Raw genomic sequence first — 136566 nt, 5'->3', positions numbered from 1 at the left:
GCCCGCTCATGGGACTAATCTTCACGGTTTCCTGCGGCCAGGGAATTGGGCGAACTCCCCCGAGGCTAATGTGGGGGCTAATGCCCCCCCCCCCACTCCCCACTATGTGGGGGCCGATCCCCCCGTCCCTCACTACGAGCGGAGGGGGAGGGCGCCACGTTTACTTGGTGGGGGCTGATGCCCCCCTCTTCACTCCCCAATAGGTGGGGGCCGACCTCCCCCTCACCCACCACGGGCGGGAGGGGCGCCCCTTCTAATTGGTGGGGGCTGATGCCCTCCCGCCCCATCGATCGGGTGACCCCCCCCCGTACCAGCGTCCTCTCTGACCGACATAGCTATCAGCTGGCCGACACCGCCTAGGGGTTGATTACGCGCGTGCCCTTCCCCCCACTGATGCGTCCTAACCGCGTGGATTACGTAATTGTTTGACTCGCTACTGTGTGGGGTTTAATTAATAATTTCCACTAAGCCGTTGTGTCAACAAGGCGAATGCTCCCGCGCGGTCCGGATATTAAGAAATTAATCAGCGCCCATGCGGCCCCCCCCACCCACGCGTTTTCTCCACGCGACACTTGCGCGTGTCTCACCGTTAACACTGCGGTGCACGCATATGTGAGGGTCGTCGGCCCCCGGGATCTCCCCTGCCTGCGACCCTGCCCGCGAAGTACCGACACCCCCAGACTCTCCACTAGTGTGGGAGCTGCCGCCGCTGCGCTCCTCACAGGGCGGGGAAGGGTCGCCGCGCTCCTGTTCCCCTCCCTGGGCTGTCCCCCCCCGAGTCCGGGTTTCCTGCCGGTAAGGCATCACTCTCGACCGCCCTGAGACCCGCTAGTGCTTCGCCGGCACTCGAACGCGACGCTCCCCACCCGCGCAGTCCCACGCACCAATCACACGCGGGTAACAGGGGGGTTAGAGGTCGGAGGGCAAGCGATGTCACTCGTACCCACGCCGCCAATTGGGGGGATTGGATTAAATGGATTTAAAGGGGCTACGCGATGGGCACGCGTGCGGGATGGGTATCCGCTCGCAATGTGGGAGTCCGCAGCCGAGGGTTTTTAGCGCACACACCCCACGCGGCGCCGCTCCACACACGCGGCGACCACCGCTAACAGCAAGCGCACCCACGCTTCCACTCTCTTTCCACACACTCGCGAGACCCACACTAGGCTGATATTCACTCGCGGGCCCCAACCATACGCGACACTGCAAGCGGACACACGCTCCCACGCTCTTTCCACACACCCACAAAAACCACATCAGTCCGTTATTGGATCGCCGACCATTTATTCCACCGGGTCAGCGAGCCCTTATTTAACCGAGTCAGTCGGGATCAGCGGGGCAGGACCAATCTATCTCTCGATAGTCGGCACTGTACTCTACCTATCCTTCTCCACTTAACCCTCTCAGGCTTTTTAAGCTAAGACCCAACTCCCTCTTTCTCTCCCACTCTTACTCACGGTTCGTCGCTACTGTCGGCTGGTCCTCGCGGCACGTCGACACGTCTCACGGACGTTCGAGTGGCTGGACTGGGGAGTTGACAGGCCGGGAGTTGACTCGAGCAGCACCCGAGCTCTTGCCCTCGCCCTCACCCGCTTTATTCTTTCTACATCAAAGGGGCTACCTGGTGCCGACTCGCTGGCCAATCAGCTCGCTGGGATCCCTCGCCAATCGGTATGCCCACCTGTATTCCAGCATCCCTGGGCCGTTGCTTTCAGAGACGTCCGCATCTAAATTTACCTGCTCAGTGGCCATCCAACCAGAGGGCGACCCTGCTTTCCCGCTGCTCGTGGCTCCGCCCTCCCCCTACCTGCCCTGCCGACCCGTGTGCGTGAGGTGCGTACTAACCGCGGTGGCGGGGCAGCCCCGCCGTGAATATGTCATTTCCACTCAAGTCACGGCGCCACGGTGTGTGTTAGCATCGGAGGAGACCGTCTAATTCCCAGGCCGCAGGAAACCGTGAAGATTATCCCTTTACGAGGGCTTCTGGGTGAAAACCTGTCAGCCAGGGTGTCTCCCCACGCGCTCTAATTGTCGGGGGAATGCGTGCGTGTGTGTTTCGGTGGGGGGGGTGGTGAGGTGGAAGCAGCGTCGGCCTCGCTGCTCGGGGGCGGCGAGATCGCAGGTGGGCCACCAGCCAATCGGCTCCGTGGCGGCGGCATCACACATATACACTCGCCGGCGCGGGCAACCGTTGATATTTTAATATGCGCGTGCGTCACACCCACACTGATTTATAGTCACCCACACACCATCGTACGCCGATCGCTGTCCCACCACTCTTCACACGCACACATGCACCACGAGTCACAACGTCAGTCTGTGCTGAGATTTATTTCCCGGAGTGAATAGGGACCCCTGTTTATGGCCCCCTCCAGCCAGCACCCTTCGAACAGCGCCTAACCTCCTATCACCTAGCCGTCGCGGAGTGCGTCTATCCCCCAAGCTCGAGCTGACTGCGAGCTGGGCTGAATTGGCCCCCTCCCCGTACCTACTCACCTCTTCAGCTGCCCGATGGGGGCTGGGGAAGATGCTCACCTTGGGGACTTTTTCTGGCCGATCGTTTCCAGCTCCACCCTGCATGCGTTGCACATACGCTGAGGACGGCTGGTCTCTTCCACCGCGCCAGAAGAACTCTGATTCAATCCGCCCCTCCGGCCCCCTTATGTCCCCAAAGCCCCTTAACCCCCGGGTCATATGACGTCATCCTGCGCATCCAATCGAATCCTCTTTTCGGCCGTTTTGAGCGCTCGGGCCGTTGGGGGGGTGGGGGGGTCGCGTCATCCCCCCCCCCTTCCCATTGTCTCTGTACCTGCGTTCCTCGCCGTTGACTCACCGATAATCCCCTCGCTCCCTCCAACTTAAATCAACTCTTATCTGCCTAGGGGCTTTTCCCTCCCATCTCACTGTTTATCCTGCCGCTGGGTGCTGGCTGAAGGTCCCATCCACCCGTGTTGTGTATGCTTCATCACGGCCGGCCTGTAAAGCTCTATGCCCCCTTTTTGGGGGGGCCACCATGTAATCCAGTCTGGGGGGCTCAGCCAATTTCCTGGTCCGGGGAAACCGTGGAACGTCCCTGCTAGTGGGGTCCTCGGGTGAAAACCCATCATACCAGGTGATCCCTCCTCGAGACCCTACGGGGTGCATGCGAGTGTTCAGTGGGGGGGGGGGGGGTGCGAGGAGAGGGTAGCGCCGGCCGAGTTGCTCTGCTGTGGTGGCACCACGGCCCCTAAACCCTGCTTCCTCTGAGTTTGTTCCCCAGCCCGCAGGTGCAGAGGGACGAGAGGAGCCGTTGGATTGGAGGAGGAGGCCGCCGCCGGAACCCCAGAAGATGGAGCCACCACCCCCGAGGCCGGCCACGAGAGCTGGGCGAGTCCCGCGGACCCCGCGACGCTACCTCGTGGGGGCAACCCAGGCGAGGTGCTCCAGTCAACCCGGGATGGGGACTGGCGCCTCGGGGGGCTATGTGGTGCCACAGCAGCGAAGCCGCTTCGTCGGAGCCGTGCCGGCAACGCCGCCACCTCCGAGCGACGGGGCCGACGCTGCTCTTCCCTCACCACCCCCCACATGAACACACACACACACCCCCACATAGAGCCTCGAGGGGAGGTCACCTGGCCAACATGTTTTCACCCAGAAGCCCTCTCATGGGACTAATCTTCACGGTTTCCTTGCACCGCGGCGCCGTGACTTGGGTTGTAATTACACGGTCATGACGGGGCTGCTCAGCCACCACGGGTATAAAACACACACGACACACACGGGTCAGCAGGCAGGGAGGGGGGTGGAGCCACGAAAGGCGGGAAAACAGGGCCGGCCCTCGAATTGGTAGGACAAATGTGCTTGTGCACCAACGCAGCAGCCTCGCGGTTGCCCCTTTTGATGTAGAGGGTAAAATGCGGACGTCTGAGAGAGCACCGACCCGGGGAGAGTGGCGGGAAATCCGAGCCACCTAATTGACCAGGAAGGCCAGTGGATCAGTGCCGAATTATCTTTGATGTAGGGAACAATAAAAGGCGAGAGAAGGTAGGGATAAGGGAGTCGCGTTCTTCTCGAGTCGGGGATCGGAGTAGTCACCATCCCGGACACTGGATCGTCCGTGAGACGAGTCTCAGCACAGCCAGGCCCCGTTCCCAGCGAGGACTTCGTGCAGCCTCGCCTCTCCACGGCTTCCCGCACATCCGAGCCGAACCGTGAGTACGCAAGAGAGAGTTGGGATTTAGTGTAAGATCCTAGGGAGTTTGATTCTAAGGGGACGAGGTAGATTTGGTTTAGACCATCGGGAGATAGGTTAGACCTGCCCTGCTGACTCATACTGATTTGGGTGATAGTAGCTCGCAGACACGCCGGGAATAAATCGTTAGTGGTAAATAAACCTTGTGTGGTTTCTGCGAGTGTGGAATGGGCGCATGATGGTGTGAGTCCGCTCGTCGTGGTACGGGGATTTACGCGTGGGTAACTCTGTTGAGGCGGCCATTGTGTGCGTCGTTATACCCTGTGTTTGCGCACGAGTGTGTATTTACCCATGTGTTTGCGCTCGCTCCTTCGTGAGCGTGGTGAACCCGTAACTTGTGGTGAGCATGATGACCGCGTAGCTCGTGGTGAGCGTGGTGAGCGCGTAGCTCGTGGTGAGCGTGGTGAACGCGTAGCTCGTGGTGAGCATGGTGAGCACATAGCTCGTGGTGCGTGTGGTGAGTGGTGGCGGATTCGCGCAGAAGCACGTGAGATTATTCATACAGCCCTTTAAATAATCTCCGAGACACCCCCCCCAACCGGCTACGCGTGTACGAGTGACGTCACTGCCCTTTGACTCCTGCCCCCTGTCCCGCGCGTGCGATTGGTGCACGTCGTGTGAATTGACCCCAGGTGGCTAAGCGCCTGCCATGAGTCATGCCCCATACAGAAGACGTGGGGTCGTCGAAGCCATGGACTCGAGGGGCCGCGGCGAGAGGACGGGAGTCGGGGAGCAGTGACACGCCCCAGGAAGAGGAAGCGGGGAGCAGCGGATCCCACACGAGTGAGGAGCCGGGAGTTAGTCTCCCCCGCAACTTGGTGTTAGAAGTGGGATTCGAACCCCCACATCCCCACAGGAGAGAGGCGCGTTACCCCACGCGAAAATAATGTATGTGTTCACCGGCCAGGGGACCCATTCATGGAAAGCGTTTGCCCGCAACATCATAGGGGCTAAAGATATTAATGGCTGGACGGACGCACAGGCGTTACGGCAACTTACTATGAATCTGGATGGGTGGGCAGCCGACTTTGTGGAAGCTCTATCCGCAAGCACACAAACCCAGCTAGGAGAACTATTGCGCCAACTTGATCTGCGCTTCGGCATGTGTAATGAGGAGGAGGCAAAGGAGGCCTTAGAGGCACGCCGCCGCCAACCTGGTGAGGACTTTCGCGATTATGCCGAGGACGTGCGCTCGCTAACACAGATCGCACGCCCGGGGTACGCGACTGAGGCAATTGAGGACCTCGCCGCCGAGAAGATCCAGCGGTACTTGGCTCGCACCTCGTGGTGGCAGCCCGATGTGAGCTGTGCACGTCTTCCCTTTAACACCCTGGTCGAGCGCGTGTGTAAATGTGAGAGACTTTACAGTGAGCACGCGCAGCTCCGGGGGCTGGGACGAGAGCACGCCATTGCGAGCCTGCTCTCATAGGAGGAAGAGGAGGAGGAGCTCACCAGGACGGTAAGGGAACGGGCAAGGGAGCCCCCAGGACCCCGCGAGACAACCCCGGGATGGGTAGCCGGGATACAGACGGGCATCGGAGGGATAGACGACACGGTGAGCCGAGTTGGCGGGGAGGTGACCCAAGTACGCGGCCATATCACCAAACTGCAGTCTACCGTGGAGACGATCCAGTCCGAGATGGGCGAACTACGCTCCATGGTAGGAGGGCTAACTGAATGCGTGTCCCGATTAGAGGCAGAGCTTGGGCAGACGCGTATCAGGGGGGTAAGAAGGAACGGGCAGGGGGCCTCCTACGGGGCCGCCCCCCGGGCATGTTATCTGTTTGACCGTCGAGGGCATCTCATGAGAGACTGTCCTCAAATCGCCCGTGCTAGAAACACGCCAGGGTTAAATGCCAACGCCCCCCTAGAGAGTGGACCAAATAGGGGTGCAATCTACGCGGTCTCAACACAAAAAGACGACAATAATAATGGTGAGCGAGTGACCTCCACACAGGTTCCGGCAACAGCACCTAAGAACGCGGTGACTTCTGGAGACTGGCTACGGGAGTTAGTGGCGGGAATCACGGGAGCAACGTCGCTGGTGGAAGGGCAGGTAAACGGGCGGCGTACCTGGATTCTGTTGGACACAGGGGCAGTGGCCTCACTCGTGAGCGCCACACACTGCAGTGTGCTCAGGGTTGACGTGGGCCACCTGCAGGTCTCGGATCGCGCGCTGCACAATGCAAGCGGAGCTGGGATGGGGCTGCTGGGGAGGGTCACCCTTGAGGTCCGTCTCGGACACCAGAGGTGCACCCAGGAATTCTATGTCTTGAGTGTGTTGTGCCACACTCGAGACATAGAATTCAACGTGCAGCCCCGCCAGCGATGCGCCACCGTGGAAGGCAGAGGAGAGCAGATCCCGTTCCTGGGACGAGAGCCGAATCGCCTCCGCTTCGCACCCGTGGCCACTACCCTGGTGTCGGCCATCACCATCGGGCCGCTCGCCGTGATGCTGGTGCCAGTGGCAACACCCTCCACCAACCCCACACAGCGACCATCGGGTGAGGTAATGCTAACTCCTCACCCGGAGTTGGCGGCACATTACGGGGTTGTGGGGTCGCCACCCTGGTAAATGCAGATGGGTGCCGATTGTTTATGCGAGTGTTTAACACCCATAGTACCCCGGTAATACTGTGACGGCGCACCACGGTAGCCACCGTGCACCCCCTACACGTTCGCCCCTCTAACGACTCGGTGTTTGCACTCTAGGCTGAGGACCCCGGTCGCCCTAAGGACAACCAGGACCTGGCCTGGTGAGTCGACCCGACTCTCCGAACCGAGGCCGTCCCCCTGCTTGACGCGTTACACGTACCTTGGGCAGATTTACCTAAGAGGGAGGCCAATCAGCTGCGCGAGTTACTGCGGGAGTACGCCAACGTGTTCAGTGAACACGACTCGGACGTGGGTCGGACAGACCTCGTTAAGCACCAAATTTACACCGATGCAGCCCGACCCATCAAACTCCCCACTTATTGAGTGGGCACACCCGAACGGGCCTAGATCAAAGAGGCGGTCGGGGACATGCGAGATAACATAATCCAGCCCTCGGTGAGCCCCTGGTTCGCCCCGGTGGTACTAGTAATGGAAAAGGATGGGTCAAACCGGTTTTGCGTTGATTACCGAAAATTGAACGCTGTCACCCTCGGCGACGCCTTCCCCATACCCCGCATCGACGACACCTTTGACAGCCTCGCCGGAGGGCGGTATTTTTCCAGCCTCAATCTCGCGTCCGGGTACTGGTAGGTGGAGATGACGGAGGAGGATCGGCAAAAAACCGCATTCACCACCCCGATGGGACTATTTGAGTTTCGTGTACTCCCATTCGGACTCACCAACGCGCCCGCGACGTTCCAACGGTTGATGGAGTTGGTGATGCGGGGCTTGCAGTGGGAACAGTGCCTAATTTAGCTGGATGATGTGATCGTGTTCAGTAGATCTCTGTCTGAGCACTGGTTCAGGTTACGGGAGGTGTTCCAGCGACTGCGAGCGGCCCATCTCAAGCTCAAGCTGCATAAGTATTACATTGCACAGCGCGAGGTGGGGTACCTCAGACACCGCGTCAGCGAGGCAGGGGTGCGCACCGATCTGGAGAAGGTACGCGCCGTAGTGGATTGGCCACGGCCAAGGAACCTGACGGAGATCAGGTCATTCTTGAGGCTCGCCACCTATTATCACCGATTTGTAAAGGGATTCAGCGAGATTGCACGACCCCTCATCAAACTCACTTCCCCAGTGGACAGAGGCCTGCCAAACGGCTTTCACCACCCTCAAAGACCACCTCACCCATACCCCCACCCTGGCTTTCCCCGATTTTTCCACCGATTTTATTTTGGACACCGTCGCCTGCAGCAGTGGGCTGAGCGCGGTGTTGTCACAGGTGCAGGATAGGACGGAGGGGGTCATCGCATACACCAGTCGGACCCTGAGCGGGGCTGAGCTGAACTATTGCGTGACCCGTCAAGAACTGTACGCCGTGATCTTCGCATGTAAACAGTTCCGACCGCATTTGTTCGGCAGAAAATGTCAGGTGCGCACTGTCCATTTTGCTCTGCAGTTTCTTACATTCAAGGAACCGCGGGGGCAGATGGCCCGATGGCTGGCACAGCTGCAGGAATACAACCTGCAGATTGAGTACCGGGCGGGGCGGACGCACGCAAAAGCGGACGCCTTGTCAAGGCGGCCCGCGTTGTGCGCCGTGACGAGAGCGGAGGAGGCCTGCCCGTCCTTCAAGGGGGGACGTTGACGACAGGCAATGGCCCCCCGGGAGCGCGCTGAGACTAACCCCCCTCTCGCGAGAGAGAGTGCAGTATGCGCTGCAAAGACCCCTGCAGAAGGAGCCAGGGACCCGACGGACCGCCCCACCCTGACCGGGCGGATCCAAGAGGACATCGGCTGCGCCTTCCCGGGCCTGGACGACGAGCAGCTGAGACAGACCCAGCAGTGGGACCCAGACCTGACGGCGGTGGAAGCGGCCCTATGGGAGAAGAAGAGCACCCTACCGGGACCCTAGAGTGGTTTTTATATCCGGTTGTTTGTGCAGAACGGGGTGGTATGAGAGCTAACCGAAGCCGGCCAGCCAGGGTGCATCTGTGTTCCCGCCCAGGTGCGAGCTCAGCTGCTACGGCTGGTGCACAACCACCTGCTCGGGGGCCATGACGGGGAACGGCGCACTCGGGAGACCCTGCGTCGCCAGTATCTCTGGTCCAAATTGGCACAAGACGTGGCCGCCTGGGTACAGGGCTGCCGCGCGTGTCAGCAATGCGGGCCAAAACCGGTCAGTCGCACGAACCAGTTAGTTGGGATCGACCTACAGGGGCCATTTCCGCGATCCCACCGGGGCAACCGATATATCCTCGTAGTGGTGGAGTATTTCACACGCTATCCCGTGGCGGTGGCCATCCTCGATAAGACGGCCATCGTGGTGGCCCGGGCATTCGTGGAGCACTACGTACTTAAGCATGGGATCCCCAAACGAGTCATTACCGACCAAGGTAGTGAGTTCGAAGCAGAGCTGTTTCAGGTGCTGTGCCGCGAGTTCGGAATCCAGAAGGACCGAACCATGGGGCGTACCACCCCCAGGTGAAGGGTATGGTGGAGCATATGAAACAGACCCTAGCCGGGAAGCTCAAACGCATGGCGGCCGCAAATCAGCAGGACTGGGATGAACACCTCCCCTATGCCCTGTTTGCCTACGCCACCACAGCACACACATCTACGGGACAGACCCCGTTCCTAATGATGTTTGGCCGTGAGTCTCGTCTACCCGCAGATCTGCTGTTCGGCGTTCCCCCACCGCAACGGGAGGAGGGGAGCCGCCCCGTGGAGCACCTTATGGAGACTCTGCGAGGGGCCCGGGGCCGGGCCTACCCGCAAGGAGAGGCCGCGCATCGGCGGCAAGAGCAGGGCACCCGACCCCGTATGGAGCCCCCCTTCTACTCGGCGGGCTCTAAAGTGTGGCTACACACCCCTCGCGACGGAGCTGGACAGGTGGGGAAACTGACCACCTACTGGCGCGGACCCTGGACCATGGGGCGGCAGATCTCCCCCTGGACGGTGCTGATTTAGGGCGGAGAGAGGGGCCGAGAGATGGTGGTCAACTTCCGCCAATTAAAACCATGGAGGGCAGTCCCGGCGAGGGAGAACCCCGCCGTTCGGATACCCCGAAATCCCGGGGTCCCTGCACCCCCCATTGTTGCATATCGAGCCTTTTCCAAAATTAAGATTAACAATAATCTTTGCCATTATATATATCATTCTTTTTTTTTAGAGTGACAAAAACAATAATTTATAAAACACGTAAGCCAGCCACACACGAAAACCAGATGCCCATCGTAACAGGGCCATTAAACCAGAAAATCCAGGAGATTAGCAATAAACAGTAATAAACCAGTCAAGGGAAGGGTCGACCCCTCCTCCCCTCCAGAATTGTAAAACACAGACACACGAACACACACACACACGAACGCACACACACACAGACCACGACAGACACGAGCAGTCGCAGCTAACGGCTGGCTCCAAGGAGCGCGAGCCTCGCTGAGTAGCGAGGATCGCTGAGTCGCGATGTATCAATGAAAGTGAGTCCAGGGCAGGGAATAAAGTATCACTCGAAACTTTATTCCTACATCAAGTGTCAGCCATCCAGCAGCGGAAAAGCAGAGCGTCCTGCGCCAACAAACAGAAGAGTCAACGACGACGGCGAGCGTTGTGCCGACTCAGCTCATCCAGCAGTGAAGAAAGCCTGCTGCTGCCAACGAACAGAAAGAGCGTGCAGCAGCCATCCAGCAGCGGAAAAGCTTGGCCAGCCGCCAACAACTTCAGCAAACCAGCGACCAAGCGCGTGCGACTTGAGTCATCCAGCAGTGGAGAGAACTGCTGTCAGCGAACCAGCACGGTCGCGTTCGCGCATCTTCAAGGAGAGGCAGCGCACGCTACAGCGTGTCGCTTCGCGTCACCAGCGCTGAGAGCGCTCGGGCACCTCAACAGAGAGAGCGCGTGCATCTCAACTCACTCAGCAGAAGAAGACTCATCTCAACTCATCACAGCAGAAGAAAAGCGTGACCTGCCGCCCGCGAGCGCAGCGTCAGATACTCCAGCAGTGGAAAGAGCCCGCAGCCACTACGGACCAACGCTGAGCGAGAACTCCTCACACCACAGCGTGAGACACGCCGGGCAAGAGAAAAAAGCCGTTCGTATGCCCCCCCCCTCTTCCACACTCTCCCCCTCACTCCCCCACCGCGCCGCAACACACAGGAAACACATTTTGGACACAAGAGATGCTAACCTTGGTGTCTGCTTTACGCAAAGAATTGAACCAGTGATAAAGAAGACACACGATACGCATATCGGGATAATCAAGAAGGGTTGCCACTCCAAGGTAGTGCATTAAAAATCAATTCATAACGAAAAATACTGCTGTCATTGAGTTGCATAATAACCAATCGTCCTACTGTTAACAACGTGATAAGAATTGACTTGAAGGTCTATGAATGGATGTGGTACTGTGTGGGCAATGTTTAAATACGAATTTACATTATAAGGTTAAGGTTTTGATAGAATAGTTATGCATGTTTAATCTCTCTCTCAACAACCGATCAATTGCGTTGCGCGTCGGGAATTAACCACAGGTGCCGTTATCGAAGTGAAACAACGCAATCGTGATGTGTACCATGTTAATGCTGTGTTGAAATTCCGAGGTTGAGAGTTCTCATATTATCCAAAAATTAAAGTTTGCTAGAAAATAAAATTGATTAAAGCATAAAGGTTGTGTGTGATTTTTTCCGTGATTCTGCATAGAATTGTTCTGTGAATGAGATTTTAATCTTGGGGACCTATCATAAGCACACTAATCACTAATCCAGCACATAATCAATAAGCGTTAAACCGAAGATAATCGTATACTTATTGATAATACGGAGTCAAATAACAGAGCCGAGTGACTCTCTCTCATTCATGCTCACAACACCTACAGAACTGCATACGATTAATTGCGTTGTTCCAATTAATAACCAATCTTTGTCACCGAGGCTGGACCTAATTATCATAACGACCTGCATTATCACAACCACGCCCACTCGCATAAATTAATACGATTATCTCTCGAATTAGCATAATTTATGCACATATTAACATAATTTCGGATATTTTCATAAAATTTTCATAACCTACATATACAACATCATGCTCGAGGACCTCGCACGGTATATGGGCCCCACCGGGCCCTGGGCCCTGAGGGTTCACGGCCCGGGCCGGGGGGGGAGGTGGGGACCACGGCCCCTAAACCCTGCTTCCTCTGAGTTTGTTCCCCAGCCCGCAGGTGCAGAGGGACGAGAGGAGCCGTTGGATTGGAGGAGGAGGCCGCCGCCGGAACCCCAGAAGATGGAGCCACCACCCCCGAGGCCGGCCACGAGAGCTGGGCGAGTCCCGCGGACCCCGCGACGCTACCTCGTGGGGGCAACCCAGGCGAGGTGCTCCAGTCAACCCGGGATGGGGACTGGCGCCTCGGGGGGCTATGTGGTGCCACAGCAGCGAAGCCGCTTCGTCGGAGCCGTGCCGGCAACGCCGCCACCTCCGAGCGACGGGGCCGACGCTGCTCTTCCCTCACCACCCCCCACATGAACACACACACACACCCCCACATAGAGCCTCGAGGGGAGGTCACCTGGCCAACAGGTTTTCACCCAGAAGCCCTCTCATGGGACTAATCTTCACGGTTTCCTGCGGCCAGGGACTTGGGCGATCTCCCCCCAGGCTAACTTGCACCGCGGCGCCGTGACTTGGGTTGTAATTACATGGTCATGTAAAGCTCTATGCCCCCTTTTTGGGGGTGCCGCCATGTAATCCAGTCTGGGGGGCTCAGCCAATTTCCTGGTCTGGGGAAACCGTGGAACGTCCCTGCTAGTGGGGTCCTCGTGTGAAAACCCATCATACCAAGTGATCCCTCCTCGAGACCCTACTGGGGTGCATGTGAGTGTTCAGTGGGGCGTGCGTGCGTTCGTGGGGGGGGGGGGGTGCGAGGAGAGGGTAGTGCCGGCCGAGTTGCTCTGCTGCGGTGACACCACACTAACTCGCACCGTGGCGCCATGACTTTGGTTGTAAGTACATGGTCACGACAGGGCTGTCAGCCACTGCGGGTAGAAAACACATACGACACACACGGGTCAGCAGGCAGGTAGGAGGGCGGAGCCACGAACGGCGGGAAAACAGGGCCAACCCTCGAATTGGTAGGACAACTGTACTTGTGCACCAACGCAGCAGGCCTGCGGTCATTCCTTTTGATGTAGAGGGTAAAATGCGGACGTCTGAGAGAGCACCGGCCCGGGGAGAGTGGTGGGAAATCCGAGCCACCTGATTGGCCGGGAAGGTCAGCGGGTCAGTGCCAAATTATTTTTGATGTAGGGAACAATAGAAGGCGAGAGAAGGTAGGGAGTCGCGTTCTTCTCGAGTCGGGGATCGGAGTAGTCACCGTGCCGGCCACTTGATCGTCCGTTAGACGAGTCTCAGCGCAGCGAGGCCCCGTTTCCAGCGAGGACTTCGTGCAGCCTCGCCTCTCCACGGCTTCCCGCACATCCGAGCCGAACCGTGAGTACGCAAGAGAGAGTTGGGATTTAGTGTACGATCCTAGGGAGTTTGATTCTAAGGGGACGAGGTAGATCGGGTTTAGACCATCGGGAGATAGGTTAGACCTGCCCTGCTGACTCATACTGATTTGGGTGACAGTAGCTCGCAGACACGCCGGGAATAAATCGTTAGTGATCAATAAACCTTGTCGTGTGGTTTCCGCTCGTCGTGGTACGGGGATTTGCGCGCGGGTAACTCTGTTGAGGCGGCCATTGTGTGTGTGCCCGATCGGGATTTGTTGTATATGTGGGTTATGAAATTTTGATGAAAATAATGAAAATTAAATGAAATTTGGAATTTGCATAAATTATCCGAATTATGCGCATAAATTATGCTGATTCGAGAGATTATCGTATTAATTTATGCGAGTGGGCGTGGTTATGATAATGCAGGTCGTTATGGATTACGTGGTCCAGCCTCAGTGACGAGGTTTGGTTATTAATTGGAACAATGCAATTGATCGTATGCAGTTCTGTAGGTGTTGTGAGCATGAATGAGAGAGAGTCGATTCGACTCTGCTATTTAATTCCGTATTATTGATAAGGATACGATTACTCTCGATTGAACATTATGAATTATGTGTGTTATGGATTATGTGTGGTGATAGGTCCCCTTAAGGTTCAGATCTCATATGCAGAACAATATTACGCAGAATTTCAGGAATAATCACACACAAACCTTCTGCTTTAATCAATTTTATTTTCTAGCTAAACTTTAATTTTTGAATAATATGAAAACTCTCGATCTTGGAATTTCAACACAGCGTTAACATGATACCATCACGATTGCGTTGTTTCACTTTGATAATGGCACCTGTGGTTAATTCCCGACGCGTAACGCAATCGATCGGTTGCTGAGAGAGAGATTAATACATGCAAACTATTCTATCAAAAACCTTAACTTATCATATGCAAATTCGTATACTTGAATTGTTACACAACACGGCACTCGGTCTTTGATTCGTATCCAATCCTTAACACATTCTGATATGCGAAATTATTATGCTTGAAATCGTCAGCACAATACCACGGCGATGTTTGTTCATTGATTCATAAACGATTATGCAATTAAAGCGTTCGACTGAAATACTTCTGATTGCCTCATCAACGTAACTCAATGGGTGTCGATGTTTTTTGTTATCAGCTAATAGTTGACGCATTTATCATGGGTCTTGTATGTTTAATGGCAGCGTTGTTGATTTCTTGCGTTGAGCAAACGCCTAGGTTGATTTCCTTGTCAAAAAAATGTTTGTTCGTTGTGTAGCGGTGGGGGAGTGAGGAGGGGGGGAGAGTGTGGGGGGAGGGCATACAAACGGCTGCCAGTTTCTGTCCACCGCTGGCTGGATGAGTCAGCACGACGCTCGCCGTCGTGCGCCGATCGGTGTTGAGTGCGGGTCGCTGCCCTCTCAGCGCTGGTGATGCGAAGTGGCGCGCTGTAGCACGCTGGTGGCACGCTGGTGGCACGCTCGTGGCACGCTGGTGGCACGCTGGTGGCACGCTCGTGGCACGCTCGTGGCACGCTGGTGGCACGCTCGTGGCACGCTCGTGGCACGCTGGTGGCACGCTGGTGGCGCGCGCTCCCTCTCCTTGAAGATGCGCGAACGCGCCCGTGCTGGTTCACTGACAGCAGTTTCTCTCCACTGCTGGATGAGCTGCGCCGGCGCGCGCTCTTTCCGCTGCTGTAGTATCTGACGCTGTGCTCGCGGGCGATAGGTCAAGTTTTTCTTCTGCTGAGTGAGCCGAGTCGCACGCGCTCTCTCTGTTTCGGTGCCCGAGCGCTCTCAGCGCTGTATCGCTGGCTCTCTGACAGCAGATTTCCTCAACTGCTGTATGACTCAAGTCGCACGCGCTTGGTCACTGAAGTTGTTGGCGGCTGCTCGTGCTGGCAGATACAGGCTCTTTTCCGCTGCTGGATCGCTGCTGCACGTCCTTGCTTGGCGGTGCTGGCAGTCTTTTTCCGCTGCTGGATTGCTGGGTCGGCACAACGCTTGGCCGATGGTTCGTTGACTCTTTGCTTGTTGGCGCTGGATGCTCTGCTTTTCCGCTGCTTGATGGCTGGCACTTGAGGTAGGAATAAAGTTTCGAGTGATACTTTGCCTTTCAGCTCTAAACTACGCTCGTTGATACATCGTGACTCAGCGATCCTCGCTACTCAGCGAGGCTCGCTCCTTGGAGCCAGTCGCTCAGTGGACTGCTCGTCTTGCCGACGTCTTGAATCGCTGATCTGTCTTGACTGAACTTTTGAAAATGCGGCTGACCGTTATATTCAAAGACATTATTCTCTCTGTGCAGTGAAGAGAGGGGGGGGGGGGCGTGGTGTGTGTGTGAGTTCGTGTGTGTGTGTTCGTGTGTGTGTACAGATGGCTCCTGCGATAACGATCTGTTTGCCCTGGTGTGAAATTCCTCTCTCGCGCTCTGCGGGAGAGACAAAGATGGTCGGGAGCACCTTCTCTCTATACTTTGAGTTAACATCGCTCAAATACCATTTGGTCCCATGTTCACCAAGACTCGTGCTTGTAACTACGTCCTCCCGACGCACCTCTCAGGTTACCGAGATTCGCATTGTTATGATGGAGTTGTTAAAAAGAAAAATAATTTTCATCCTGAGTTTAAGAGGTCCGTTTCCAGATTGTTGGAATCCATATCCCTTGGTTCTGTAAGGTTCTATAATGGAATATCGTTTAAGGTTAACACGTTATTATTAATGTTACATTGCAATTTTCTTTAAAACTTTGTTTGCCTGGTTGCCGTGTGTGGGGTGGGGTGGGGTGTGTTTTCTCATTAAACCCGGCTGGCTTTTCCAGATGGCCCCTTGTGATGTTCAGCACACCCGTGCTGGTGAGAGAGGCCTGCTGTTCAGCACACTTGTGCTGGTGAGAGGGGCCTGCTGTTCATCTCACCCGTGACTGATGAGAGAGGCCTGCTGTTCATCTCACCCGTGCTGGTGAGAGGAGCCTGCTGTTCAACACACCCGTGCTGGTGAGAGAGGCATGCTGTTCAGCACACCTGTGCTGGTGAGAGGGGCCTGCTGTTCAACACACCCGTGACTGATGAGAGAGGCCTGCTGTTCAACACACCCGTGCTGGTGAGAGGGGCCTGCTGTTCAACACACCCGTGCTGGTGAGAGAGGCCTGCTGTTCATCTCACCCGTGACTGATGAGAGGGGCCTGCTGTTCAACACACCCGTGCTGGTGAGAGGGGCCTGCTGTTCAACAGACCCGTGCTGGTGAGAGAGGCCTGCTGTTCATCTCACCCGTGACTGATGAGAGGGGCCTGCTGTTCATCACACCCGTGCTGGTGAGAGAGGCCTGCTGTTCAACACACCCGTGCTGGTGAGAGAGGCCTGCTGTTCAGCACACCCGTGCTGGTGAGAGGGACCTGCTGTTCAACACACCCGTGACTGATGAGAGAGGCCTGCTGTTCAACACACCCGTGCTGGTGAGAGGGGCCTGCTGTTCAACACACCCGTGCTGGTGAGAGAGGCCTACTGTTCAGCACACCCGTGCTGGTGAGAGAGGCCTGCTGTTCAGCACACCCGTGCTGGTAAGAGAGGCCTAGTGTTCAGCACACCCGTGCTGGTGAGAGGAGCCTGCTGTTCAACACACCCGTGCTGGTGAGAGAGGCCTACTGTTCAACACACCCGTGCTGGTGAGAGGGGCCTGCTGTTCCAACACACCCGTGCTGGTGAGAGAGGCCTGCTGTTCAGCACACTTGTGCTGGTGAGAGGGGCCTGCTGTTCATCACACCCGTGCTGGTGAGAGGGGCCTGCTGTTCAACACACCCGTGACTGATGAGAGAGGCCTGCTGTTCAACACACCCGTGCTGGTGAGAGGGGCCTGCTGTTCAACACACCCGTGCTGGTGAGAGGGGCCTGCTGTTCAACACACCCGTGCTGGTGAGAGAGGCCTGCTGTTCAGCACACCTGTGCTGGTGAGAGGGGCCTGCTCTTCATCACACCCGTGCTGGTGAGAGGGGCCTGCTGTTCATCTCACCCGTGACTGATGAGAGAGGCCTGCTGTTCAACACACCCGTGCTGGTGAGAGGAGCCTGCTGTTCAACACACCGGTGCTGGTGAGAGAGGCCTGCTGTTCAGCACACCCGTGCTGGTGAGAGGGGCCTGCTGTTCAACACACCCGTGACTGATGAGAGAGGCCTGCTGTTCAACACACCCGTGCTGGTGAGAGAGGCCTGCTGTTCAACACACCCGTGCTGGTGAGAGGGGCCTGCTGTTCAACACACCCGTGCTGGTGAGAGAGGCCTACTGTTCAGCACACCTGTGCTGGTGAGAGGGGCCTGCTGTTCAGCACACCGTGCTGGTGAGAGAGGCCTGCTGTTCAGCACACCTGTGCTGGTGAGAGGGGCCTGCTGTTCATCTCACCCGTGACTGATGAGAGAGGCCTGCTGTTCAACACACCCGTGCTGGTGAGAGGAGCCTGCTGTTCAACACACCCGTGCTGGTGAGAGAGGCCTGCTGTTCAGCACACCCGTGCTGATGAGAGGGGCCTGCTGTTCAACACACCCGTGACTGATGAGAGAGGCCTGCTGTTCAACACACCCGTGCTGGTGAGAGGGGCCTGCTGTTCAACACACCCGTGCTGGTGAGAGAGGCCTACTGTTCAGCACACCTGTGCTGGTGAGAGGGGCCTGCTGTTCAGCACACCCGTGCTGGTGAGAGAGGCCTGCTGTTCAGCACACCTGTGCTGGTGAGAGGGGCCTGCTGTTCAGCACACCCGTGCTGGTGAGAGAGGCCTGCTGTTCAGCACACCTGTGCTGGTGAGAGGGTCCTGCTGTTCATCTCACCCGTGACTGATGAGAGAGGCCTGCTGTTCAACACACCCGTGCTGGTGAGAGGAGCCTGCTGTTCAACACACCCGTGCTGGTGAGAGAGGCCTACTGTTCAGCACACCTGTGCTGGTGAGAGGGGCCTGCTGTTCAGCACACCCGTGCTGGTGAGAGAGGCCTGCTGTTCAGCACACCTGTGCTGGTGAGAGGGGCCTGCTGTTCAGCACACCCGTGCTGGTGAGAGAGGCCTGCTGTTCAGCACACCTGTGCTGGTGAGAGGGGCCTGCTGTTCATCTCACCCGTGACTGATGAGAGAGGCCTGCTGTTCAACACACCCGTGCTGGTGAGAGGAGCCTGCTGTTCAACACACCCGTGCTGGTGAGAGAGGCCTGCTGTTCAGCACACCCGTGCTGATGAGAGGGGCCTGCTGTTCAACACACCCGTGACTGATGAGAGAGGCCTGCTGTTCAACACACCCGTGCTGGTGAGAGGGGCCTGCTGTTCAACACACCCGTGCTGGTGAGAGGGGCCTGCTGTTCAACACACCCGTGCTGGTGAGAGAGGCCTGCTGTTCAGCACACTTGTGCTGGTGAGAGGGGCCTGCTGTTCATCACACCCGTGCTGGTGAGAGGGGCCTGCTGTTCAACACACCCATGCTGGTGAGAGAGGCCTGCTGTTCAGCACACCCGTGCTGGTGAGAGGGGCCTGCTGTTCAGCACGCCTGTGCTGGTGAGAGACGACTGCTGTTCATCACAACAGCACTGGTGAGAGAGGCCTGCTGTTAAGCACACCCGTGCTGGTGAGAGAGGCCAGCTGTTCAGCACACCCGTGCTGGTGAGAGAGGCTTGCTGTTCAGCACACCCGTGCTGGTGAGAAGATGGTGCCGATGATGGTTGCCTCAGCCGGACGGTGTGCCCTGTTTTGTCTTGTTTTGTCTGTAAATTCAGTGTTTTGCCAAGATTGTCGGAGTTCTCTAACAAGAGACGAACTTTTAAATATCAGGGAAACAACTCCTGTGGATTTAATTCCTACTTTTCTGCTTCCAGCGGCAGAATTAGTAGGCATTCTAGTCAATGCCGCGCTAGGCTTTGCTCAAGCAGCGAAACGCCGCCCAAGGGATAAACGGTCGGGGGCTCTTGTACGGCTACGCAGACGCGGGATCTGAACAGTGCTTCCGAGCTTTTTCCTCTCCAACGTACGTTCACTGTACAACAAAATGGACGAACTTCAGCTACTTATGGTAAAAAACAAAGACTTGCATTCATCTTCTGTTTTGTGCTTCACGGAGACATGGCTGTGTGATTTGATTCCAGACACTTCGCTACAACTAGCAGGATTCCATCTTGTAAGATCAGATCATGACATAGCACTCTCCGGCAAGACGAAAGGCGGTGGTATTTGTTTTTACATTAACAGTGGCTGGTGTGTAGATTTCACAGTGATTCTGCAACATTGTTCTCCGCTCCTTGAATCAATTTTTATAACCTGTAAACCGTTTTATTCGCCTCGTGAGTTCGCGTCGCTCATTTTGGTCAGAGTTTATTTGCCGCCGTGTCTTTTTTTTACGATCAGAAGAAACAAGAAAATGCTCGGTGTAGTCGGCACTTTGCTCCGTTCATCATTTCGTTTTTTTTAATGCTTCGCTTTATGTAACCCCCCCCCTTTAAATGAAAGACCCAATTTTTTTTCCCTTCCCTCTCTCTCTACCCACCTCTCTGCCCCCCTCTCTCTCTACCCCCTCTCTGCCTCTCCTCTCTCTCTACCCCCTCTCCGCCCCCCCTCTCTCTCTGCCCCCTCTCTTCCTACTCCATTTGGCTCTCTCTCGCTCTCTTTTTTCTTTATAACTACGACAAGTGCTGCATCTGCACGCACCCCTTCCCACAGTCAAAAGGCCTCCGACGGGTAGCTTAGATCTGCATGCAGAGCTCTCCGTCATCTGCCTCCGAGCACACGGCCTCCTCCAGTGCTCCTACGCTAGAATCCTGTTTGTGGACTTCAGCTCTGCCTTCAACACTATCATCCCTGCCCTGCTTCAGGACAAGCTCTTCCAGCTGAACGTGCCCTACTCCACCTGCAGGTGGTTCACAGACTTCCTGTCTGACAGGAAGCAGTGCGTTAAGCTGGGAACACAAGTCTCTGACTCCAGGTCCATCAGCACCGGAACTCTTTAGGGCTGCGTCCTTTCCCCATTGCTCTTCTCCCTGTATACTAACAGCTGCACCTCCAATCATCTGTCCGTCAAACTCTTGAAGTGTGTGGACGACACCATCCTCATTGGGCTGATCTCTGGTGGGGATGAGTCTGACTATAAGTGGGAAGCTGACAACCTGGTGACCTGGTGTAGCCAGAACAACCTAGAGCTAAATGCTCTAAAGACAGTTGAGATGGTTGTGGACTTCAGGAAGAATACAGCCCCACTCACCCCCATCACCCTGTTATACTTCCCAGTCAAAATTGTAGAGTCCTTCCGCTTCCTGAGCATTATTCTCTCCCGGGACCTCAAGTGGGAACTGAACATCAGCTCCCTCACCAAGAGAGCTCAACAGAGGATGTACTTTCTACGTCAGCTGAAGAAATTCAACCTGCCAAAGACAATGATGGTGCAATTTTATACAGCAATCATTGAATCCATCCTCACCTCCATAACCGTCTGGTACGCTGCTGCCACTGCCAAGGACAAGAGCAGACTGCAGCGTATCATCCACACTGCTGAGAAGGTAATTGCCTGCAATCTACCAACCCTCGAGGACCTGCACACGACGAGGACCATGAGGCGAGCGAGGAAGATTATGGCCGATTCCTCCCACCCTGGACACTCTCTGTTTCAGCTACTCCCCTCCGGCAGAAGGCTTCGGTCCATCAGGACCAAAACCTCACGCCATAAAAACAGTTTCTTCCCATCTGCTGCTGGACTGTTAAACAAGGCCAATGGCTTACACTGATTTTAAAATTGTATCTACATAATGACATCTTGCCGATATTAACTATGTTAACCTATTTGTATTTTTTATTTTTAAATTATATCTTAAAGCTATTTTATATTCGATATTTATTCAATTTTGTATACTTCAGCCCCTTGGTGATAGTTAGACTTTTAACCCTTATAGTAAGACTTGTTTAAAACTTATTTAAGATTTTAGATTCCTATATGTTGAATGTATGCACCATCCTGCCAAAGTAAATTCCGTGTCGGTGTGAACTTTCATGGCGAATAAAACCATTCTGATTCTGATAAGGTGTAATTCCTGCTTCTCCGCGCTGCGAGAGAGACAAAGGTGGTCGGGGTTGCTTGGGATATTGTTTAAACTCTTTCGTAAGTTTGCCCGTTCGCCTCATTCCTTGTCGATAACCTTTGATGTGACTCGGTATTCCTGCTCCCAAGTTTGTGATTTAACAGTAAGAGTATTAAAAGTTGAAAATAATTTGATGTCGAATTAATAATTGGATAAGGATTCACTGATGTGTCTGGTGGCCTGTTCTTAATTGGAGTGAGCGTTAGGACCGCTAATTTTATCTTATTCTTGTTGTTGCCCTTTAATATTTTAACCGTTGTTTCAAATAGCAAATAAGAAAAAATATGGTTTAACCCGTTGGAGTCCTCGTGTCTAGCTTGGCGGATTTGACCCCTGAGAGACCCCCCCCCCCCTTCCTTAGGGCACATCAAACTCTTGTTCATCTGGAGATCTTCGCAGATAGCTGCTAACATCCTCGCCTCGAGAGCTGTATTATTTATTTATTTATGGCCTGTTTATGATCGACATCTGATTTTCTGTGTGGCTTACGTGTTTCTTTAAAAAAAACACATCTATAAGCAAATATTATTAATACCAATTTTGGAAAAGCCTCATATCCAACAGATTCCTGCATTGTTATACCCTGTGTTTGCGCGCTAGTGTGTATTTACCCACGTGTTTGCGCTCGCCCCTACGTGAGCGTGGTGAGCGCGTAGCTCGTGGTGAGCGTGGTGAACGCGTAGCTCGTGGTGAGCGTGGTGAGCGCATAGCTTGTGGTGCGTGTGGTGAGCGGCGGCGGGCTCACGCAGGGGCACGTGAGATTATTCATACAGCCCTTTAAATCATCTCCAAGACACCCCCTCCAATCGGCTACGCGTGTACGAGTGACGTCACTGCCCTTTGACTCCTGCCCCCTGTCCCGCGCGTGCGATTGGTGCACGTCGTTGTGAGAGCAGCCGTGTCGGGTTGGAGCTGCAACGGGCATACGAGTGTGAGCAGGAGCGTACGGGGAGTCTCCTACTAACGTTTGGAGGAGTGTACGCAGAGAGAGTGTGAATTGACCCCAGGTGGCTAAGCGCCAGCCATGAGTAATGCCCCATACAGAGGACATGGGGTCGGCGAAGCCGTGGACTCGAGGGGCCGCGGCGAGAGGAGGGGAGTCGGGGAGCAGTGACCCTCCCCAGGAAGAGGAAGAGGGGAGCAGCGGATCCCACAGCGAGTGAGGAGCCGGGAGTCAGCCTCCCCCACACATGCGTTTTGAGTATTTGGTATAAATCTCCACATCATGATAAGCCACTTCGTTGAGCTATCATTTGTGGCCAGGTCGCTTCTGAAAAAGAGCGATGTAGCTCAGTGGACCTTATCTGGTAAAACAAGTTTAAGTTGAACTTCATTTGTACTGTACATAGCCAACCAACGAAGTGGCTTATCATCATGTGAAATGTATAGCAGCAGCCAAATTCTCTAAACGCCTGATGTTGATTATAAATGTGGAGGGAAAAAAACAGAGGACCCAAAGAAACATCCGCACGACAGTCTCGAAGAGCCAGTGCATGGAGATCTATGGCTTGTTCTGGTTGCAAGTTTCAAAAGAAACTACGTTGCGCGGCTATATCCCCATACGGTGTGACACTGGTTATGACATTAAAAAAAAATAGGACATTGTATCATTCATATTTAATTGGAAAATTAAAATTTTCTTTCAAATATTACAAATTATACATTTGGTATGCGATATGGTTAAGCGCGTTGGGGATTTTATTTTTGTTTTGTGAAAATGATTATGTTTAGAACTAAAATGACAACAATTATTTTACTGTACGGGAGACCCTGGAATATCGCTTATCATGGGGTTATTGTTCGCGGTGTCGACCTACGGCGAGAAACCTCTTTGTATACCAATGTAGCTTTCGCGGGATTTAGTTTTGTACGGCGGGCGAAGAATGGGAGTCAGTGGCACCTCAAGCATCGCCGTGCAAGCATCTCGTGGACAAAGGAAGACATCCCCCATACCTACTATAATCACCCAGGAATGTCTGTCCTTCACGCTCGTGACGTCACTCCACATCGACCAGCCTCCATCACTAATATTCATGAGCAGATGACGTCCTCCAAATGGACACCCCCCTCCCTCCCCACCCCTCATTAATAATCATGAGTGGGTTACGTCACTCAATATGGAGTACTCCGTCCCCCCTCACTAATAATCATGTGCAAGTGACGTCACTCCACATAGTAATACTAGAGAGATGCTGGTTCTGTTGTTTGCGGCGTTTTAGACAGATATAATACATGGACTTGGCCGATATATAGTAATATAGTATTATATCTGTCTAAAACGCCCCCAACAATACAACCATCATCTCTCTATTATTACTATATATCGGGCATGTCCATGTATCATTTCTGTCTAAAACGCTACAAACAACAGATATAATACATGGACATGGCCGATATATAGTAATAATAGAGAGATGATGGTTGTGTTGTTGGCGGCGTTTTAGATAGATATAATACATGGACATGGCCGAAATATAGTAATAATAGAGATATGATGGTTCTGTTGTTTGCGGCGTTTTAGATAGATAAAATACATGGACATGGCCGATATATGGTAATAATAGAGAGATGCTGGTTCTGTTGTTGGCGGCGTTTTAGACATATAATACATGGACTTGGCCGATATATAGTAATATAGTATTATATCTGTCTAAAACGCCGCCAACAACACAACCATCATCTCTCCATTATTTCTATATATCGACCATGTCCACGTATTATTTCTGTCTAAATTGCCACAAACAACAGATATAATACATGGACTTGGCCGACATATAGTAATATAGTATTATATCTGTCTAAAACGCCCCCAACAACACAATCATCTCTCTATTACTATATATCGGGCATGTCCATGTATCATATCTGTCTAAAACCCTACAAACAACAGATATAATACATGGACATGGCCGATATATAGTAATAATAGAGAGATGATGGTTGTGTTGTTGGCGGCGTTTTAGATGGATAAAATACATGGACATGGCCGATATATGGTAATAATAGAGAGATGCTGGTTCTGTTGTTGGCGGCGTTTTAGACAGATATAATACATGGATTCTAGATTTAAAGCTTTCGTGACTGCTAGGATCCATACTCTTTGGTTCTATTGGGTAAAGTCATGTAGGTGAAAATAAAATAACAAAAAATCACGAAGTTTCGGCCACAACACAAGCGGCCTTCATCAGGTGAAGGGACGAGACTGTCTGGAGGACAGCGCTGGAGTGGAAGAAGCCACACTTAGATCACGACCTTTAAGCTGTGTGAGAAGAAAAAGACCAAGCGCCTTGACAAAGGAATTAGCATATAATTTAGCATTGAAATGGCTTATTGAAATAGCTAAGTTAAAGTATACACATCCGCAGAGGTACCCCTTGACAAAGGATTTAGCATCGAATTTAGCATTTAAATAGCTGAGTGATTAGCTTGTAACTGGTCACAGAAATAGCTATGTTAAAGTTAGAGCATATACATTCACCGAGGCACCTAGTACTCATCAAACAGGAGAATTTAGCGAAACACAACCACGCTCAGACATCGGACCTGTGTGCCAGCAAACAAGGTGTTCTGACAAAGAAATTAGCATAAAAATTAGCATTTGATTGGCGGATTTTAGGAAAGAGGTGGTGTACGTGCCGGTGGACTTGCAGTTTGGCGCGGGGGGGGGGGGGGGGGGAGTTTACCTATTGATGGTGTGAAAAGGGGGAATTTATAAGAGCTGCGAAAGTTTGGGGTACCACTACTTGAAAAAATATACTGTACCATTGAAATTAGTTTAATGTTTAGTTCGATTTAGAACATCTTTCCAATGGTGGCTTAATTTGAAACCATCCTCTCGGTTGAAATTGTGTCTGTGTTTGTAGATCTGAATTGCTTCATGAACAAATCTCTGATAAAAGCCCGTGGGTTTGCAAAGAACCTTGGTATCGGAGAAAATTATATTATGATCCCCCACAGCGTTGTAACAGTGATCAGCCACGGCAGAAGAATTAGTTTTGCCGTGTTTCAAATCTGATTTGTGCTCGCGAATTCGGTCAGAGACATGTCGCGCTTGGTCTTTTTCTTCTCACACAGCTTAAAGGTCGTGATCTAAGCGTGGCTTCTTCCACTCCAGCGCTGTCCTCCAGACAGTCTCGTCCCTTCACCTGATGAAGGCCGCTTGTGTTGTGGCCAAAACGTCGTGATTTTTTGTTATTTTATTTTCACCTACGTGACTTTAGCCAATAGAACCAAAGAGTATGGATCCTAGCAGTCACGAAAGCTTTAAATCTAGAATTGATAACCTCTATGGGGAGAGTTTTCACCTATCTGTTAGAGCTTTTAACAGACAACGGGACAAGAAGTCGCAACTCATCGAGATGCTGACCTTCCTCAAAAGATGCCGCGATCACAAGGTAATACCCATCGCTTTCACACTCAGTTCTGCTGCTCTATCTTCGAATTCTAAACAGATTCTGCTTAAGGCCAGCCTATCTTTAATCTCAGAGAGGATAAGGCTATTCCGATTTGAACTCGATACTTTAGACAGGACTCTCCTACAAGCTCATTTAATGTTAACACAAAAAATGTCACCTTCTGATTGGAATCACATAGACAACATGACTGCTTCTTCTGCTGAGTCACTGTCAGTCAAATGTAAAGCTAACCTGATTTCTAAATTCAACCACCTATCAAAGAAGAACCCAGTTCCACATATAACAAAATTAGATGTTAACAAAATCGTCATTAATAAGAGTAGCACCCCGATTTCGGACAATCTGAAAACAGTACTGGCTAGGGGACTAAATTTTGCTGTCACCCCAAAACACATACCAATAGATGATATCATCTCTCAGGTCGATGTAGCCCTCAAAGGCGTAGGACACATCCAAGCAGACGTTGCGAGAGCTGAAATAGCCACTATTCTTAAGAATGCTAAGAAACCCATTAGTAACATCAGCAAAAATGAACGCTCTGAACTCGCGAATTTAAAAAACAGAAGTGATATAGTCATCCTCTCAGCCGATAAAAGCAACGCTACTGTTATTATGGATAAACATTCATACAACAACAACATCCAGAAATCTGCTCAACGATGGAAGTTACTCAAAAATAAAAAAAAATGACCCTACTAATAGCCTAGCGATAAAAACCAACAAGATCATCACAAGTTCGACCTCCCTAATCGACCCAACTAAACGTCCCTCCCTAAAACCTTCTGCTGCAAGACCCCCTAGATTCTATGGTCTTCCCAAGATTCATAAAGAAGGCACCCCACTACGACCCATCGTATCCACGATCAACTCCCCTACCTATAGACTAGCCCGTTTTCTGTCAGATACCTTGCTGCCTTACACTGGCAAGACCGCCTCAGCAGTACTTAACTCAGCCCAATTGGTCTCTATGGTCAAAGACGTTGTACTGTCCCCTGATGATATCCTTGTCAGCTTCGATGTGGTCTCTTTGTTCCCCAAGGTCCCAGCACCTGATACCATTGAAATAATTGAAAGTTTGGTCCAACACGGACTACACTGCACTGGTTAGGCACTGCCTCAACAATACCTACTTTACTTGGAATGGCTCCTTCTACAAACAAAATGAGGGTACCCCCATGGGATCCCCCTTGTCACCAGTAATAGCCAATATTTTCATGGAAAAATTTGAATCAGTCTCCATCCAGACTTCCACCCTCAGACCTTCCCTGTGGAAGAGATATGTGGATGACACTTTCGTCATTTGGCCACATGGCCTCCCAGCTCTGAACCTTTTTCTACACCACATAAATTCCAGACATCCCGCCATGAAATTTACCATGGAAGTGGAGAAAGATGGCAAGCTACTATTCTTAGATGTTCTGTTTGAGAGGAGACCTGATGGCTCATTGGGGTATTCTGTCTACAGGAAACCCACCCACACAGATTCCTACTTGAAACATCATTCCCACCACCACCCAGCCCAAAAAAATTATCTCATCAAAACTTTATACCATAGGGTGCATTGCATTTCGGACCAACACCACCTGACCAGTGAATTAAAACATGTACACCCAGCCCTCAAAAGCAATGGATACTCTGACCGTACCATCCGCCAAGCTGTTTCTCCCTCCATACAGAAACAACCACTTGATACTCTGATCAAAACCATCACACTACCATACATAGCAGGCGTTACTAAAAAGATTTCCAAAATTCTAAACAAACACAAGATCCAAGTCTGGTTCAATACAGTACACAAAATTCGTGATCTGATCCCATCCGTAAAGGATGTCATCCCTGACTTACAGTACCCCAGATATTACAAATCGAGTTGTACCTGCGGTGATTGCTATATCGGGGAGACGAAACGACATATCTCTGACCGAATTCGCGAGCACAAATCAGATCTGAAACACGGCAGAACGAATTCATCTGCTGTGGCTGATCATTGTTACAACGCTATGGGTGATCATGAGATTGTCTTCTCCGATACTAAGGTTCTCTGTAAACCTATAGGTTATCACCAGAGATTTGTTCACCAAGCCATTCAGATATACAAATACAGGCATACCTTCAACTGAGAGGATAGTTTCAAATTAAGCAACCATTGGAAGGACGTTTTAAATCATACCAAACGTCAACTAAATTTCGATTTAAAGCTTTCGTGACTGCAAAGATTCATCTTCTTTGGTTCTTTCGGTAAAGTCACGTAGAATGAGAATAATAAATTGATAAAATAAAATAACACAATAATATTCTCACGACGTTTCGGCCACAACACAAGCGGCCTTCATCAGGTGAAGGGACGAGACTGTCTGGAGGACAGCGCTGGGGTGAAAAAGCCACGCTCAGATCGCGATCTGATCTTGTGTTGTGGCCGAAACGTCGTGAGAATATTATTGTTTTATTTTATTAATTAATTATTTCATTCTCATTCTACGTGACTTTACCGAAAGAACCAAAGAAGATGAAACGTCAACTAATTTCTAACAGCAATTTCAGGTAGTGGTATACCAAGCATATTCCTTCTGAACTTTCTATTTCCATTTTTTCTACTTCCCCCTTGCAGCACATTCTTGTCGATCTTTAATTTTTCTATTTTGTTCTTCCGTTTCTATTGCACACACACACAGTGACCCATCCCCCGCACCCTCTACACAACAAAATACGGATTAAATCAGCCCCGCACCCCATCAAGGTCCCCCTACATGGCTCCTCCCACCCCCCCTCCCTTAACCTGTATTTAAACCCAAGGGTCCCAGAGCCTCGCCACTTGGTGCAGCGATTTTTTGCTGTGACTGTTTCCACCTGAAGACGGAAGCTTGTGTTGCCTTCGAAACGTCGTGTTTTTTCATTTTTTCTTTTATTTAACTTTAATGTATTTTTTACCTACGTGACTTAACTGAATAAAACCAAAGATTATAAAATAAAACCCCAATTCAGGACCCTACTGTGTGGATTTCTTGGAGTAAGTCTTTTATTATTATTATTATAAAGAATTACAGGGGCTGTTTGATGACATGACTAGGGAGCTGGCTTGCACTGCCTGGAACTTAATATTCAATTTGGATTCTGCAACCCTCAATAGCCTTTTTAAGTTCCATTTGTGCATGTAAAACTCGCACAAACAACCATACCCAGAAACCCATAGACTCCAACAGAGACCCATGCATTCCTACAGACACTCAGACTCACACGGCAACCCCATAGACTCACACAGAGTCCTTTTGACATGCACAGAAACCAATAGCCTCACACAGAGATCCATACACTCAAGAGACCCAAAAACTCACACAGAAATCCATAGATTCGCACAGAGGTCAATAGAATTTTAATCTGAATATTTATTTATACTGGATGAATCTGATGAGCTATAACGATCTGTTTTCACAGACGTCCAATCGGGCGGGTCAGAACATAACAACAAAAATACAATTTTGATTTAAAGCTTTCGTGACTGCAGTAATTCATATTCTTAGTTTTTTCGGTAAAGTCACGTTGAAGAGAAACAACAAAATAACAAAATATATATAAAACAATAAAAAAAATTCTCACGACGTTTCGACCATAACTCAAACGGTCATCATCAGGTGTGTCGGTTTGCATAAATTTATTTTGAAAACGGCATATTTATTTATATATATAAAAATAACGTTTGCGTCACGCGCAACGATGGCAGTTTGCCAGGACTAGTCCATCTATTTTTTGAAAAGAGGAGGGGGGAGACGAAATTTGTTTTTATGTATGCTGTCTGAAAGGCACTGTAAGCGTGAACAATCAATCAAGAACTGAAATGATTTATCAAATCTTTCCAATGATTGCTAAGATAGAATCCATCTTCTCGGTTGAAATTGTCTCTGTGTTTGTATATGTGGATAGCCTCATGAACGAATCTCTCATGGAAGCCAGATGGCTTACAAAGAACCTCCGTCTTGGAAAAGTCAATGGCATGTGAGCCTACTGAATTAGAACAATGATCTGCTACGGCCGAGGTGTTGGTCCTACCGTGTTTAAGGTCTGCTTTATGTTCACGAATGCGGTCCGAGATATGGCGTTTGGTTTCTCCAATGTAACTACTACCACAGAGGCAACTTAGTTTGTAGACACCAGGGTATTGTATGTCCGGAATCACATCTTTTACAGACGGAACCAGATCACGGATTTTATGTAATGTGTTGAAACGGACCTGGATCTTGTGTTTATTCAAGATTTTGGAGATCTTTTTTGTGATCCCAGCAATGTAGGGTAAAGTGATGGTTTTGAAAGGCTCCTCAAGAGGGTTCTTCTTCATGGTTTGAGTGATAGCTTTGCGGATTGTATAGTCGGAGTAACCATTAGCCCTAAGAGCTTGGTGTACGTGCTTGAGTTCACTGCTTATGTGTTCCTGGTCGGATATGCATTGGGCTCTATGATACAGAGTCTTGATGAGAGAATTCTTCTGTGATGGATGGTGGTGGGAATCCGGTTTCAGATAAGCATCCGTATGGGTAGCTTTCCTGTAGACAGAGTGGCTCATTGAACCATCAGGTCTCTTTTTAATTAGGACATCCAAAAAAGGTATCTTGCCATCTATTTCGACTTCCATGGTAAATCTGATGGCTGGGTGTATGGAATTGATGTGGTCGAAGAATTTGTCTAGAGCAGGCCGGCCATGTGGCCAGATGACAAAAGTGTCATCCACGTACCTCTTCCATAAGGTTGGGCGCAGAGTGGCAGTCTGGATGGCGTCAGTCTCAAATTTCTCCATGAAAATGTTAGCTATAACTGGAGAAAGGGGGGAGCCCATTGGGGTGCCCTCAGTTTGTTTGTAGAAAGTTCCATTCCAAGTGAAGTATGTATTGGTTAAACAGTGTCTCACCAGGGGGGGTACCTCAGTGTTTAGTCCTTGATGAACCAAGTCTTCAATGATTGCAATGGTGTCAGGTACAGGAACCTTGGTGAATAAGGAAACTACATCAAAACTGACAAGCAGGTCGTCTGGGGACAGGGAAATACCCTTGATTGTTGATACCAGGTGAGTAGAATTTTGTACCGCAGAGGTGGTCTTTCCAGTGAAAGGACGCAGGATTTCAGACAAAAAACGAGCTAGTTTGTAGGTGGGGGAGCTGATAGTAGAGACTATGGGACGAAGAGGTGTATCAACTTTATGTATTTTTGGTAAGCCGTATAATCTTGGTGGCCTGGCAGCAGAAGGTTTCAACGAAAACTGTTTAGATTGATCAATTAATGCGGTTGAATCAGAAATTATTTTGTTGGTTTGTGTGACGAGGCTGTTGGTGGGATCTCTTTTTATTTTTGTATAACTACCATCGTCGAGTAATTCTTTAATTTTGTTGTTGTATTCTATTTTATCCATGATAACAGTAGCATTGCCTTTGTCAGCTGAGAGAACATTTCCATGGAGAAATTTGAGACTGACGCAATCCAGACTGCCACTCTGCGCCCAACCTTATGGAAGAGGTACGTGGATGACACTTTTGTCATCTGGCCACATGGCCGGCCTGCTCTAGACAAATTCTTCGACCACATCAATTCCATACACCCAGCCATCAGATTTACCATGGAAGTCGAAATAGATGGCAAGATACCTTTTTTGGATGTCCTAATTAAAAAGAGACCTGATGGTTCAATGAGCCACTCTGTCTACAGGAAAGCTACCCATACGGATGCTTATCTGAAACCGGATTCCCACCACCATCCATCACAGAAGAATTCTCTCATCAAGACTCTGTATCATAGAGCCCAATGCATATCCGACCAGGAACACATAAGCAGTGAACTCAAGCACGTACACCAAGCTCTTAGGGCTAATGGTTACTCCGACTATACAATCCGCAAAGCTATCACTCAAACCATGAAGAAGAACCCTCTTGAGGAGCCTTTCAAAACCATCACTTTACCCTACATTGCTGGGATCACAAAAAAGATCTCCAAAATCTTGAATAAACACAAGATCCAGGTCCGTTTCAACACATTACATAAAATCCGTGATCTGGTTCCGTCTGTAAAAGATGTGATTCCGGACATACAATACCCTGGTGTCTACAAACTAAGTTGCCTCTGTGGTAGTAGTTACATTGGAGAAACCAAACGCCATATCTCGGACCGCATTCGTGAACATAAAGCAGACCTTAAACACGGTAGGACCAACACCTCGGCCGTAGCAGATCATTGTTCTAATTCAGTAGGCTCACATGCCATTGACTTTTCCAAGACGGAGGTTCTTTGTAAGCCATCTGGCTTCCATGAGAGATTCGTTCATGAGGCTATCCACATATACAAACACAGAGACAATTTCAACCGAGAAGATGGATTCTATCTTAGCAATCATTGGAAAGATTTGATAAATCATTTCAGTTCTTGATTGATTGTTCACGCTTACAGTGCCTTTCAGACAGCATACATAAAAACAAATTTCGTCTCCCCCCTCCTCTTTTCAAAAAATAGATGGACTAGTCCTGGCAAACTGCCATCGTTGCGCGTGACGCAAACGTTATTTTTATATATATAAATAAATATGCCGTTTTCAAAATAAATTTATGCAAACCGACACACCTGATGATGACCGTTTGAGTTATGGTCGAAACGTCGTGAGAATTTTTTTTATTGTTTTATATATATTTTGTTATTTTGTTGTTTCTCTTCAACGTGACTTTACCGAAAAAACTAAGAACAAAAATACAATACAAAAACACGACAGGAAAGGTAAACAAATTGTTTAAATATATACAAATTAAACTGAAATGTTTTTATCTTACCATAGACTCAAACAAACCTGTTGGACTCGCACAGAGACCTTAACCACTTAACCTCGAACAAATAAAACCCTCTAAACCTCTAAACCCCGTAACTATCTAAATCCCTAACCATCTAAACCCATAACCATCTAAACCGCTAACCCTCTCAAACCCTTTATCCTTAAAACCCTAACCCACCAAAAACCCCTCACTCTCTAAACCCCTTAGTCTTTTAACCCTAACCTTCGAAGCCATTAAAAACCAAATCCTCAACCGTCTGAATCCCTAACCCTCTAAACCTTGAAACCCTAAATCCCTAATATTCTAAATACCAACCAATCTAAACCACAACCCTCTAATGAACTAACCCTCTAGACCCCTAACCCTCTGAACTCATAACCTTCTAAATCCTCAACCTCTAAAACCCTAACCCTCAAAATCCTAACGTTCTAAAACCCTAAATCCCTAATCTAATCCCAACACATTTAAACCCCAACCCTCTAAATAACTAACTCTCTAGATGCCTAACCCTTAAAAAACCTATACCCCTAAAATGCTAACCCTCTAAACACATAACCCACTAAACCCCTAACCCTCTAAACCCATAAATGTTTTTTTGGGGTTAGATTGTGTAAATATAAATGTGTCGTTAAACCAGCCACCACCCGACACAGCCAATTAGGAAAATTTGTCACATCAACAAAAAGTGCCATTTAGTGTTGGAAACTAACTCAATATTAGTTTTGAAAGTCTAGGTGTTAAAACCTCTAAACTCTCAAACCACTAAACCCCTAACACTCTAAATCCATAACCCTTGAAACCCCTATACCTCTAAACACCTAAACACATACCCTTATAACCTCCTCAACTCCTAACCATCTAAACCATTCAACCTCTAACAATCGAAACCCATAAACCTCTAAACACGTAACTCTCTAAACCCTCTAAACTCAAAACGTTCTAAACTCTAACCCTCTAAACACCAAATCCTCTAAAGGACTTTACCCTGAAGACTCCAACCGTCTAAACACCTCACCCTTTAAAACCCTAACCCATAAACCCCAAAAACTCTTAACTGTCTAAACCCTTAACCTTCTAAACCAGACATGGGCAAAGTACGGCCCCCGGGCTGTATACGGCCCGTTGGGCTTTTTAATCCGGCCCGCCGAACTTGTACAAATATTATTATTATTATTAAAGAAAATTTTACCTTTCTCCTGTAATGCCCCCATTTCCCCATTAGATGGCGAACTTTGACCGGGAGTTACGACATGTTTTTGTATTGTTCATGTTCGTGCAATTAGTTAAATTGCCTTGCAAATAAATGTTTTTCTACCTGTTAAAGGCCAAATCCTTTCATGTTATTATTTTTACACGACATTTATATTGGTTCACACAAACACTCCATCCATCTGTTCCTGGCCCGGCCCTCTGTCAAATTTTAGAACCCATTGTGGCCCGCGAGTCAAAAAATTTGCCCACCTCTGTTCTAAACCCTTAAACCCCAAACTGTCTAAACCCCTAAACCTGTAAAACCAAAACCCTTTAAACCCCTCACCTTATAAACCTCTAATCCCCGAAACACCGAAACCTCTAAACCCAAAACCTTATAAAACTCGTAACTTTATAAATCAAAACACCGAGCAATCTAAACCCCCTGAACCTCTAAACACCGACAGTAACTATAAACCCTTAACCCTCTAAACCCATAACCTTCTAAACTCTAACCAAATAAAAACCTCAAACCCTTCACCCTTAAAATCCTATCCGTCTAAACTCCTCACCCTTTGAAATCCTAACCCAAATACCCCGAAAACCCCAACCCCCTAAACCCCTCACCCTCTAATCCCCTAACCCTCTACACCCTTAACCCACTAAAACCCTAACCCTCAAAACCCCTAATACGCTCAACCCCTAAACATCATAACCCTTAAAACCCCCCAAACCTCTAAACTGCTTACCCCCTAAAAGCCCCAAAACCTCTAAACCCCTAAGTCCATAACCTTATAAACTCCTAACCCTCTAAACCACTAACCCTTTAACAATCAAACCCCATAAACCCTCTAAACACCTAATTCTCTAAACCAAGAACCCTCTAAAACCACAACCTTCTAAACTGTAACCCTCTAAAACTCAACCCTCAAAACCCCTTTACCCTTAAAACCATAATGGTCTAAACCCATCACCCTCTAAAATCATAACCCATAAACCCCCAAACCTCTAACCCACTGAACCCCTAACCTAAACCCTTAAACACAAAATCTTTAAACCCAAAACCCTCTAAATCCCTAACCCTCTTAACCCCTCTACCCTTAAAACCATAACCCTCTGAACCCCAAAATCCCTAACTCTTTAAACCCCTATACCCCTAATAGCCTAATCCTCTAAACACCTAACCCTTTAAACCCCTTTACCCTTAAAACTCTAACCCTCTAAACCCCTAACTCTAGAATCCCCTAAACCCCTAACAGTCTCAACTCCTAAACCCTATAACCCTCGAAATACCTAAACATATAAACCCCTTATCCCCAAAATACCCCAAACCCTCTAAACCCATAACTTTATAAACCCCTAATCCTCTAAACCCCTAGCTTTTTGTGTAGTGTGTGGTGGGTGTCACGGGGTGGGTGGGTGCAGGGTGTGTGTGGTGGGTGGTGGGTATCACAGGGGGGTGTATGTGTGGAATGTGCATGTGGTGGGTGTGGTGATAGTGGTCGTGGTTCACAACTATCCATGACCACCACCTCTACTGTGTGGTGGACCGGCCACCACACAGCAGGGCGCGTCGGAGGAGTGAACGGCTGGTTCTCCCTATGCGGGCCAGGCCCCCTCGCTTCCTCTTCTCCTCCTGCATCACCATCGCCTGATCCTCTTTTCTTGTCATCTCCTTCTCCTCCACCACCATCTCCTGCACCACCATCTCCTCCTCCTGCTCCTTCTTCGTCTCCACCTCCTCTGTCTCCCCCCCCCATCTCCTCTTCGTCCCGCACCACCAGCTCCTCCACCCGGGTCTCCTCCTCCTGCACCACGAGCTCCTCCACCCGGGTCTCCTCCTCCTGCACGACCAGCTCCTCCAACCGGGTCTCCTCCTGCACCACCAGCTCCTCCACCAGGGTCTCCTCCTCCTGCACCACCAGCTCCTCCACCAGGGTCTCCTCCTGCACCACCAGCTCCTCCACCAGGGTCTCCTCCTGCACCACCAGCTCCTCCAGCAGGGTCTCCTCGTCCTGCACCACCAGCTCCTCCACCAGGGTCTCCTCCTGCACCACCAGCTCCTCCACCAGGGTCTCCTCCTGCACCATCAGCTCCTCCACCAGGGTCTCCTCCTGCACCACCAGCTCCTCCAGCAGAGTCTCCTCCTCCTCCTGTACCACCAGCTCCTCCACCAGGGTCTCCTCCTGCACCACCAGCTACTCCACCAGGGTCTCCTCTCCCTGCACCACCAGCTCCTCCACCAGGGTCTCCTCTTCCACCACAACCGTCAGCTTCCATTTAGAGGCCAGGGCAAGCGCAGAGGATGGGGGCAGCGCCGGCTCCGCTCTGTGAAGAGATGCGCATGACACCGATCCAACTCCTGCTAGTGCAGAGATCGCAGTCCCCCCCCCCCCACCATCGTCCGCGTACGGACTAACTGTGTGCAGAGATAGATTAACCAGGTTAATAACGATGCTGCAATAATGCAGCATACCATGCCCATCGTGGGTCTGGTTACAAAATGGGCATTAGTCTTGCGATATCACACTGGATTAAGGGCTACATGGCAAAGATATGGCTGCCTCATTATTTGTCCTCACCCAGGAACCAATTATAAAAATACATCCGTATATAACTGAATGTATACGTGGGGTTTGAACTGTACATGTGTTCGTTTGCAGGCGGCAGGGCTGGAACTCAGTCAAAGAGGGACCTGGATTTGATTCCCATACTTGGGCCACTTTCTCCGTGTGGAATGTGGAGTGTGTTCTACCCCCCCCCCCCCCGTTTTGTCCTGCATTGGTTTCCAAAATCAGAATACATTATTTAGACTGGATGAAGAGAAATCCGATAAGCTATGAAGCTCTTCCTTCACAGATATGCAGTCGAGGCACAGGGTCAGCAAGTTACAACAACAAACAAAAGGAGTGCAACGTGTAAAAATGTAAGCAAGTCACAAAAAATTGAGCACATAAGCACAAAGTACATAAAATCCTGCCAGATTTTCAACACTAAATGTAAACTTGCGCAAGGCAGCAAAATATCAACAAAACAGCCCCAGACCCCACCAAGACAACACACAGTCCCTCAATAAAATTGTACATTATAATGTAACTTTCATTCCTTTGGGTTTGGCATTTTCTTGCACGTAACTGAACCCTGACACACGCAACGCAACCAGTGTTGGATGGACATCCTCGCCAGTGTTAGAAATTGAACCTCCAAATCACTCAATTGGGATCGCATAGCAGCAGTAGCAAAAGCAAATTTGTTCTGTACTGCAAACAACTTGGCAGGACTCAACTGAAAAAGAGTCTTGAGACTGAGTGAGGCTCATACTGGCTAAATAAGGGTAGTAGTAATAAATGTAAATACATTAACAGGAGCAGAGCCGTCCCCCGGCTACGGAGTACTGGGGAAACCGCCCCAGGCACCGTGCTTTTGGCGGCCCTGTGCTTCGATGTTACGGTGTCAGACGTAAAATGTCTTTTTAACACGTAGGTTTTCGCACCAGATTGGCTCACAAATGATGACATCACATTCACATTTATCACTATTTAAGACCGAAACAGGAGTATTTCTCCACAATTCTGGCCGTCACCTTATGAGGTTGGTTGGAATCCCCGGCAAAATGTCGTACTCGAATAGTAAATGTGGTGGGTTTACTTTCCAACACACTGGTGTGCTGATCTAGTAACTAATTGGCACATTTTGTTTACATGATACACCTTACTAATTGGCTGTGTTGGGTGTTGCTGAGTTTAACAACACATGTATATCTACGCGATCTAACCGAAAAAAACCCTGTATTGTTGGTAATGCCTCCAATTTAATTGTGACTTGCCCCGGGCCCCACACCTCCCTATGGACTGCCTTAAACATTGGACAAGCAGCTCGTGGCTTACCGTCGCTCAGCAGCTCCAAAACACTGTACACTGCCAGGAGCAGCAATGGTGGTGGCGGTGGCGTTGCTGGTGGTGCTGGTGGCCACGGTCCGGAGCCAGCTGTGACCCAGCGCCTGCGCTGGCGTCATACAACAATCCGGATCCCATCTGTTGAGAGACGCACGGGGGTCACATGCAGCGCACGTGGTGAGAGAGGCGTGATGAGAGGATTGACGTTCCTTCCCTTCTCCCACGAGGTCCAGGATCGCACGGCAGCAGCGGTAGTCGCGGTAGCAGCGGAAATCCTTCAATACGCAGTACTCTAAAAATGCCCTGAGCCTCGCACTGCTGAGGAGCATCTTTAACGGACCTCCAAAGAGGGCGATCTTAACACCGGTGGTACTGGTCATCGGCAGGTTCACTCAGCTCCACATCTTCCTGGTGATCGGTGGAGAGCGATCGTTGATCACCCTGGTGGGGGAAATCCTCATGGGGAGGGGGGAGGGGGTGGGGGATGATTCTTACCGCAGGCAGGAGCTGACAAAGTCAACAAACTCCGGGTCGTGGCTTTTGAGTGCCCCCTGAAGTGACAAGCTCCCTGGCACCCTTCTCTTGACCGGGGAAAACATCATGCCCAAACGATCTGCAGGAGACATGCACAGCAGGAGAGACACGCAGTCACCAACCACCACTTTGCCCACCTACCCACTCGCCCACGCGCCCATTTACCCACCCACTCACCCAAGGAATTGAAAATACAAAGAGGCCCCCCCCCCCATGGCCACCCCCCCAAAAAAACTACAACAGCTCCAGGCCACACCCTAACACTGAATCCGGTCGGTTGCTCGCCCCACCCTTCAAGTCACCAAAGTAGTGCATTCCGTCAGGAGCTGCATCCATCATGCATCGTGGAGGCAACCCTAGGATCTGCACATGGCTGAGATAAAGGCAAAAGTCACCCGTGTAGCCGCAGCAGACTGTAGGGGCAAGTGCTTTTAGTAGTGAGTAGAAACAGCAGCAGCAACAGTAGCGGCACCTGTTGAGGGCCAGGACTGTGGCACACACAGAGAGGGGATGGTTGGCCATATTGAAGCAGGTACACACGGCACCAGGTACTCATTTGAGGCTGATTTGTACTAGGGGATGCCCAGTACCGGTTCAGATAATCCTCACTGATGTTGGCCGTGAATTGGAATCAAACTCACATTACCGGGTTTGTAGCTGAGCACGCTAACCGCTACACCACTGCTCCCCCCACACGTACAAGACACACACGTGTACACACATAAAACATACGATGGCTGCCATTCGCCAGATCACCAAGTAGCCAATCGCCCCCCCTCTGCTGGCTCCCCCCCCCCCCCCCATAGCCTACAACTTCAAGAAAGGAGGGGGGAATAACGAGCAGGTGAACTGCCAGTTGGAAATACCTCCATGCAGCACGGGAGGTGGTCGTCGCAGCTGTCCGGCTGGAATAATTTCCTGCCGGTTGCCAACTCTACACGACAGTTTAATTCATACCAGATCATCACCAGAGGTAACGTGACCCTGCTTCCTTCCAGATAGACAGACAGAGCTAACACATCGACCCTGTGACCAACGTGGTGAGTTTTCTCTATGGACCGAGTCCCCAATAATGACACAACACCGGAACAAAGTCACGCTGAATGCTGTGTCCACTCACTGGCTTGATGTCCGCATGGATGATGCTCCTGGCCTTGGTGTGGCAAAGGAACTTGAGGATGCCCCTGGTGTAAGTTTTCACCATCCCCATGTGCAATTTCCGGAACCCCGCTCTCCCTGTGAAAGAGGCAGCAGCAGCAACAACAATGACAACAACGAAGCAGCGTCAGTGTCATACCCTGCAATACTGCGTGGATTCACGACAATATTAATATTATATTTGCACATTCACGACTAATATGATTCATAGCTCAGTGTGGGTTTAGGTCATCGGTTTGCTGATAAACCAAATCAGTTAGCACATCTGTCCACTTGCTTTCATTGGCTCTGTTTCCGGGTGGTGGAATTATCCATTAGGAGATACAAACTCCACGCAGAAAGGCGTCCGAGTTGAGAATCAAACTCAGAGATTTTCACGGAGGGGCACAAGCGTCACCACTGCGCTGCAGCCAACCTGCTGATCGAGTGGAGGCGTGGCTATATAAAAGTGGGCGGGGCTGATTGAGAAAAGAGGAGTGGCCTCGTGCACCCGGGACACATGACAGCTCCACAGTACCGCCATGCGTGGGTGGCACAGGAATCCCAAAAGTAACATCTAGCCCCGGTGGTGTGACGTTATCACCCTCCCCTGGTGTGGAAGAGATCGGGGCTTTGATCCCGACCGTGACGCATGTATATTTTTTGAGTTTGCATGTTCTACCCCTGGTCACGTGGATTTTTCTCTGGGTTCTCTGGTTTTTCCCTCCACATTTAGAAACATGTGTTTAGAGTATTTGGCTGCTATACATTTCCACATAAGCCACTTTTTATAGCTATCATTTGTAGCCAGGCCGCTTGTGAAAAATAACTGATAGGGCAGTGGGCTTTACCTGTTAAATAAAATAGTTTTAGTTTAGCTAATGAAGTTAACCACGCTATGGGTCGGGGGGGGGGGGCGGTGGGAACACATGGTACGTACTTCAACAGCTCCAGGACAATGCAGTGGTGTCCTCTGAAGTCAAAATGGTTCAGGATTTTGACGACGTTATACTCCTCATCGCTGCCTTCGCCCTGAAGTTCCAGAGACATCTGGAGCTCCTTTCTCTGAAATTTATCATGCTTGGAGCTGTGCAGAGAAAATCCACAAATGAATCATGACTTAGACTTGCTAAAGGAATGACTATAAACACAATCTATTCAGAGTTAAATAAATAAATCACGTTCCCCAAGTTTAATGGCATTGAGTTCCGGTAGTGCGTTCATGGAAGGTTTCAGAAAGGATCGGGAAGAGGATCAAATAAGCAAGGGATAGAAGGGGGCTTGGGGTGCTACCTGAACGTAGTGATTCCCTAATGTGTGAATTGATCCGACTCCGAGCATGGCCCCAGCCACACTCAGGATTCCCAGGAGCTGAGCCAAGCCACGGCTGAGCCACTCATAGCAGCTGAGCGGCTCAAAACTGAGCCAAACCACAGCTGAGCTAGAGCTGAGCCTGAGTTTTAGAGACTGAGCCACAGCTGAGTTGTGACTGAATGTGGCTCTCACAGAGCAAGGCATTATAATGTGGAATATCATGGGACCTCCTTTGCCAGTACCAAAATATCAGAATAGATTTTCCCTTTTTTTCTGGCAACAAAACATGTGTTAAGATGTTAAAACACCAAACTGAAACCTTTTACAAGGAATCATGTCTGCATTAACCATAATACTTGTGGTCAGAATGCAAACAAAAAACATACTCTGATAATATATGCATTGTCTTTGAAACTGATTGGTCCACACCAGAGACAGCTTTCTTTTGAGCCCGTCTCAAAACGGTGTTAGACCAGAGGACGCCAAAAGGCGTACAGCACAAAGACAAGCGCTCTCAGAGTAATGAGAGCTCGGGGTGAACGGCTACATCATGGGACCACCTTTGCGAGTATATTTTGGTACTGGCAAAGGAGGTCCCATGATGTAGCTGCTATGACGCAGAACTCACACGTTATAACACGGAACACGCCCGTTATGACATGGGACAACACCATTACAGTGAGGAACGCGCCTTTTATAGCGTGAAACGTGCCCATGATAACTTGGAAGGCTCCCGTTATAACGCGGACCGCACCCATTATAATCCGGAATGCTTCTGTTCTAATGCAGGAAAGCGCCCATTATAACGTGGAATGTGCCCGCTATAAAATTGCACGGCTGAGCGGTATGACACAGTAGGCGGAATGCGGAATGATCACGTGACGTGACAGCATGCCCTCCGTTATTGTTCTCTTCACATCACTGTGTGCGTGTATTATATCTTGCAAAACTTTATCGTTACATTATATATGGGGATATTATGTTTGCTTAATGTGCTTTCCCTTAATGCGGCACTTTTCAGGAATGCATCTACCAGGTTAAATGAAGACTTAATATAATGTAAGAGTGAACTGATCCAGAACAGGGGGAGAACATACAAACTCCACACAGGAGGGCACCCGAGTCAGGAGTCGAACCGGGGACCCTCTACGTGAGGCACGAGTTGTCACCACCTCATCACACGGCCGCCCACAGCACTGGACGTAACAACAACGTCGTCCTTGTGACGACACCGCTCTGAATTCTTACTTCAATGGTGATACCAAGATCTTCACGGCCACCAGGGTCTTCATCTTGTGGTCAAGGCACCGGATCACCTGGCCTTGACCTCCGTCCCCAATCTTCTTCAGCACCTCATAGCGGTAGTGAAGGTGCTCATGGTGGACCTGCACAAAATTACACAAATTTAGACTGACTGTATTTTGAAAATCACAACATGTAAGAAGTGTGAGCATTATTTTACGGAATAATTGATTTTATTAAGTGTTTGGTTTTCTTAAATCTGTAATTGTGGAATGCTCTGATGTCTGCTGGCCGAGTCACCCTAAAAAAAGCTCTTTCGCTCAATGGGCTTAACTTGGGAAATAACCTTCTGATTGTGAAGTGTGTGGGAGAGTGCACGTGTGCTTTCTCTGGTTGGTTGGTGCTTAAGTTGCAATGACAAGAAGCCACGAACCCCGCGACCGCTGCGCCCTGTGACCGCCCCCACGGCGGGGGCTTTGTGGCGAGTCTCACCGGAATGTAATGATGTTCGTGGTCGTCGTATCCATCGTTGTTGTGTCCCCGGGATCTGTTGCGGAGCGCAAAGTACCATACTTTCTGTATGGCGACAAGCTCCAGCTTCTCCCGGTGGGTCATTTGAGGGCCAAAGAGAGCCAGGATTGCTGCAGGCAAGAGAATAACAACAGCTGTCGGTGATCTTTCGTTTAAGCAGCACAGCCTCAAAAAGTCTCTCGTTTCCTTTTCAGGAGGTTCCTGCAGATCATTTACAGAGAATGGGGGCGACGCTGCTGTCATTACATCTGCTGTGTGATCCTAATTTGAGGAATTTGCAGGGGATTTGGATGTTTTGGCCAATACCAGTTATGTCCGTATGTTAAACCGTGCTTCGGCAGCCCTGCTAATCAGAAGTGAGAGGGAAAGGCAACACACTAAGTTCGCAAAAATTATTGATTTAAAAGTGCATCGCTCCAGTGGCTGCCTAATGTCGGAAGAGCATTCCAGATGACTGCAGAAGCACATCTGAAAGCGTGCCATGCAGTGACCATCTTTGTTCGATGTCCAGCTATATGCAGCTCTGAGGACATCTTAGGTTGCTTGGGTTTGACAACGGGGTTAATGAATTAGATAAATATAACACAGATATGCCAAGAAGGATTTTATGAAATAATAAGAATAGCTTTTACCCTTTCTGGCACAAAAACAGGTGTTAATATTTCGATTTAAAGCTTTCGTGGCTACAAGGATTCATCTTTTTTGGTTCTTTCGGTAAAGTCACGTAGAATGAGAATAAAATAATAAATTGATAAAATAAAATAACACAATAATATTCTCACGACGTTTCGGCCACAACACAAGCGGCCTTCATCAGGTGAAGGAACGAGACTGTCTGGTAGGACAGCGCTGGAGTGAAAAAAGCCACGTTCCGATCACGACCTTTAAGCTGTGTCAGAAGAAACAAAGCGCCTTGACAAAGGAATTAGCATATAATTTAGCATTGAAATGGCCGAGTGATTAGCTTGTGACTGCTCACAGAAATGGCTATGTTAAAGTTAAAGCATACACATCCGCAGAGGCACCCCTTGACAAAGGAATTAGCATAGAATTTGGCATTGAAATAGCTGAGTGATTAGCTTGTAACTGGTCACAGAAATAGCTATGTTAAAGTCAGAGCATACACATTCACCGAAGCACCTAGTAAAAATCAAACAGGAGAATTTAGCATTGAAATAACTAGGCGAATTTAACATTGAAATAACTGAGTGATTAGCTAGTGACTGGTCACAGAAATGGCTATGTTGAAGTCAAGGTCTACACATCTGAGCTATTCATAGTAACTGGGTATACAATACAATGTATAATGAATACTATATAGTGAACCAATAAAAAACTAAAATATAAATTACCTTAATGTTATCAATAAACTCTATATTCACCAATCAGCTAAGCTACCAACAATAAGTCGTTATATATCACAATGCTATATGGCGAAAAAATGGGTGGATTCTTACCCTCAACTTTAGCAACACGGATAGCTACGGGCCCCGTTCAGACGGACGAGTTCATCCAAGGTCGGAACAGAGGAGGGGGGAGAGAGACAGCTGCGAGGCGCTATTATACTCCATGTTGTAAACCATACCATTAACCGTGGTGTGAGAGGTATTAAGAGTCAATGCTGGTGAAAGAGCTGCGGTCTGAAGGTCACCGTAAAATACAATTAATTAAGAACGGAAATGGTTTAAAACATCTTTCCAATGGTTACTAAGCCAGAATCCATCTTCTCGGTTAAAATTGTCTCTGTGCTTGTATATGTGAATGGCCTCATGAACGAATCTCTCATGGTAGCCGGTTGGTTTGCAAAGAACTTCCGTCTTGGAGAAGTCAATGTCATGTGAGCCCACTGAATTATAACAGTGATCTGCCACGGCAGAGGAGTTCGTCCTACCGTGTTTCAAGTCTGCTTTATGTTCACGGATGCGGTCCGAGATATGTCGTTTGGTTTCACCAATGTAGCTACTACCACAGAGGCACTTTAGTTTGTAAACGCCCGGGTACTGTATGGCTGGAACAGCATCTTTTACAGATGGAACTAGATCACGGATTTTATGTATTGTGTTGAATCGGACCAGGATCTTGTGTTTATTCAGGATTTTGGAGATCTTTTTAGTGACCCCTGCAATGTAGGGTAAGGTGATGGTTTTGAGTGGCTCCACAAGAGAATCTTTCTTCATGACTGGAGTGATGGCTTTGCGGATTGTGTAGTCGGAGTAACCATTAGCCATGAGAGCCTGGTGTACGTGCTTGAGTTCACTGGTAATGTGTTCCTGGTCGGAAATGCATTGGGCTCTATGGTATAGAGTCTTGATGAGGGAGTTCTTCTGGGATGGATGGTGGTGGGAATCCGGTTTCAAGTAAGCATCTGTATGGGTGGCTTTCCTGCAGACAGAGTGGCTCATTGAACCATCAGGTCTCCTTTAAATTAAGACATCCAAAAAGGGTAGTTTGCCATATTTTTCGACCTCCATGGTAAATCTGATGGCTGGGTGTATGGAATTGATGTGGTCGTGGAAATGGTCTAGAGCAGGCTGGCCATGTGGTCAGATGACAAAGGTGTCATCCACGTACCTCTTCCATAAGGTCGGGCGTAGAGTGGCAGTCTGGATGGCGTCAGTTTCAAATTTTTCCATGAATACGTTGGCTACAACCGGAGATAGGGGGGAGCCCATTGGGGTGCCCTCAGTTTGTTTGTAGAAAGTTCCATTCCAGGTGAAGTATGTGTTGGTTAAGCAATGTCTCACCAGGGGGGGTACATCAGTGTGCAGTCCTTGATGAACCAGGTCTTCAATGATAGCGATGGTGTCAGGTACCGGGACTTTGGTGAACAAGGACACCACATCAAAACTGACAAGCAGGTCGTCTGGGGACAGGGAAATGCCTTTGATTGTCGATACCAGGTGAGTAGAATTTAATACCGCAGAGGTGGTTTTTCCAGTGAAAGGTCGCAGTATATCAGCAAGAAAACGTGCCAGTTTATAGGTGGGGGAGTTGATAGTAGAGACGATGGGACGAAGGGGTGTATCTTCTTTGTGTATCTTTGGAAGGCCATATAATCTTGGTGGTCTGGCAGCAGAGGGTTTCAACGAGAACTGTTTGGTCTCATCAATTAATGCTGTTGAATCAGAGATGATTTTGTTCGTTTTGTAACCAGGCTGTTGGTGGGATCTCTTTTTATTTTTGTATAGCTGCCATCGTTGAGTAGTTCTTGAATTTTGTTGTTATATTCTGTTTTGTCCATGATGACAGTGGCATTGCCCTTGTCGGCTGAGAGGATGACAATATCATCCCTCTCACTCTACGCCCGACCTTATGGAAGAGGTACGTGGATGACACTTCTGTCATCTGGCCACATGGCCAGCCTGCTCTAGACCAATTCTGCGACCACATCAATTCCATACACCCAGCCATCAAATTTACCATGGAGGTCGAAAAAGATGGTAAACTACCCTTTTTGGATGTCTTAATTAAAAGGAGACATGATGGTTCAATGAGCCACTCTGTCTACAGGAAAGCCACCCATACAGATGCTTACTTGAAACCGGATTCCCACCACCATCCATCCCAGAAGAACTCCCTCATCAAGACTCTATACCATAGAGCCCAATGCATTTCCGACCAGGAACACATTACCAGTGAACTCAAGCACGTACACCAGGCTCTCAGGGCTAATGGTTACTCCGACTACACAATCCGCAAAGCCATCACTCCAGTCATGAAGAAGGATTCTCTTGTACAAACAATGTTTTCCATCAATTAAATAATTGTTGAATAGCACGACAAAATGCAGAAGTATCTGCATTATTAAGAAAAAACTATTGTAACATTTACAATATTATAGAAATAAAAGAGAAAATAATAAATTGTGTCAAGCAGACGATCATACACTGCAACACGTAAATTAGCAATTGGGAATTGTTCAATGAATAATGTTCACCTTTTTTGCATGCCGTTTCTATTTGAAACTTATTTTTACAACAATGTAAGAAATATCTACATCAATATTAATTCTACCGTCAAGAATCCAAAAATCACAATATCCACGACATTGTAGTTTGATTTTCTAATAACATTTGCTAAAATTATATATTTAAACGTATTTGTTACAACACGTTACCATAAGCTGAGCTAAACCCCCAAAGCCCTCATGCTCATGTAGTGAGTGAGACCCCCACACCCTTGAAAGCCTCAATAATAAACCCCATTAACACGCAAACAATCCTTAAACCACCCCGTTCAGGCTCTCCGGTTAAATGATGTGCAGGCTGACAACGGCTGAGATTAATTTCAGTTTCATCAACAATAGTGGAGGGTTTAATAACCAAGAGGCTAAATAATCTCACGCTTATTTTAGCTGAGACAAGAAACACAGCCACCAATAAACACAGCTCTTCCAATATGAATGACACGTGGTGCATGACGTCATAGACATCATGATGTCAAAAGTACCACCCACATGACTGTGACATCACAGACTGGAGACAACTACGTCATCAGCCAGGATCTGACCTGAACAGCAGACCCCTTCCTAATGTTAAATGTAATGTAACTCAGATTATTTCGGGTACAATTGTCCCAGTAATAAGAAAATGATGATTGTGTACATTTTATTCGTAATCTAGATGACTTAAACAGGCTCATTATCAACGTTTTGAATGGTTACACGGTTACAGTCTAAACAATGTTAGAAACAGCAATATATGAAGCGATATTCCAAGTAACGAATCTAATTGTCTTAATTTGATGGCAGACAATCCAATTACCACAATATTATGAATATTTGAGTCTAGTTTGAGGTGACAATGTAAAATTATATTTTTAAAATGGCATCTTATGAAAAAAACTATTGTAACATTTACAATATTATAGAAATAAAAAAGAAAATCATGAATTGTGCCAAGCAGACGATCATACACTGCAACACAAATTAACAATTTGGAATTGTTTAATGATTAATGTTCACCTTTTTTGCATGGCGTTTCTATTTTAAACTAATTTTTACATCAATAATCAGTCACATAAAACGACAATGTCAGAAATATCCACATCAATATTAATTCTACCGTCAAGAATCCAAGAATCACAATATCCACGACATTGCAGTTTGATTTTCTGAAAACATATGCTAAAATTGTATATTCAAAAGTATTTGTTACAACACGTTACCTTAAGCTAAGCTAAACCCCCAAACCCCTCATGATCATGTAGTGAGTGAGACCCCCACACCCTTGAAAGCCTCAATAATAAACACCATTAACACGCAAACAATCCTTAAACCACCCCTTTCAGGCTCACCGGTTAAATGATGTGCAGGCTGACAACTGCTGAGATTAATTTCAGTGTCATCAACAGTAGTGCAGGCTTTAATGACCACTAGGCTAAATAATATCACGGTCATTTTAGTTGAGACAAGAAACACAGCTACCAATAAACGCAGCTCTTCCAATATGAATGACACGTGGTGCATGACGTCATAGACATCATGATGTCAAAGGTACCACCCACATGACTGTGACATCACAGACTGGAGTCAACTACGTCATCAGCCAGGATCTGAATGTAATGCAAATCCTATTATTTAGGGCACAATTGTCCCAGAAAAAAGAAAACGATGATGGTGAAAATTGTATTCATATTCTAGATGACATAAACAAGCTAGTTAGCAAAAGTTTAAATGGATACACGCTTGCGGTCTAAACAAAATATCAGGGAATATGCGAAGCAACGAATCTAATTGTAATTTGGTGGCAGAAAATCAAATTATCACAATATCATAACCATTGTAGCCTAGTTTGTGGTGAAAATCTAATTATCACAATATCATAACCATTGTAGCCTAGTTTGTGGTGAAAATCTAATTATCACAATATCATAACCATTGTAGCCTTGTTTGTGGTGCAAATCTAATTATCACAATATCATAACCATTGTAGCCTTGTTTGTGGTGCAAATCTAATTGTCACAATATCATAACCATTGTAGCCTAGTTTGTGGTGATAATGTAACATAATTTTTTTTCATTTTATTTTCATAGCACTACTGTAAAATGTACAATAATATAGAAATAAACGTGAGATCCTCAGAAATTGAGTCAAGCAGACAATCATACATTACAACACATAAATCAACAGTTGCGATTTGTTTCATCATTAACTTTAACCTTCTTTGCATGCCATTTAATTTTGAACCTATTTTTTACATCAATAATCAGTGGCATAAAACGAGAATATAAGAAATATTCCCAATAATATTAATTTTATCGTCAATAATCCAAACAACACAATATCCACGACATTGGAATTCGATTTTTTCAAAATAAAATATGGCAAAAAATAACCCGTACCCATGACCCAAGCCGAAACCTACAACCCCTCACTCTTATGTACTGAGAGAGGCCTCCACTTCTTTGAAACCCTCAGCAACAGACCTCATAAACATCCATGAAATCATATTCTTTGGGTCTTTCGGTAAAGTCACGTAGATAGGTTGAAAGAAAATAATTTTAAAAAATAACAACAAAAACTACGACGTTTCGATCACAACACAAGGGATCGTCATCAGGAGAAAAGAGGAAAGCTGCTGAGGCAAAACAGTCTGCGACAATTCTGTAAGCAGCCAGGGCCTTAAACGAAGGGCAGACCCAAATTTTGATTTAAAGCTTTCGTGACTGCAGTAATTCATATTCTTAGTTTTTTCGGTAAAGTCACGTTGAAGGGAAACAACAAAATAATAGAATATATATAAAACAATAAAAAACATTCTCACGACGTTTCGACCATAACTCAAATGGTCGTCTTCAGGTGTGTTGGTTTGCATACATTTATTTTTAAACGGCGCATTTATTTATTTATAAAAAACGTTAGCGCCACGCGCAACGATTTGGCAGTTTATTTAGGACTAGTCCATCTATATTCTGAAAAGAGGAGGGCGGAGACGAATTTTTTTATAATGTATGCTGTCTGAAAGCCACTGTAAGCGTGAACAATCAATTAAGACCTGAAATGGTTTATCAAATCTTTCCAATGATTGCTAAGATAGAATCCATCTTCGCTGTTGAAATTGTCTCTGTGCTTGTATATGTGGATAGCCTCATGAACGAATCTCTCATGGAAGCCAGATGGCTTACAAAGAACCTCTGTCTTGGAAAAGTCAATGTCATGTGAGCCTACTGAATTATAACAATGATCTGCCACGGCCGAGGTGTTGGTCCTACCGTGTTTAAGGTCTGCTTTGTGTTCACGAATGCGGTCCGAGACATGGCGTTTGGTTTCTCCAATGTAACTACTACCACAGAGGCAACTTAGTTTGTAGACACCAGGGTATTGTATGTCCGGAATCACATCTTTTACAGACGGAACCAGATCACGGATTTTATGTAATGTGTTGAAACGGACCTGGATATTGTGTTTATTCAAGATTTTGGAGATCTTTTTTGTGATCCCCGCAATGTAGGGTAAAGTGATGGTTTTAAAAGGCTCCTCAAGAGGGTTCTTCTTCATGGTTTGAGTGATAGCTTTGCGGATTGTATAGTCGGAGTAACCATTAGCCCTAAGAGCTTGGTGTACGTGCTTGAGTTCACTGCTTATGTGTTCCTGGTCGGATATGCATTGGGCTCTATGATACAGAGTCTTGATGAGAGAATTCTTCTGTGATGGATGGTGGTGGGAATCCGGTTTCAGATAAGCATCCGTATGGGTAGCTTTCCTGTAGACAGAGTGGCTCATTGAACCATCAGGTCTCTTTTTAATTAGGACATCCAAAAAAGGTATCTTGCCATCTATTTCGACTTCCATGGTAAATCTGATGGCTGGGTGTATGGAATTGATGTGGTCGAAGAATTGGTCTAGAGCAGGCCGGCCATGTGGCCAGATGACAAAAGTGTCATCCACGTACCTCTTCCATAAGGTTGGGCGCAGAGTGGCAGTCTGGATGGCGTCAGTCTCAAATTTCTCCATGAAAATGTTAGCTATAACTGGAGAAAGGGGGGAGCCCATTGGGGTGCCCTCAGTTTGTTTGTAGAAAGTTCCATTCCAAGTGAAGTATGTATTGGTTAAACAGTGTCTCACCAGGGGGGGTACCTCAGTGTTTAGTCCTTGATGAACCAAGTCTTCAATGATTGCAATGGTGTCAGGTACAGGAACCTTGGTGAATAAGGAAACTACATCAAAACTGACAAGCAGGTCATCTGGGGACAGGGAAATACCCTTGATTGTCGATACCAGGTGAGTAGAATTTTGTACCGCAGAGGTGGTCTTTCCAGTGAAAGGACGCAGGATTTCAGACAAAAAACGAGCTAGTTTGTAGGTGGGGGAGCCGATAGTAGAGACTATGGGACGAAGGGGTGTATCTACTTTATGTATTTTTGGTAAGCCGTATAATCTTGGTAGCCTGGCAGCAGAAGGTTTCAACGAAAACTGTTTAGATTGATCAATTAATGCGGTTGAATCAGAAATTATTTTGTTGGTTTGTGTGACGAGGCTGTTGGTGGGATCTCTTTTTATTTTTGTATAACTACCATCGTCGAGTAATTCTTTAATTTTGTTGTTGTATTCTATTTTATCCATGATGACAGTAGCATTGCCTTTGTCAGCTGAGAGGACTACAATATCATTCCTCTATTTTAATTTATATAATTCAAAACGCTCATCTTTGCTGAGGTTGCTAGCTGGCATCTTAGCGTTTTTGAGGGTTGCAGCGATTTCAGATCTTGCTACGTCTGCAGCGATGTGACCCAGGCCCCTGAGAGCAACGTCTACTTGGGCAATTATATCATTAACTGGTATGTGTTTAGGTGTGACTGCAAAGTTTAGACCTTTAGCTAAAACGGATTTCAGACCATCGGAAATAGAACTGTTACTGCGATTAATTACGACTTTGTTAACGTCAAACTTTTTGGTGTGTGGGTCCGGTCTTTTGTTGAAGAGGAGGTTGAATTTGGAAATCAGGTTTTCCTTACATTTGGTCGACATAGTAGCAGCTGAAGAGGCAGTCATATTGTCTACATGTTCCCAATCCGATGTGGACAGTGTTGCCGTCAATGATAAGTGTGATTTGTAGAGTGTCTTGTCTAACTGATCTAGTTCGGTGCGTATAAGTCTGATTTTTTCTGAGATAAGAGCTAAGCTAGTTTTGAAAAGAATTCGTTTCGCATTAGAAGAAGTTACAGCAGCAGAGGTCAGTGTAAATGCGATTGGTATTACCCCAGAGTCGCGGCATCTCTTCAGGAAGGTGAGAGACTCGATCAGCTGAGCTTTCTAATCCCGGAGTTTGTTGAAGGATCTTAAAGTTATGTGAAAACCCTCCCCGTAGAGGCGATTAAATTTTGATTTAAAGCTTTCGTGACTGCAGTAATTCATATTCTTAGTTTTTTCAGTAAAGTCACGTTGAAGGGAACAACAAAATAATAAAATATATATAAAACAATAAAAAATTCTCACGACGTTTCGACCATAACTCAAATGGTCGTCTTCAGGTGTGTTGGTTTGCATAAATTTATTTTTAAACGGCGCATTTATTTATTTATAAAAACGTTAGCGCCACGCGCAACGATTGGCAGTTTGTTTAGGACTAGTCCATCTATATTCTGAAAAGAGGAGGGGGGAGACGAATTTTTTTTATAATGTATGCTGTCTGAAAGCCACTGTAAGCGTGAACAATCAATTAAGACCTGAAATGGTTTATCAAATCTTTCCAATGATTGCTAAGATAGAATCCATCTTCTCGGTTGAAATTGTCTCTGTGCTTGTATATGTGGATAGCTTCATGAACGAATCTCTCATGGAAGCCAGATGGCTTACAAAGAACCTCTGTCTTGGAAAAAGAATTACTCGACGATGGTAGTTATACAAAAATAAAAAGAGATCCCACCAACAGCCTCGTCACACAAACCAACAAAATAATTTCTGATTCAACCGCATTAATTGATCAATCTAAACAGTTTTCGTTGAAACCTTCTTCTGCCAGGCCACCAAGATTATACGGCTTACCAAAAATACATAAAGTAGATACACCCCTTCGTCCCATAGTCTCTACTATCGGCTCCCCCACCTACAAACTAGCTCGTTTTTTGTCTGAAATCCTGCGTCCTTTCACTGGAAAGACCACCTCTGCGGTACAAAATTCTACTCACCTGGTATCGACAATCAAGGGTATTTCCCTGTCCCCAGACGACCTGCTTGTCAGTTTTGATGTAGTTTCCTTATTCACCAAGGTTCCTGTACCTGACACCATTGCAATCATTGAAGACTTGGTTCATCAAGGACTAAACACTGAGGTACCCCCCCTGGTGAGACACTGTTTAACCAATACATACTTCACTTGGAATGGAACTTTCTACAAACAAACTGAGGGCACCCCAATGGGCTCCCCCCTTTCTCCAGTTATAGCTAACATTTTCATGGAGAAATTTGAGACTGACGCCATCCAGACTGCCACTCTGCGCCCAACCTTATGGAAGAGGTACGTGGATGACACTTTTGTCATCTGGCCACATGGCCGGCCTGCTCTAGACCAATTCTTCGACCACATCAATTCCATACACCCAGCCATCAGATTTACCATGGAAGTCGAAATAGATGGCAAGATACCTTTTTTGGATGTCCTAATTAAAAAGAGACCTGATGGTTCAATGAGCCACTCTGTCTACAGGAAAGCTACCCATACGGATGCTTATCTGAAACCGGATTCCCACCACCATCCATCACAGAAGAATTCTCTTATCAAAACTCTGTATCATAGAGCCCAATGCATATCCGACCAGGAACACATAAGCAGTGAACTCAAGCACGTACACCAAGCTCTTAGGGCTAATGGGTACTCCGACTATACAATCCGCAAAGCTATCACTCAAACCATGAAGAAGAACCCTCTTGAGGAGCCTTTTAAAACCATCACTTTACCCTACATTGCGGGGATCACAAAAAAGATCTCCAAAATCTTGAATAAACACAATATCCAGGTCCGTTTCAACACATTACATAAAATCCGTGATCTGGTTCCGTCTGTAAAAGATGTGATTCCGGACATACAATACCCTGGTGTCTACAAACTAAGTTGCCCCTGTGTGGTAGTAGTTACATTCGAGAAACCAAACGCCATGTCTCGGACCGCATTAGTGAACACAAAGCAGACCTTAAACACAGTAGTACCAACACCTCGGCCTTGGCAGATCATTGTTATAATTCAGTAGGCTCACATGACATTGACTTTTCCAAGACAGAGGTTCTTTGTAAGCCATCTGGCTTCCATGAGAGATTCGTTCATGAGGCTATCCACATATACAAGCACAGAGACAATTTCAACCGAGAAGATGGATTCTATCTTAGCAATCATTGGAAAGATTTGATAAACCATTTCAGGTCTTAATTGATTGTTCACGCTTACAGTGGTTTTCAGACAGCATACATTATAAAAAATTTCGTCTCCCCCTCCTCTTTTCAGAATATAGATGGACTAGTCCTAAATAAACTGCCAAATCGTTGCGCGTGGCGCTAACGTTTTTTATAAATAAATAAATGCGCCGTTTAAAAATAAATTGATGCAAACCAACACACCTGAAGACGACCATTTGAGTTATGGTCGAAACGTCGTGAGAATTTTTTATTGTTTTATATATATTTTATTATTTTGTTGTTTCCCTTCAACGTGACTTAACCGAAAAAACTAAGAATATGAAGGGCAGACCCCTTCCCAATGTTGAATGAAATGCAACTCGTATTATTTCGGGAACAATTATTTCGGAAATCAGAAAACGATGACTGTGGACATTTAATTCATATTCTAGATGTGAGTGGGGACCGGTGGCGCAGTGGTGAGCGCACTGTGTGAGAATGTGGAGATTGGTGGCGTAGTGGTTTGCACATTGTGAGGGGGGAGTGGTGGCACCGCGGTTAGCACACCAAGTGATTGGGGAGCGGTGGGTACAGTGGTTAGCTATAAATGCTCCGATACGTGTAGCATTGCCTTTGTACTGTTCACCTTTTGGCGATCTCTGGTCTGACACTGGTGGTGAGACTGGGTCATAAAGAAGGCTGTCTCTGGTGTAGGCCAATCAGTTTCAAAGACAATTCAAATATTATCAGAGCATGTTTGTTTGCATATTCACCACAAGTACCGTGTGGTTAATGCAGTAACTTGATTCCTTGCAACAGGTTTCTAATTGGTTGTTTGAACATTTTAACACCACTTCCTGCTTTACTGCCGGAAAGGATAAAACCTTTTAATATTTTTCACACTTTGATTCTGGAAAAAGGTCCCATGATACAGCTTGTTTGGCTGGATGGGGCTAAATGGATGTGTCATAGGCTAGAAGAGAGATGGAATTGTCGTTCAGAAGGATGTGGATGGAGCTAATTGGACTTTGATGACTTGTACCAACAGTGTCAAAATCGGGCTCTGTGGAGGAGGTTTTCATATAAAGTCTTATAACTTTTTTTCACAAGATCCCTAATCTCAAGCAAAAGCCACCCAGACACGAACATGTGACACATTTCAATGTTTATTCAACCGATTGCAACTGAGCATGCATCAATTTCCAATTGCAGTCGACAGACACATTATGGTTTGATGTGGAAAATAGACTGTTGCAGAGTGTGAATACGATCTTCAAAAAATATATATTTTTTTTTTGATAGCAGCTTGCAGTCTTTTCCATGATGAAGGATCATTGCCATTATCATCCCAACGAGTAAACCATCTTAACCAATCAAATATGCTATGATTTTTGGAATACCATGAAACACTATTAACGTGTTCATTTTTGTACATATTTTCATGAAATGTTTCCAATAGATGTTTCTATAGTTTTCTTACACACGTCATGTAGTTCACTCTGATAATAATGGTTTTGATATCACGCCATTTGCACAGGGGCGTCTCAGATAAGGGGCGTCTCAGATAAGTGCCATGCATCACATTTCATGAGGTTTTCTAAATTAATTTTTTGCAGGCTCCTTGTGCAAACCAGTCTTGTTTTCACGTCGTTAGTAAAGCAAAACTCACAAACTCATGGACTGTGTTGACCGGGGGAGGTGAAGGTAATCACCAATAACCTTGCCATGGACATACTCTAAGACAACCTCTGTGAAGGACTTTCTCCCTGTGGAACCCATCATCCCTCCTGGATGCCCCGATCATTGTAGTGGTCCCCTAGGCCAATAGACCCCCTCCGAGTACCCCTACTGCTCAACATCCATGGCAATTAATGTATGGGAGATGCGAGTTGATGACCCAGGTCAAAATATAACAAGAATATAAATGTATCATACGTAGTTTGGACAACACTCACTTTGCTATCATGTATAATCAGGTTGGGCCAAATATTTAGACAGTGCATTCATTGTCCATTGTGTCAGTTTTGAAAGAATTAAGCAACATTGAAAAATAGCAAGCTCTGTCTTCATCTCCTGCCAATGCCAACATCATGCTCATGTTTGCTTTGCCAGGCCCGTTGACATGTGTGGCAAACCCAAAAGATAAAAACGCTATTGACAACGCATGTAAAAAATAATTTTCTGATTTGACCCAATATCCGTGTTCACTTGGAAATCTTTTTGCATTATGGTTCAGTTAAAATATAGTATTCAGCTCATTAAATTAACCTTTTAACATTTACTTTAAATCAGTTTTTGAAAAAGATATTTATTGCCTTAATTATTTTGATGTATATTTCCCATAATATTTATATCCCTGATCTATAGTATTCTGCTAGTGCAGAAATGTGTAAGAGACTACTGCATGTTCTGGTGAATCCAGTCCATGAACTTGGCGACTGTGCGCTAGACACCTGGCTGGTAAGCCCGTGCACAGCCAACGCCCCAGCTGGTGATTCCAGAAAGGAACCAGCGGCCGTTTGAGTCCTGGCAAACAAAGGGCCCCCCAGAGTATCCCTGCAACAGACACACACGACACCAATGTTAGAAGTTTACTGACTGACAAGGAGGCTTGATGGAGCGATGATTACAATGATCCAGTATAGGAAATGGCATGTCATGATACCAAAGAAGGCATATCAAAAGGCCCAATAAGTAGGTTTAAATGTTCAGCGCAAAGAACAGTAGAACTGAGAGGCAGGCTTGAAATGTTGTGGGACTGGGATCCTGAATGAGGACTTTGTTGTGGAAGGCCCATTCAGGACATGGCATTAAAACTCCGCTCTCCTCTTGCTTAAAATCAAACACCTACAAAATCACCCTAAGACAAATTGGAAATATATTTCAATTACATGCTGTGTCAAATGTCACAAAGGGTGATTAATGCACTCAGCAGTGACTTATCTGTGTGCTCCAGTTTCCTTCCACATATATACACACTCACTAATTGGCTGGCAACATCTGAACATATATAGACATGCAGGGCAATTGTTGGCGCAGGCTCACCTCCCTTGCAATATTCCAGCTTGGTCTTTGGCTCGTCAGCAATTCTGAGATGCAATTATCATGAACGACGCTATATAAAATGAATCGCTATATATTTTAAATAGCTAAGTAAATGTGCTAAATTATCAGTGACAATTTGCTTGATTCGATAAAGCCACATAGATCAGAAGGCTGGGAATGCGTTCACGTCGTGCTGAACAGGGAGCTGTGCGAGTGACTCAAAGCGTGGCTGCCCCTGTGGCGCCCAGCTGATGCCCGCATCGCTCGTGCCACTCTCCTGGACCACCGAGTCGTGGAACTACCCGCGGGACCCTGAGTCGATGCGACTCGTGTCATTGAGGGAGTGGCCGCAGGGCAAGTGAATGTCGGGTGCCCACAACTTAATCGGCATTATTTTCTATTGGCAAGCTTTAGGCAACCCTGTGATGAATTTGTATGTTTGTCTAGAGGATACATTCATCATAGTAACAGGACCTTTCTACCAAAATCTGTTCTTAATTATCATGGTAACTCAACACGTTCGTCAATAACAATGACCTTAAAATTAAATAAATATGGAAAAATGTAGACTTTTGGGCAATGGCCCTTTTTCATTGTACAAATGGGAGACGGACCATGGCCCGAAACGTTGCCTATAATGTTGTGTCTATTGAGGCCACAACATTACTGACTAATGTGTTGAGTTTTTTAGTCAATTGTTCTTGGGCACCACTGCCAACGCAGCAGCAGCAGCATTGCCAAATAATAATGTATCATCCGGTTAACTTATTAGCACTCCATACTGCTCAGTCTGGGTCAGCGAAGCATTGAACCAGTTCAGATTTTGCTTTCCACTGATACTAGCCATGACTGGTTATCAAACTCATGTGGCTGGCTTCCACAGCAGGGCACGCTGAACAACACTGCCATTGCCGTGAATATTACATGTTTATATTATTCTTATAATATACGATACTTGTTTCGTACCACGTGTGTTGATTTCGATTTAAAGCTTTCGTGACTGCAGGGATTCATCTTCTTCGTTTTTTCGGTATAGTCACGTAAAAGGGAAATAATAAAATAAAAATAAAACGTAATAAAATACAATTATCACGACGTTTCGGCCACAACACAAGCAGTCGTCCTCAGGTGAAGAAACAGAGCTGTCGGAAAGACAGCGCTCCAATGAACACTGCTAAGCTTGGCAGCGTATTTTAAGCTGGGTGGGAGGAGCAGAGCGCCTTGACAAAGGAGTTTACATATCAACAGAAGAATTTTGCATTGAAGTAGCTATGTTAATGTGAGAGATTAGCAGGATGTTAAAGTCAGAAATTAGCATGTAACTGGGAGATTAGCATGTTAATGTGACGAATTAGCATGTAACTGGTCACGGAAGTGGCTATGTTAAAGTCAGAGTTTACATATCAACAGAAGAATTTAGCATACATTGAGGGAAAAACGTATTTGATCCCCTGCTGATTTTGTACGTTTGCCCACTGACAAAGAAATGATCAGTCTATAATGTTAATGATAGGTTTTTTGAACAGTGAGAGACAGAATAACAACAAAAATCCAGAAAAACGCATGTCAAAAATGTTATATATTTGACCCCCTCTCAATCAGAAAGATTTCTGGCTCCCAGGTGTCTTTTATACAAGTAACGAGCTGAGATTAGGAGCACACTCTTAAAGGGAGTGCTCCTAATCTCAACTTGTTACCTGTATAAAAGACACCTGTCCACAGATGCAATCAATCAATCAGATTCCAAACTTTCCACCATGGCCAAGACCAAAGAGCTCTCCAAGGAAGTCAGGGACAAGATTGTAGACCTACATAAGGCTGGAATGGGCTACAATACCATTGCCAAGCAGCTTGGTGAGAAGGTGACAAGAGTTGGTTTGATTATTCACAAATGGAAGAAACACAAAATAACTGTAAATCTCCCTCGGCCTGGGGCTCCATACAAGATCTCACCTCGTGGAGTTGCAATGATCATGAGAACGCTGAGGAATCAGCCCAGAACTACACGGGAGGATCTTGTCAATGATCTCAAGGCAGCTGGGACCAGTCACCAAGAAAACAATTGGTAACACACTACGCCGTGAAGGACTGAAATCCTGCAACGCCCGCAAGGTCCCCCTGCTCAAGAAAGCACATATACATGCCCGTCTTAAGTTTGCCAATGAACATCTGAATGATTCAACTCGCCGTGTTTGGAGGAGGAGGAATGCTGCCTATGACCCCAAGAACACCATCCTCACCGTCAAACATGGAGGTGGAAACATAATGCTTTGGGGGTGTTTTTCTGCTAAGGGGACAGGACAACTTCACCGCATCAAAGGGACGATGGACAGAGCCATGTACCGTCAAATCTTGGGTGAGAACCTCCTTCTCTCAGCCAGGGCATTGAAAATGGGTCATGGATGGGTATTCCAGCATGACAATGACCCAAAACACACGGCCAAGGCAACAAAGGGGTGGCTCAAGAAGAAGCCCATGAAGGTCCTGGAGTGGCCTAGCCAGTCTCCAGACCTTAATCCCATAGAAAATCTCTGGAGGGAGCTGAAGGTTCGAGTTGCCAAAGGTCTCTGCCTCAAAACCTTAATAACTTGGAGAAGATCTGCAAAGAGGAGTGGGACAAAATCCCACCTGAGATGTGTGCAAACCTGGTGGCCAACTACAAGAAACGTGTGACCTCTGTGACTGCCAACAAAGGTTTTGCCACCAAATACTAAGTCATGTTTTTCAGAGGGGTCAAATACTTTTTTCCCACATTAAAATGCAAATCAATTTATAACATTTTTGACATGCGTTTTTCTGGATTTTGTTGTTGTTATTCTGTCTCTCACTGTTCAAATAAACCTACCATTAAAATTATAGACTGATAATTTCTTTGTCAGTGGGCAAACGTACAAAATCAGCAGGGGATCAAATACTTTTTTCCCCTCACTGTATATATAAATAAATAGTGCATATTTAGTGTATCATTGAGTGCATGTTTACGTGCTCTAACCCAAAAATCTCGATTATGGACTCAAAAAACCGCTGGGAGACTTCTCACTCAGAACCGTAGCAAGACGATATCGCCTCAATATTCAAATTGTTCAAATATCCCCCGAACGAGTCCAGGATCAATTTAAAGATCATACTCGGCATTCTGAAGGTCCTCTGTGGTCTGACAATGATCACGTTGCCATGTTTACGCTTCTTACAAATATTTTTGCCCTGTTGAATCGATCACCAAACCCAAGTGACGGTAATGTTACGGTAAAAAAAATCTCAGTGGGTGACCTCTGGGCAGAGCATGACCTTGCAAACAGATGACCAATCGAGTGAAATAAACATGGGAAACGCACCTCGATGAACAGGCTGACTTCCCTGTGTGTTCGGACAAACTCATTCATCATAGGCAAAACGAACATGTCCCGAATGCCCACTTCCTTCAAGAACTGCATCTGGAGGTGTTGGCACACCAATTGCATCACCTAGCAAAAGAGGAAAACAACAGGAACGACGTGAATACATCATCGCCATGCAGCAGTCTACGCCCGTCAATTTCTCACGGAGGTAGTAAGGTCCTTAGGTGTCTGGGAGCACAAGGCAGGTGCAGGTGGGTGAGTCATAATTTCCATCCCTGACGCCAAAACTTATTTCAGGCTGTGCAAGAGATAATGACACGGGTGAATTGTCACACAAGCCAATTAGAAAGCTGCCATGCTGTTAATGGTTAGTTTACTGAACTCACAGACCAGAGGTCGCTAAATAGGCACACCACAGTTAGCTGATCGGCAAGTCACGTGTGATGCAGCAAAGTGTGGCTTTCAGCCGGCTCTTCCAACACATCTGGTCAATGTGGAAAAGTAGAATATGGGACCTTCCTGGTGTGGACTAATCAGTTTCAAAGAATGTTCACCACAAGTACGTGTGGTAAATGCAGACAGGATTCCTTGAATAAGGATTCTGTTTGGTGTTTTGACATCTTGACACCTGTTGTATTGCCAGAAAGGGTAAAACCTATTGTTATATGGAAAAGTAGACCAAATACTCGTAAAGAGTTCGCTCTCATGAAGGTCTTTTCACCAGCGGTGGCGTGACCAAGCAATTGCAGAGCTGCACTTTTATATAAGTCAGGTCAGAGCCAGATACACATTGGAGGATAAACATCCCACGGTGGCGGGGCAATTGTTGTGCAATAATGTCAGGTCAAACTTACTTAGGATATTTCCAGGTGCGTTTTATTCATGCCGTATATATTAATGCACACATTGTGTAGTAGTATTATTATTAAACTCACCTTTAATGACGATGACCAAAAACATGATTAAGAGTGTGACTATTAATGAATGTGCGACTGTACGATGTGGACGTAGCGGAGGGGCCCCCCACGGTGAGCGGTGACGCAACGCGCGCAGTGGCCCGCGTCACGTGGTTGGCACCCCACGTGCACAGAGCGAGGCAGGCAGAGCCAGGGGGGGGGGGGGGAGCGTTGCCTAGGCGACGTTGGCGTCCTCGCGGTCTACTCCACGGTCAAGCTGCGTGTCACTTGGTGACCCCCCCACCGCCTCTTACTGGACACCTGTGAGTGAGAGCTTGATAGCGCTTCGGATTTCTCCAGGGTCAAAACAGATTTTGATTCCGAGTACAGTGCACAGCACCTGTACGGCGGGTCCTCGTTTAACGCAGTAGATGCGTTCCTGAAAAGTGCCGCGCTAAGCGAAAACTATTTCCCCCGTAATGAATGTCCAAGCGCAGTCAGAATTGGGTTACAAATAACTTGAGGGGACGCCGCCGCGTTACCGTTTCGTCTCGCTCAACCGCGCAGCTCAAGAAAGTAGTTCGGCGTCGACCGCTCACAAGTCGCCTTATGGCGGTGCGCGTTCCCTAAATGAAGGCAACCGCGTTATAGCGTGAACACGCGGGACAGACCCAGTTGTCGTGTGCGGGTCAACTCCCTGAGATAAACTTGCTGCCGACTTCATGCGTTGTATACGCCCAGTGCTCAGCCAATTGTTGTGAGCGTCGCTCCTCTGCCCTCTGTTGTTAATGGAGGGAGACTGCACCCAACTGCCAAGTATCATCCTTCGCGAGCCTCTTCAAAACGCTCATCTTGACACCGCTGGAAGCAGCCATCGGCCTTGACCTCACCCCACAACAGTGCAATTTTAACCGCTCAACATTAAAACACAACGATGGGTCGCTTGCACCAATCGCACAACATCACAGCGTTGACTCTCAACTGTTACTTGTGTAGAGGGGGTCACATGTGTCACCATAATTGTCCTAATCCTGCAACTCGTGCTGCGAAATATTTTCCTTGCCATATTACCTGTGACAAACAGAATGAGTACAACTGGTAAGTTAAATAAAACCAGAGGTGGGCAACCTGTACTTTAAAATATTATTCATAGCAGGCAATTTGAATACGACTTATAGAAACACCGATGCAGCTATACACAGGCCAGATTGTCCGGATATTCGGTTGATACTAATAGGGTTTATTTGCCAGTATTGTAGATTATTTGAATTACATTTGTTTGGGTGTCAGGGTGGTGCAGTGGTCACGCCCGTGCATGGCATCTTCTGAAGGAGTGCCTGGTTTCACTTTCCTAATTCTGGTCCCTTTCTCTGCAAGGGTTTACTCCCATAGCAAAACAACAACAAAAACATACACTGTAACTGGTACTAGCCAAACATCTGGGATTGTTTTTGTTATACTGCATTGCCCAAAATGGCATTTGGTGATAAAAAAAATTGGCAGGAATTGATGCACTAATGCAATGTGAACTCTTATATATTTTTATTTCATGACTTGCTTAGCGTTCATATTCTTGGTAAAGTCACGTAAATAGAACACAAGAAATAAAATTCAAATTAAATAAAAAAAATTACGTAAAAAAAACTAATAAAAAATAAATTGAAAATAATAAAAGCAAAAAACCCAGGACGTTTCAATCGCAACACAAGCGGTCTTTATTTTATTGTTTTTGTTTGTTGTTTTCTATTTACATGACTTTACCGAAAGAACCAAGAATATGAATTCCTGCAATCACGAAAGTTAAGTCAAAATTTGCGTCGCGTTCCTTTAATTTGCCCTCCTATCTGTTTGTATTGCTGTTTGTTGTTGTAACTTTCTGACTCGCCCCGACTGGACATCTGTGAAAAAAGATCTTAATAGCTCATCAGATTCGTCCAGCCTAATTAAAGATTCTGATTCGGACATTAACTGACCCAGTTTTCGCATGGAGATCACGGCCAGGATGTGGAACAAAGGGACCCCCGGTCACACTCACGTGGAATGCCTAGGACATTGCACAGCATTTAAATGGACTAGGTTTGTGAGATTGAGTGGTGGCTTAGGGAAGGCCTTTATTCAACAATGTCATGGCCGATAAGAATTTTTATAGTCATACACCATAGCCCACGATTTCCTGCACCGTTCATTCACTTGAGGAGACTGCGCATGGTGGAGATGGATGACCCTCGGTATCCTGTCCCAAAGTGATTCCAGTGGTTCAGGTAGTGGAAGAGTTGCTAGAGCTTCTGGTTCTTGCCGAAGCCTTGTGACTTTTGGATGAGAGCGTGGTAGGATGAGTGAAGCGTGGAGCTAAAGCTCCTGGAACATCCTGTACCCAAACAACACCAAACATTCAAAATCTTACAATGCTGCTGTTCCAGCACGAACAACATAACAATGAACAACATTTTCACAAATTCAACGTAATGCAGGTAATTGAGTGGCTCGAGGTTAATTTCAATGTCAGAGCACCGAGCCAATGCCATTGAGGTCCTCCGTTCAAAATTCAGTGAGCCATCTATCAACAAACGTTCCTGCGAATTGAGGGCAGGAATGCTGTGGTCTCAACTTGGTCACCAATGGCTGCTCAGTAAACATAATGTCAAATGTGTTTTTGTTCACTGAAGCATATCCCAGCTCTGAGGGTTTGAATTCCATTTGACGTGTAATGAATTATCTTCAGCTTGGATTCCTGGTAAAGCACATCAGTGGCAACTTGTCTCTGAACCAGGGGATCCTTGTTCGACAAACTGAGTTTCTGGAACATTCAAGCATCCTCAAGCGCCATGGACAAATAAGAGTTTTATCGTTCCACTATTGTTTTGTGCACCGTATCAGCTTTAACAGGATTTGCCCAAAAAGCCTTAGCAAGGAAGGATGAGTCTTTGTAAGTTAGCAAATAGAGAGGGTGGAGACCTCAGCATGTAGACATCTCAACCACAACTCTACCTGGTCTCTGTTATTTATTTAATGAGCCAGCCCTTGCCACACTGAGGTTATACGAATGAACCTTGCATGCCACAGACAGGGCAGTGAACGGCAGTTGCTGCTATTGTTTTGGTTATTTGTAGCTTTTTCTTACCCAGCGATGGCAAGCTCGTACTCCGAGTGCCCATAGAAGGAGGCTGGGTCAAAGATGACGGGCCCTTCATTAATCTCTGCAGCGTTCCCAGTCCATAGGTCACCGTGGAGCAGTGCCGGAACCACCTCTACGTCCCGGAAAAATTCCCCCAACCGAAGCTGCACACCATGCAAAAAACAACACCACTTTATTCATGATAACGTTTTTTTAGAGTTAGATCGCATAAATTTACAAGCGTCGTACACCCACTCCAATTGCCATTAGGCAATTGCCAGAAGCCAGAACGCTTCTGGCAACTGCTTGATGATGCTGGGTGTAATCACCAGCGAAAGGTCGTACTCGTTTGAAAATGTTCTGCGTTTCATCTCTAACACACCAGAGTGCCGAAGCAATAACATAAATGGCACGTTCTGTTCATGTCAGAAACATTACTAATGGGCTGTGTTGGGTGGATGTGGGTGTACGACGCATTTACACTTACGCGATCTAAGCCAAAAAACACTTTATCATGAATAATATTGGTCGCGAAAGCCTGCGTGTGAAACACGTTACCTTTAAAGTCACCTCGAAAACCCACTGTGATCAAATGGGTTTCCCATATGGCTGTGCACATGATGAGCTACACTGTTGCATGTATTAACTCTTTCCTGTTCCGAGATGACTGCAAGTTGCGGGGTGCATCCCGTTCACCGCTGAATCTCGTGTACGTCATCGGAACGTAATAGGAAGTAAATATTAAATAACTTTATCGGTACCGAGGATCCCACAAGGCCGTGCGGGAAAGTGTGTAGCACAGTTTGGTACCAGCTATAATAGAGTGCTGTCCTGTCGCTACGGTGCTCTGCGGCGAGTACAATGTCTTTAAAAACAACGGCGCTATGCCTCTCTAAATAAAATTACCGCTGAACCGCTTGCGCGTTCCGAGATTCGGTGGTGAACGAGACCCATTCTGAAATGAGCAGTCGTCTCGGAACGGGAAAGGATTAAGGGCGAGAGTGAAACAGCTTACGAACCTGAAGCCGAGACCAGAGCTCGTGGGTTTCCCGTTCACCGTAGTCCTTCTCTATCATGTCCAGCTGAAGCTGCAGTCGCTGCCGTGAGAAGAACGTCACCCAGTCCTCCTGCCACTCATTCAGCTGGTGGCATTAATATAGTTTTATTACGGACATTTAAAAACATAAGCAAATAATACCTACTTTATTTGGCCAATCCTTGACCTAAAACAGTGATATTCACTCATTTTCGGAGGGGGGCCACTTTCGCGAATAAGACATTATCAGTGAAAGAGCCATCTCACATTTGAAACCATTGGGGGTTTGACAGCATGATGGGGTGTTTTCACTTGTGTGTATTGTCGGGGACTGCACGTCAGAGGTCGCAGTAAAAAGGACACCAGGGACTGCCACCGGCCCGCGGGCCTTGCAATGAAGAACACGGACTTAAGATGTCACCCAGAAACGTTGAATTTTACGTACAAATGGCTGGGTAATTCTTAAGACATAATTCGACACTCATGTTATGTACCGATTATCATGCTGTAGTCTTTGAACATCTCATTTCAGCCACCAATTGATATCTTCATAAAAAAATACAACAGCATTGATCCTAGCGATAGGTTCTGCGCTTAATTCCCGCAACTCCGCTTAGCACGGTTGGCTATGTACGGTGGAAAGGAAGTTCAACATACATTCATACAAGTCTGTCAAACCCGGCTCTGAGTGTAATTGGTAATTAGCGAAAACATAACTAATTATGTGAACACTGGTTATGCAAGATCGATCTCTGAGGGAACTTCAGTGACATCTGGTGATGTCAGTTGTAACTGTGTGCCCTGTTATCAATGGTACAACTATGTGCAATGGAAGAAAATATATGCATTTTTTAATCAGATATATTGTTTTATAAATTTGTGTACTTATGCAAGATAAAATGTATGCCAATCTAGTTCTTCTTAAAATGTAACTTTAAACCAATGTTACCATCATCAGTGGTTAATAGACTATTACACAAAGGACTCTCATATTTCTACGATGTAATACTAATTAGACTGACATCTGAACAACAGCTGATTTCACCGCTCCATGATAAAACTAATTTAATCAAGTAAACATTATTGCCGTTCCTATAAAACTTTGGTCACCTAGGCTGTCCTTCAACAAAAGGGTATATTAAATCTATAATATAGTTTTTCTGGGTTAGATCGCATAAAAATAAATGAGCCGTTAAACCCACCACCACCTAACAGCCAATTAGTAAGGTTGTCACGTAAACGGAACATGCCAATCCGCTACTTGTACAGCAAACCGAAGTGATGGAGAGAAAATCCACAACATTTACAATCTGAGTATGACGTTTCGCCAGTAATTACAACTATCATCATTAGGTGGACAGCCAAATTCGTAGAGAAATCCTCCTGTTTCATTCCTTGGAGGGATAGATGTGATGACGTCACTTGTGAGCCCTTCACGAATTGGAATGTTCTGTTTACGTGACAAACCTTACGAATTGGCTGTGTCGGTGGTGGCGGGTTTAACGACAAATTTATATTTCAACGATCTAACCCAAAAAAAACGATATTATGGATATTGGCCGCGAAAGCCTACGTGTTAAACGGGTATATTAAAATTTAAATGGGCTACAACCAGTTTCATGACTTTAAAGCGGAGATCACATGTGGGATGTAACCACAGCATATAGCCGTATGAAACCCACATACTCTACACCTTCTGCCCAGGGTCCATACCTGTTGGGAGAAATTAAAGACTGAAATTTTTATCAAAATCTGTAAAGCACATGAGAACCTTAATTTAGCAGTCTCAAACTGACTGGGACCCCTGTCGTGACGGAGCAGCTGAACATTGCACAAAATCATCAACGCATATACAGATATATACCAAGGGTGACCAACTTTCCTGACCCTACCAGCAGCATATCATAATCTTCAGATGGCCGCGGGAGCCACAAGAGATAAAGATTAGCCATACAGAAGTTGACTCGTGTCGACTGGCTGTGGAATTTTGAGTTTAGAAATCTCAGTGCCCTGGGAGTACTCATGGCCTGCCTCCGATACCAGATTGTTCTCACTTCATATAAAGTTAAATTGAAGAGTTACAAATTAGCAGCACCTCTACAGAGCCATACTTGAACTGCCCAGGAGCCACATGCAGAAGCCGAGCAATGGTCTGGCCAACCATGGTATTTTCTGTACATTATAGACTTGTAAATCTAGCGTATATAAAAAATTAGCTGAAAACATTTATTTGAGCATTTACTCTATTGCCCTTTAATGAATGAATAGCAAAACTACATGAACTCTCTCCTAAAGCCTTCTTTTGGCTAGCAGACCTTGACATTTATCTCCTGAACATATTGCGATTATATTCCTGGTTGTTTCGGCAAAGTCACGTAGAAGGGAAATAATACAAATAAAACATATAATAAAATTTTCACGACGTTTCGGCCACAACGCAAGCAGACGTCCTCAGATGACGAAACAGAGCTGTCGGAAAGACAGCGTCTTAATGAACACTGGGCAGTGAACACTGGGCAGTGTTCATTAAGACGCTGTCTTTCCGACAGCTCTGTTTCTTCACCTGAGGACGACTGCTTGCGTTGTGGCCGAAACGTCGTGAAAATTTTATTATATTATGTTTTATTTGTATTATTTCATTATTTCCCTTCCACGTGACTTTACCGAAAGAACCAAGAATATGAATCCTTGCAGTCACGAAAGCTTTAAATCGAAAAATAATGCGATTAGCAAAAATATAAAGGGACGCAATGTTGAATGCTCTAAGTCTCCTTTGCAGAAGAGTTTGCCCTGATGGACTTAAATACAGATACTTTTAATAGCCATAATTCATATATTACCCAACATAATTCATATTCTGAAAAGTACATTGCACACACATGAACAATACAGTTCCCTTCATCGCAAAGATGGCTAAAACAAAGAGATGAATGTGATTAGGTGTGGAAAATCATGACCGCTGGCTGGTTGGTTGTGTTCATGTATGAAATAATGACAGCATGTGTCTATCTCATTCACTAGCTCAATCACTTGATTTTTACGATTAATAAACAGCTGTATGAAATGTGTGTTTGTTTACACACACATCGCCTGTTTACACATATTCATTAGATCCGATTAGCATGCCTACTCTCAGTGCGAAGGAATGTCAACATAATACATAGTTGACATGATGCTAGGGTTGGATCGGTGGGCCTAGTTTTCCACATGTTTTACATTTTCATTATTCAATACCGATAGTTTTCTCTTCCTTGTGAAGCCTCTCTCCAATCTTCCTGTTGTGAAGGTGCATTTCAGCCAGATGCTGCCCCAACAAGCCTGAGCCCCTGTCAGAGTGTACAACACAATAGACCTGTCAAAGAAAACATTAACTTTATCATGCCAACAAACCCCAAGTAAAAATTCATATGCAAACTAAACTACATCATATTTGTCCAGGTGGTCTGTGGCCGAGAACCTCGCTTGAAAATACGAATATATCAGTTCACATTCTGGTTTGGGTGACTCAAAACAATATTCTTCTGGGGTTTATACAATGAGTGTTACTTCCTGGGAAGTCAATCCTATGTAGACTATAAATGAAACCATTTTTTATTTTACCAGAGCTATTTTTCAGAACCGACCTGGCCACAAATGATAGCCTAACGAAGTGGCTTATCACATGGAAATTTATAGCAGCCAAATGCTCAAAATACTCATGTTTCTAAATGTGCAGGGTAAAACTGGAGAAACTGGAGAAAAACCTGCACGACCACGGGGAAAACATGCAAACTTCAAATATACAGCAGGCGTCAAGGTCGGGATCGAACCTACGAAGTTCAATATACCAGGCGAGGTAGTTAACATCTCCTAGCCACCATGGCGCCCCATTCTCTGACTTATCCACCCACCCACCCACTCGTAAAGCCACCCACCCACTGACTCACCCTGCCACGTACTGAATCTCTAAACCAACAACTCAACCACCCACCCACGCACTCACCCTGCCACATACTAAATTTCTAAACCAACAACTCAACCACCCACCCACTCATCCAACCTCTCACTTACTAAACCAGCCACTCACCAACCCACCGACCCACTCATCCACCTATTCACTTAAAATAGTTCAACTACAATTGAATTATAAAAAAATCACCAGGGAAGGCCCACTGAGCTATACAGATCCTTGTCGGAAACGACGTGGCAAACAAATAATAGCTCAAAGAAGTGGCTTATCACGTGGACATTTATAGCAGCCAAAGCCTCTAAATGTATATTTCTAAATATGCATGAAAAACTCGGAGGTCCCAGAGAAAAATCCATGCAACCACAGGGAGAACATGCAAACTCCAAATATACAGGCGTCACGATCGGGATCGAACCCACGATGTCCTATACAAATGGCGAGGGAGTTAACATTCCGCTACCCTGGCGCTCCACTCTGACTCAGCCTCCCACCCACCCACTCAAACACCCAGCCAAGCACTCATGAACCCAATCACCCTGGCACCCACTCAATCGCGAAACCCACTCACTCATCAACACACCCAGCCACTCACTTAACCACTTACCTACGAACCCACCTGCATACCCCCTACTCACTACCTCAACGACCCACTCACTCAACACTCCACTAACCCACCCACTCACCTATTCATGCCCCAAATCACACACTGACCCATCCACCCACTTAATCTATAACTCATGCACTCACTCACCCACCTGCTCACCAGCCACTTATCTACTCACCCACCCACTCATCCTGCCACCTTCTCAACCTCTAACCCACCCACGCACCGAACTACCCACCTACCCAATCACCCATCCAATAAACTACAACTAAACTATTTTGTATTTTACCAGGTAAGCCCCACAGAGCTATATAAAACATTTTAGAAGTGATCTGGTTACAACTGATACGTGAACGAAGTGGCTGATCACACTGACATTTAGTGCAGCCAAATCTTCTAAACAAATCTTGACTCTAAATGCGGAGGGATAAATCTGGAGGACCCGGAGAAAAATCCACGAGGCCACAGGCAAAACATTAAACCTCATAATATACAGGCAGCAGGGTCAGAATCGAATACACGATTTCCTGTATACTCAGTGAGGTAGTTAATCTCTCACCATAGTGGCACCCCTCTCTCTGACCCACTCACCCAATTACACACTAACTCACCCACTCAACCTCCCACATTAACTTACTCACCCACCAGTCACTCCCCGATTCACCCAACCACCCCCTCACTCACCCAACCACGCACCAACTCACCTACCCACTAACTCACCCACCCATCTTCTCCCGCACTCAGCCAGCCACCCGCTCAATCACGTGCCGACTAACTTACTCACACACTCACCGACCAATACACCCATTCACCCACTCACTTACCCACCCACAATCTCACTACCCAAGCCAACCACCCAGCCCCTCACTCACCCACTTATTCAATCACCCACTACCCCACACACTCACCCAACCACTTGCTCACTTACCCATATGCTAACCCAACCACTCACTCACCGACTCACCCACCCACTAACTCATCAAAATTAATTATCAACCACTCACCCAGCCACCCACGCAATCTCATACCCACTAACTCACTCACCTACCCATTTATGCACTCACGCACCCACAAACCAACCCACCTACCCATCTCTTCACTCACTCACCCACCCACACAGTCAATCACTCACCTACATACCTACCCACTAATACTCACCCACTCATCCAACAACGAACTCACCAACCCACCCGCCGACTCACTCACTCAGGTACTAACCCACTCAACTTCTAACCCACACACTAACCACCTAACCACCTACCCACACACTCACTCACTCACCCACACACTCACTCACTCATCCACCCACCCAAACATCCACTCACCCACCCACTAATTCACTCACCCACTCACTCCCTCATCCATCCACTCACCTACTCGCCCATCCACTCACTTACTCAATGAGCCACTCACCTTCTCACCCAGTACTTACACATCAACTGACCCTGCCACCCACTCAATTTCTAACCCACCCACTCACCCAACCAGCTGCCCACTCCCTCAGCCACTCACCTACTTACCCACCCCACTTACACATCCACTTACCCTGCAATCCACTCAATTTCTAATCCCCCACTCACCCAACCACCCGCCCACTCATCTACTCACCCATTACCAAGGAATTATTCACCCACCCATCAGTAAACCACCCAATAATCCAACCACTCACAAACTAAATCACCTATTAATTAAACCACCCACTACCTCAACCACCCACTAACTTAACCACCGAGCCACTCACCCACTCAGCAAGCCACCCACTACTATATATCTAACCCAATATCTCACTCACCCACCGCCCACTCACCTACACACGTATGCACTCACTCACACACCGCTCACTCACCGACACACTAAATTATGTTTATTTTACCAGGTGAGGCCCAATGAGCTACATAGCTCGTTTTCAAAACAACCTTCACCACAAATAAACCGACCATTAAAATTATAGACTGATCATTTCTTTGGCAGTGGGCAAACGTACAAAATCAGCAGAGGATCAAATACTTTTTTTCCCTCACTGTACATTGCGGGGGTCACAAAAATATCTCCAAAATCCTGAATGAACACAAGATCCAGGTCCGATTCAACACAGTACAAAAAAAATCCGTGATCTGGTTATATCTGTAAAGGATGTGGTTCCAGACATACAGTACCCGGGCGTTTACAAACTAAAGTGCAACTGTGGTAGCAGCTACATTGGAGAAACCATACGACATATATCAGACCCCATCCGCGAACATAAAGCAGACTTGAAACACGGTAGGAGGAACTCCTCTGCCGTGGCAGATCACTGTTATAATTCAGTGGGCTAACATGACATTGACTTCTCCAAGAAGGAGGTTCTTTGCAAGCCAACCGGCTACCATGAGAGATTCGTTCATGAGGCCATCCACATATACAAGCACAGAGACAATTTCAACCTAGAAGATGGATTCTGGCTTAGTAACCATTGGAAAGATGTTTTAAACCATTTCGGTTCTTAATTGATTGTATTTTATGGTGATTTTCAGACCGCAGCCCTTTCACTGGCACTGCCTCTAAATACTTCTCACACCACGGTCAATGGTATGGTTTACAACATGTAGTATAATAATCAATAGTATAACATTGTAATGTTTAACATAACTCATAAGGCAATATATAGCATCGTAATTGCATAATGAATATACATCAGTGTGGTATATAGTTGGGTTCATAGAATAAGACAGTGTAATATCACAAGTCTAATAGTTTATAATCTAAAGTATAGGGTAGTGTAAAGTAACGCATAGTATAATTCAAAAGTGGAATCTGTCTATGATATGATGTTATACCATGTAGTTTAGATTGGAAGGTATAATATTGCATTATATAGTAGTCCAGTTTACAGCATAGTCATAAGGCAACTCAGGACACAACAGCGCACCTTGGCTGTTGCACTTGCCCCTTTTCCTGTTTCCTCTCTGCCTGTGTTCCCAGCCCCCTCCCTCCTCCTCTCCGGAGGTGATGCTGGTAACATGCAAATTCATATTTTAACTCCGCCCACACAGCTTAATAGACGCGGTCCTTGCATGTCAGCGTTCATTCAAGCTCTGTCTTCCGGACAGACCTGTCTCTTCACTTGAAGAAGGCCACTTGTGTTGTGGCTAAAACGTCGTGAGAATTTTATTGTCTTATTTTATTATTTTATTCCCATTCTACGTGACTTTACCAAGCACCAAGAAGATGAATCCTTGCAGTCATGAAAGCTTTAAACCGAAATTTACTTTTTATTTCACCAGGCAAGGCCCATTGAGCTATATAGATCCTTTTCAGAACAGACCTGGCAACAAATGAAAGATATACGAGTGGCTTATCACAGATACATTTATTGCAGCCAAATCCTCTAAACGCATGTTGCTTCTAAATGCAGAGGGAAAACCCTGAGGATCTAGAACAAAATCCAGGCGACCACGGGTGAGAACTTACAAACTCCAAATATACAGGCGACAGGGTCGGGATCGAATCCACCACCTCCTGTATACTAGGCAAAATAGTGAACATCTCACCACCTTGGCGCCTCACTCTCTGACTCAACCATCCACTCACTTACACGCTAACTTACACACTCAACTTCCCATGTTAAATTACCCACCCAGCCGTCACTCACCCATTCACTCACTCACCCAACCCGTCACTCACCCCTCCGCTCACCCACCCACTCACTCATTAACTTGCCCACCTATCTTCTCAACCACTCACCCAGCATCCCACTCAATCTCATACCAAACTAATCTACACACACCCACACACCCACTCACTGACCCACTCACTTATGCACTCGCCCAACCACCCACTTACTCCCTCATGGACTCACCAACCCACCCACCCATCTCCTCACTCACACACCCACCCCATCAATCACCCACCCACTAACTAACACCCACACACTCACCTACTCACCCACTCACCGACCCAGCACTCACTCACCGAGCCACTCAATCGCTAACCCACCCACTCACCCACCTACCTGCCCACTCACTCACCCAGTCACTAACGCACTCACTCAATGTATAGCCCACCCACTACCCACCTAACCTCCTTCCCACACACTCATTCACCCAACCACATACCCACCCACACTCACCCATACACTCACCTACTCGCCCAGCTGCTCAATTATTTACCGAGCCACTCACCTAATTACCCAGCCACTCACCTACTCACTCACCCTGCCACCCACTCCATTTCTAACCCACACACTCACCCAACCACCTCCCACTCCCTCAGCCACTCACCGACTCATCAAATCACCCACTACCCAAATAACTAATCATCCACCCACCCATCACTCAACCAAACAATAATAAAGCCACCCAATAATTAAACTACCCATTAACTCAACCACCCACTAACTCAACCAGGTTTATTTTACCAGGTAAGGCCCACTGAGCTATATAGATCCTTTTCAGAACAGACCTGGCAACAAATGATAGATATACGAGTGGCTTATCACAGATACATTTATTGCAGCCAAATCCTCTAAACGCATGTTGCTTCTAAATGCAGAGGGAAAACCCTGAGGATCTAGAACAAAATCCAGGCGACCACGGGTGAGAACTTACAAACTCCAAATATACAGGCGACAGGGTCGGGATCGAATCCACCACCTCCTGTATACTAGGCAAAATAGTGAACATCTCACCACCTTGGCGCCTCACTCTCTGACTCAACCATCCACTCACTTACACGCTAACTTACCCACTCAACTTCCCATGTTAAATTACCCACCCAGCCGTCACTCACCCATTCACTCACTCACCCAACCCGTCACTCACCCCTCCGCTCACCCACCCACTCACTCATTAACTTGCCCACCTATCTTCTCAACCACTCACCCAGCATCCCACTCAATCTCATACCAAACTAATCTACACACACCCACACACCCACTCACTGACCCACTCACTTATGCACTCGCCCAACCACCCACTTACTCCCTCATGGACTCACCAACCCACCCACCCATCTCCTCACTCACACACCCACCCCATCAATCACCCACCCACTAACTAACACCCACACACTCACCTACTCACCCACTCACCGACCCAGCACTCACTCACCGAGCCACTCAATCGCTAACCCACCCACTCACCCACCTACCTGCCCACTCACTCACCCAGTCACTAACGCACTCACTCAATGTATAGCCCACCCACTACCCACCTAACCTCCTTCCCACACACTCATTCACCCAACCACATACCCACCCACACTCACCCATACACTCTCCTACTCGCCCAGCTGCTCAATTATTTACCGAGCCACTCACCTAATTACCCAGCCACTCACCTACTCACTCACCCTGCCATCCACTCCATTTCTAACCCACACACTCACCCAACCACCTCCCACTCCCTCAGCCACTCACCGACTCATCAAATCACCCACTACCCAAATAACTAATCATCCACCCACCCATCACTCAACCAAACAATAATAAAGCCACCCAATAATTAAACTACCCATTAACTCAACCACCCACTAACTCAACCAGGTTTATTTTACCAGGTAAGGCCCACTGAGCTATAAATATTGTTTTCAGAAGCACCATCGCCAAAAATTATAGCTCAAAAAAGTGGCTTATCATGTATACATTTATAGCAACCAACTCCTCTAAATACATGTTTCTAAATGTGGAGGGAAATATACAGGCATTAGGGTCAGGTTCGAACCCACAACCTTCTGTATACGAGGCGAGGTAGTTAACATATCGCCACTGTGGCCCCCCACTATATGACTCTCCCACCCACTAACCCACACAGTCACCCACTCACTTAAACACCCACCGTCACATGCATCCAGGCACTGACTCACCCAGCCACTCAGTACCCATAAAACCACCCAGACACTCACCCATGCACTTGCCCACTCACCCACCCACCCAATTATCCACACACTAAACTAAATTTTAAATATTTATTTTTATTTTACCAGGTCAGGCCCACAGCAAAATAGATATTTTTCAGAAGCCACGTGACCACAAATAACAGTTCAATGAAGTGGCTTTTCACGTAGAAGCTAAATTATATAAATGCATGTGTCTAAATGCAGCAGGACAACACGGAGAACTCTGATTAAATGTCACGCGACCACAGGAACAACATGCACACTCCAAATTTCCAGGCGTCAGGGTCGGGATTGAACTCACAACCTCCTGCATAAAATACGAGGAAGTTAACATCTCGCCACAATGGCACTCCACTATCTGACGTAGCCACCCACTCACCCACCCACTCATAACAAACCCACTCAACCCTGACAACTACTCAATCTCTAACCCACCAACCCAAGCACACAACAACCCACCTACCCATTCACCAACCCAGCCAATAAACTAAACTAATTTTATTTTACCAGGTAAGGGTCACAGAGCTATATACTGTACATCGCTTTCAGTAGTGACCTGGTTACAAATGATAGGCCAACGAAGTGGCTTATCACGCGGACATTTATTGCAGCCAAATCCTATAAATGCATGTTGATTTTATATGCAGAGGGAAAACCCGGAGGACATGGAGAAAAATCCATGCGACCAAGGGGAGAACGTGCAAACTCCAAATATACAGGCAGAAGGGTCGAGATCGAAACCACAACCTCCTGTTTTCCAGGTGAAGTGGTTCGCATCTCACCACAATGGCGCTCCATTCTCCGACTCTCCCATCCATGAACCCACACACCCACCCACTCAAATACCCACCCATTAACTCAACAACACATGAACTCAACCACCTACTAACTCAACCAGCCACTTACTCAACCAGCTTACTCAGCCACCCACAAACTCAACCACCGAGCCACTCACACACTCACCAAGCCACTCTCTCAATCTCTAACTCACACTCATGCATCCAGCTACTCACCCATCCACTCATCCACCCACCCACACACCAACCCACTCACCCACGCACCCAGCCAATCATAAAAAAAAACACTGAACTAAAACGAGTTTTTTTCCAGGTAAGGCCCACAGCTAAATAAATCTTTATCAGAAGCAATCTGCCCACAAATAACAGCTCAATGAAGTGGCTTTTCACGTAGAACGTTATAGCAGCCAAGTTCTATAAATGCATGTTTCTAAATACGGAGGGACAACCCGGAGAACCCGGAGAAAATTCCAACCGACCATGGGGAGAAGATACAAACTCCAAATGTATACAGGCTTTAGGGTTGGGGGGAACCTACGAACTCCAATATACCAGGCGAGGGAGTTAACATCTCGCCACTGTGGCGCCTCATTATCTGACTCACCCACCAACTCAACTACTAAAGCCACCCACACACTCACTCACCCACTCACAAACCCACTCACTCACTAACCTACTGACTCATCAACACACCAAGCCACTCACTCAAGAACTTACCTATGCACCCACCTACACACCCACTCACTCTAAATATACAGACGTCAGGGTCGGGATCGAACCCATGACCTCGTTTATAAAAGACGAGGCAGTTAACATCTCGCCACCATGGCACTCCACTCTCCGACTCAGCCACCTACTCACCCACCCACTCACAAACCCACCCACTGGATCTCAAACACACTCACTCACTCACCAATTTACCCACCCACTCACCCTGACACCCACTCAATCTCCAACTGACCCACCCACACACTCAAAATCCCACCTACCCACTCAACCATCCAATAAACTGAAACTAAACAATTTTTTTTTTATTTTACCAGGTAAGGCCCACAGAGGTATATCAAGTGACCTGGTTACAAATAATAGGTCGACGAAGTGGCTTATCACGTAAACATTTATTGCATTCAAATCCTTTAAACGCATGTTGATTTGAAATGCGGAGGGAAAACCCGGCTAACTTAATGCACACAATGGACCAGAAGGACAAGCGCAAAGGGTTCACATAATGCGCATGCATAATGTACGTTGACTCATTAATCTCTCCACCCCTCCCCACTTTGCATCAAGAGCGCCAAAGTGTGGTAACCACATCTATGCCTCTTTATAAGGAACGAAACAGACTAACTTCTCCACAAATCTGGCTGTCGCCTGATGAAGCTAGTTGTAATTACTGGCGAAAAGTTGTACTCAGATTGTAAATGTTGTGGCTTGACTCTCCAACACACCGGTGTGCTGTACTAGTTACAAATTGGAATGTTCTGATTACGTGACAACCCATACTAGTTGGCTGTGTCGGGTGGTGGTGGGTTTTTTAACGACACATTTATATATTTACGCGATCTAACCCAAAAAAAACCCTCTATTATGGATAATATTGGTCGCGAAAGCCTACGTGTAAAACAAACCCCAAGGAATCAAAAAAATCGACGCGACCACGGAAGAAGATGAAAACTCCAAATATACAGGCTTCAGGGTCGGGATCGAATTGATTACATCCTGTATTCTGGGCGAGGGAGTTAACATCTCGCCACTGCGGCGCCTCATTATCTGACTCACCCACCCGCTCAACTACTAAAGCCACCCACACACTCACTCACCCACTCACAAACCCACTCACCCTGCCACCCACCCGCTCATACAAATCGGGCATCAATACCGTTGCTTTGTATGATCTGTGAAACGCAGAATATTGCAGATAAAATCGGACATTTTGAGCTTACTGCCGGATCGATTGAGAGGAATCAATACAATTAGTCTCGATTCACGATCAACAAAGACAATATATAGGAAAATCTCTGATCGGTGATTTTGATTGCATCATATTGCAGCGCCCCTTTGATGATGTTATAAAGCACTTGCCCCAACAGTCTGTTAAAGGCTACACGGGGGATCTTTGTGTGCGAGTAGCTCACAGATGCTTGAGAGATCTGGACACTGTCCGATCATCAGTGAGCTCCTCCGGCAGGCGAGGCTGAGTTGGCTGTTGTCTGTGCATTAAGAGGTGTTAAATATCCCACGCAGAGGAGTCTGCTTACAGGACAGTTAAAAGGTTCTTCACGTACCGTGTCCCGTGTCACCTGAACGTTAAATGGGGCCCCAGTAATTCAGTGTCCACCGCTGATCATCTTTCACCATCACCACTCGTCCATGAAGGCCAATGCGACGAGGCCATAGATAGATGGCGCGTTATAACGGAGGAGGGGGGGGACCAGGAGAAACGTCGTACTACGTGACATCACAACACCCTGCACACAACCGTAGTGGCAGAATAGGGTGCGCATCATTCACAAATATGTGGTTTAAGTGGTTGAGAGTAGATTTTGGTGTAAACTGATCACGATGCTTTGCGTGGCCTGCATTTAAAATGTAATGTGTGGGTGCGTGAGCAGATATGAGTGGGTGAGTGTGTCAGTAAGCCGGTAGGTGAGTATGTGGGTGGATGGAGGGGGATGGGCGGGCACGCCATGGGCTGGAGTGGAGGTGGACTAATGCATTACGGGAGGATGTGGAGCTGAGTGGGCTTTGCCGACGACTGGTACCAGCGGTGTCGGGATCGGCCTCTGCGGGGGAGGCTCGTGAAGGACGCTTCTACTGGGCAGTTGGAGACAGTCGCCCTCCACCAACGGAAGAGTGACGCTCACAACAACGAGCGGAACACCGGATGATAAATATGCAGCAATTTGGCACAGTACGGGGTACAGGTGGTGCATCTGCCAGTCATCTCAGTCAGCCAACCCATGGCACCTGGGTCTGTTCCAGGATCTCCGGTCAGCGAGCCTTCGACACGTCACGTGGCTTCAAAGTGCACCTGGCCTGGCACAGGCACCGTGGTGACGTCACTGTCACTTATTGGCGAATGGCGACGGTCGATAACGCGGCGGTGGTTGTGAGAAATGCCATTTTGTGGGGGGGGGGGGGGGGGCGCCAAACCTGACCAGCTGTAAACCTCACGTCGCCTCGCAGCCACACAGTGGCAACAGGGAGTTCTGGATGGGTGCAAGGGGCTGGTAATCCCCCTCCACCTTCAACTAAATAACCACACACGCGAGCCCTTGGGTCTCTCTGTGAGTCGATGGATCTGTGTGTGGTGAGTCTATGGGTCTCTGTGAGAGTCCGTGGGTCTCTGTGTGGTGAGTTTATGTGTCTCTGTTTTATGAGTCTATAGGGCTCTGTGCGAGTCTGTTTGATTCGGTGGTTCTCTGTGTGATGAGTCTATGCGTTTTTGTATGACTCTATGGGTCTCTATGTGGTGAGTCTATGGGTCTGTTTGGTGAGTCTATGGGTGGCTCTCTGAGTCTATGGGTCTCTGTGGGGTGAGTCTCTGCGTCTTTGTGGGGTGAGTCTATGCGTCTCTGTCTGATGTGTCTATGGGTCTCTGTGGTGAGTCTATGGGTCTCTGTGGTGAGTCTATGGGTCTCTGTGTGAGTATGGGTACGATTGAGTCTATGGGTATCTGTCTGGTGAGTCTATGTCTCTGTTTGGTGAGTCTATGTCTCTGTTTGGTGAGTCTATAGGGCTCTGTGCGAGTCTGTGGATCTGTCTGAGTCTGTGCTTCTCTGTCTGATGACTCTATGGGTCTCTGTGGTGAGTCTATGGTTCTCTGTGCAAGTCTGAGGGTATGTGCGTGGTGAGTGTATAGGTCTATGTGTGATGACTCTATGGGTCTCTATGTGATGGATATCTGTGGTGCACATATCCTGGCACAAGCGCCGTGGTGTCGTCACCACCACTAAGTGGAGAATGCTCCTACCCCTGCTCCTGCTTGTTCTTGTGCTCGGGAAGGAGAGAGAAAACTAGACTAAGGTCCACTGAGCTAAACATCTCTTTTTCAGAAGCGACTTGGCACCAATGATAGCTCAACGAAGTGGCTCATCATCACAGTCACTAAAGTTTTAAGTCAAAACTTTAAACGAATGTTTCTAAATGTGGAGGGAAAAACCGGAGGACCCGGAGAAAAAGTCCACACGACCACGGGGAGAGACAGAGACACGCAAACTCCAAATATACAGCAGGCATCAGGGTCGGGGTCGAACCCACAACCTCCTGTACACCAGGCGAGGTAGTTAGGGGGGAAAGCAGAGACAGCGAGAGGGAGGAGAATTAGTCAAACTCACAATCAGTATTACTAACTAACCATGATACACTCACCATGATACTCACCATCATACTCACGCATTCACCATCATACTCACACACAAGCCCACACACATCAACAGTCACCATTCACCACTACGTGGCGGTGATGTCCCCACAATAACTCAGGTGCCAAGGTTTGACGGCTGTGCCAGGCTAAGTGCAGGAGGAGGCCACGGGCCAGACTCAGGTGCCATGGGTTGACTGCTCTGCCTGGCTAGGTACAAGAGGAGGGCTAGACCCTGGTGCTATGGGTTAACTCGTGTGCCACCACCTGCACAACCACCACAATAACAACCACACAACAATAACCACGACCAACAACTGTAACCACAACTATAATTTAACCACAACTATAATTCCCATCAGCCACACGGCCCTCTGGGAGTGCCTCTCAACAGCAGCAGCAGCAGGGCCGAGCTCTGCTTGAAGCAGCGCCGTGAACTCAGCAGAACGTGACGGCTGTGGGCCAGGCGCCTCCTTTGTCTCTCCCCACCGCCACCGCCGCTGATGTGGACACACCGCGCGAGGTTCTCACCTTCAGGCTGAGTCGACGTAGAGGAGGCCCAGCGAGCCGCCGCTTCAGAAGATTTCGCGAGCCACTGACGGTGGCCGTGAGCGGGAATCCAAATCAGCCGCTCGCCACCCACAATCCACAGCGCGCGCCGCCTCCACTCGGCCCCGGCCTAAGCGGAAGTAGCAGGGGGGGAGGGGGGCGGGGCATGGGGGGTGAGGGGGCGGGTCGCGAGGGGGAGGGCAGGGGGGGCAAGGGGGGGGGTGAGGGGGAGCATAGAGGGGGTTCGTTAGGTGGAGAAAAAGGGGGGGCATGGGGGGTTGTGAGGGGGCATGGGGGGTTGTGAGGGGGCATGGGGGGTTGTGAGGGGGCATGGGGGGTTGTGAGGGGGCATGGGGGGTTGCGAATGTGGAGGGGCGGGGGGGGGAAGGGGGGTCACGAGGAGGGGCAGGGGGGGCAGGGGGGTAGCGAGGGGGAGGGAAATGGCGGACCATGGGGCGTGGTCGCGAGGGGGGGCACGGGGGAGGAGCTCAGGTGTGAGGGGGAGGAGCTCATGGCTCTAACGTCACGGGGGGCGTGGTTACATTGGACCACCCCCGCGTCTCGCGCCACGTGCTTCCCACTGGCAGTTTGGCCGTTAGAGAGACGCGGACCGACCCCAGAGCAGGAGTGGAACCGAGCTGTGGGTGAGTGGTGGCGGTGGTGGTGTGAGTCTCTCTGTGCGAGTCTGTGTGTGTGTGAGGCTTTCTGTGTGAGTCTGTGTGTGTGTGTGACTCTGTGTGTGTGTGAGTCTCTCTGTGTGAGTCTGTGTGTGTGTGAGTCTGTGTGTGAGACTCTGTGTGTGTGACTCTCTGTATGTGTGTGAGTCTCTGTGTGAGTCTGTGTGTGTGTGAGACTCTCTGTGTGTGTGACTCTCGGTGTGAGTCTCTGTGTGTGTGACTCTCTGTGTGACTCTCTGTATGTGTGAGTCTGTGTGTGTGTGACTCTCTGTATGTGTGAGTCTCTGTGTGTGTGTGAGTCTCTGTGTCTGTGTGTGTGTGAGTCTCTCTGTGTGTGTGTGAGTCTGTGTGAGTCTCTGTGTGTGAGTCTGTATGTGTGCGAGTCTCTGTGTGAGTCTGTGTGTGTGTGGAACGGTCGTAGAGCTGACAGCGCGCCGCGCTATGAACCCGGCGACCCCGAGTTGGATTCCCTCTAAAGGCCAACAGCAGTAACGATTATCTGAACCGGTGCTGGGCCTCCCCTAGGTTGACTCAACCTCGAATGAGTACCTGGTGTGGTGTGTAAAGATCGCCACTGGGGAGACAAAGGCGGCCGGGCGTGGTGCTGGCAATCCAACCCCCTCGTGTGTCGTGCCGGCCTTCATACGTACTGCTGGCTAACAGCACTTGCCCCTACAGCCTGTTAAGTCTCTACGGGGATCTTTGTCTTTGGTGTCCCATACTGGCAGGGGGAGGAGTGGTGGTGTTAATGTTGGTGGTATTAGTGGTGGGGGTGCTCGTGATGGTGGTGGTGTTAGTTGTGTTAGTGATGGTGGTGTTAGTGATTGTGGTTGTTAGTAGTGGTGATAGTGGTGGTGTTACTGGTGTTAGTGGTGTTGGTGTTGGTGGTATTAGTGATGGTGGTGTAAGTGAGGTGATTGGATGCCATGGTGGTCCCCATCTTTAAGAAGGGAGACCGCACAGACTGTAACAACTACAGGGGCATCTCACTCCTCAGTGTGCTGAGAAAGGTCCTGGCAAGGATTATTCAACACTGCCTTACCAGGCATGCTGAGGAGAGGCTTGCGGAGCCCCAATGTGGTTTCAGGAAAGGGTGGTCCTGCACAGATGCCATATTTTCTGTCCGTTTGCTAAAGCAGAGGTGTAGGGAATTCCAACAAGACCTACATCTCTGCTTTATTGACCTGGTAAAGGCCTATGACACCATCAGTAGGCCTGGGCTCTGGGTTCTTCGTGCTTTCGGAGTCCCTGACCCGCTGCTCACGATCTTTAAGGACCTTCATTATGGTGAGCGGACCTGGGTAAAACTACATTGCCGGGAGTCGGAGCCATTCCCTGTTCACCTTGGGGTGCGACAGGGATGTCCTCTGGCTCCAACATTATTTAACATCTATTTCGAGCACGTAGTTCGTGAGGCCTTCAGTAGCTGTACCGGAGGAATTTCCATCTGGTACAGATACAGTGGGAGGCTGATCAATGCCCGGATGCCGTCAAGGGATGGCTCCCTATTGGTCAACCACGTTATGTATGCCGATGACGTGATAATTGCGGCTCACTCAGAGGAGGAGTTGGAGGCGCTGCTGCTAAAACTGGAGTGTGCCACTAAGAGGTGGGGCCTTACCATCAGCCCCACCAAAACGAAGCACCTGCCTGGGTATTTTGTACCATCGGGCACTCCACCTCCACAACTCCCAATCGGTGATGGGGCAGTTGTGGAGAGAGTGGAAAGTTTCCCATACCTGGGCAGTGTGCTCATGACCGTCTCCGGTTTAACAGCAGAGGTCTCACTCCGAATCAGTCGAGCGGCATTATCTTTTCAGCAGTTGCGTAACGCTGTGTGGAAGCTACCTGGTCTGTCGCTCCACACGAAGCTTCGGGTCTTCTCAGCCACAGTCATTCCCTCCCTTCCCTACGCTTGTGAAACGTGGACCCCCCTAATGGAACATCTTTGCCGGTTAGAAACGTTGAGGCTGGCCTGCCTCTGATCAATCCTGGGTTTAACCAGGCTGGATTGTGTGAGGAACTCACAAATCCTCGAAAGATCTGGACAAAGCCTCATCAGTGAGCTCCTCCGGCAGGCAAGGCTGCGTTGGCTGGGCCATGTAGCCCGCATGCCCAATCACCGCATGCCCAAGCAGCTTTTATTTGGCCGGATCGAGGGGGCTGAAGGGATGCAGCACGGGCTAGAGAAGAGATAGAATGATGTGGTACAGCAGGATGTGGAGCTGAGTGGACTTGCCGATAACTGGTACCAGCTGTGTCAAGATCGGCCTCTGTGGAAGAGGCTCGTGAAGGACGCTACTGGGCAGTTGGAGGCAGTCGCCCTCCAACAACAACGGAGAGCGCAGGAACGACGCTCACAACAACGAGCAGAGCGCCGGATGGCTAAAGCACAGCAAGTTGGCACAGTAAGGGGCACAGGTGGTGCATCAGCCAGTCATCTCAGTCAGTCGACCTGTGGCACCTGGGTCTGCCCCGTGACCTCCTGCCAGCGGGCGGGCGTTCGACACTTCACGTGGCCTCAAGGTGCACATGGCCTGGCACAAGCGTCGTGGTGACATCACCGCCACTTAGTGGCGAATGGCGATTGTTGTTGTTGGTGTTAGTGATGGTGGAATTTTTGTTGCTGGTGTTAGTCGTGGTGGTGTTAGTGATGGTGGTATTATTGGTGCTGGTAGTGGTGTTCGTGGTGGTCTTAGTGGTGGTGTTAGTGTTGGTGGTATTATTGGTGGTGGTGTTAGTAGTGGTGTTAGTGATGGTGTTAGTGGGGTAGTGTAGCAGTTAGCGCGCTGCGCTAAGAACCTGGCGACCTGGGTTTGATTCCCGCTCACAGTCAACATTGGTGACGATTATCTGAACTGGTCCTGGGCCTCACCCTAGATTGACTCAGCCTTAAATGAGTATCTGGTGCGAGGTGCAAACATTGCCACTGGGGAGACAAAGGCGGCCGGGCGTGGTGTTGGCTACCCACCCCCTCGTGTGCCGTGGCGGCCTTCATAGGTGCTCGCGGACAGCACTTGCCCCAACAGTCTGTTAAGGCTATACGGGGGATCTTTGTCTTTGTTCGTGGTGTTAATTGTGGTGTTAGTAGTGGTGTTCGTAGTAGTGGTGTTCGTAGTGGTGGTGTTCGTAGTGGTGGTGTTCGTAGTAGTGGTGTTGGTGGTGTTAGGAGTAGTGTTAGTAGTGGTGTCCGAACAGAGGAGCAACGCTCACGACAACAACCTTTGAGCCGGGCATCTAAAATGCAGCAAGTTGGCACAGTCATCTCAGTCAGACAACTCATGGCACCTGGGTCTGACCTGTGACCGCCTGTCAGTGAGCCTTCGGCACTTCACGTGGTCTCAAAGTGCACCTGGCCTGGCACAGGCGCCATGGTCACATCACCGCTACTTAGTGGCGAATGGCAGTTGTTGTTTTTTGTATTTTTCGTATTGTGTGACTGGTGAGGATGTGAGTCCGTGTTGATGAGAGTCCGCATTGTGACGTGACGTGGGTTTAGACGTGGGTGTGTCATGCCCCTTCAACTCTGCGTGTCCCTTGCCTCTGTCTGCCGCTCTCCACGCAGAGACCCGGACCGCGCGAGAGACACCGTGAGCTCTGAGCACCCTCGTCTGCAAGTTGCTACCATGGAGGTACATGTGGCTCCTCGACTCGTGTGGTGAAGTATGGGTGGACGTGTGTTCTCCCCTCTGCGTGTGCCTACTTGTCACCTGTATACCTGGGTGTGCTTCTCCTTGCCCGCCTAAGTGTGTGCGGGTCTATCAGAGTGTCTCTCCGAGATTCTGTTGGTGTACGTGCCCGTCTACGCGTGAGCATCTACAGCGCTGTTATCTATCCACTGATGGATGAACGCCTCCCTCCCTGAGACCCTACTACCCCTCACATCCTGTGATGGAATAATCCGCCAAGCGCCGATTTCGTCGCACCATCTCTCTGGCGGCTCTCCTCTCTGATGTGTTCTGTTCCTTGGTTGTCGCTCCGTTATTATTCTTGACCGTGAGCCATTGTTGTCCCTCCTAGCCATGGCTCGTCCGGCCCGAGTCCCACTCACTCCTCTTAACAGTTTGAACGATCCCATTGACCTGCGTGTGACCTCGAAATCCACACGTCTTTCATTGTAAATCCAAGCATGGCAACTGATATTGGCCAAATATCCCAACGCTGAGAACTGGCAACATCTCGGCAGGACCCTCCTGAATGTGGAGCCCAGGATGTCAGAGATGCTGGCTCAGTGCTCGCCCACTGCACTTGCTCCAACATCTTAATCAAGCCCATGTGGTGGACCTTTGTCTTTGTGTGTGTAGATCAGCCGAGCTGGAGAGGCTCGGAGTAACGGCGAGTCTTGCACCACGTGGAGTGCGCTGTCCTCAGCGCGCACCGGCTCCATCCGCAGCAAATCGCCACAAGGTAAGAATAGAAATGAGTGACGTCAAGATGGCCACGCTGAATGGTGGGACATCACGACGGTCATGTTTCAAGGGGGACGTCACAGTGACCATGATGCATGGGGGACTTCATGGTGGCCATGTTGCATGGGTGATGTACCGTTCGAATTTTGCCGTTCTCTGGTCTAACACCGACGAGACAAGGTCATAAAGAAGGCTGTCTCTGGTGCGGGCCAGTCAGTTTCAAAGACAATGCCCATATATTATCGGAGCATGTTTGTTTGCATATTTTTCAACAAGTACGTGTGGTAAATGCAGACTTGATGCCTTGCAAAAGGTATCTATTTGGTGTTTGAACATATTAACACCTGTTTTTGTGCCAGAAAGGGTAAAAGCTATTCTTATTTCATAAAATCCTTCTTGGCATACCTGTGTTATATTTATCTAATTCGTTAACCCCGTTTTCAAACCCAAGCAACCTAAGATGTCCTCAGAGCTGCATATAGCTGGACATCGAACAAAGATGATCACTGCATGGCACGCTTTCAGATGTGCTTCTGCAGTCATCTGGAATGCTCTTCCGACATTAGGCAGCCACTGGAGCGATGCACTTTTAAATCAATAATTTTTGCGAACTTGTTAGTTTGTTGCCTTTCCCCCTCACTTCTGATTAGCAGGGCTGCCGAAGCATGGTTTAACATACGGACATAACTGGTATTGGCCAAAACATCCAAATCCCCTGCAAATTCCTCAAATTGGGATCACACAGCAGACGTAATGGCAGCAGCGTCGCCCCCATTCTCTGTAAAGCATCTGCAGGAACCTCCTGAAAAGGAATCTTGAGACTTTTTGAGGCTGTGCTGCTTAAATGAAAGATCACCGACAGCTGTTGTTATTCTCTTGCCTGCAGCAATCCTGGCTCTCTTTGGCCCACAAATGACCCACCGGGAAAAGCTGGAGCTTGTCGCCATACAGGAAGTATGGTACTTTGCGCTCCGTAACAGATCCCGGGGACACAACAACGATGGATACGACGACCACGAACATCATTACATTCCGGTGAGACTTGCCACAAAGCCCCCGCCGTGGGGGCGGTCACAGGGCGCAGCGGTCGCGGGGTTCGTGGCTTCTTGTCATTGCAATTTAAGCAGCAACCAACCAGAGAAAGCACACGTGCACTCTCCCACACACTTCACAATCACAAGTTTATTTCCCAAGTTAAGCCCATTGAGCTAAAGAGCTTTTTTTAGGGTGACTCGGCCAGCAGACATCAGAGCATTCCACAATTACAGATTTAAGAAAACCAAATACTTAATAAAAGCAATTATTTCGTAAAATAATGCTCACATTTCGATTTAAAGCTTTCGTGACTGCAATGATTCATCTTCTTTGGTTCTTTCGGTAAAGTCACGTAGAATGAGAATAAAATAATAAATTGATAAAATAAAATAACACAATAATATTCTCACGACGTTTCGGCCACAACACAAGCGGCCTTCATCAGGTGAAGGGAGCGAGACTGTCTGGTAGGACAGCGCTGGAGTGAGAGAGCCACGTTCAGATCACGGCTTTTAAGCTGTGTGAGAGGAACAAAGAGCCTTGACGAAGGAATTAGCATAAAATTTAGCATTGAAAAGGCTGAATGATTAGCTTGTGACTGGTCACAGAAATAGCTATGTTAAAAGTTAAAGCATACACATCCGCAGAGGCACCCATTGTTAAAAGGAATTAGCATAGAATTTAGCATTGAAATAGCTAAATTAAGGCATTCGCTTGTAACTGCTACAGAAATAGTTACGTTGAAGTCAGAGCATACACATTCACCGAGGCACTTAGTACAAATCAAAACAGGAGAATTTAGCATTGAAATAACTAGGCGAATTTAGCATTGAAATAACTGGGTGATTTGCTAGTGACTGGTCACAGAAATGACTACAAATCTGAGCTATTCACAGTACTATATAGTGAACCAATAAAAACTAAAATATAAATTACCTTCATGTTATCAATAAACTCTATATTCTCCAATCAGCTAAGCTACCAACCATAAGTCGTTATATATCACAATGCTATATGGCGAAAAATTGGGTGGATTCTTACCCTCAAATTTCCGTACCACGGATAGCTACGGGCCCCATTCAGACGGACGAGTTCGTCCATGGTCGGAACAGAGGAGGGGGAGAGAGACAGCTGCGAAGCCCTAGTATACTCCATGTTGTAAACCACACCATTAACCGTGGTGTGAGAGGTATTAAGAGGCAATGCTGGCGAAAGAGCTGCGGTCTGAAGGTCATCGTAAAATTACAATTAATTAAGAACAGAAATGATTTAACACATCTTTCCAGTGGTTACTGAGCCTGAATCCATCTTCTCGGTTGAAATTGTCTCTGTGCTTGTATATGTGAATGGCCTCATGAACGAATCTCTCATGGTAGCCAGTTGGTTTGCAAAGAACCTCCGTCTTGGAGAAGTCAATGTCATGTGAGCCCACTGAATTGTAACAGTGATCTGCCACGGCAGAGGAGTTCGTCTTACCGTGTTTCAAGTCTGCTTTATGTTCGCGGATGTGATCCGAGATATGTCTTTTGGTTTCTCCAATGTAGCTACTACCACAGAGGCACTTTAGTTTGTAAACGCCCGGGTACTGTATGTCTGGAAGAGCATCTTTTACAGATGGAACTAAATCACGGATTTTGTGTACTGTGTTGAATCGGACCTGGATCTTGTGTTTATTCAGGATTTTGGAGATCTTTTTAGTGACCCCTGCAATGTAGGGTAAGGTGATGGTTTTGAGTGGCTCCACAAGAGGATCCTTCTTCATGTTGTGATTTTCAAAATATAGTCAGTCTAAATTTGTGTAATTTTGTGCAGGTCCACCATGAGCACCTTCACTACCGCTATGAGCTGCTGAAGAAGATTGGGGATGGAGCTCAAGGCCAGGTGATCCGGTGCCTTGACCACAAGATGAACACCCTGGTGGCAGTGAAGATCTTGAGATCACCATTGAGGTAAGAATTCAGAGTGGTGTCGTCACAAGGACGACGTTGTTGTTACGTCAAGTGCTGTGGGCAGCCGTGTGATGAGGTGGTGACAAGTCGTGCCTCACGTAGAGGGTCCCCGGTTCGACTCCTGACTCGGGTGTCCTCCTGTGTGGAGTTTGTATGTTCTCCCCCTGTTCTGGATCAGTTCACTCTTACATTACATTAAGTCTTCATTTAACCCGGTAGATGCATTCCTGAAAAGTGCCGCATTAAGGGAAAGCACATTAAGCAAACATAATATCCCCATATATAATGTAACGATAAAGTTTTGCAAGATAAAATACACGCACACAGTGATGTAAAGAGATCAGTAACGGAGGGCATGCTGTCACGTCACGTGATCATTCCGCATTCCGCCTACTGTGTCATACCGCTCAGCCTTGCAATTTTATAGCGGGCACATTCCACGTTATAATGGGCGCTTTCCTGCATTAGAACAGAAGCATTCCGGATTATAATGCGTGCGGTCCGTGTTATAACGGGAGCCTTCCATGTTATCATGGGCACGTTCCACGCTATAAAAGTCGTGTTCCACGCTGTAATGGGGTTGTCCCATGTCATAACGGGCGTGTTCCGTGTTATAACGTGTGCGTTCTGCGTTATAGCAGCTACATCATGGGACCTCCTTTGCCAATACCAAAATATACTCCCAAAGAAGGTCCATGATGTAGCCGTTCACCTTGAGCTCTCATTACTCTGATAACGCTTGTCTTTGTGCTGTACGCCTTTTGGCGTCCTCTGGTCTAACATCGTTTTTGAGACGAGGCTCAAAAGAAAGATGTCTCTGGTGTGGACCAATCAGTTTCAAAGACAATGCATATATTATCAGAGTATGTTTTTTGTTTGCATTCTGACCACAAGTATTATGGTTAATGCAGACATGATTCCTTGTAAAAGGTTTCAGTTTGGTGTTTTAACATCTTAACACCTGTTTTGTTGCCAGAAAAAAATGGAAAATCTATTCTGATATTTTGGTACTGGCAAAGGAGGTCCCATGATATTCCACGTTATAATGCCTTGCTCTGTGAGAGCCACATTCAGTCACGACTCAGCTGTGGCTCAGTCTCTAAAACTCAGGCTCAGCTCTCGCTCAGCCGTGGTTTGGCTCAGGCTTGAGCCGCTCAGCTGCTGTTAAAGATACATGAGTGGCTCAGCCGTGGCTTGGCTCAGCTTCTGGGAATCCTGAGTGTGGCTGGGGCCATGCTCGGAGTCGGCTCAATTCACACATTAGGGAATCACTACGTTCAGGCAACACCCCAAACCCCCTTCTATCCCTTGCTTATTTGATCCTCTTCCCGATCCTTTCTGGAACCTTCCATGAGCGCGCTATCGGAACTCACAATGCCATTACACTTGGGGAACGCATATTTATTTATTTATTTCGGAATAGAATTTGTTTCTGGTCATTCCTTTAGCAAGTCTAAGTCATGATTCATTTGTGGATTTTCTCTGCACAGCTCCAAGGATGATACATTTCAGAGAAAGGAGCTCCAGATGGCTCTGGAACTTCAGGGCGAGGGCAGTGATGAGGAGTACAACGTCATCAAAGTCCTGAACCATTTTGACTTCAGAGGACACCACTGCATTGTCCTGGAGCTGTTGAAGTACGTACCATGTGTTCCCACCGCCCCCCCACCCCCCATAGCGTGGTTAACTACATTAGCTAAACTAAAACTTTTATTTAACAGGTAAAGCCCACTGCCCTATCAGTTATTTTTCACAAGCGGCCTGGTTACAAATTATAGCTAAAAAAAGTGGCTTATGTGGAAATGTATAGCAGCCAAATACTCTAAACACAAGTTTCTAAATGTGGAGGGACAAACCAGAGAACCCGGAGAAAAATCCACGTGACCAGGGGTAGAACATGCAAACTCAAAATATACATGCGTCACGGTCGGGATCAAAGCCCCGATCTCTTCCACACCAGGGGAGGGTGGTAACGTCACACCACCGGGGCTAGATGTTACTTTTGGGATTCCTGTGCCACCCACGCATTGCGGTACTGTGGAGCTGTCATGTGTCCCGGGTGCACGAGGCCACTCCTCTTTTCTCAATCAGCCCTGCCCACTTTTATATAGCCACGCCTCCACTCGATCAGCAGGTTGGCTGCAGCGCAGTGGTGACGCTTGTGCCCCTCGGTGAAAATCCCTGAGTTCGATTCTCAACTCGGACGCCTTTCTGCGTGGAGTTTGTATCTCCTAATGGATAATTCCACCACCCGGAAACAGAGCCAATGAAAGCAAGTGGACAGATGTGCTAACTGATTTGGTTCATCAGCAAACCGATGACCTAAACCCACACTGAGCTATGAATCATATTAGTCGTGAATGTGCAAATATAATATTAATATTGTCGTTATCAGAATCCACGCAGTATTGCAGGGTATGACACTGACGCTGCTTCGTTGTTGTCATTGTTGTTGCTGCTGCTGCCTCTTTCACAGGGAGAGCCTCTATGATGTGATTACGGAAGCGGGGTTCCGGAAATTGCACATGGGGATGGTGAAAATTTACACCAGGGGCATCCTCAAGTTCCTTTGCCACACCAAGGCCAGGAGCATCATCCATGCGGACATCAAGCCAGTGAGTGGACACAGCATTCAGCGTGACTTTGTTCCGGAGTTGTGTCATTATTGGGGACTCGGTCCATAGAGAAAACTAACCACGTTGGTCACAGGGTCGATGTGTTAGCTCTGTCCGTCTATCTGGAAGGAAGCAGGGTCACGTTACCTCTGGTGATGATCTGGTATGAATTAAACTGTCGTGTAGAGTCGTGTCACTATTGGGGGACTCACCACAGAGAAAACTAGCAATGTAGATCACAGCGTTGCCCCAAACTTTGGGAAACACAAACCGGAGCTGAAAAGAATGATTTTCAAAACGTGCCAAACACGCGTTTGAACTGATAGCTGCCCGTTGTCAGCTTCCATGCTGTGAATGGAAAACTTCCCAAGACAAACGCGCGGTGGAAGGCGTCACGAAATCCATGCGCCCTCGAGCGTGGTTTTTGGTCCGTAACTCGTTATCGGGCAGCTGAGCAACTAGGATAAGTTGTCTATAGAGCCTCGACTAACATCGCTCATCTTGACGCATTTGAAAGGGGCACCCCCAGTGGCAGCTGTCAGAAAACAGCGAATGTTGCACTGGACTCAAGGTTGATGACGGCGCTACGCCTCACCTAGTTCCCCTGTTTAGCTTGTACCGTGGTACGTGATTGATCCACTGCTGGCTGAATGCTATCGGCGTAACCTCCGAGTGTGAATTCCTTCTGCCTTTCTTCCTTTAGGAAAATGTTCTACTCAAGGATCCCGTAACCGGCACCGTCAGGGTCACGGACTTTGGCACCAGCTTTTTTGTGAAAAGGCAACGTGAGTAACCTCACCTGGGTGTGAGTTTCTGCCTGTGGGTGTGTCTGTGTTCCAGTGTGTGTGTGTGTGCAAGTCTCTTAGTGTCTGTACATGTGACAGTGTGTGATAACGATGCTGTTCATGACACAGTGAGTATACACACACACCTACATATATATTTGTTGTTGTTGTGCAGCTCTGCATGTGGGTGGGACCCTGCCATACCTCTCTCCGGAGGTATTGCTGGGCTACAGATTAACGTGTGCAGTGGACATGTGGGCACTGGGCTGCACAGTGGCGAAGTTGGCGACCGGCAGGAATTTATTCCAGTCGGACAGCTGCGACGACCACCTCCCGTGCTGCATGGAGGTATTTCCAACTGGCCGTTCACCCGCTCGTGATTCCCCCCTCCTTTCTTGAAGTTGTAGGCTATGGGGGGGAGCCAGGAGAGGGGGGGCGATTGGCTACTTGGTGATCTGGCGAATGGCAGCCATCGTATGTTTTATGTGTGTACACGTGTGTGTCTTGTACGTGTGGGGGGAGCAGTGGTGTAGCGGTTAGCGTGCTCAGCTACAAACCTGCTAATGCGAGTTTGATTCCAATTCACGGCCAACATCAGTGAGGATTATCTGAACCGGTACTGGGCATCCCCTAGTACAAATCAGCCTCAAATGAGTACCTGGTGCCGTGTGTACCTGCTTCAATATGGCCAACCATCCCCTCTCTGTGTGTGCCACAGTCCTAGCCCTCAACAGGTGCCGCTACTGTTGCTGCTGCTGTTTCTACTCACTACTAAAAACACTTGCCCCTACAGTCTGCTGCGGCTACACGGGTGACTTTTGCCTTTATCTCAACCATGTGCAGATCCTCGGGTTGCCTCCAAAATGCATGATGGATGCAGCTCCTGACGGAATGCACTACTTTGGTGAGTTGAAGGGTGGGGCGAGCATCCGACCGGATTCAGTGTTAGGGTGTGGCCTGGAGCTGTTGTAGTTTTTTTGGGGGGGTGGCCATGGGGGGGGGGGGGTCTCTTTGTATTTTCAATTCCTTGGGTGAGTGGGTGGGTAAATAGGGGCGTGGGCGAGTGGGTAGGTGGGCAAAGTGGTGGTTGGTGACTGTGTGTTTCTCCTGCTGTGCATGTCTCCTGCAGATCGTTTGGGCATGATGTTCTGCCCAGTCAAGAGAAGGGTGCCAGGGAGCTTGTCACTTCAGAGGGCACTCAGAAGCCACGACCCGGAGTTTGTTGACTTTGTCAGCTCCTGCCTGCGGTAAGAATCATCCCCCACTCCCTCCCCCCTCCCCATGAGGATTTCCCCCACCAAGGTGATCAACGATCGCTCTCCACCGATAACCAGGAAGATGTGGAGCTGAGTTAACCTGCCGATGACCAGTACCACCGGTGTTAAGATCGCCCTCTTTGGAGGTCTGTTAAAGATGCTCCTCGGCAGTGCGAGGCTCAGGGCATTTTTAGAGTACTGCGTATTGAAGGATTGACGCTGCTACCAAGACTACCGCTGCTGCCGTGCATTCCTGGACCTCGTGGGAGAAGGGAAGGAACGTCAATCCTCTCACCACGCCTCTCTCACCATGTGCGCTGCGTGTGACCCCCGTGCGTCTCTCAACAGATGGGATCCGGATTGTCGCATGACGCCAGCGCAGGCGCTGGGTCACAGCTGGCTCCGGACCGTGGCCACCAGCACCACCAGCAACGCCACCGCCACCACCATTGCTGCTCCTGGCAGGGTACAGTGTTTTGGAGCTGCTGAGCGACGGTAAGCCACGAGCTGCTTGTCCAATGTTCAAGGCAGTCCATAGGGAGGTGTGGGGCCCGGGGCAAGTCACAATTAAATCGGAAGTATTAGCAACAATACAGGGGTTTTTTCGGTTAGATCGCATAGATATACATGTGTTGTTAAACTCACCACCACCCAACACAGCCAATTAGTAAGGTGTATCATGTAAACAAAATGTGCCAATTAGTTACTAGATCAGCACACCAGTGTTGGAAAGTAAACCCACCACATTTACTATTCGATTTATACATTTTGCCGGGGATTGCAACCAGCCTCATAAGGTGACGGCCAGAATTGTGGAGAAATACTCCTGTTTCGGTCGTAAATAGTGATAAATGTGAATGTGATGTCATCATTTGTGAGCCAATCTGGTGCGAAAGCCTACGTGTTAAAAAGACATTTGACGTCTGACACCGTGACATCGAAGCACAGGGCCGCCAAAAGCACGGTGCCTGGGGCGGTTTCCCCAGTACACCGTACCCGGGGGACGGCTCTGCTCCTGTTAATGTATTTATATTTATTACTACTACCCTTATTTAGCCAGCATGAGCCTCACTCAGTCTCAAGACTCTTTTTCAGTAGAGTCCTGCCAAGTTGTTTGCAGTACAGAACAAATTTGCTTTTGCTACTGCTGCTATGCGATCCCGATTGAATGATTTGGAGGTTCAATTTCTAACACTGGCGAGGATGTCCATCCAACACTGGTTGCGTGGCGTGTGTCAGGGTTCAGTTACGTGGAGGAAAATGCCAAACCCAAAGGAATGAAAGTTACATTTTAATGTACAATTTTATTGAGGGACTGTGTGTTGTCTTGGAGGGGTCTGGGGCTGTTTTTGTTGATGTTTTGCTGCCTTGCCCAAGTTTACATTTAGTGTTGAAAATCTGGCAGGATTTTATGTACTTTGTGCTTATGTGCTCAATTTTTTGTGACTTGCTTACATTTTTACACGTTGCACTCCTTTTGTTTGTTGTTGTAACTTGCTGACCGTGTGCCTCGACTGCATATCTGTGAAAGAAGAGCTTCATAGCTTATCGGATTCCTCTTCATCCAGTCTAAATAATGTATTCTGATTTTGGAAACCAATGCAGGACAAAACGGGGGGGGGGGGGGGGGGGGGAGGGGGTAGAACACACTCCACATTCCACACGGAGAAAGTGGCCCAAGTATGGGAATCAAACCCAGGTTCCTCTTTGAATGAGTTCCAGCCCTGCCGCCTGAAAACGAACACATGTACAGTTCAAACCCCACGTATACATTCGGTTATATACGGATGTATTTTTATAATTGGTTCCTGGGTGAGGACAAATAATGAGACAGCCATATCTTTGCCATGTAGCCCTTCATCCTTTGTGATATCGTAAGACTAATGCCCATTCTGTAACCAGACCCACGATGGGCAAAGGTATGCTGCATTATTGCAGCATCGTTATTAGCCTGGTTAATCTATCTCTGCACACAGTTAGTCCGTACGCGGACGATGGTGGGGGGGCTGTGATCTCTGCTGTAGCAGGAAGTTGGAACGGTGTCGTGCGCATCTCTTTACAGAGCGGAGCCGGCGCTGCCCCCATCCTCCGCGCTTGCCCTGGCCTCTAAATGGATGCTGACGTTTGTGGTGGAAGAGGAGACCCTGGTGGAGGAGCTGGTGGTGCAGGAGGAGGAGACCCTTGTGGAGGAGCTGGTGGTGCAGGAGGAGGAGACCCTTGTGGAGGAGCTGGTGGTGCAGGAGGAGGAGGACACCCTGGTGGAGGAGCTGGTGGTGCAGGAGGAGACACTGGTGGAGGAGCTGGTGGTGCAGGAGGGGGAGGAGACCCTGGTGGAGGAGCTGGTGGTGCAGGAGGAGAGTCTGGTGGAGGAGCTGGTGGTGCAGGAGGAGGAGACCTTGATGGAGGAGCTGGTGGTGCAGGACGAAGAGGAGATGGAGGGGGAGACAGAGGAGGTGGAGATGAAGAAGGAGCAGGAGGAGGAGATGGTGGTGCAGGAGATAGTGGTGGAGGAGAAGGAGATGACAAGGAAAGAGGATCAGGCGATGGTGATGCAGGAGGAGAAGAGGAAGCGAGGGGGCCTGGCCCGCATAGGGAGAACCATCCGTTCACTCCTCCGACGCGCGCTGCTGTGTGGTGGCCGGTCCACCACACAGTAGAGGTGGTGGTCATGGATCGTTGTGAACCACGACCACTATCACCACACCCACCACATGCACACTCCACACATACACCCCCCTGTGATACCCACCACCCACCACACACACCCTGCACCCACCAACCCCGTGACACCCACCACACACTACACAAAGGGCTAGGGGTTTAGAGGGTTAGGGGTTTATAAAGTTATGGGTTTAGAGGTTTTGGGGTATTTTGGGGATAAAGGGTTTATATGTTTAGGTATTTCGAGGGTTATAGGGTTTAGGGGTTGAGAGTGTTAGGGGTTTAGGGGATTCTAGAGTTAGGGGTTTAGAGGGTTAGGGTTTTAAGGGTAAAGGGGTTTAAAGGGTTAGGTGTTTAGAGGATTAGGCTATTAGGGGTATAGGGGTTTAAAGAGTTAGGGGTTTAGGGGTTCAGAGGGTTATGGTTTTAAGGGTAGAGGGGTTAAGAGGGTTAGGATTTAGAGGGTTTTGGGTTTAAAGATTTTGTGTTTAAGGGTTTAGGTTAGGGGTTCAGTAGGTTAGAGGTTTGGGGGTTTATGGGTTAGGATTTTAGAGCGTGATGGGTTTAGACCGTTATGGTTTTAAGGGTAAAGAGGTTTTGAGGGTTGAGTTTTAGAGGGTTACAGTTTAGAAGGTTATGGTTTTAAAGGGTTCTCGGTTTAGAGAATTAGGTGTTTAGAGGGTTTATGGGGTTTGATTGTTAAAGGGTTAGTGGTTTAGAGGGTTAGGAGTTTATAAGGTTATGGGCTTAGGGGTTTAGAGGTTTTGGGGTTGTTAGGGGGTAAGCAGTTTAGAGGTTTGGGGGGTTTTAAGGGTTATGATGTTTAGGGTTTGAGCGTATTAGGGGTTTTGAGGGTTAGGGTTTTAGTGGGTTAAGGGTGTAGAGGGTTAGGGGATTAGAGGGTGAGGGGTTTAGAGGGTTTGGGTTTTCGGGGTATTTGGGTTAGGATTTCAAAGGGTGAGGAGTTTAGACAGATAGGGTTTTAAGGGTGAAGGGGTTGAGGTCTTTATTTGGTAGAGTTTAGAAGGTTATGGGTTTAGAGGGTTAAGGGTTTAGAGTTACTGTCGGTGTTTAGAGGTTTAGGGGGTTTATGGGTTTTGATTGCTCGGTGTTTTGGTTTACAAGGTTACGGTTTAGAGGTTTCGGTGTTTCGGGGATTAGAGGCTTATAAGGTGAGGGGTTTAAAGGGTTATGGTTTTACAGGTTTATGGGTTTAGACAATTTGGGGTTTAACGGTTTAGAACAGGGGTGGGCAAATTTTTTGACTCGCGGGCCACAATGGGTTCTAAAATTTGACAGAGGGGCCGGGCCAGGAACAGATGGATGGAGTGTTTGTGTGAACTAATATAAATGTCATGTAAAAATAATAACATGAAAGGATTTGGCCTTTAACAGGTAGCAAAGCATTTATTTGCAAGGCAATTTAACAAATTGCACCAACATGAAAAATACAAAAACATGTCGTAACTCCCGGTCAAAGTGCACCATCTAATGGGGAAATGTGGGCATTACAGGAGAAAGGTAAAATTTAATTTAATAATAATATTTGTACACGTTCGGCGGGCCGGATTAAAAAGCCCAACGGGCCGTACTTTGCCCATGTCTGGTTTAGAAGGTTAAGGGTTTAGACAGTTAAGAGTTTTTGGGGTTTATGGGTTAGGGTTCTAAAGGGTGAGGTGTTTAGACGGTTGGAGTCTTCAGGGTAAAGTCCTTTAGAGAATTTGGTGTTTAGAGGGTTAGAGTTTAGAACGTTTTGAGTTTAGAGGGTTTAGAGAGTTACGTGTTTAGAGGTTTATGGGTTTCGATTGTTAGAGGTTGAATGGTTTAGATGGTTAGGAGTTGAGGAGGTTATAAGGGTATGTGTTTAGGGATTTAGAGGTATAGGGGTTTCAAGGGTTAGGGATTTAGAGTGTTAGGGGTTTAGTGGTTTGAGAGTTGAGGGTTTAACACCTAGACTTTCACAACTAATATTGGGTTAGTCTCCAACACTAAATGGCACTTTTTGTTGATGTGACAAATTTTCCTAATTGGCTGTGTCGGGTGGTGGCTGGTTTAACGACACATTTATAGTTACACAAGCTAACCCCCAAAAAACATTTATGGGTTTAGAGGGTTAGGGGTTTAGTGGGTTATGTGTTTAGAGGGTTAGCATTTTAGGGGTATAGGTGTTTTAAGGGTTAGGCATCTAGAGGGTTAGTTCTTTAGAGGGTTGGGGTTTAAATGTGTTGGGATTAGATTAGGGATTTAGGGTTTTAGAACGTTAGGGTTTTGAGGGTTAGGGTTTTAGAAGTTGAGGATTTAGAAGGTTGTGAGTTCAGAGGGTTAGGGGTCTAGAGGGTTAGTTCATTAGAGGGTTGTGGTTTAGATTGGTTGGTATTTTGAATATTAGGGATTTAGGGTTTTAGAAGGATAGAGTTTCAAGGTTTAGAGGGTTAGGGATTCAGAGGGTTGAGGGTTTGGTTTTTAATGGCTTTGAAGGTTAGGGTTAAAAGACTAAGGGGTTTGGAGAGTGAGGGGTTTTTGGAGGGTTAGGGTTAAGGGTAAAGGGTTTGAGAGGATTAGCGGTTTAGATGGTTATGGGTTTAAATGGTTAGGGATTTAGATAGTTACGGGGTTTAGAGGTTTAGAGGGTTTTATTTGTTCGAGGTTTAGTGGTTAAGGTCTCTGTGCGAGTCCAACAGGTTTATTTTAGTCTATGGTAAGATAAAAACAGTTCAGTTTAATTTGTATATATTTAAACAATTTGTTTACCTTTCCTGTCGTGTTTTTGTATTGTATTTTTGTTATGTTCTGACCCGCCCGATTGGACGTCTGTGAAAACAGATCGTTATAGCTCATCAGATTCATCCAGTATAAATAAATATTCAGATTAAAATTCTATTGACCTCTGTGCGAATCTATGGATTTCTGTGTGAGTTTTTGGGTCTCTTGAGTGTATGGATCTCTGTGTGAGGCTATTGGTCTCTGTGCATGTCAAAATGACTCTGTGTGAGTCTATGGGGTTGCCGTGTGAGTCTGAGTGTCTGTAGGAATGTGTGGGTCTCTGTTGGAGTCTATGGGTTTCTGGGTATGGTTGTTTGTGCGAGTTTTACATGCACAAATGGAACTTAAAAAGGCCATTGAGGGTTGCAGAATCCAAGTTGAATATTAAGTTCCCCGCAGTGCAAGCCAGCTCCCTAGTCGTGTCATCAAACAGCCCCTGTAATTCTTTATAATAATAAAAGACTTACTCCAAGAAATCCACACTGAGTCACAGTAGGGTCCTGAATTGGGGTTTTATTTTATAATCTTTGGTTTTATTCTGTTAAGACACGTAGGTAAAAAATAAATTAAAATTAAATAAAAAAATTAAACACGACGTTTTGAAGGCAACACAAGCTTCCGTCTTCAGGTGGAAACAGTCACAGCAAAAAATCGCTGCACCAAGTGGCGAGGCTCTGGAAACCTCTGGCTTAAATAAAGGTTAAGGGAGGGGGGGGGGGAGGAGCCATGTAGGGGGACCTTGGTGGGGTGAGGGGCTGAGTTAATCCGTATTTTGTTGTGTAGAGGGTGTGGGGGGTGGGTCACTGTGTGTGTGCAATAGAAACGGAAAAATTAAAGATCGGCAAGAATGTGCTGTAAGATGCGGAGTAGAAAACCGTGGAAATAGAAAAGCTTAAATGCAGGTTAAGGGGGGGGGGGGGGCGGGTGGGAGGAGCCATGTAGGGGGACCTTGGTGGGGTGCGGGGCTGAGTTAATCCGTCTTTTGTTGTGTAGAGGGTGCGGGGGATGGGTCACTGTGTGTGTGCAATAGAAACTGAAAAAAATAGAAAAATTTAAGATCGGCAAGAATGTGCTGTCAGGGGGAAGTAGAAAAAAGGGAAATTGAAAGTTCAGAAGGAATATGCTTGGTACACCACTACTTGAAATTGCTGTTAGAAATTAGTTGACGTTTGGAATGATTTAAAACGTCCTTCCAGTGGTTGCTTAATTTGAAACTATCCTCTCGGTTGAAGGTATGCCTGTATTTGTATATCTGAATGGCTTGGTGAACACATCTCTGGTGATAACCTAGAGGTTTACAGAGAACCTTGGTATCGGAGAAGACAATCTCATGATCACCCATAGCGTTGTAACAATGATCTGCCACAGCAGATGAATTCGTTCTGCCGTGTTTCAGATCCGATTTGTGCTCGCGAATTCGGTCAGAGATATGTCGTTTCGCCTCCCCGATATAGCAATCACCGCAGGTACAACTCGATTTGTAAACTCCGGGGTACTGTAAGTCAGGGATGACATCCTTTACAGATGGGATCAGATCACGAATTTTGTGTACTGTATTGAACCCGACTTGGATCTTGTGTTTGTTTAGAATTTTGGAAATCTTTTTGTAACGCCTGCTATGTATGGTAGTGTGATGGTTTTGATCAGAGTATCAAGTGGTTGTTTCTGTGTGGTAGGAGAAACAGCTTGGCGGATGGTACGGTCAGAGTATCCGTTCCTCTTGAGGGCAAGCCGTACCAATTTTAATTCACTGGTCAAGTGGTGTTGGTCCGAAATGCAATGAGCCCTATGGTGTAACGTTTTGATGAGAGCATTCTTTTGAGCCGGGTGGTGGTGGTGGGAATCCGGTTTCAAGTAGGAATCTGTGTGGGTGGGCTTTCTGTAAACAGAATGTCCCAACGAGCCATCAAACCTCCTCTCAAACAGAACATCCAAGAATGGAAGTTTGCCATTTTTCTCTACTTCCATGGTGAATTTGATGGAAGGGTGTCTGGAATTGATGTGGTCCAGGAAAAGGTTCAAAGCTGGGAGGCCATGTTGCCAAATGACGAAAGTGTCATCCACATATCTCTTCCACAGGGAAGGACTGAGGGTGGATGTCTGGATGGCGTCCGATTCAAATTTCTCCATGAAAACATTGGCTATCACTTGTGACAAGGGGGAACCCATGGGAGTACCCTCATTTTGCTTGTATAAGGTACCATTCCAAGTAAAGTAGGTGTTGGTGAGGCAGTGCCTAACCAACGTGGGTACCTCGGGGTTTAGTCCGTGTTGGACCAGATCCACAATTATTTTAATGGTGTCAGGTATTGGGACCTTGATGAACAGAGAAACCACATCAAAGCTGACGAGGATATCGTCAGGGGCCAGTGCAATGTCTTTGACCATAGAGACCAATTGGGATGAGTTAAGTACTGCTGAGGAGGTCTTGCCAGTAAAAGGAAGCAGAGTATCTGACAGAAAACGGGCCAGTTTGTGGGTAGGGGAGTTGATCGTGGACACGATGGGTCGTAGTGGGGTACCTTCTTTATGGATCTTGGGAAGACCATAGAATCTAGGAGGTCTCGCAGCGGAGGGTTTTAGGGAGGGAATTTTGGTTGATTCAATTAGGGAGGTCGAATTTGTGATGATCTTGTTGGTTTTAATCGTTAGGCTGTTAGTAGGGACATTTTTAATTTTTGAATAACTCCCATCATTGAGTAGGTCCTGAATTTTATTGTTGTATGAGTCTTCATCCATAATTACAGTGGCATTGCCCTTATCGGCTGAGAGGATGACTATATCATCTCTCTCTTTTAATTTAGCGAGTTCAGAGCGTTCATGTTTGCTGATGTTGCTAACGGGTTTCTTAGCACTCTTAAGAATAGTGGCTATTTCAGCTCTCGTGACGTCTGCTTGGATGTGTCCTATACCTTTGAGAGCTACATCGACCTGACAAATGATATCATCTATTGGTATATATTTTGGGGTGACAGAAAAATTTAGCCCTTTAGCCAATACAGTTTTCAGATTGTCCGAAATCGGGGTGCAACTCTAATTGATAACAATTTTGTTCACGTCTAGTTTTGTGATCTGTGGAACTGGGTTTTTCTTTGATAGGTGGTTGAATTTAGCAATTAGGTTAGCCTTGCATTTGACTGATAGTGAATCAGCAGAAGAAACAGTCATATTATCAAAGTGGTTCCAATCATAAAGTGTTATTTTTTGTGTTAGCATTAAATGAGATTGTAGGAAAGTCCTGTCTAAACTACCGAGTTCAAATCAGAGTAACCTAATCCATTGGTTCTATTCGGTAACATCACGTAGGTAAAAATAAAACAACAAAAATCACGACGTTTCAGCCACAACACAAGCGGCCTTCATCAGGTGAAGGAACCAGGCTGTCTCGAGGACAGCGCTGGAGTGAAACACAGCCACGCTCAGACCCCGACCTTTAAGCTGTGTGCGAGGAAACAAGGTGCCTTGACAAAGGAAGTAGCATAAAAATTAGCATTTGATTGGCCGACTTAGCATGATGAACGGTGTAGAGGTGGTGTACATGCGGGTGCACATGCCGGTTGGCGCGGGGGGGGGGGGGAGGGGGAGTTTACCTATTGATGGTGTGAAAAGGGAATTTTTAAGAGCTGCGAAAGTTGGGGTACCACTACTTAAAAAATATTCTATGCCATTGAAAATTTGTTTAATGTTTGGTTCGATTTAGAACATCTTTCCAATGGTTGCTTAATTTGAAACCATCTTCTCGGTTGAAATTGTGTCTGTGTTTGTAGATCTGAATTGCCTCGTGAACAAATCTCTGATAAAAACCCGTGGGTTTGCAAAGAACTTTGGTATCGGAGAAAATTATATCGTGATCACCCAGAGCGTTGTAACAGTGATCAGCTACGGCAGAATAATTCGTTCTGCCGTGTTTCAAATCTGATTTGTGCTCGCGAATTCGGCCAGAGACATGTCGCTTTGTCTCCCCGATATAGCAATCACCGCAGGTACAACTCAATTTGTAAACCCCGGGGTACTGTAAGTCGGGAATGACATCAGATCACGAATTTTGTGTACTGTATTGAACCGGACCTAGATCTTGTGTTTGTTTAGAATATTGGAAATCTTTTTAGTAACGCCTGTTATATATGGTAGTGTGATGGTTTTGACCGGAGTATCAAGTGGTTGTTTCTGTATGGAGGGAGAAACAGCTTGGCGGATGGTACGGTCAGAGAATCCATTCCTTTTGAGGGCCAGGTGTACATGTTTTAATTCACTGGTCAGGTGATGTTGGTCCGAAGTGCAATGAACCCTATGGTATAAAGTTATGATGAGAGAATTCTTTTGGGCTGGGTGGTGGTGGGAATTAGGTTTCAAGTAGGAATCTGTGTGGGTGCGTTTCCTGTAGACAGAATGCCCCAATGAGCCATCAGGTCTCCTCTCAAACAGAACATCTAAGAATGGTAGCTTGCCATCTTTCTCCACTTCCATGGTGAATTTGATGACGGGATGTCTGGAATTTATGTGGTGTAGAAAAAGGTTCAGAGGTGGGAGGCCATGTGGCCAAATGACGAAAGTGTCATCCACATATCTCTTCCACAGGGAAGGTCTGAGGGTGGAAGTCTGGATGGCGTCTGATTCAAATTTCTCCATGAAAATATTGGCTATCACTGGTGACAAGGGAGATCGCATGGGGGTACCCTCATATCTTTTGTAGAAGGAGCCATTCCAAGTAAAGTAGGTATTGTTGAGGCAGTGCCTAACCGGTACAGGTGTATCGGCGTCTAGTCCATGTTGGACCAAATTTTCAATTGTTTCAATGGTATCAGGTACTGGGACCTTGGTGAACAAAGAGACCACATCGAAGCTGACAAGGATATCGTCAGGGGACAGTACAACGTCTTTGACCATAGAGACCAATTGGGCTGAGTTAAGTACTGCTGAGGCGGTCTTGCCAGTGAAAGGCAGCAAGGTATCTGACAGAAAACAGGCTAGTCTATAGGTAGGGGAGTTGATCGTGGATACGATGGGTCGTAGTGGGGTGCCTTCTTTATGAATCTTGGAAAGACCATAGAATCTAGGAGTTCTTGCAGCAGAAGGATTTAGGGAGGGACGTTTAGTTGGGTCGATTAGGGAGGTCGAACTTGTGATGATCTTGTTGGTTTTCATCGCTAGGCTATTGGTAGGGTCATCTCTCAGGTCGATGTAGCCTTCAAAGGCGTGGGACACATCCAAGCAGACGTTGCGAGAGCTGAAATAGCCACTATTCTTAAGAATGCTAAGAAACCCATTAGTAACATCAGCAAAAAATGAACGCTCTGAACTCGCGAATTAAAAAAAAACAGAAGTGATATAGTCATCCTCTCAGCCTATAAAGGCAACGCTACTGTAATTATGGATAAAGATTCATACAACAACAAAATTCAGAATCTGCTCAACGATGGAAGTTACTCAAAAATTAAAAAAAATGACCCTACCAATAGCCTAGCGATGAAAACCAACAAGATCATCACAAGTTCGACCTCCCTAATCGACCCAACTAAACGTCCCTCCCTAAAACCTTCTACTGCAAGAACTCCTAGATTCTATTGTCTTCCCAAGATTCATAAAGAAGGCACCCCACTATGACCCATCGTATCCACGATCAACTGCCCTACCTATAGACTAGCCCATTTTCTGTCAGATACCTTGCTGCCTTTCACTGGCAAGACCGCCTCAGCAGTACTTAACTCAGCCCAATTGGTCTCTATGGTCAAAGACATTGTACTGTCCCCTGATGATATTCTTGTCAGCTTCGATGTGGTCTCTTTGTTCACCAAGGTCCCAGGACCTGATACCATTGAAATAATTGAAAATTTGGTCCAACATGGACTAGACCCCGATACACCTGCACTGGTTAGGCACTGCCTCACCAATACCTACTTTACTTGGAATGGCTCCTTCTACAAACAAAATAAGGGTACCCCCATGGGATCCCCCTTGTCACCAGTGATAGCCAATATTTTCATGGAGAAATTTGAATCAGATGCCATCCAGACTTCCACCCTCAGACCTTCCCTTTGGAAGAGATATGTGGATGACACTTTCGTCATTTGGCCACATGGCCTCCCAGCTCTCAACCTTTTCCTACACCACATCAATTCCAGACATCCCGTCATCAAATTCACCATGGAAGTGGAGAAAGATGGCAAGCTACCATTCTTAGATGTTCTGTTTGAGAGGAGACCTGATGGCTCATTGGGGCATTTTGTCTACAGGAAACCCACCCACACAGATTCCTACTTGAAACCTGATTCCCACCACCACCCAGCCCAAAAGAATTATCTCAACAAAACTTTATACCATAGGGTTCATTGCATTTCGGACCAACACCACCTGACCAGTGAATGAAAAACATGTACAACTGGCCCTCAAAAGGAATGGATACCCTGACCGTACCATCCGCCAAGCTGTTTCTCCCTCCATACAGAAACAACCACTTGATACTCCGGTCAAAACCATCACATTACCATATATAGCAGGCGTTGCAAAAAGATTTCCAAAATTCTAAACAAACACAAGATCCAGGTCCGGTTCAATGCAGTAGACAAAATTCGTCATCTGATCACATCCATGAAGGATGTCATTCCTGACTTACAGTACCCCGGGGTTAATAAATTGAGTTGTACCTGCAGTGATTGCTATATCGGGGAGACAAAGCAACATGTCTCTGGCCGAATTCGCGAGCACAAATCAGATTTGAAACACGGCAGAACGAATTCTTCTGCCGTAGCTGATCACTGTTACAACGCTGTGATTGATCATGATATAATTTTCTCCGATACCAAGGTTCTTTGCAAACCCACGGGTTTTTATCAGAGATTTGTTCACGAGGCAATTCAGATCTACAAACACAGACACAATTTCAACCGAGAAGATGGTTTCAAATTAAGCAACCATTGGAAAGATGTTCTAAATCGAACCAAACATTAAACTAATTTTCAATGGTACAGTATATTTTTCAAGTAGTGGTACCCCAAACTTTCGCAGCTCTTAAAAATTCCCTTTTCACACCATCAATAGGTAAACTCCCCCTCCCCCCCCGCGCCAACCGGCATGTGCACCCGCATGTACACCGTTCACCATGCTAAGTCGGCCAATCAAATGCTATTTTTATGCTAATTCCTTTGTCAAGGCATCTTGTTTCCTCGCACACAGCTTAAATGTCGCGGTCTGAGCGTGGCTGTGTTTCACTCCAGCGCTGTCCTCGAGACAGCCTGGTTCCTTCACCTGATGAAGGCCGCTTGTGTTGTGGCCGAAACGTCGTGATTTTTGCTGTTTTATTTTTTACCTACGTGACTTTACCGAATAGAACCAAAGAGTATGGATCCTTGCAGTCACGAAAGCTTTAAATCTAGAATTAACCTAATCCTATTCTTAGTTTTTTCGGTAAAGTCACGTTGAAGAGAAACAACAAAATAACAAAATATATATAAAACAATAAAAAAATTCTCACGACGTTTCGACCATAACTCAAACGGTCATCATCAGGTGTCCTGAAAGCTTTAAATCTAGAATTAACCTAATCCTATTCTTAGTTTTTTTCGGTAAAGTCACGTTGAAGAGAAACAACAAAATAACAAAATATATATAAAACAATAAAAAATTCTCACGACGTTTCGATCATAACTCAAACGGTCATCATCAGGACACCTGATGATGACCGTTTGAGAAACAACAAAATAACAAAATATATATAAAACAATAAAAAATTCTCACGACGTTTCGATCATAACTCAAACGGTCATCATCAGGACACCTGATGATGACCGTTTGAGTTATTTTGTTGTTTCTCTTCAACGTGACTTTACCGAAAAAACTAAGAATATGAATTACTGCAGTCACGAAAGCTTTAAATCAAAATTTAACCTAATCCTCTCTGAGATTAATGATAGACTTGCCTTAAATAGAATCTGTTTAGAGTTCGGTGAAGATACAGCTGCAGATGTGAGAGTGAAAGTGATGGGTATTACCTTCTGGTCGCGGCATTTTTTGAGGAAGGTCAGCGTCTCAATGAGCTGTGACTTCTTGTCTCGTTGTCTGTTAAAAGCTCTGACAGATAGGTGAAAATCTTCCCCGTAGAAGTTGTTAATTCTAGATTTGAAGCTTTCGTGACTGCAATAATTCATACTCTTTGGTTTTATTCGGTTAAGTCACGTAGATAAAAAAACAAATTAAAATTAAATAAAAGAAAAAATTAAAACGACGTTTCGGAGGCAACACCAGCTTCCGTCTTCAGGTGGAAACAGTCACAGCAAAAAATTGCTGCACCAAGTGGCGAGGCTCTGGGAACCTCTGGCTTAAATACAGGTTAAGGGAGGGGGGGGGGAGCCATGTAGGGGGACCTTGGTGGGGTGAGGGGCTGAGTTAATCCGTCTTTTGCTGTGTAGAGGGTGAGGGGGTGGGTCACTGTGTGTGTGCAATAGAAAAGGAACAATAGAAAAAATTAAAGATCGGCAAGAATGTGCTGTAAGGTGCGGAGTAGAAAACCGTGGAAATAGAACAGCTTAAATGCAGGTTAAGGGGGGGGGAGGAGCCATGTAGGGGGACCTTGGTGGGGTGCGGGGCTGAGTTAATCCGTCTTTTGTTGTGTAGAGGGTGCGTGGGATGGGTCACTGTGTGTGTGCAATAGAAACGGAAAAAATATATAAAAATTAAAGATCGGCAAGAAAGTGATGTAAGGGGGAAGTATAAAAAAGGGAAATAGAAAGTTCGGAAGGAATATGCTTGGTATACCACTACTTGAAATTGCTGTTAGAAATTAGTTGACTTTTGGTATGATTTAAAACGTCCTTCCAGTGGTTGCTTAATTTTAAACCATCCTCTCGGTTGAAGCTATAATGAATGATGAGTGCTTACACAAGTGGGTGAAACCAGAGCACCTGGAGAAAACCCACGCATACGAGGGGGCAGCACTTTAAACCGTACAGGCAAAGATGGCGATTATCCCAATTTCTGTACCGTCTTCTCCTGGCCAGCCAGCCAGGAGAAGGCACCTCGACGCCCACGGGAAGGGGGTTTCACAACATTCACTGTGTGGTCCACTAACCTTTGCTGCCTTCCACTGCTGGATTACAGGCTTGCAACACGACCGCCTGGTGAATAATAGTAATTATTTAAAGTTTATTAGCGCGCACAAGAACGACTCAGAGGCATGAGGAACCACACACGTGCAGGAAGGAAGCCACGTGGTGAGCCAGTACCAACGATTGTCCAAGCTCTGCAGTCCTCTATGGAGGCATTATGCGCCAATTAATTACGAGTGTTTATACACGTGGGGGAAACCGGAGTACCCATAGAAAACCCATGCGTGCGAGGGTGAAACACTCTATCCCTGTACAGATATACAACAAGGTGAAGATGGTGATTAGTCCACTTGCTCTACTGCGTTCTCCTGGCGAGTCAGGTTATAGCACCTTGACGCCCACGGGAAGGGGATTTGACAACATCATTGTGCGGTGATTCGCCAACCCTCGCTACCTTCCACAGTGCTGGATTAGAGACGTGCGCTACCAACACCAGGCGAATGATAACAATAATAACTTTCTACTTATAACTTGATAACAACAGGCGAATGAGAACAACAGGCGAATGAGAACAGACGAATGGTAAGAACAGGCAAATGATACCAATAATATTATTTCCACTTACAACTTGATAACAATATTTATTTCTTCTTTTAACGAAATAATCACAATTTTTTCTCCTTATAACGTGATTACAACAATAATAACAACTATTTCTACTTTTAAATTGATAACAGGCAAATGATAAAGACGGGCACGACATCTACGTCTCTATATAAGGAACGAAACAGGGTGAACGCCTCCACAAATCTGGCAGTCGCCTGCTGAAGCTAGTTGTAATTACTGGCGAAACGTCGTACTCAGATTGTAAATGTTGTGGCTTGACTCTCCAACACACCGGTGTGCTGTACTAGTTACAAATTGGAATGTTCTGTTTACGTGACAACCCTTACTAGTTGGCTGTGTCGGGTGGTGGTGGGTTTTAACGACACATTTATAGATTTACGCGATCTAACCCCCAAAGAAACCTCTTATGGATGATATTGGTCATGAAAGTCTACGTGTTAAACAAACCCGAAGGAATCAGAGAAAAATCGACGCAACCACGGGAGAAGATGCAAACTCCAAATATACAGGCTCAGGGTTGGGATTGATGACTTCCTGTATACTGGGCGAGGTAGTTAACATCTCAACACCGTAGTGACCCATTTTCTGACTCAACCACCCACTCACACACTAACTCACCCACTCAACCTCCCACACTAAATTACCCACCCACCAGTCACCCAACCATTTATCCAAACACCCACTCACTCAACCACCCACACATTCACCTACTCACCACTCACATATTAACTTATCCACTCACACAATGACCCACTCACTCAAACACCCACAAACCCACCCACCCAACCACCCAGAAACCCACTCACTCACTCAATAAACAAAAACTACAAGTTAGTTATATAGATCTTTTTCAGCAGCGACGTGGCCACAAATGATGGCTCAACCAAGTGGGTTAGCACATATAAATGTATAGCAGCTAATTTCCTATAAAGGCATGTTTGTAAATGTGGAGGGAAAACCCAGAGAACCCAGAGAAAAATGCCCACGACCACAGGGAGAACATGCAAACTCCAAATATACAGGCATCAGGGTTGGGGTCAAACCTATGAATTCCAATATACCAGTTTAACACGTCAGCTTTCGCGACCAATATCATCCATAAGAGGGGTTTTATTTTATTTCTTACAATGTCCAATATACCAAGCGAGGGAGTTAACATCTCGCCACTGTGGCGCCTCATTATCTGACTCACCACCCAGTCAACTACTAAATCCACCCACCCACTTACTCACAAACCCACTCACAAACCCAGACACCCTGCCACCCACTCAGCCGCCAACCCACTCGCTCATGGACACAGCCAGCCACTCAAAAACTTACCTGTGCACCCACCTACACACCCACTCATTAACTCTACGACCCACCCACCAACCCACTCACTCAATCACTGACCCACTCACTCAAGACTCCACTCACCCACCCACTCACCTATTCACTCCCCCACTCACAAGCCCACCCATCCACCCACCCACTCTCTAACTCACACACTCACACGCCCGCTCACCCAGCCACTTACCTACTCACCCACCTACCCAACCACCCATGATTCAATCACACACCTACCCACTCAATAAACTAAAACTGAACTATTTTTCATCGTACTAGCTAAGGCCCACAGAGATATATAGATCTTTTTCAAAAGCGACCTTGTTACAAATGACAGGAAAAAAGTGGTTTATCACATATACAGTGAGGGAAAAAAGTATTTGATCCCCTGCTGATTTTGTACGTTTGCCCACTGACAAAAAAAATGATCAGTCTATAATTTTAATGGTAGGTTTATTTGAACAGTGAGAGACAGAATAACAACAGTGGGTGGCATGGTGAGTGGGTGCGTGTGTGAATGGCTCGGTGGTTGAGTTTGTGGGTGGTTGAGTAAGTGGCTGGTTGAGTTAGTGAGTGGTTAAGTTAGTGGGTAGGTGTTTGAGTGGGTGAGAGAGTCCAAGAGCGAAGCGCCATGGTAACGAGATACTATCTTGCCTGGTATCCAGGAGCTTCTAGGTTCAATCCCTACCTTGTTGCGTCTCTATTTCCCTAAACATTTAGAAACATGCATTTAGAGGAGTTGTCAGCTATAAATGTATCCGTGATACGCCACATTGTTGAGCTATCATTTGTGGTGAAGGTTGTTTTGAAAACGAGCTATATAGCTCAGTGTGCCTTACCTGGTAAAATAAACATAATTTAGATTTAGTTTAGTGTGTAGGTGAGTGGGAGGTGGGTGAGTGAGTGCATAAGTGGATAGGTGAGTGAGTCGGTGTGTGAGTGAAATAGTGGGTTAGAGATATAGTAGTGGGTGGCTTGCTGAGTGGGTGAGTGGATCGGTGGTTGAGTTAGTGGGTGGTCGAGTTAGTGGGTGGTTGAGTTAGTGGGTGGTTTAATTAATAGGTGATTTAGCTTGTGAGTGGTTGAATTATTGGGTGGTTCACTGATGGGTGAGTGGGTGAATAATTCCGTGGTAATGGGTAAGCAGATGAGTGGGCGGGTGGTTGGGTGAGTGGGTGGGTTAGAAATTGAGTGGGTTGCATGGTAAGTGGATGTGTAAGTGGGTGGGTAAGTAGGTGAGTGGCTGAGGGAGTGGGCAGCTGGTTGAGTGAGTGAGTGGGTTAGAAATTGAGTGGGTGGGTTAGAAATTGAGTGGGTGGCAGGGTCAGTTAATGTGTAAGTACTGGGTGAGAAGGTGAGCGGCTCATTGAGTAAGTGAGTGCATGGGTGAGTAGGTGAGTGGATGGATGAGGGAGTGAATGGGTGGGTGGGTGAAGCAGGGCCCATATATCTACTGAGAATTTCATCATCGCCTGCGGCTGGGGTTGGCATCGTCCCCCACTCCTCCTGATGTCGAGGGTAAATGGGCGAGGTTTAGGACTGTGACTCATGCAGCTGCAATGGCTGCTTTTGGGTACGCGGTCCAGACCTCCCCAGAGACCCTGGTTGACAGAGGAGGCGTTCAAGATGGTTGAGAAAAAGCGACAGGCCCACTGTCATTGGCTACAGAATCCCACGTCAGAGAATGAGGAGGCTTACCGCAGCCTTCGCTCGGAGGTTCGGAGAGCCGTGAGGCGCTGCAAGGATGGGTGGTGGTCGCGGGTTGCTGAGGAGATGGAGTCTGCCTCAGTGGCCCACGATCACAAATCTCTATTTAACTCCATCAAAAAAGTAACCTGCAGCGCCACACCTATTACCATCATTAGGGGAAAAAACGGTGATCCAATCTCTGACCCCCCGATGAAACAGGTTTGCAGATCTGCTGAGCATTTCTGTGAGGTCCTGGGGGAGGGAAAATCCCTCAGCCAGGAAAAAATCGTGGCACAAAGTGAGGATGACTCTGCTGAGGCTGCGGTGCCTCAAATATTGGAAGAAGTCACCGCCTGTGAGTGGCTGGCTGAAGTGCCATCTGTTGAGGAAGTACTGAAGGCAATCCGGAGTCTGAGACCAGGAAAGGCAGCGGGCAAAGATGATCTCCCAAGCGAAATGCTGAGGGAGGGTGGTGTTGGTGCACAGACTGCCCTATATGACATCATAACAACAGTCAGGACCACTTGACAGGTTACGCAGGATTGGAAGGATGCCCTGGTGGTCCCCCTCTTTAAGAAGGGAGACCGCACAGACTGTAACAACTACAGGGGCATCTCACTCCTCAGTGTGCCGGGAAAGGTCCTGGCAAGGATTATTCAACATCGCCTTTCCAGGCACGCTGAGGAGAGGCTTGCGGAGCCCCAATGCGGTTTCAGGAAAGGGCGGTCCTGCACAGATGCCATATTTTCTGTCCGTCTGCTACAGCAGAGGTGTAGGGAATTCCAGCAAGACCTACATCTCTGCTTTATTGACCTGGTCAAGGCCTATGATACCATCAGTAGGCCTGGGCTCTGGTTTGTTCTTCGTGCTTTTGGAGTACCTGACCCTTTGCTCACGATCATTAAGGACCTTCATGAGGGTGAGCGGGCCCGGGTAAAACTACGTGGCCGGGAGTCCGAGCCATTCCCTGTATACCTTGGGGTACGACAGGGATGTCCTCTAGCTCCCACATTATTTAACATCTATTTTGACCACGTAGTTCGTGAAGCCTTCAATAGCTGTACCGGGGGAATCTCCATATGGTACAGATATAATGGGAGGCTGATCGATGCCCGGGTGCGGTCAAGGGATGGCTCCCTATTGCTCAACCATGTTATGTATCTTCTTTGGTTCTTTCGGTAAAGTCACGTAGAATGATAATAAAATAATAAATTGATAAAATAAAATAACACAATAATATTCTCACGACGTTTCGGCCACAACACAAGCGGCCTTCATCAGGTGAAGGGGGCGAGACTGTCTGGTAGGACAGCGCTGGAGTGAAAGAGCCACGTTCAGATACGGCCTTTAAGCTGTGTGAGAGGAACTAAGCACCCTCAAATTTCAGCACCACGGATAGCTACGGGCCCCGTTCAGACGGACGAGTTCGTCCATGGTCGGAACAGAGGAGGGGGAGAGAGACAGCTGCGAGGCCCTAGTATGCTCCATGTTGTAAAACTATACCATTAACCGTGGTGTGAGAGGTATTAAGAGGCAATGCTGGCGAAAGAGCTGCGGTCTGAAGGTCATCGTAAAAATACAATTAATTAAGAACAGAAATGATTTAAAACATCTTTCCAGTGGTTACTAAGCCTGAATCCATCTTCTCGGTTGAAATTGTCTCTGTGCTTGTATATGTGAATGGCCTCATGAACGAATCTCTCATGGTAGCCGGTTGGTTTGCAAAGAACCTCCGTCTTGGAGAAGTCAATGTCATGTGAGCCCACTGAATTATAACAGTGATCTGCCACGGCAGAAGAGTGCGTCCTACCCTTTTTGGATGTCTTAATTAAAAGAAGACATGATGGTTCAATGAGCCACTCTGTCTACAGGAAAGCTACCCATACAGATGCTTACTTGAAACCGGATTCCCACCACCATCCATCCCAGAAGAACTCCCTCATCAAGACTCTATACCATAGAGCCCAATGCATTTCCGACCAGGAACACATTACCAGTGAACTCAAGCACGTACACCAGGCTCTCAGGGCTAATGGCTACTCCGACTACACAATCCGCAAAGCCATCACTCCAGTCATGAAGAAGGATCCTCTTGTGGAGCCACTCAAAACCATCACCTTACCCTACATTGCAGGGGTCACTAAAAAGATCTCCAAAATCCTGAACAAACACAAGATCCAGGTCCGATTCAACACAGTACATAAAATCCGTGATTTAGTTCCATCTGTAAAAGATGCTGTTCCAGACATACAGTACCCGGGCGTTTACAAACTAAAGTGCCTCTGTGGTAGTAGCTACATTGGAGAAACCAAAAGACATATCTCAGACCGCATGCGCGAACACAAAGCAGACTTGAAACACGGTAGGACGAACTCCTCTGCTGTGGCAGATCACTGTTATAATTCAGTGGGCTCACATGACATTGACTTCTCCAAGACGGAGGTTCTTTGCAAACCAACCGGCTACCATGAGAGATTCGTTCATGAGGCCATTCACATATACAAGCACAGAGACAATTTCAACCGCGAAGATGGATTCAGGCTTAGTAACCACTGGAAAGATGTTTTAAATCATTTCTGTTCTTAATTAATTGTATTTTTACGATGACCTTCAGACCGCAGCTCTTTCGCCAGCATTGCCTCTTAATACCTCTCACACCACGGTTAACGGTATAGTTTTACAACATGGAGCATACTAGGGCCTCGCAGCTGTTTCTCTCCCCCTCCTCTGTTCCGACCATGGACGAACTCGTCCGTCTGAACGGGGCCCGTAGCTATCCGTGGTGCTGAAATTTGAGGGCGCTTTGTTCCTCTCACACAGCTTAAAGGCCGTATCTGAACGTGGCTCTTTCACTCCAGCGCTGTCCTACCAGACAGTCTCGCCCCCTTCACCTGATGAAGGCCGCTTGTGTTGTGGCCGAAACGTCGTGAGAATATTATTGTGTTATTTTATTTTATCAATTTATTATTTTATTATCATTCTACGTGACTTTACCGAAAGAACCAAAGAAGATGAATCATTGCAGTCACGAAAGCTTTAAATCGTCATGTTATGTATGCCGATGATTTGGTAATAGCTGCTCATTCAGAGGAGGAGTTGGAGATGCTGCTGCTGAGACTGGAGCGTGCTACTAATAGATGGGGCCTTACCATCAGCAACACCAAAACTAAGCACCTGCCTGGGTATTTTGTACCATCGGACACTCCACCCCCACAACTCCCAATCGGTGATGGGGCAGTTGTGGAGAGAGTAGAGAGTTTCCCATACCTGGGTAGTGTGCTTATGACCGGCTCCAGTTTAACAGCAGAGGTCTCACTCTGAATAAGTCGAGTGGCAATATCTTTTCATCGGTTGCGTAACGTTGTGTGGAAGCTGCCTGGTCTGTCGCGCCACACGAAGCTTCGGGTCTTCTCGGTCACGGTCATTTCCTCACTTCTCTACGCTTGCGAAACGTGGACCCCCCTAATGGAACATCTTCGCCGGTTAGAAACATTTAGACAGGCCTGCCTACGATCCATCCTGGGTTTAACCAGACTGGATTGTGTGAGGAGCTCACAAATCCTTGAAAGATCTGGGCAAGGTCCCATCGGTGAGCTCCTCCGGCGGGCAAGGCTGCGATGGCTGGGTCATGTAGCCCGCATGCCCAGCCACCGCATGCCGAAACAGCTTTTGTTCGGCCGGATCGAGGGGGCTAAACGGGCGCGGCACGGGCTAGAGAAGAGATGGAGTGATGTGGTACAGGAGGACGTGGAGCTGAGTGGAGTTGCCGATGACTGGTACCAGCAGTGTCAAAATCGGCCTCTGTGGAGGAGGCTCATGAAGGACGCTACTGGGCATTTGGAGGTAGTCGCCCTCCAACAACAATGGAGGGCAGAGGAGCGACGCTCACAACAACGAGGGGAGCGCCGGGTGGCTAGGGCACAGCAGGTTGGCACAATAGGGGGCACAGGTGGTGCATCAGCCAGTCATCTCAGTCATCTCAGTCAGTCAACCCGTGGCACCTGGGTCTGCCCCGTGACCTCCTGCCAGCGGGCGTTCGACACTTCACGTGGCCTCAAGGTGCACATGGCCTGGCACAAGCGTCGTGGTGACGTCACCGCCACTTAGTGGCGAATGGCGGTTGTTGTTATATATCTACTGTAATCACCCAGGAATGTATGTCCTTAACGTTCGTGACGTCACTCCACATCGACCAGCCCCCCTCATTAATATTCATGAGAAGGTGACGTCCTCCAAATGGACACACCCCCACCCCTCATTCATAATCATAAGCGGGTGACGTCACTCAAGATGCAGTACTCCCCCCCTCACTAATAATCATGAACAAGTGACGTCACTCCACATCGAACAGCCGCCCTCAATAATCATGAACAGGTTACGTCCTCCACATGGAACCCCCCCCCCCATCTCAGTAACATCTGGCAGTTCACCAGTTCAAGCGAGCCTGACTGCTGATGAGACACTGAGAGACGAAGCCTGTTTCAGGGTGCTGCTTGTGTTGAGTTAATGTTGATGATGAGATGCACTCTTAGAAGCGTGTGCGGCTGAGTAGCACCACTCGCATTGTGTGCGTGGAGAAGTGGCGATGTGGAGGCTGTACAGCTCGGATATCTTGTTCCTTGAGCTGCAGCAGCAGCAGCTGTAGTTATGCATTTGTCCACTAGAGGGCATCACGTGCCTTGTGGAGAACCTGCAGTGCCCCTACATCCTGTAGCCCTAACCCTATAGCCCTGACCCTATAGCCCTGACCCTATAGCCCTGACCCTATAGCCCTGACCCTATAGCCCTGACCCTATAGCCCTGACCCTATAGCCCTGACCCTAACCTAATGCTTTTGGTGTCCTTCCCCGGCACCTCCGATTAGCACGGTTGGCTATATACGGTGCGAAAGAAATTCAGCCTTCAATAGCTGCCCCCAGACATGAGTGATCATTTGTGGTCAAGTGGCTTCTGAAAAATAAGCTAATACCTCATTGGACTTTACCTGATAATATTTTTAAAAATTGCTTAGTTTATTCTTTGTTTAGTGATTTGTTTACTTTTCCTATACGTTGCACTCCGATCGTTTTTTTGTATTGTTTGTTGCTGTAACGTACAAAGCCGTCCCTACTGGACATCTCTGAAAAAAGCTTTATAGCTCATCGGATTCCTCCAGTATGATTACATATTCAGATTTTGATTCTTATATACATATCTGGGGCAGCTCGTGTTGGTAGTGAGCCCCGATGAAGGCCAGCAAGGCGCTCGAAGGGGACGGAATGGTCAGAACAGTGTCTGGTCCTCAGACTCACCAGAGACACTCACCAGGGACAGACTCACCACATATCGACACACTCACTCACCCACCCACTAATCCACTCACTCAATCTCCCACCCACCCACTCACCCTCACCCACCCATCCACCCACCTACTCACCCATCCACTCTGACTCACCCACCCACCCACTCTCACTCACCCACTCACTCACTCATACACACACTCACCAACTCACCCAATCACTCAATCATTCAAATACCACTTACCCACGTACTTATTCACCCACTCACTCAATTACCCACTCACCCACCCACTCAACTACTCACCCACCCACTCACCCACTCACTCGCCCACCCACTCACCCACCCACCCATTCAACCACCCACTCACCCAGCCACCCACTCACTCACTCACTCACCCGCTCACTCACTCACCCACCTACTAACTCACCCACCCGCTCTCCCACCCACCCACGCACCCACTTGCCCACCAGCTAACTCACCCACTCACTCAATCACCTCCCCACTCACCCACCACTCATTCACCCACATATTACCCACTCACACATCCAACCACTCCATTACCCTCTCACACACAGACTCACGAACTCACCCATTCACCCAATCACTCATTCAAAAATCCACTCACCCCTATACTCATTCACCCACTCGCTCAATTACCCACTGACCCACCCAAGCACCAAATCATGTATCCAGCTCCCCATTCATTTAATTAGCCACTCAACCACTGATTCATTCAAACTAACTCACTGACCCACCCACTCACTCATCCACCCACCTAATCATTCACCAACTCAACCATCCACTTACTCATTAACACATTCACACATCCACCAATTTACACACTAACCCACTCATTCAATTACCCATCCACCCATTCAACCACCAACCATCCACTCACCCAGGCACCAACTGATCCAATTACCCATCCACTCACCCACATATCCACACACCGATGCACTCATTCATCCACCACCTACCCACCCACTTACTCAATTTCCCACTCACCCAAGCAGTAATGTGATGGTTTATAATGTGCAGTCAATGGTAACCGCGCTGAGACCATTAATTCACCAGACTTGAGAACCTGCTTTAATCGTAGGTGAATGCCTGGATTCAACCCCATTTTAGTGCTCTGACCTCTGAGCCACTGGACTATCTCTACACAATCAACACCCCCCCCCCCCCCATGTTAAATACATAAGCAGCCTGTTTAGTAAGAAGCATTATTGAAATACTTTGCCAAGACAATTGGTATTGTGGAGCAGTCCTGCAATTGCTTTCTCATGCCTCTGCTGGCAAGAATAATTTACACAATAGAGACCTCTAGAAAGGCGTTTGAACGATATTTTTGTCTATTCTTCCATACTCGTCAGATGATTTTGAAGAGGAAGGAGTACCCACATTTTTACCCACCACACGCAACTTGCCACTCGATTTTGGTGTACCCAGTCGTACTGTTTGGCGGACAGAGGCAGGGGAACTTCAGATACTCGACCATTTGTTTCAACTGCTGTGCCAGAAGGTGGAACCAGCAATCTCTCTATTGCCAGTGAAGTTTACGAGCCATTGCATCACAGCAGCCCCCTCCAGTATGCAATGCTAAACGAGGGTCTCTCTCTCTGCGTGCACATCAGGGTAATATTTAATGAGGTGGTATGGACGTCTCGCTGCTTCGTGATGGATGTGATGGCAGTGGGAAAGTGGAGCAATGGAACAGCGGGGCATTAGGGCAGAGTGGCATCAAAGCAGTGGGGCAGCGGAGCAGAGGGGCAGTGAGGCAATGGGGCAGTGGGCAGAGGGGCAGCAGGACAGCGGAAGCAGCTTGGCAGAGGGGCAGTGGGGCAGTGAAGGGGTGGATGTGTCAGACGAATCGCCTGATGATCTTTTCCCACCACTGCTTGTACACGTTCTGAAGAAGGGCCATTGCCTGAAACTTCTCTCATGACATAGTTGTCATTGTACCGCCGCACATACAGCCGGGACACTGCACACGAGCCAAGGCACATTGAACCAACCCAGGCAGCGCTCACAAGCAATGCAAAGTTACATTGTTTCCTCATAGGTTTATGTCATAAAGTTTATAATAAAAACAACAATGATAAATTTCGATTTAAAGCTTTCGTGACTGCAATGATTCATCTTCTTTGGTTCTTTCAGTAAAGTCACGTAGAATGAGAATAAAATAATAAATTGATAAAATAAAATAACACAATAATATTCTCACGACGTTTCGGCCACAACACAAGCGGCCTTCATCAGGTGAAGGGACGATACTGTCTGGAGGAAAGCGCTGGAGCCAACACAGCCAAGCTCAGACCGCGACCTTTAAGCTGTGTGAGAAGAAACAGAGTGCCTTGACAAACGAATTAGCATAGAAGTGAGCATTGAAATAGCTGAGTGATTAGCTTGTGACTGGTCACAGAAATGGCTATGTTAAAGTCAAAGCCTACACATCCACAGAGGCACCTAGGACAAATCAAACAGGAGAATTTAGCATTGAAATAGCTGAGTGATTAGCTTGTGACTGGTCACAGAAATGGCTATGTTAAAGTCAAAGCTTGCAAGCAGAAATATCCCTGTGAAACTCGCACAGACAGACACACACACAGATGCGCACACAAACAGGCACACAGGCGCACACAGACACTACTGCTACTAACTACTACTCAGTACTACCACTGCTGCTCCTACCACTAAGCGTAAAACATTCCCATCGTGATTGTGACTCCGACTGGCCGTGGCGGCGCTGCTGCTGCTGCTTCTTAGATACCCCAGGAGCAGCTCCAATGCCGCTTCGAGGTGCGAGAGAAGATTGGCGAGGGAGGGCAGGGAGTGGTGCTGCGGTGCGTGGACCACAAGACGGGATTCCTGGTGGCTGTCAAGATGCTGGCACTGCCCATCAAGTAGGTTGGGGCAGGGGTGATGGGGTTGGTGGTGGTGGTGGTGTGGGTGGGTGCTGGTGGTCTTGACACAGCGGCCATGGTCATAATTATAAATGAATACAATAATAGATAATAAATGGAAGTAAATACAATATGGTTACAAAATGATGAGTATAATAGTAAACAACAATGATAATAACCTCTGCAAAACTATCTCTAACTATAAACTGAAACTATCTCACTAAAAAATTAACCGTCGTAAAACTACTATGAACTAGAGACCCACAGAGACCCACAGAGACCCACAGACTTGCTGTGTGCACACAGCCCTACCAAAATGGAGATGCAGAGGATGGAGTTGAAGGTGATCACGGAGCTGCAGGGGGAGGGCAGTGCTGAGCTGCACAGCGTCATCCGCATCCTGCACTCGTTCTACTTCCGCGGACACAACTGTCTCGTGCTGGAGCTTAGAGTCGCGGCATCCAGACAGTATCGTCCCTTCACCTGATGACGGCCGCTTGTGTTGTGGCCGAAACGTCGTGAGAATATTATTGTGTTATTTTATTTTATCAATTTATTATTTTATTCTCATTCTACGTGACTTTACCCAAAGAAGATGAATCATTGCAGTCACGAAAGCTTTAAATCGAAATTTAACCGCCTCTACGGGGAGGGATTCCACACATCCTTAAGATCATTCAACAGACTTCGGGATAAGAAGGCTCAACTAATCGAGTCTCTCACCTTTCTGAAGAGATGCCGCGACTCTAAGCTCCAGCACGAGACAGTTGTGTCCGCGGAAGTAGAACGAGTGCAGGATGCGGATGACGCTGTGCAGCTCAGCACTGCCCTCCCCCTGCAGCTCCGTGATCACCTTCAACTCCATCCTCTGCATCTCCATTTTGGTAGGGCTGTGTGCACACAGCAAGTCTGTGGGTCTCTGTGGGTCTCTGTGGGTCTCTAGTTCATAGTAGTTTTACGACGGTTAATTTTTTAGTGAGATAGTTTCAGTTTATAGTTAGAGATAGTTTTGCAGAGGTTATTATCATTGTTGTTTACTATTATACTCATCATTTTGTAACCATATTGTATTTACTTCCATTTATTATCTATTATTGTATTCATTTATAATTATGACCATGGCCGCTGTGTCAAGACCACCAGCACCCACCCACACCACCACCACCACCAACCCCATCACCCCTGCCCCAACCTACTTGATGGGCAGTGCCAGCATCTTGACAGCCACCAGGAATCCCGTCTTGTGGTCCACGCACCGCAGCACCACTCCCTGCCCTCCCTCGCCAATCTTCTCTCGCACCTCGAAGCGGCATTGGAGCTGCTCCTGGGGTATCTAAGAAGCAGCAGCAGCAGCGCCGCCACGGCCAGTCGGAGTCACAATCACGATGGGAATGTTTTACGCTTAGTGGTAGGAGCAGCAGTGGTAGTACTGAGTAGTAGTTAGTAGCAGTAGTGTCTGTGTGCGCCTGTGTGCCTGTTTGTGTGCGCATCTGTGTGTGTGTCTGTCTGTGCGAGTTTCACAGGGATATTTCTGCTTGCAAGCTTTGACTTTAACATAGCCATTTCTGTGACCAGTCACAAGCTAATCACTCAGCTATTTCAATGCTAAATTCTCCTGTTTGATTTGTCCTAGGTGCCTCTGTGGATGTGTAGGCTTTGACTTTAACATAGCCATTTCTGTGACCAGTCACAAGCTAATCACTCAGCTATTTCAATGCTCACTTCTATGCTTTATTCGTTTGTCAAGGCACTCTTTCTTCTCACACAGCTTAAAGGTCGCGGTCTGAGCATGGCTGTGTTGGCTCCAGCGCTTTCCTCCAGACAGTATCGTCCCTTCACCTGATGAAGGCCGCTTGTGTTGTGGCCGAAACGTCGTGAGAATATTATTGTGTTATTTTATTTTATCAATTTATTATTTTATTCTCATTCTACGTGACTTTACCGAAAGAACCAAAGAAGAACAATGATAAATATTACATAATGCATTGGATTGATCCTAACTCTTAACAGAGTTAGTCTGTTGGCAGCAGTCAGTGTCCAGTGCAGTCCTGGCATCTGCTGCTCAGTTTCCTTCCCCGGCTGCGGTCCCAGTGGCACCTCCATCACCCCAACTGTGCGGTCGACCGGCCGCAACCAAACAGCATCATGCTGCGGAAGAGCGCACGGATCGCGTTCGCCACACGAGCCAGGCCCTTTCGTTCCTGCACTACCACCGCCTCCTGCCACTCTGTCTCCTCCTCTGTCTCCTCCTCTGTCTCCTTCCCCGTCGCCTCCTCTGTCTCCTCCGTCTTCTCTTTCACGGTCTTTTCGACCTCCTGCATCACCATCTCTTCCACCACCACCACCACCACCACCACCTTCTCCTTTTCCTCCTCCACAGCCATCTTCTCCTCCATCTCCTTGTCGTCCTCCACCGCTATCTCCTCATTTGTCTTCTCAAACTCCCTCTCCACCTTCTCCATTTTCTCTTTCACCTCCTCCTTCATTTCCTCTTTCATCTTCTTCTCCACAACCTCTCTCTCCTCTTCAACGGCCTGCGAGGATTGCTGCGCTGGCTCCGCTCTGTGAAGAGACGCGCATGACACCGTTCAACCTTCCTGCTATGGCAGACATCGCAGTCGTCTCTTATAATCTGTAGGTGGACTGTGTGGCGTTTTAATTCGAATTTAATAACCACACAAAACATCACAATCAGTGAGTACGCTTGGCATTGCAGCTGTCATTCTCTCAATGCAAGGCTAGCACGAAGAAAGGTGCTGCTGAATCTAACACAGACTGCTGTAGTTTCACAGAAGCGGCTGGCATTGCTGTGTAAATCCAATCGAATTACTTGCAGTGACATTTGTATATGTGTATTATAATTGATCCCTGGCACACAATGGCATACTCATTTCCAATGACATCAGGGGAGATTATTAACGTCTGCTATGAAGGAGAGGGTGTGCGTGTCTTTGTGGTTTACGCAGCAGCACTAATACCCAGGGCAGGACGCCAGAGCTGAACTGTAAGCAGTGAGTGATGAACCCGCTATCGCTGGCCCGCTTCACCCATGCACGATTGTGGAAAAATATCTATGGTGATTCGTGGTCGACTAAGTTCCCCCCTTTGACTTTGATGGCATCTCAGAGCACTTTACACGTGATGAGCCACTCACATCTTGCATTTCTCGTCTCAATGCATTTGAAAGGGGGCACCCCCCTCCTCCCAATGGCAGCTATCCTTGTGCAGTAAAAATACACTTGGTAGTTGGCCAGGAAACGGGCATTAGTCTGGCAACAATATAGTGGATGTAGGGTTACATGGTGAATGTATGACCGCATTGTTACGTGCTCTCACCCAGAAACCAATTATGGAGAACATTTCTATCGCCGAATGTACATGTGGGGTTTGCATTGTCTGTGTGTTTGTGCGGGTGGCAGAGCTGGAACATCTTTGCCTCATACCTAGAGGGATCTGGGTTCGATTCCCAACTTGGGCCACTTTCTCCGTGTGGAGTTTGTTCTCTCCCCCTGTTCTGGGTGGGCTCTGCAGCTTTCTCCCCATAACTGAACCCACATAAGCAATGCAAATCACTCAATTGGGATCGCAAACAACAGTCATTTTGTTCCCGATTACTAACAAAACTTGGCAGGACCCTGCTGAAAAAAGGTCTTGAGACTCAGTGATGCTTATCCTGCGTAAACAATAATAATAAATACACACAGGACACACGCAGAGTTGCTTACCCTGGCTCAGCACCTCCTTCTCTAAAGACATCTTCTCCAATGTGCAGTGTGATTGGGCCCTGCACAGGAGTGGTAGTGGTGGTTGTAGCGGTAGCGGAGGAGGTGGCGGCGGTGCTGGCGGTGGTGCTGGTGGTGGTGCTGGCGGTGGTGCTGGTGGTGGTGCTGGTGGTGGTGCTGGTGGTGGTACTGGCGGTGGTGCTGGTGGCCGTGGTCCAGAGGCAGTGGTGCTTCAATTTGGTGATGCGCTTCTCCTCCTCGAGAGGCTTCACTTCCATGAAATGCTTTAACTGATCGAGGCGCTTCTCCATGAGGTGGTTCACATCTTTGAGGCGCTTTTCCACTAAGCGCTTCACTTCCTCGAGCCGCTGCTCTGCAAGCCGCTTCTCCTCTGCAAGCCGCTTCTCCTCTGCAAGCCGCTTCTCCTCTGCAAGGTGCTTCTCTTCCTTGAGACGCTTAACCTCGCCGAGGTTATTCACCTCCCGAATGCTCCTCTGGTTCTTGGGGCGCCTACACTTGAGCTGCTTCTATTCGTACATATGCGCAACGATAAGCACAGGAACATTCAGACATGCACACACATGCACAAAATCATACCCACACGCACGCAAACATGCATTTCCACCCATACACAAATGCATACTCACACACCTATGCATGGACGCAAACATGCATATTGACTCATGAAAATATGCTGAGCACACACGTACATATACACAATCACCCGATATTAAAACAAATCTTTACCAATCAGTACGTTTGAACACAGAATTAATGTAGCCCTAACCCCTAATTCACCTACACCCTACAAACTAATGATACATGTTACACCCTCATATATTCCCACAGAAACCTATCGACCCCACAGACCTCATGAACCCCATTGAGGCCTTGATCAACTGCGATAATTTAATGGCGATTGTTAACAACATTCATCACGGGCAATAGGTGCCACAGAATGTTCCATTGTAAGGATCTAGCTGCCCATAATCTAGAAAAATCTAAAAGCAGCGCTCATAGTGGGCAACTGGAATAGCACCTTCCAATGAGCTCACAGACTGAGGTCGCGTCACTGCCTGAAAAAAGGCCAATTTATGTGCATGCACAAGTGGAATATGGCATGACATGGTGGCAAGATGGGGTGATGTCGGGAGATGATGTGGTGGTATTTAGATGTGATGTGTTGGAATGTTATGGAGAGATCGTGTCATGTGATGGTGTAGACACATGGTGAGGTTCTATGATGGGTTATTGACTGGATGGTGGGGTGGTATGATGGGAAAGGTGGTGTGGAGAAATGGTTTGATGTGATGTAGTTTGATCGTGTGGTGGCATGGTTTGCTATCGTGTAGAGACGGTGTCTTTGACCCTCACCGACCACATACACACCTTTTGGCCGCCATTGTTGTCACCTTGGTTCGGGAAAGGGTCAACTCTGTCCATAATGTCCCCCCACGTGGTCGTTTGGAGCTGCGACTTCTGGGCTACGGAGGACAGACATTTCATTCAAAGGATGAGTAATGGATTAGAGAACGAAGCACATGGAGATTTCACAGAACTCATTCTGAGATCCCTCTAGTTACCTCTTATCACACTACAGGCCCTGCTATTGAGAAATATTCATCACATGCCATTAACACTTTACATGTCATATTTTTGTGAGCATGTTGAGATCATTCATTCCATAAACTTTAGACCCTAGTTTAATTATAGGTTGCTGAAACACAGAGCTTAACCAACGTTCTCTGCCATGCTGGATCAGTGTCTAATCCCTTACCCACCAAGCCAGTTCTACTGAATGTCATTATTAGGGAGTTCTCCTCTGCATTTCGTAGTAATTTGTGAAAAGTAAGTTTATAGCTCATCAGAATCCTCCAGAATATATAAATATTCTGATTGTAACAAACTCTTTTATGTAGGTATATGTAACTTACTCTCATAGTGCTCCAAGATATCAGCCCACTTAAGTTGTTTGTCCATGTTGTAGGTGTTGTGTCTGCTTGATGGTGGTGGCCTGGAGGGGTTAGAACAAGAATCAAATTTATGAACTCAACGAATCACTCATCCTCTCAATTATTACCATTTCCCACTCACAGTACCAGTTCACTCACTCTTGTGCATGTTGATTTACAAGCCCCTTCATTTACTTGCTTACTGCCAACTCACTCATTTGTGCACCCGCTCACTCACTCATTCACTCACCCACTCACACATGTTCATTCCAATCCACTATTCCATTGAGCATAATCGTCAGACTTAACCATGTTCATGGAGAATCCATTTGTTTTAATCCACTGGTTGATAAACGCCTCCCAATGCCTCATGGATGATGAGGGTTATGTAACCATACTTAAAAACGCTGGTCAGTGTGGGTTGGTGAAGGTCGGGGAGACTGCAAAAGAAAATATATTTCTGCACTGCCCTCCAATGCTCACAATGGCTATTACACCATTTATAGCACGTGGTGGCCACCCAATGCTAGGACATCCAATCACTCCCCAAGCTAGACCCTGCTTAGCTTCTGAGACCTGATGAAATCAGGAACATAACAGGTAATCTATTCAGAGGTCAACCAATCGAATTACCTGAGCAATATCCCTCGCCCAAACATCAAAATACTATTACTCAAGCATAACCCGAACACCTGATAGGCAACCCTAACCCCTCATACCGAACACTAACCCTTAATACACAAACCCTAACACACAACCGTAACTCTAACTCCTAAACCGTAACTGTATCACACCTACCCCTTTGGCAAACTCCAACCTCTAATTATAACTGTGAACTCTAACCCTTCACTCTATCCCCAAACACTAAAACTCAGCCTGTAGCCCATAACCACAACTTTTCACCCCTAATTATTAACAACGATCCCTGATCATTTTTAAAACGCCCGTGTCGGGCTCACTTTTCAGATGTGATGAAGACCAGGCTCACAACTGACGAGATTAACTTTACTTTGATCACCGGTTGTGCATCTTTTAAAAACTAGAATGCGAAATAATCGCGTCCAGTTGCACATTATTTAATTGTAAATGCATTTACATAATTTTGCTTTACAAACAATGTTTCCATCAATTAAATAATTGTTGAATAACAAGACAAAATGCAGGAGTATCTGCATTATTATGAAAAAACTATTGTAACATTTACAATATTATAGAAATAAGAGAGAAAATAATAAATTGTGTCAAGCAGACGATCATACACTGCAACACGTAAATTAACAATTGGGAATTGTTTAATGATTAATGTTCACCTCTTTTGCATGCCGTTTCTATTTGAAACTAATTCTCACAACAATGTAAGAAATATCTACATCAATATTAATTCTACCGTCAAGAATACAAAAATCACAATATCCACGACATTGTAGTTTGATTTCATAATAACATTTGCTAAAATTATATATTTAAACGTATTTGTTACAACACGTTACCATAAGCTGAGCTAAACCCCCAAACCCCTCATGCTCATGTAGTGAGTGAGACCCCCACACCCTTGAAAGCCTCAATAAAAAACACATTAACACGCAAACAATCCTTAAACCACCGCTTTCAGGCTCACCGGTTAAATGATGTGCAGGCTGACAACTGCTGAGATTAATTTCAGTTTAATCACCAATAGTGGAGGCTTTAATAACCACGAGGCTAAATAATCTCACGCTTATTTTAGCTGAGACAAGAAACACAGCGACCAATAAACACAGCTCTTCCAATATGAATGACACGTGGTGCATGACGTCATAAATATCATGATGTCAAAGGTACCACCCACATGACTGTGACATCACAGACTGGAGACAACTACGTCATCAGCCAGGATCTGACCTGAACAGCAGACCCCTTCCTAATGTTAAATGTAATGTAACTCAGATTATTTCGGGCACAATTGTCCCAGTAATAAGAAAATGATGATTGTGTACATTTTATTCGTAATCTAGATGACTTAAACAGGCTCGTTGTCAACGTTTTGAATGGTTACACGGTTACGGTCTAAACAATGTTAGAAACAGCAATATATGAAGTGATATTCCAAGTTACGAATCTAATTGTCTTAATTTGATGGCAGAAAATCCAATTACCACAATATTATGAATATTTGAGTCTAGTTTGAGGTGACAATGTAAAATTATATTTTTAAAATGGCATCTTATGAAAAAAACTATTGTAACATTTACAATATTATAGAAATAAAAGAGAAAATCATAAATTGTGTCAAGCAGATGATCATACACTGCAATACAAATTAACAATTGGGCATTGTTTAATGATTAATGTTCACCTTTTGCATGCCGTTTCTATTTGAAACTATTTTTTACATCAATAAACATTCACATAAAACAATGTCAGAAATATCCACATCAATATTAATTCTACCGTCAAGAATCCAAGAATCACAATATCCACGACATTGCAGTTTGATTTTCTGATAACATATGCTAAAATTGTATATTCAAAAGTATTTGTTACAACACGTTACCTTAAGCTAAGCTAAACCCCCAAACCCCTCATGCTCATGTAGTGAGTGAGACCCCCACACCCTTGAAAGCTTCAATAATAAACCCGATTAACACGCAAACAATCCTTAAACCAACCCTTTCAGTTTTATTTTCTAATAACATTTGCTAAAATTATATATTTAAACGTATTTGTTACAACACGTTACCATAAGCTGAGCTAAACCCCCAAACCCTTCATGCTCATGTAGTGAGTGAGACCCCCACACCCTTGAAAGCCTCAATAAAACCCCCATTAACACGCAAACAATCCTTAAACCACCCCTTTCAGGCTGACCGGTTAAATGATGTGCAGGCTGACAACTGCTGAGATTAATTTCAGTTTAATCAACAATAGTGGAGGCTTTAATAACCACGAGGCTAAATAATCTCACGCTTATTTTAGCTGAGACAAGAAACACAGCGACCAATAAACACAGCTCTTCCAATATGAATGACACGTGGTGCATGACGTCATAGATATCATGATGTCAAAGGTACCACCCACATGACTGTGACATCACAGACTGGAGACAACTACGTCATCAGCCAGGATCTGACCTGAACAGCAGACCCCTTCCTAATGTTAAATGTAATGTAACTCAGATTATTTCGGGCACAATTGTCCCAGTAATAAGAAAATGATGATTGTGTACATTTTATTCGTAATCTAGATGACTTAAACAGGCTCGTTATCAACGTTTTGAATGGTTACACGGTTACGGTCTAAACAATGTTAGAAACAGCAATATATGAAGTGATATTCCAAGTTACGAATCTAATTGTTTTAATTTGATGGCAGAAAATCCAAGTACCACAATATTATGAATATTTGAGTCTAGTTTGAGGTGACAATGTAAAATTATATTTTTAAAATGGCATCTTATGAAAAAAACTATTGTAACATTTACAATATTATAGAAATAAAAGAGAAAATCATAAATTGTGTCAAGCAGATGATCATACACTGCAATACAAGTTAACAATTGGGCATTGTTTAATGATTAATGTTCACCTTTTGCATGCCGTTTCTATTTGAAACTATTTTTTACATCAATAAACATTCACATAAAACAATGTCAGAAATATCCACATCAATATTAATTCTACCGTCAAGAATCCAAGAATCACAATATCCACGACATTGCAGTTTGATTTTCTGATAACATATGCTAAAATTGTATATTCAAAAGTATTTGTTACAACACGTTACCTTAAGCTACGCTAAACCCCCAAACCCCTCATGCTCATGTAGTGAGTGAGACCCCCACACCCTTGAAAGCTTCAATAATAAACCCGATTAACACGCAAACAATCCTTAAACCAACCCTTTCAGTTTTATTTTCTAATAACATTTGCTAAAATTATATATTTAAACGTATTTGTTACAACACGTTACCATAAGCTGAGCTAAACCCCCAAACCCCTCATGCTCATGTAGTGAGTGAGACCCCCACACCCTTGAAAGCCTCAATAAAACCCCCATTAACACGCAAACAATCCTTAAACCACCCCTTTCAGGCTCACCGGTTAAATGATGTGCAGGCTGACAACTGCTGAGATTAATTTCAGTTTAATCAACAATAGTGGAGGCTTTAATAACCACGAGGCTAAATAATCTCACGCTTATTTTAGCTGAGACAAGAAACACAGCGACCAATAAACACAGCTCTTCCAATATGAATGACACGTGGTGCATGATGTCATAGATATCATGATGTCAAAGGTACCACCCACATGACTGTGACATCACAGACTGGAGACAACTACGTCATCAGCCAGGATCTGACCTGAACAGCAGACCCCTTCCTAATGTTAAATGTAATGCAACTCAGATTATTTCGGGCACAATTGTCCCAGTAATAAGAAAATGATGATTGTGTACATTTTATTCGTAATCTAGATGACTTAAACAGGCTCGTTATCAACGTTTTGAATGGTTACACGGTTACGGTCTAAACAATGTTAGAAACAGCAATATATGAAGTGATATTCCAAGTTACAAATCTTATTGTCTTAATTTGATGGCAGACAATCCAATTACCACAATATTATGAATATTTGAGTCTAGTTTGAGGTGACAATGTAAAATTATATTTTTTAAATGGCATCTTATGAAAAAAACGATTGTAACATTTACAATATTATAGAAATAAAAGAGAAAATCATAAATTGTGTCAAGCAGATGATCATACACTGCAATACAAATTAACAATTGGGAATTGTTTAATGATTAATGTTCACCTCTTGCATGCCGTTTCTATTTGAAACTAATTTTTACATCAATAATCAGTCACATAAAACGACAATGTCAGAAATATCCACATCAATATTAATTCTACCGTCAACAATCCTAGAATCACAATATCCACGACATTACAGTTTGATTTTCTGATAACATATGCTAAAATTGTATATTCAAAAGTATTTGTTACAACACGTTACCTTAAGCTAAGCTAAACCCCTCATGCTCATGTAGTGAGTGAGACCCCCACACCCTTGAAAGCTTCAATAATAAACCCGATTAACACGCAAACAATCCTTAAACCACCCCTTTCAGTTTGATTTTATAATAACATTTGCTAAAATTATATATTTAAACGTATTTGTTACAACACGTTACCATAAGCTGAGCGAAACCCCCAAACCCCTCATTATCATGTAGTGAGTGAGACCCCACACCCTTGAAAGCCTCTCGGTCACGTTCATTTCCTCACTTCTCTACGCTTGCGAAATGTGGACCCCCCTAATGGAACATCTTCGCCGGTTAGAAACATTTAGACAGGCCTGCCTACGATCCATCCTGGGTTTAACCAGACTGGATTGTGTGATGAGCTCACAATTCCTTGAAAGATCTGGGCTAGGTCCCATTGGTGAGCTCCTCCGGCGGGCAAGGCTGCGATGGCTGGGTCATGTAGCCCGCATGCCCAGCCACCGCATGCCGAAACAGCTTTTGTTCGGCCGGATCGAGGGGGCTAAACGGGCGCGGCACGGGCTAGAGAAGAGATGGAGTGATGTGGTACAGGAGGACGTGGAGCTGAGTGGAGTTGCCGATGACTGGTACCAGCAGTGTCAAAATCGGCCTCTGTGGAGGAGGCTCATGAAGGACGCTACTGGGCATTTGGAGGTAGTCGCCCTCCAACAACAACGAAGTGGCTTATCACGCGGAAATGTATTCTAGCCTCGATATTACAGCTGAATACAAATCCTCTGAGGGTACCCACGAGCCCGGGCAGCAAGGGGGCAGTTGGCAGATGGTAAGGGGCCAAGGAGCAAGGGGGAGGATGGAGAAGGGCAGTGGGGAGTAGAGCAGTGGTGTGGCACGTTCGAGTGATGCAAATATTAACTGATTTGTATTGAATACAACTAGAACAATTTACACCGGTGCGTTGATCGATATGATGTTGGTTATAATGTTAACGATAATTATGTTGAGATTAGGATATGCAGGAGATAGTGAATATAATGATAATGTCTCTACGCATGGTGATGGTAGAGATCTATTAATCTGGTGATGATGTAATGATGATGGCTTGGCAAGTTGAAGATGGTGATGATAGTGCTCCTGCTGGTGGTGGTAATTCAGATGATGATTATGATGCTGCGACTTGCTGTAGCTGCTTATAATAATAATGATGCTGCATTTGCTGCTGACGATGATGATCCCCCCCACCCTCGTCCACCTCCGCAGGTTTAGAGGATCGCCGCATGGTGGTGCAAGCACTGAGCCTGCTGAAGCGCGGGAGTGTGGAGAGGCGACCCCGCGAGATGGAATCAGGAGGGACAGGGTCCTCCTGGGGGGATATCGTGAGCGGCGCAGGGGGTCCTAGCGGGGTCGAGAGGGGAGGAGACACAGCGGATGGACACCTCATTGTTCCCCCCGACGGGGACCCTAATGGGGCCCCAGTGGGCGGGGACTCGGGTGGGAGATAACGGCCGAGGTTCGCGTGGCGAGAACAAACGCGCGACCCCGTGTGCGCGTGAGCGTGCGGGGCCACGAGGGCACGTACACGGGACCCAACCTCGGCGGGTTCGAGGAGGAGGAGGCCCTCCTGGAGCTTGGACTGCACTGAGGCTTGAGACGGAGGTAGGTGGCTGAGGGGTTGGGTGAGCGACAGGTTGGGTGAGTGAAGGAGGCATTGATTGATTGCGTGGGTAGAGGGTGAGTGGGTAATGTTGAGTGAGCGGGTGTATGTGGTTGAGTTAGTTGGTAGGTGGCCGAGTGGGCGAATGTGGGAGGTTGAGGGTGTGAATGAATGGTTGGATGAGAGAGTGGGTTGGTGAGTAGGTGGGTGAGTGTGGGAGGTCGAGTGGGTGAGTGAGGGGGGTCGAGTGGGTGAGTGAGACGGATGGTGAGTGGGTGGGGGAGTTTGAGTGGGTGAGTGGATGCATGGGTGATTTGGTAAGTGCATTGTTAATTGTGTAAATGGCTCGGTGAGTCAGTGAGTGCGTGCATGGGTGGGTAAGTGAGAGGATGAGTGGGTTGGGGAGTGCGTGAGTGGGTTGGGGAGTGCATAAGTGGGTGGGGGAGTGAGTGGGGGAGCGAGTGGGTGGGTTAGTGATTTAATCAATCATCGTGTGATTGAATGGCTGAACGGAGGGGTAGGTGAATGAGTGTTTGTGGTTTAGTGAGTGTGTGTGTGGATGAGTTGGTGGGTGAGTGGATGATTGTGGGAGGTTGAGGGGGTGAGTGGATGTGTAATTTAATGGTTGTATGGGTGGGTGAGCGTGGGAAGTTAAGTGGCTGTGTGAATGAGTGAAGGGGTGGGTGAGTTGAGTGGGTAGGTTGTTGGATAATTGGGGTGAGTGAGTGGGTGAATTATTGGGTGGCTGAGTGGGTGTGCGGGTGAGTTAGGGGGTGGGTCAGTATGGGTGGATGGGTGATGGAGTCGGTGATTGAGTTTGTAAATTGAGTGGGTGATTGAGTAGTAGGGTGAGAGTGGGAGGTTGGGTGGGTGGAGGTGAGGGGTTGCGTGAGTGAGGGGTTGGGTGAGTTGGTGGGTGGGTGAATGAGTGGATTGATCAGTTAGTGTGTGGTTGAGTGGGTGGTTGTCTGAGTGGGTGAGAAGATGGGTCGTTGAGTGAGTGGATGGGTTATAGATTAAGTGGGTGGTTGTGTGATTGATTGGCTGAGCAAAGGGGTGAATTAGTGGATTTGTGTGGTTGAGTTACTGGTTAGGTGGGTGAGTGCATGAGTGTGGGAGGTTGAGAGTTCGTTGGTGAGTGTTTGAGTTAGATATTGAGTTGGTGGTTATGTGATTGAGTAGGTGAGCGGAGGATTGGGTGAGTGAATAGATGTTTATGTTTGAGTTAGTGGGTGGGTGATTGGATGAGTGGGTGGGTGATTGGATGAGTGGGAGGGTAATTGGATGAGTGGGAGATTTAAATGGTGAGTGAATGGGTGATTGAATGCTTGGATGGGGGGTGAGTGATTGAATTGGTGGGTACGAGATTGAGTGGGTGGCTGGGTGAGTGGGTGAGATGATGGGTGGGTTAGTGAGGTGATGATGGGTGGGTTAGTTGATGTGTGAGTGGGTGGGTTAGAGATTCAGTGGGAGGGAGGGTGGGTGAGTGGTTACGTGGCTCGTGGGTGAGTAGCTCAGTGGCTGGTTGAATTGGTGAGTTAATTTGTGCGTGATTGATTTGGTGAATGGGTGAGTGAGTGGATGGATGAGGGAATGGATGAGTGAGACGGTGAGTGCGTTGGTGAGTGATTGAGTTAGTGGGTACGAGATTGGATGACCGTGGAAGGTTGGGTTGGTGAGTGAGTGGATGGATGTGAGAGGTTCAGTGGGTGAGTTATTGCGGTTAAGTATGGAGGGGGTGGGTAAGTGAAGGGGTGGTTCAGTGAGTGGGTGAGTGAGTGGATGGTTGGTGAGTGAGTGGGGTGAGTGAATGCGTCGGTGAGCAAGTGAATGAGTTGGTGAGTGGTTGTGTGAGTAGTGGGTGAGTGGGTGGTGAGTGAGTGGATATTTGTGGGTGATTTAGTCGGTGGGTGATTTGGTGAGTATGGGAGCTTGAAGCAGTGAATGGTTAGGTGAGTGAGGGGTGGGTGAGTGAGTAGATGAATTAATTAGTTAGTGGGAGCACTCGTGGGTGGGTGAGTGAGTGGGTGAGAAATTGAGTCAGTTGGTGGGTGGGTGGTTCCGTGGGTAGTGCGTCTTGGGTGAGTAGGTCAGTGGCTCGGTGAGTTTCTGAATTAATGGGTGGGTTAGTGAGTTGATGGGTGAGTGAGTGGGAAAGTGCATTGGTAAGTGTGAGGGTGAGTGGGTGGGTGGTTGCATGAGTGTGGTTTAGATATTTTAGTGGGTGGCTTTTTGAGTGGATGAGTTCGAGTGGGTCAGTGGTTGCGTTAGTGGGTGGTTGAGCTAGTGGGTTAGAAATTGAATGGGTGGCAGAGTGAGTGAGTCCTGGGTGAGTTAATGAGTTGGTGGGTCGGTCAGTGGGTGAGTGTCTGGATGGGTAATTGAGTAAGTCGGTGAGTGAGGAGTTGGGTGAGTGATGGGTTGGGTATGTGTGTTTTTGGTTCGCGAGTTTGTGGGTGAGTGGGTCAGTTCTTGGTTGGGTGAGTGAGTTCGTTGGTGAGTGTTTGAGTTAGTATGTTGGTGGGTGAGTGTGTAGTTTAGTGAGTGAGTGATTTAGAGATTAAGTGGGTCATAGGGTGAGTGGGTGGGTGAGCAAGTGGGTAACTAAGTGAGTGAGTGGTTGGGTGGGTCGGTGAGTTGTTGACTGAATGGGGTCAGAAAGTAGGTGAGTCAGTGAATGGGTGAGTGACTGCTGGGTGGGTAAGTTAATGTGGGAGGTTGAGTGGGTAAGTTAGCTTGTGAGTGAGTGGGTGAGTCAAAGAGTGGGGCGCTACGGTGGTGAAATGTTCACTACCTCGCCTAGTATGCATGAGGTTGTGGATTCGATTGCGATCCTGCCGCCTGTATATTTGGAGTTCGCATGTTCTCCGCCTGGTCGTGTGGATTTTGCTCCGGGTCCTTTCCGCTGCATTTAGAATCAACATGCCTTTTGAGGATTTGGCTGCAATAAATGTATGTGATAAGCCACTTCGTTTATCTATCATTTGTAGCCAGGCCGATTCTGAAAAGGGTCTATATAGCTCAATGGGCCTTACCTGGTGAAATAAAAAGTAGTATATTTTAGGGGGTGGGTGGCTGGTTGGGTCGGTAGGTCGGTTAGAGGTTGAGTGGGCGGCAGGGTGAGTGGGTGGCAGGGTGAGTGGGTGAGTAGGTAAGTAGCTGGGTGAGCGGGTGGACTGGTGAGTGTGCGAGTTAGAGATTGAGTGGGTGGATGGGTGGGTGTGTAAGTGGATGCGTCGGTAAGTGGTTGAGTTGGTGGCAAGGTGCGGGTTTTTGAGTGGGTGGGTGTTTGAGTGGGTAGGTGGCTGAATGGGTGGGTGAGTGGGTGACTGAGTCAAGAAAGTGGAGCGCCATGGTGGTGAGATATTAACTACCTCGCCTTTTGTACAGGAGGTTGTGGGTTCGATCTCGATTATGACACCTGTATATTTGGAGTGTGCATGTTCTCCTTGTGGTTGCATGGAATTTTCTGCGAGTCCTCCGGGTTTTCTCTCCATATTTAGAAACATGCATTTCGAGGTTTTGGCTGTTCTCGAACTCACCCACTCAACTACTAAAGCCACCCACCAACCCACTCACAAACCCGCTCACCCTACCATGCACTCAATTTCTAATCAACGCACTCACGCACACACCCACTCACTCAACCACTCATCCACGCACCCACCTACACACGCACTCACTAACTTATTTGAGCAGTCATTTGTGGCCGCGTCGCTTATGAAAAAATCTATATAGCTCCGTGGGCCTTTCCTGGTAAAATTAAAATAGTTTAACATGTAGGCTTTCGCGACCAATATTATTCATAATAAAGGTTTTTGGGTTAGATCGCGTTTATTTATAAATGTGTCGTAACCCTCC

General features: G+C 47.2%; 1 protein-coding gene across 1 annotated transcript; it reads right to left on the bottom strand.

The window, feature by feature from the left end:
- Window positions 1-62313: 62313 nt before the first annotated feature.
- On the bottom strand, window positions 62314-131329 carry LOC142924056 (fructosamine-3-kinase-like). Its single transcript, XM_076065503.1, has 6 exons — window positions 131303-131329; window positions 81364-81511; window positions 68480-68571; window positions 65229-65351; window positions 64216-64373; window positions 62314-63462 (listed from the first exon to the last, which is right to left on the bottom strand). Exons 1-6 carry the CDS (start codon window positions 131327-131329, stop codon window positions 63444-63446), a joined length of 567 nt encoding a protein of 188 aa, XP_075921618.1. The 3' UTR covers window positions 62314-63443.
- Window positions 131330-136566: the final 5237 nt, after the last annotated feature.

Source organism: Petromyzon marinus, chromosome 8, assembly GCF_048934315.1.
Source record: "Petromyzon marinus isolate PM22_M1 ecotype Great Lakes invasive population chromosome 8, UKy_Petmar_22M1.pri1.0, whole genome shotgun sequence".
NCBI lineage: Eukaryota > Metazoa > Chordata > Hyperoartia > Petromyzontiformes > Petromyzontidae > Petromyzon > Petromyzon marinus.
Note: the sequence above shows the minus strand (reverse complement) of the source record. Positions and strands in the feature narration are given on the sequence as shown.

What these genes read in the sequence shown, in the direction of transcription:
- LOC142924056 (XM_076065503.1), bottom strand. Translation starts at nt 131,329, where the DNA reads ATGAACGTGACCGAGAGGCTTTCAAGG. An exon ending in TACGTCGACTCAGCCTGAAG is followed by an intron (nt 68,572 to 81,363) that starts GTGAGAACCTCG and finishes ACACTCTGACAG; the next exon opens with GGGCTCAGGCTTGTTGGGGC. An exon ending in AGCTCTGGTCTCGGCTTCAG is followed by an intron (nt 64,374 to 65,228) that starts GTTCGTAAGCTG and finishes CATGGTGTGCAG; the next exon opens with CTTCGGTTGGGGGAATTTTT.